Below are 144,179 nucleotides of genomic sequence, written 5' to 3'. Positions count from 1 at the left end.
AGAACCTTGTATTCCCCACAAGCCAGCACCTGGAGAGGAAACTGACTCCTCAACCTAGCTCAGGCCCAGGCTGCCCTGAAACTCCTCCGTGGGTCTGCACTCCACTGGGGCAACACATCCCCAAGTCTGGTTCTACAGATTTAAACTGAAAGTGCAAATTGTACCTTCCTTGTTAGTGCAAGTTGCTAATGAACTATCACAGGGAAAGAAAGAATTCAAAGGCCATCCCACCAAGGTAGAAATACTGATATAATATTTGCCTTCTAAATTTAGTGTACTTTTACTACACTTTGCCTGTTTTGTTTGTATTTTATGATTGACTTCTGTTGCGTTTTTTTAAATCATTTTTGTCTTATTGCCTATTGTTTTGTTCTCCACTACTGCATGCATGTCTCTTCATGGTTTGGTTTTGTTTGTCTACGGGTCAGTTAGGTTCTAGGGTTGTTGTGTATGTTCGCTCACCTAGTTTATGGTTGGGCTCTGTCTGCTACTCATCCCATATACTCATACTTCCCTCTCATTCCAGCCTTTTCCCCTCCTCCTCTTTCTTAACTCTTCTTCTTCATACCGCATAACTACAGTTTTTCATAACTTTAATGACCTCTACCATCTGTGGACCCTATCAGCATATTTTTCCCTTTTCTCTCCCAGATTCTCACCTTGATTTATTTCAAAGTTTAGCTAAAGCTAGTTAGTCCCTATCCCCACTCACCTTACTTCCCTCCCATGTTTACTCTCGGTAACAAGGATCCTGGAATACTCCATACTATCCTGGTTTGTTATCCTCCAGCAATTATTGAAGTCAAAAGGACCCCTGTTGTTAATTAGCCAGCATGCCATTTGCATAGCAGGCATGTCTAGCAGCTGTGATTGCTCCTGTAATTAATATTCTACTCTAGGAGTAATATACAGTCTGTACAAGGCACTTTGAGATCCTGAGCTGAGGATATAAATAATCCAAGCAATGAAATAACCCCAGATGTGTAAACACCAATACAGTAATATAAGAAACATGGAAAAATCAAAGCAATGTAATTACTTAAAAAATTACTAATTCCACAGTTATGACCTCCAGTGAGAGTAAATGCAATGAAATCTCAGACACAGAAGTTAAAAGAATGATTACAAGTATGTTCAGAGAAATTGAAGAAGAAAACAAATTTCTTAATAAATCTTCAGAAAAACACACACACAAACACACATGCTCACAATAGCTAATTGAAAGGGGGTGAGTCTATGACCACACCACACTGAATGCACTTGATCTTATCTGAAGTACAGAAGTTAAAACAAGATATGAAGAATTCATTAAAGAAATACCAAAAGAGCCAGGCGTGGTGGTGCACACCTTTCATCCCAGCACCCGGGAGGCTCAGGTAGGAGGATTGCCATGAATTCGAGGCCACCCTGAGACTCCATAGTGAATTCCAGGTCAGTCTGGGCTAGAGTGAGATCCTACCTTGTAAAAAAAAAAGAAATGCTAAAAAAGAATCAAACCAAAAAATTATAAATGAAAAACACAATAAGACAACAGAGACACCTTGAGTGGAGAGTCAGAGTCATCCCCGAAACAGAGCAGGGACTGAGTACTACCCAACTTTCCTCTTTCCTTGTTTATATCTCCACTTACCCCCACCCCAGATACTTTTTCCACTTTGATCTTCTTCGAAGTTTATGTAAAACAAATTAGTCCCTCTTCACTCTACTTCTCTCCTACCTTTTTTTCTCTTCAAATATTTTATTAACAATTTCCATGATTATAAAAAATATCCCATGGTAATACACTCTCTCTCCCCACTTTCCCCTTTGAAACTCCATTCTCCATCGTATCCCTTCCACCTTTCAATCAATCTCTCTCCAGGCCATTTTGTGTCTGGGGAGACCACATTATAAAGAGTCCAACCCTTCCTTTGGCTCTTACATTCTTTCCACCACCTCTTCCACAATGGACCCTGAGCCTTGGAAGGTATGATAGCAATATTGCAGTACTAAGCATTCCTTCACTTCTTTCCAGCACCATGATGCCTTCTGAGTCATCCCAAGGACACGGCCATCTGAAAAGAGAAGATTTTCTACCAAAGTAAGAGTAGCATTAATACAAGGGTATGAACATTAAGAGAAGTGCTTACAAGGCAGTTTGATAAGCATAGTATATACATTTAGCCAGACAGCAACAGATGTTACACCCTTAGGGCTCATGACTACCCATTTGTTAAGTTTACAGTAATAGGGATGTATTCCCTCCCATGGAGCGGGCCTCCAGTCCAATTAGAGGGCAGTTGGTTTCCACCAAGACAGATGTGTGACTATTGCACCCGTTGGCTCATTTGGCCTGGTTGGACAAATATAAGGCTCGCAGTGTCCACTGTTGTGTATCTTCACTGGTGATTTCTCTTTCTCCCATTGAACTGCATGCAGAAAGCTTCTTCCAGCTTTCTGTCAACTGGTCTACATGGAAGAGCTTATCAGCTCAGTTGTTCCATCAGGATTTCTCAATGGCCTTGCAGCCCAAGTATGTGGAGTCTTCAGCAATAGGGTCTTACCTTATTCCTGGTGGGAAACCAAGGGACTCAGCAATGGCCTATAATGTTTTGGGGGAACCAGGGACCTCCCTGGCCAACAACTCACTGGGAGGTACCCCATCCCTGGCACTGAAAACTTTCTAGCAATAATCTATGGCTTCTGAATGTTCCATTGTTCAAAAAAGTAGGTTTCCATATGTTATATTTATATCCTCTTAGATTTTGATTAGCCCTACCTCCATCTTTCCTTTACTCAATATCTTCTCCTGACCTCACTTTGGGCCTTTTCACCCCCATTAATCTATTCTTCCACTTACATATATACAATACCATCCTATTATGTACCCCCTTCCCTTCTTTTCTTTTCCCTTTATATCTCTTTTCTAGCTTACTGGCCTTTGCTACTGAGTTTTCTTCCTACTCTTACAGAATCCAATAATCTGTAGCTAGGATTCACATATGAGAGAGAACATGTGACACTTGGCTTTCTGGGCCTGGGTTACCTCACTTAGTATAATCCTTTCCAGATCCATCCATTTTCTTGCAAATTTCCTAACTTCATTTTTCTCTACTGCTGAGTAGCACTCCATTGTGCCATATCTTCATTATAAACTCTTGAGTTGAGGCACATCTAGGCTGGTTCCATTTCCCAGCTATTGTAAATAGAGTGGCAATAAACATGCTTGAGCAAGTGTCTCTAAAGTAATAAGATGAGTCCTTAGGATATATGCCTAGGAGTGCTATAGCTGGGTCATACAGTAGATCAATTTTTAGCTAGCTTAGGAACCTTCACACTGATTTCCACAATGGCTGGACCAGACTGCATTCCCACCAGTAGTGTAGAAGGGTTCTTCTTTTTCCACATCCTCACCAGCATTGATGGTCATCTGTTTTCATGATGGTAGCCAACCTGACAGGAGTGAGATGGAATCTCAATGTAGTTTTAATCTGCATTTCCCTGATGACTAGGGATGTAGAATGTTTTTTTCAGATGATTATATACCACCAGTATTTCTTCTTTTGAGAACTCTCTATTTAGTTCCATAGCCTTTTTTTTTTTTTTGAGGTAGGGTTTCACTCTAGCCCAGGCTGACCTGGAATTCACTATGGAGTCTCAGGGTGGCCCCGAACTCATGGCGATCCTCCTACCTCTGCCTCCCAAGTGCTGGGATTAAAGGCGTGCGCCACCACACCCGGCTCCATAGCCCATTTTTAATTGGCTTGTTTGATTTCTTATTATTTCATTTTCTGAGTTCTTGACATGTCCTAGATATTAATCCTCTATCAGATGTATAGCTGGCAAAGATTTTTTCCCATTATATAGGTTGCCTCTTTGCTTTACTTAGTGTCCTTTGCTGTACAAAATCTTTGTAATTTCATGAGGTCCTAGCAGTTAATCTGTGGTTTTATTGCCTGAGCAATTGGGGTTATATTCAGGAAATCTTTGCCAAGACCAATATGTTGAAGGATTTCCCCTACTTTTTCCTTTAGCAGTTACAGAGTTTCAGGTCTGATGTTAAGGTCTTTAATCCATTTGGACTTAATTCTTCTAAATGGAGAGAGAGAAGAATCTATTTTCATCCTTCTACAGATACATATCCAGTTTTTCCAGCACCATTTGCTGAAGAGGCTGTCTTTTCTCCAATAAGTATTTTTTGGGCTTTTTTTTATCGAATAACAGGTGTCTATAGCTACCCGCATTTACATCTGGGTCCTCTGCTCTCTTCCACTGATCTACATGTCTGCTTTTGTGCCAGTACCATGCTGTTTTTGTTACTATGGCTCTGTAGTATTGGTGAAAATCTGGTATGGTGATACCACCAGCCTTATTTTTGTTGCTCAGTATTGTTTTAGATATTTGAGATTTTTTTGTGATTCCAAATGAATTTTTGGATTGTTTTTTCTATTTCCATGAAGAATGTCTTTGGAATTTTAATGGGGAATGCATTAAATGTGTAGATTGTTTTGGTAAGATTGCCATTTTGTGTTGAGTAGCCTGCTGTGATTCTGGTGGGCTTGCCTTTGTAGGTAACTTGATTTTTCTCTCTAACTGCTTTCAATATTTTTTCTTTGGTTTGTATGCTTGGAGAGGTCCTTTCCAGGTTTTGTTTGCTTGGTGTTCTAAATGATTCCTGTATCTGCACTGGCACCTCTTTCCCAATTTGGGGGAAGTCTTCTTCTGTGTTTTTGTTGAAAGTGCCCACTATGCCTTTGGGGTGAAATTCATCTCTTTCTACTATACTCTGAATTCTTATGTTTGATCTTTGCATAGTGTTCTGAATATCTTGAGATTCCCATTCATACTTTTCTATTAGTTTGTCTTTCTCTTTGTTGGACTGTATTAGATCTGCCCCCTGGGCTTCTAGTTTAGATATTCTGTCCTCTCATTCATCCATTCTACTGGTGAGGTTTTCTACAGTTTTTTATTTCATTAACTGTGTTCTTCATTGCTAGTGATCTGACTGGCTTTTCTTTATAATTTCTATTTCCTTATTTATGTCTTGTGTTGACATCCTTATTTCATTAAATTGGTATCCTGTGTCTTCTTTGATTCCTTTGATTTCCTCTTTGAGCATATTTATAATCATTCTTTGGAAATCTTTCTCAGACATTTCCTCTAACTCATTCTCACTGGAGGTCATTTCTGATGTATTAATACTTTTTGATGGGTTTATATTGTCTTGATTTTTGGTGTTTCTTGTATTCTAATGTATATATTTTTGCATCTTGGATTAACTTAATGCTTGGATTTTCTAGTTAGCTACAGTATTATTAGATGTATCAATCTGATGTTATATATCTTCAGAGTAGGAACTTAATGCTAGGTGTGGCTCTCAAGACTCTCAGAGTATCTACAAAAGTGACCCTAGGTGTTGGGTTTGCCTGCTATGAGAGTATTCAAGTAGGCTGAGTGGAATAAAATACAGGTAGATTCTAAAATCTAACTAAACAATGTACACTTTCAATGAAAAACAGCAGAGAACATTTATGCAAGAGTAGGTATTATGACAACCAGATCCTCTAACAAAATCACTGTCCCTTAGGGTGTGTGGTGCCCTATACCCTTAATCCTATCAACTAAGAGGTTAAGATTTCTGGTCTACTGAGGGTTCCAAGTCAGCTTGTGACCAAGTGAGACCCTTTCTTAATGTATAACCAAAGAGGACACAAGAAGCAACAAATAGGGCTGGAGAGATGGCTTAGCGGTTAAGCGCTTGCCCGTGAAGCCTAAGGACCCCGGTTTGAGGCTCAGTTCCCCAGATCCCACGTTAGCCAGATGCACAAGGGGGCGCACGCGTCTGGAGTTTGTTTGCAGAGGCTGGAAGCCCTGGCATGCCCGTTCTCTCTCTCTCTCTCCCTCTCTCCCTCTATCTGTCTTTCTCTCTGTGTCTGTCGCTCTCAAATAAATAAATAAATAAATAAATAAATTTTTAAAAAAGAAACAACAAATAACAACCCAAAATAGAGCTTACTTAAGAATGGCAAATCCGACCTTGCTGTGCCCTTGCAACTCGAGCACATCCTCCTTGTACAGCATCCAGAGCCGTGCAGCTTCCCCGATGGAGCAGACATGGACAGAACGATGGTGGCCAGGCTGGGGCTGGGCTTGCTGCTTCTGGCTCTGCTCCTACCCACGCAGTAGTTGATGGTGTTGGAGAAGAACCTGAGATCTTCAGAATGAAGCACTAGGATTTTTTTAAAGTCTCCTGCTGTAGTAAGCTCTTTGTATGCATCTCATTCAAGGACTCCCAAACAAGTTTCCTGTCATTTATTCCAACCAAACAGCTGTTGTACCAGTTTCAAGTAACTCCTCCCAGCATACCTCTGCTGCCCCAAGTCCAACTAATGCCACTAGCAGAGGAAATTACAATGCCCTGCAATCAGCAGCTGGTCTCCTTGCCATCTCGCTCTCTCTTCTACAACTCTACTGTTAGAGAGACTCAGGCCAAGAAACGTCTCTACTTCCCCATCTTCTAACCCCAACCCGAATGGCAACTGCAAGTCCAACGTGGCAAGGAAGAAACAGGTCTGCATCACACCGACTGATTCCACACCGTAGAGCATTCTGCAGAGAACATGGAGATTCCAAATTTGATTGGTTTGAAGGACATGTAGAAGGGTTAGACAGAGGCTGAATGCCAACGTGAAATCTACTAGAGTTCTATGTAGATGAAGAGAGATACCATTCAAAATTAAGACAAGATTTGCTTGGGTGTGGCTTAAGAAATATGGACCCTTTAAAACTCTACTTTGAAATCAAGAATATGTTTTTATCTAGAGAGAAGGATGGGGCGTGGAACAGAGATTCAGTTTTCATTTGGTTCATTCAAATCTCTAAGGCCATGAAACGGTTAGGCAATATTAAAAGCTTCCATGATTCTATTTATATGTGCACGTTTGAAGGAATGACCAGGTGTTAGCTGTGAGTCCTCAGTGGACCATTGCAGCATTGTTAATTTAATATGATAACACTAGATGAAGTTTCATTGTTAAACTATTTCTGTTCTCCTTGGAAATGAACTGTGTCCCCACCTCCCTCTTCTTTGAGATTTGACACTTCTGTAGCAATTGACATGTGTCAGGCAATGGTGGATTGGAATCCACACAAATGGTAGGTGGGCCTCCCCATCACTTGTAATCACTCCACATGAAGCCCAGGTTCATTTAGTCAATGGATTTCAGAGAGCAGAACTGAATTGATCTCAACTAATTTCAAAATGCTGCTTTTATTTCTGCATATGTTGAGTACTTTTCACAACTTAAAGTATGGTCTATAGTGTAAGTAAAAATCACAGATCTTGAAATTTGAAAGGCAAATATGTGAAGGAACCAAAACTTTAAAAAAAAAAAAAGATTGGTTAAGTGAAGGCTGGAAGCTAATTTGCATTAAATTCACAGAATTTTTATATTCTTTCTGTAAATACTTTTTTTAATGAAAAAAAAAAACAACAAAATGATGGATCAGAATAGCCACATTTGGAATACTTAATATTTTTAGGTAGTTTGAAGTTGGTCCTAAGCATAAAAATGGGCTTGATTTCCCCAATCGATTTTTTTTTCCTCCCAACTTTCTTGATACACAGAAATCTTTTAAAATAGTCATTCCCGGAAACAGCTCTTTTGTTCGCATGGTCACACACTGATGCTTACATGTTCCAGAATCTAATATGGCCACAGTAGGAAATGAGAATGATCTGAAGTACTGTGTGTGTGAATGAATGCTCCCTCTTGCCTCACACCTGACTGTTGCACATCTATTTGGACTGTATATTGTGTTTGTGTATTTATGCTTCGATTCATAGTAACTTCTCGTGTTGTGGAATTGATTTGTATTGACCACAAACTGTAAATAAAAGAAATAAATGGCCAAAAAAAAAAAAAGAATGGCAAATCCTACCATGCATCAGATTTAACATATAATTTATCTTGATACGGAAGGTACAATTAGCACTTCCGGTTCAGGCCTATATACCAAGTGTATTTGGTGGGTACTGACCTGGTGTAATCCCAGTTATCTTTTGGGATGATTTTGGTATCAGTTATTCTGCGCTCCTGCTTGGGTCCTTCTTTGGTGCACTGTGGGTTCAAGTAATCTGGCTGGGCTTTTGGATCGCTGCTCTGGTTGCTGTTGCTAGGTGCTGTGATCTCCCTTCCCCTGGTCTCTGGTGCTTGCACTGGCTGTGGGGGAGGGGAGGATGTAGATGGTGGCTCTAGCTCTCCTGCTGGTCCATGTGATCCTCTACCTGGTGATCTCCTTCTCCGTGGTTTGCTGCAGTTCTCCACGTTTCTTGAGTTTGCGAAGAGCTCCAGTATGAGTGGAAAATCCCCTCACCAGGCTTTTCCTGTGGCTCAAGCTGAGTCTTGCAGCTTTGGCCCCACAGACATGGTGCCACTGCTGCTGGAGCCACTTCTACCTGCCTATGTGGGTTCTGGATGCTCTGGGTCTCTCTTACTTCTCTATTGCCTTTAGTAATTTCTTATGCACCTCATGTTTTACTATAAGAGTGTATTTTGCTGGGGCTTTTTGTTTTTTGGGTTTTTTGGTTTTTTGGCTTTTTCTCTCTTAGGTTGCTTGGGCATGGTTCCTACACCACCATCTTAACTGCAAGTCCATTTCCTACTTTTTTTTAAACATAAGAAAGTGAGAGTGAGAGTTGAGAGTGAGAGCTAGAGAGAGGGAGAGAATTGGCACACCAGGGCCTCCAGCCACTGTAATCAAGCTCCAGGCATGTGCACCATCTTATGGGCATGTGCAACCTTGTATGCTTGCATCACCATGTGCTTCTGCCTTACATGGGACCTGGAAAGTTGATCATGGGTCCTTAGGCTTTGCAGGCAGATGCCTTAATTGCTAATCCATCTCTCTGGCCCCTCCCTCCTACTTTTAATCTTAGTAACTAAAATCCTAATATACTCAATATCTGTTACTAATTAGCCAGTATCAGCAACCAAGGAATAAAGCTAAGAACCAGTTAACCTCAGTAATAAGGACAGTGATTATACTACCTTATGTTAATGAAGTACAAAGTACTTTTGTTCAGTGTCTCACACAAATACTTTTAGGGCTGGACAGATGGCTCAGCAGTTAAGGCACTTGCATTCAAAGCCTAATGACCAGATTTTGATTCCCCAGTGCCCACATAAAGCCACATGCACAGAGTGGCACATGGATCTGGAGTTCATTTGCAGTGGTTAGTAATCCTGACATGCCCATTCTCTCTGCCAGGTTTGGTGGCACACACCTTTAATCCCAGCATTTAGGAGGTAGAGGTAAGAGGATTGCTGTGAGTTTGAGATCAGCCTGAGACTACATAATGAATTCCAGGTCAGGCTGGGCTAGAGCGAGATCCTACCTCAAAAGCACATCCCACAGCAAAATACATTTACAAATTTTGCCTCGTTTTTTACTTTTATTTATTTGTGTGTGTGATAGAAAGAGAATAAGAATGAGTGAGTGAGTATGGATGTGCCAGGGCCTCAAAGCACCTCCCCACTGATGCATTTCATCCAGTAAGGTTCCACCTCTTAAAGGTTCCACAACCTTCCCAAATAGTGCCACCAGCTGGGGGGTCAATTGTTCAAACAGTTGAGCCTATGGGACATATTTCATATTCGAACTGTAGCACCAGCAAACTATCTGCTATAATAACAGGAGAAAGAAAAAATTCACATGATATGAACAAGCTAATGAAATTCATACGAAGCTGGCTCAGTGATTAAAGGCACTTGCTTGCAAAGGCTGTTGGTCCAGGTTCAATTATCTAGTGCCCAATAAAGCCAGATACCCAAAATTATAGTCGCAAGAGGCCCTGATGTGTCCATTCCCTCTCCCTGAAAATAAGGAAAGTATATTTAAAAAGGAATTCATGAGCACTGTAGCTCTACACAAAATACTTGAAGGAATTCTTCAGATTTTAGATAAAGACAAACATACATGAGGCCACAGAAAATAATACATTATGCTTGAATAATAGTTAAGCAAAAGTGGAATAGAAAAACACCAAGCACTATAAAATTATAAAAGTCAGGAATTAATATGCACTTTTCCATAACAACTCTGAACAAAATTGAAATTCTCCAAACAAAAGACACAGCTATCAGAATGGATTAAAAGGCAAGATCCTTCTACCTGTTGCCTACAAGAAATGTGCCTCACTGTAAAAGATGCCACCTCGGATTGAAAGGTATTTCAATCAAATGTAGGTAAGAAACAAGCAAGTGCCACTAATACCTGACAATGTAGGTTGCAAATCAAAACTAGCCAAAAGAAATAAAGAAGGTCATTTATACTGATTCAAAATCCATCAAGAGAACATTACAACATCATGTACCAAACATAGGTGTACCTATTTTCATAAAGCAAACACTAATAAATATAAAGTCACAGATTAATCCTAATACAATAGTAGTGGGTGACTTCAATACTCCACTTTCATCAATTGACAGGGCATCCAAGTAAAAGATAACAAATAATTTGGATTAAATGACATCATAGATCAAAATGGCTTAACAGTTATCTATAGAACATTCCATCTAAACACTGTACAATATACATTTTTCTCAACAACTCATGGGACTTTACTTGATAATCACATATTAGAACACAAAGCAAATATTGACAGACGCAGGAAAATTACAGTATTCCTGGTATTCTGTCTGATCACAGTAAAATGAAACTAAAAATCAGAATCAAGAGAAACTATAGAACATATGCAAACTCGTGGAAATAAAAGTCATTATTGAATGATGAATAAGTCATTAAAGAAATCAAGAAGGAAGGCTGGAAGGATGGATTAGCAGTTAAGGCATTTGCCTGAAAAGCCAAAAGACCCAGGTTCGATCCCTCAGGACCCACATTAGCCAGATGCACAAGGTGGTGCATGTGTCTGGAGTTCATCTGCAGTGGTTGGAGGCCCTAGTGCCCCCATTCTCTCTCTCCCCCTCCATCTTTCTCTCTGTCAAATAAATAAAAATAAAATATTAAGATGGACATGGTGGTACACGCCTTTAATCCCAGCACTCAGGAGGCAGAGGTAGGAGGATCACTGTGAGTTCAAGGCCACCTTGAGACTACATAGTGAATTCCAGGTCAGCCTGAGCTAGAGTGAGACTCTACCCCCAAAAACAAACAAAAACAAATAATTAAAATAAAATAAAGTATTTTAAAAAGAAATCAAGAAGGAATTAAATGATGAAAATACAACATACCAAAACTAATGAGCTTCAATAAATGCAGCCCGAAAAGGGAAGCTTATAGTACCATGTGCCTACAACAGATGGCTTGAAAGATGGTTTAAAGTGCTTGCCTACAAAGCCTAAGAACCTAGGTTCAGTTCCTCAGTATCCACATAAAGCCAGATGCACAAAGTGGTACACGAATCTGGAGTTTGTTTATAGTAGCTTGAAGCTCTGGCTCTCTCTCTTACCTTTCTCTCTTTCTGTACTTGCAAATAAATAAATAATTTAAAAAAAAAAAAAAAGAAGCTGGGCATGGTGGGGAGGAAGAAGTGGGAGTATCAACATATGTTGGAGGTCACCCTGAGACTATGTAGTGAATTGTGGATAGCAAGAGCTATCCTACCTTGAGACCCTACCTTGAAAAACCAAAAAATAAAAAAAGTTTTAGAAAAGAAACCAGAAAGATCTCAAATAAATAATTTAATGGTTTACCTTAAGGCTTTGGAAAAACAAGAACAAGCCAAACCTCAAATCAGTAGATGGGAAGAAATAATTACAACCAGGGAAGAAATTAATGAAATAGAAACAAATAAACAACAAAACACTACAAAGAATCAATGAAACAAAGAGTTGGTGTATTAGGGCCTCTAGAGGAACATACCAATAGAATGAATATATCATAAAAATATTCATGAGATTGGCTTACACAAATATAGGCTGGGCAATCCAACAACAGCTCTCTGCAGATGGGAGAGTCTGAGATCCAAGGGGCTGCTCAATCCATGAGGCTAAATGCTTCTGCAGCCCCAATCTGGTGCTGAGGCTGGAGAATTCCTGAAGAGCCTCTGGTCTTCAGTCTGAATGGGAAGGCTGGAGAATCTGGGTTCCAGCTACCCAAGGACAGAAGCAAAGAGCATGGGTAGCCAGGCAAAAAGCACTGCCTTTTCCTGTGACCTCCTGATACACAGGCTGCCACAGAAGAGTCATCCATGCTGGAGGAAGGTCGTCCTCCCTCAGTTAATCCTTCCGGGAACACCCTCATAGACCCACCCAAGAGGCTTGGCTCTTACTTGATTCCTGATCTGATTACACTGACAACAGAAATTGTCAACATAACATCCAACTACAACTCCTTATGTCATGCTTCTTTTCCAAAAGGAGACAATATTACAAGGTCATAATTTTACCTAACAGGATAAAACTATCCCCTACACAACCAGAAATATATTGTTCTTTCCCCCTCCTCCCAAAAGACAACGCCTTGTGAGGAATGATTAATTGCTAGTATACAATAATTTAAATATGATAATAGAGCCAGGTATGGTGGCGCATGCCTTTAATCCCAGCCCTGGGAGGCAGAGGCTGGAGGATTGCTATGAGTTTGAGGCCACTCTGAGAATACACAGTGAATTTCAGATCAGCCTGGGCCGCATAATACTTCAATCATCTGAAGAAACAATTAAAATATGTATTTGTTTGAGAATAGGAATCTCAAGACATACTGACACTCTACCCCGCAGTACATACTGCAACAATTTCTATGCAGAGGCAAGTAGAATCTAGTTGTTCTCCCTTAAGCCAACCACAGAAAAGATTTTACAAAAAATAATACAAGGGCTGGAGAGATGGCTTAGCAGTTAAGGCGGCAAAGCCAAAGGACCTTGGTGTGATTTGCCAGAACCCACATAAGCCAGATGCACAAGGGGGCACGTGCATCTGGAGTTCATTTGCAGTGGCTGGAGGGCCTGGTGTGCCCATTCTCTCTCATTCCCTCTCTCTCTCTCTGCCTCTTTCTCTCACACATAAATAAATAAATAAAATTTTAAAAATAATATAATGCTTCTCTTTTTAAAAAATATCTTATTTTATTTATTTATTTGTAAGCATAGAGATATAGACACACAGAGAAAGACATAGAGATAGAGAGAGAATGGGCAAACCAGGGCCTCTTGCCACTGCAAACAAACTACAGATGCATGCACCACCATGTGCATCTGGCTTTACATGGGTACCAGGGACTTCAACTTGGGCCATCAGGCTTTGCGACCAAGCATCTTAACTGCTGAGCCATCTCTCCAAGCCCACAATGCTTCTCTCTTCACTATATTTTATTTTTGTTAATCCTTCTTCATAAATATGCTATTTATAGTCAAATATGATGGGGTTAAATTGTCATTTTTAATATTGTCATTTTAAACAAACATTTATTTTTGTTTTTTGAGGTAGGATCTCACATTAGTCCAGGCTGACCTGGAACTCACTACATAGTCTCAGGGTGGCCTCGAACCCACAGCGATCCACCTACCTCTGCTTCCCAAGTGCTGGGATTAAAGGTGTGTGCCACTACACCTGGCTAAATAAGTATTTTGATATTTATTTTAATATGGATATAGCAAATTTGAGTATAATAAATAATTTGGTTGTAATAAATACCAATAGATTTAATCCATATAACAGTAGCTTCATTGGGCCTCAAATTTCAGGAGTTTGAAGTAGTTCTGAGTCTAAACGTTTTGAGAACCACTAGAGTTGAGTAACGACAGCTGATGAGTCTTGGTAGGAGATGACTGTGACTGTTCGGCAGAGTGAGACAGTGACAGGCAGAAGCTATAGTAGGATCTGAGAGCATGTGGTAAGTGTTTGGGGGGGGGGGGGAAACATGGGAAATTCTTGTAGCCCTAAGCAGCTGGTTCCCTTGGTGTGTCCTGACAACTCATTCTTCTCCCAACCCCTATACGTGGCTTGGCTGTGCTCTACTGACTGGAGGGTCTGTTATTGCTTAATTTAAACCAAGGGTCACCAGGTGTCTGGAATCTGATTCTATCAGGAAGCACCTGTTCTATGTTTGCTAGCAGAAAAAATGGGATCAAGTTAAACCAGAAAGTGAAAACTATGAGATGTCTACCACCCATCTCCATCCATCCTGTCCTCCACTCACCATGTGCAGGTCAGAGGCAACAGATGGCCTACTAGGAAAGCTGTAGGGCCCACATGGTTATACATCAACCACTTTTTAAAGAAACAAAGACAGCTCTGGGGAGAAACGGTGCTTTGGAACTAGGCAAGACATAAGAAAAACTTTCCTGCCCTATTTACCTTCAGGGGTCCAGTAACCCTAACTCTACCCCCTTTAACCAGGGCATCCAACCATTGCAAGTGAACTCCAGATGCATGATCCCCCTTGTGCATCTGGCTTACATGGATGGTGGGGAATTGAACCTGGGTCCTCTGGCTTTGCAGGCAAGCACCTTAACCACTAAGCCATCCCTCTGGCCCTGCCTTCATCTTGCTGACCTCTGAGAACAAGATGCCTTGTTCAGGTAGGTTGGCCAACAGACAACTTTTAACTTCATCATAACCCCACCTGCATGCTAAAGGCCTCTCCACAGCGCACTGACGACTGCAGGTCAAAGCAGCAGCAGGAAAGAGCAAAAAAGTGAAGCTCCAGTTCCTGCCAGTGCTGACTCATTCCAGAAGAGACCTGAGTACCTCTCCCCTTCAGTGGCATATCCCCCCTGCATTTCTCTTACCCATGTCCCTAAGCTCCTGATTCCCCATGCCTGGAGAGGCTCATTCACAAGGCTGTTTCTCAATCCTCCTATTCCTGGCCAAGAAGAAATGTCCTGCATTGTTCAACAGGATATGGTCCTGAGGGGAAGAGCCTGGTAACAGAACCTAGCGACTGGAAAGAGCGCTTTCTTCTCTTACAGAGCAAGGGAAGTAACCAGATGAATGAAGACAGCCTGACAAGCACGTTGAGCTCTTTGGAAGGCGCTCCCAGTACAAAGCCAGCTGCGGTTAAATAACACCTTTCATCTACGGATCTTAAGTGTCTTACAAAGCCCAGCTCATTGACTCTTCAGAACTGTGCTGAAGGGAACCAGAGCTGAGCATTATTATTCCCTCTTAAAAGATAAGAAACAGAGACAGGCTAAGACCACTGCAAGATCAACTGGAGAGCTCATCGGGCCAGGCCTAGTTCATTAGCCCACAGATGGCATGACCACGATGAGGTGAGCACACATGTACCTCTTGGCTGCAATAACAGACCTAAACCCAAGAACGCCAAGTGGGGAAGGACTGTGTGTATGCAGTCAGAGCAGAGTGTCCACTTGGTTGGGAGGCTGTTAAGAAGATGGTAATATGGAATGTCCCTAGAGCCTCGTGGGCTAAATGCTTCATCCGGAAATAATGGTGCCATTTTGGGAGGTTCTGGAAACATTAGGAGGCAAGACCCAAGTTGCATTGCCAGTCCCAAGCTCTACTCTGCTTCCTGTCATGAGGGGAACAGCCTCCACCACACACTTCTGCTGCTGTGATGTTCTGCCTTGCAATGGATCCACAATCAACAAAGGGAGTGGGGACTGAAATCTTGGAAACTGTAAGATAAAGTAATAAGTCCTTAAAAAAAAAAAAAAAAAAAAAAAAAAAAAGACAGCTCTGTTTGAGTCTGAGTCCCTGGAGGACATGAGCAAGGTCTCTAAGCTAAATCTCAGTAAAACCAGGTTAAAGAGTCTCAGCTCCCACATCCCATATCTGTGCTGCCCTGAGCATGAACAGTCACAAGCTGATTCCCAGTGAACAAAGGAAAGGGTCCTGCTGGCCTGGAAGCCAAGGACAATGACTTCTAGGAGTCCCACTGGGTGTTCAGACAAAGTCCTCCTGAAACAGATCACCCTAGTGGCACTTTAGTCATCTGGGGACAATCATTTCTGCCACTGGTGAGACAGTGCTGACAACCAGGTTGCAGACTGTGGCAAGTAGCACATCTCCACCACCCAGAGCCCAGCACTGCCCAGCAGTGCAGGTAAAAGCTGGGGAAGCAGGATGCAGTGCCCTGGTGTTGAAGTGGCATGAGTGTCATGGGAAGCTATGGCTGCAGATTCATGAGCTCTTCCTTTGCCAGACTGCTGTTTTTTATTTATTTATTTTTGAGGTAGGTTTTCACTCTAGCCCAGGCTGACCTGGAATTCACTATGTAGTGTCAGGGTGACCTCAAATTCCTATTGATCCTCCTACCTCTGCCTCCTCAGTGCTGTTTTTAAAGGCATATGCCTGCACAGGCTGCTTTGTTTGTTTGTTTTTAATATGTCTAATTTATTTGAGAGCAAGAGGCAGAGAGAGAGAGAATGGATATGCCAGGGCTTGCTTCTAGCCACTGCAAATGAACTCCAGATGCATGTGCTCCCTTGTGCATCTGGCTTATGTGGGTCCTGGAGAGTAGAACCAGGATCCTTTGGTTTTGCAGGCAAATGCCTTAACCACTAAGCAATCTCTCCAGCCCTCAGGCTGCTTTTTGAGTTGGCATCAGTGCCTAGGAGTTTGTAGACATGCTGGGGCATGGCATATGATGGTCTCAGCACATAAACTTTTTAGAGCCCCTAGAAATTGCCCAAATATGAATGTCCATGAAGCTCTTGTGAAACGAGATCCTTTTTCCTTTAAAGATACATGGATAAGCTACATAGAAACTTACTTCTTTGCTAGCTAAGAAAAAGAATATGATTACAAAAGAGTTTGAAGTGGAGCTACCTGCATGAATGAATAATGCTGCTCCCAGAAGTCATATGTAAGGGAAATTCAACAGCTAAGGATGTCATACCTCCATATGAGTTGCTGGTCGGGGAAGTTGAGAGGGTTCCCAAAGGTAAATAAAGCCTATTACCACTGTTCTTTGTTGCCTAACAGAACTAGCTGGTAAGACACTGTTTCTGAAGACACCATTTGTTATGGTTGCGGGGCACTGAGGACTCGAGCTAGAAGCTTCTTCCCTGCTGGCTAGCTTTCATAGCCAGAAGGTTCATGCAGGCTGCTGGGGAGAAAAGTCAAGAATCTTACCCAGCAGGGGACTCTGCATACTACACAAGACATAGATGCCAGATGGGCCCAGTAGTGCAATAGTGGCATGACTGTTATGGGGTCAACAACTGCTCTCTGGTTAGATTTGAGGCCTACTCCACAGGAAGGAATTCATATCTTATATTGAAAATCCAGTCAAATGTCTATGGCTAGGGAGGCCATAGACCCTAGGAGGGAAGCTATTACTGTTGTTTGGCTAAATGGGTATGTTGTGCCCATCAATTATCCCTATAGTGCTATTCTCAACCTTGGTCAGCAAAACTTATCTTTGCAGTGGGTAGCAATTATACTGGAGAGACTCAAAAAAGTACCACCGAGTGCTCACTGCTAAATGAAAGATTCTTATCATCCCTTCAAGGCTCAAAGAACATTGTGGAAGAGAGGGTGGCAAGAATGTAAGAGCTATAGGATGGTGCAGAATGCTGTCTTCCAGATATGGCATGTCCAATGCCTTCATGACAGTACAGGGACTGTTGCTCCTTGCACATCATTGGACTCATCGGGACACACCATAAAAAATCCCTAAACACAGGTGGATTACTTGACAGGGATGGTTGCAGTAATGGCCTCCAGCAAATTCCTCTTTGCTGTCGTCACCTTTGGGTGACTTGCTTAGACCACTGGGATATTAGCATATGCAACAGAGATTTGGAAAACACAGTACTGGGATGTTGTTGTTTTTCTGGATCAAGGTCTCACTGTGTAAACCAACTAAGTCTTGGACTTGCTTTGTAGCCTCAGCTGACCTTAATCCTCCTCACAAATGCAGCAATTACAGATGTTCACATCACATCTGCTGCTATGAGGAATTATCGCTTAGTGGTTATGTGATGTTTATCTGGAGTTATGAACGCTTTTGGGACATAGATATTTGTAATAATTAAATACCTCATGAGTATAACATGTGTGACACTGAAATGTGCACTTAAAAATGATTTGATTTTTTTTCTACTGTACAAGTTTGCCATATTTCTGTGTGTGTCTCCCATGAGTTTATGGAAGAAGTAAACACAAAAACCCATGAGAAAGGTAAAAGTAAAATGCCATCATCATAAAGGGCAGCCTGGGAAAGGGCGAGTGGAAGAGACTGCTGCTGGAAAGCAGTAATTACATTTTGCAGAAATACTTTGAGTCTTGTAACCAGACCCTTTGTGGTCTCTTGGCAGCAGCAGACCTCACAGAGAAATGCCTGCCACACAAAATTAGTGATGGGAAGATTCTCTGATGGCCTTCATGGCAGAACTGACAGGGCTTATGTTTGCAAACTCTCAGAAAGCTGCTAGATTGGGCTGGGAGAGAGCATCACTCAGTCTGGACAGACGGGTCATTCAACTTCAACTCAGCATCTGTGTGCAGTCATTCAGACTCTTTGTGAATATTGTGATAAGCACCTCCAAGGACCTATGGTCAAGTTTCACTTCTCTACTGCTTTAGTTTTGGCAGATGAAAGAAGTAATGTACATCAGGTTGGATGGAAGACTCTTCCCCACCCCAGGGATCTCAGAAGCACAGGGCTGGGGGAAGCTCTCTTACATGTATCCATGAACCACCGCCAAGGCCAGATGCGCCACCTGCACTGGGTATGTAGCATGGATCAGGAATACGCCGTGTGCGGCACCTCTGGTGTTTGCTATCGCAGGCTGCTGCCTATCCCTTAGAATGCCCAGACTGACCCGGCTGTGTCACCTGCGCTTAGGACTTTAGTACAAGATTAACTAAACTACAGGTAGAGCGCTGGGGTTTACATGCCGGGTAACTATTTTCTTACCACGTGATCTAAGTTTCTCCTCAGCCTTCTCTGTGCATTACTGCTCACATTTATGAAATGTGAGTGATAGTGGAACTTAGCTCATTCTATGAGAATTAAACTATGTGAGAATCTTACCTCAATGGTAGACTAGGCTTATGGGGTTTTTTTTTGCAGGGGGATTCAAACTAAGGTCTCATTGTAGCCCAGGTTGTCTTGGAACTCTCTCTGTAGTCAGTCCTAGGCTGGTCTTGAACCCACAGAAATCCTCTTACCTCTGCCTCCCATGTGCTAGGATTAAAGGCATGTGTTGGGCTGGAGATATAGCTTAGTGTTTAAGGTACTTGCCTGTAAAACCAAAGGTCTCAGGTTCAATTCCCCAGCACCCATGTAAGCCAGATGCACAAGGTGGCACATGAATCTGGACTTCATTTTCAGTGGCTAGAGGACCTGGTATGTCAATTCTCTCTCTCTCTCTCTCTCTCTCAAATAAATAACAATAAAATATTTAAAGGCATGTGTCACCACACCGGTGTGGTGGTTTGAATAGAATAGGTGGCCCCCAATATATTCAGTTGTTTGTTTGTAGTTTGCATCTGTAGCCACCTGCCAAAGGCAATGTCACTGGGTGATATTAAGGTGTGGTGGTGGGTTTCAGGTTTCAATCTAAAGATATGCAAAGTGTGCCTAGCTGGAGTTCCTGAAGTGTGCTATGCTGTGTGACCTTTAGGCTTGTACTTCTCTCTCTCCCCGCTTGGACCTGTGAAGGCAGGCCAGCTTCTTCTGCCATTATGCAACTTCCCCTGGACCTGTAAGCTTCAATAAATATCCCTTCCTCCATAACTGTGCCTGGTCTGGAAGTTCATCTCAGTGAACCTGAATCTGTCTGCTACACTTGGCTAGGCTCATATTTGATGATAGTGGTAATAATGATCTCATTTATTTCTCATTGTAACTTCAAGCAAGCTAATTCAGTGGCGAGTTTGACACTGTTGCTTCAGACAACCTCCCTGAGGCACACAATCCATGGTTTGCTATGGAATCCAGCTCCATACCACAAATCTACCACAGAGGCACACTTTTCTGTCTTGCTTCAGTGCCCAACCTTTTCTTTCCTTACCTACACTCTACATGTCTCATTCTCTTCCTCAACTTCTCCAGAGACCAACTCCATTAGGTAGTATTGCCTGCCCTCGCCTGTCATCTGGAGGCTGGTCCTGGTTTTAAACCATAAAGGCAGGCCAGGAGTTAAACCTTCGGCTTCAGATTCATCCAATTCTCTGTGGCCCCAGGCATACCTCTCAGTCTGCCAAAACCAAATAATTTATTTAAAGCCTTTTTTTAAGTGATGGGTGTGCAAGGTAAAAATATCCAGAAGTGGCGGAAAGGAGGCAAAGGATGCCTCCCTCCGGTGTTCTCTGGACTCCTCCCCACAGGGAAATGCAGCCAGTTCCAAGCAGTTCATCTTACCTCCATGGGGACTGTCCTCTGGATGAGTGTCCTCACAGTGCCATTGGAGCCCTCACTGACCTCCCAGCAGCGCCCCATCCTTCCTCCCTGCTGCCTCCTCACATTCCACAGCACCCCCCCTTCCTTCCGCTGCTTCTCCAGGAAGACTGGCATTGTTTCTTTAGCATCTCCAGCTTTCTCCTTCCTGACAACAGCCCTATTTCTGGCATATGCCACTTTGTCATCCAGTTCATCACCTGCTAGTTTCTGGTGGCTTGGTATGAGCTCTGCTCTCATTCCTGGTTTGCTGAGGGTAGATTGTCTACCCCATATGGCTTCCACACTTTTTGCTCCCTGAAGATTCCCAGTTCACTTGGCTAGACTTCAGGCCTCTATGTCTAGTTGCAACAGCATCTCTTCACAACTGTCCTTTGTGAATGTGTGAACCAAACTAACCTGGCCATGCTCCTGATGAGTGTTATCCACATCTAGTTGGTCATCTGAAACTTGAAACTTCAGATACATGAACTTTGAAGACCTCTGTCCACCCCCATTCACGAGTCTGTGTGGGAAGGTGGGCACCGTGCCTCACAGGAAATTCAGCATGAGGAATGATTCCCAAACCCCCTTCCTCTGCGCTACCACTCCCCCATTACTCTTCTATGTTTATCTTCATTTTATGTATCATGTCCATGATATTGTGAATCTACCAGCAACTCTCATTATTTATGCACTGTGAATTCACCTCCTCTCCAAAGTTCACAATCGAACAACAAATCCTTGCAGTGCTCTGAGGTCATCTGTAGACAGTCATACAGTGGCTAAGAAGTTTAGTCCCCTTACCTTCTGTAAGGTCAAACAAGGGAGGGACTCTTTTTCTTTTGTTATTAGTTATGTATACAGTATGTATACAGCCATGTTGGTATCATCGTTAGTCTCCTTCTTGTCCTCCCCCCCTCCGCAGGGACCCTCCTCGTTGGGGAATATGGGTAATGCATTGTGGAGTTAGCCATTAGGTATGGGTAAGAGGCAATGTCTCTGTGCATAATGTCCCAACATGTGGCTCTAACAATCTTTCCCCCACATCTTCTGTAAATTTTCCTGAGCCATGTTGGGTTTGTTTTAGTTCTACTTCAGTGGTCTTGGTAGTCTGTGTTTCTGGATATCTGGTTCAGTAGGAGTTGAATGTTCTCTGTGTCTATCTTCTTCACCAAAACAAGGGATTCTTGGTTTTCATATTTTAATAATTTTTAAATTTTTGTCATCTTATTTTAGCAATTTTTTGTCTTCTTATTTTAATAATTTTATTTTAATTCTCAAACTATGGAAATGGGCCTTTTCCATGGACTACTTAGAGCCATGATTTTTGCAATTTTGTGTTGCTTGTTGTTAATTTCACTACTTCCAACAGTCCCAAGGGCTATGCCAAAGCACTGTTCCTAGGTGCCAGGAGACTATGTTGCACCTAGCAGAGAAAAATCCATGTGTTGAACAAGATTTGTTCAGACACAAAGTTCAGCACTGCTGGGTTAACATACCAACATGACATATCTAAAAAGAAACACGTAAAACAATGGGATGTGTTTGTTAGTTGATAAAAATATTTTGACACAGGAAAGTAATCTTGTCTTTCCCTAGGAGTAACTGTTCAGTATTTGCTGTCTCTGCTCTGTGGGGACCTTATAGAACTGACTGTGGCAGGCAACGAGGATCAACTGACCATCTGGCTCAAAGCAAGAATGAAACTTGCTGATGCTGGCACAGCACCAAGCATATGGCAGATCACCATGAATACTTGAGTAATGAATGAGTAAGTCAGAAGGCATTTTGGACTTTAGGTGATAGATATAAAGCTTGGGCTGGAGAGATGGCTTTAGCAGTTAAAGTGCTTGGCTGCAAAGCCTGACTACCTGGGTTCTATTCCCCAGTGCCCACATAACAACCAGATGCACGAAGTGGCCCATGCATCTGGAATTTGTTTGCAGCAGCTGGAAGTCCTGGTAAACCCATTGTATCTCTCTATCTGTCTCTTTTCTTTTTCTCTCCTGTTTGCAGATAAATAAATAAATAAGTTTTAAAAATTTAAATAGTAAATCTTTATTTTCTAACCAAAACTGATCAGCTCTTTCAATCATGAGCATAGGCACTAACAAGTGCCAATAGTATTCAGCAATATCCATGACTGCTACTTGTAGAAATCACTGTTATCTTCAGGGAACATTACATTTATATAGATAACTTGAAATCCAAGTGCACTTATGAATTATTCAAATTTATGGTATTTTGCCCACTACCAGATATTATCTGATTAATATGTTAATAAAGAAATATTTCTAGCTGTGTATGGCTCACACCTATAACCTCAGCACTCAGGAGGCTGAGGTGGGAAGATTGTGAGTTCAAGTCCAGCCTGGCCTACAGAGTGAGTACCAAGAGAGCATGGGCTAGAGTGAGATCCTGCCTCAAAAAAAAAAAAAAGAAGAGGAAGAAGGAGGAGGAAAAAAAGAAACATTTCTGAACCACACATTTGGATCACTGTGTTGGAGTATAATAGGCTACTTTTGAAATCTCATGGTTTCTGTTTTCTTCATTTAAAATAGTAAATATTAAAATATTCTGAGAAGAGGTTCATAGGCTTTCCAACACTATTAAAGAGGTGCCTGGTACAAAGGAATTTTAAGACCTTAAGCTGGGCATGGAGGCTTACACCTATAACTTTAGCACTTGGGAGGCTGAGGTAGGAGAATTACTGTGAGTTAAAGGCTGACCTAAGCTACATGGTGAATTCCAGGACAGAACTGGGCCACAGTGAGACTTTCTCTCAAAACAACAACCAAAACACAAACATACACACAGTAAGAAACTTCATCTAGTTTCAAATGTCAAAGCCACATTTATGTTCCACACCTAGGATCATGAAGTTATGTGAGCAGAAGTTGGATCCACATCCAGACCTGCTTGTCAGTGTCACCACAGAGAGGGCCCCCTCATTCTGAGGGCTCCAGGGAGACCGCTCCTCTGTGCAGCTGAAGAGCCCCGGGCAGGCAGATTCCAGGGGCTCCACAAAGGGTGTCAAGTGTTGACCACCGGCAGTCTTCTCAGGACTGGGGGATGGCATTGTTCCAAGCTTGGCCAACAGACCCACATGGTCTACAAGCTGTCACTGTCCAAGATAAGGGCAGAAATTGAGGATTCAAAAGTTCTTACAGCAATTTGAATATAATGATGAGCCAAGTAGTTCGCATGTTGCTCTAGTTTGTATGTGGCTTTTCCCCAAAGGTTCATGTGTTGGGAGACTTGGTCCCCAAGGTGATGGTGTTGAGACGGTCCCTTAAGGAATGGAGGATGTGCCTGTTTTTTCAATGGGAAGTTGTTGGGTACCTGTATGTGCTGACCTTGGGAAAGATGAAGAGAATTAGGCCTCATGGAGCCCTGAGTTAGTTTTCATGAGAGAGTTGCAGCAAAGGCACAAGATGTCCCCTCCCCAACTTCTTTGACTTGTTGCCCCTTCCCTATTGCTATTCATATCCCTATGAATCTTTACCAGAGCCAACTTGACACTGGGGGCCCTGCCTTCAAACCTGAGATGAATAAACTAGACTGCCTCAAGTATTTCCTTATAAGAATGGACTAGTACAAATAAATGTCTTTTTAAAATATATTTTGGGGCTGGAGAGATGGATCAGTGGTTAAGACACTTATCTGAAAGGCCTAGCAACCCACATTCGATTCTCCAATACCCACATAAAGCCAGATGCGCAAAGTGGCACATTCATCTAGGGTTCATTTTCAGTGGCTGGAGGCCCTGGAACACCCATCCTCTCTGTCTCTCTTCTCCCTATCTCTCTGTTCTTGCAAATAAATAAATAAGTCATATATTTCAAACACACTTTGGTCACGTGCACTTTCCTATTACTCTCCCTTCCCACTTCTGCAGAACCCTTTCTTCTTCCCAACTAGTCCCCTCCTACTTTCATGTGGGTGTCCCCCTGAGTTGAATTAGGGTTGCTTGTATACACACAGGTGGGCTTTTATTTACTGGAGAATGGGTAACTTACCAGTGACTAGACCACTGAAGAAAGTGACTCCACCTCCCCAGGCAACAATTAATTGCCAATAGCTACCTCTTCAAGGAGAAGTGGGGTCTCATAAGCCCTTCCCCCATCCATGAGGGGTTGTTGACAGGCCCAATATTATACAGGTCTTGTGCAGCTAACCATAGTTGTTTCTGAGTGCAATGGCCACAGCACGTCTGGAAGACAGTGTACCATAGCACTTCTTCTGTTCTCTGGCTCTCACTTTCTTTCTTTTTCCTCTTCTGTGGCACTCCCTATGCCTTGTGGGGAGTGAAGATGTCCCATTTAGGAATAACCTCATTTAGGGATGCCCACCCAACAGCTATTCTGGGCACTTAAAAAATTATTTATTTTATTTGTAAGGACAGAGATGAGAGAGACACAGAAAGAAGGGGAGAGAGAAAGAAAGAAAGAGAATGAGAATTGGCGTACCAGGGCTGCCAGCTGTTGTAAGCAAACTCTAGACACATGTGCCACTTTGTGTGTATGGTTATGTGGGTACTAGGGAATCGAGCCCAGGTCGTTAGGCTTTGCAGACAAGCACCTGAGCTGCTGAGCGGTTCTCCAGCCCATGCTTAGCATTTTGACCAGCTATGCTTCTATGCAGTTATGACTTCCCATTGCAAAAATCAGTTTCTCTGACCAAAGCTGAGAGCAGCACTATCTTTTAAATTTTATTTAATTTTACAAAATCATCAGTCTACAATGGGTTGGAAATTTATAAAAATAAAGAGTAAACAATATAATGTATATTCCACAGATAGTGTGGAAATAATATTGCAGGATGAGGTGGGGGAATGAGCAGAGTAGGGAAAACTGATAGTGTATGACTGGGTAAAACTATGGAAAATAAATGAATAAAATTGTGAGCTGGACATGGTGGTGCACACCTTTAATCCCAGCACTCAGGAGGCCACCCTGAGAATACATGGTGAATTCCAGGTCAGCCGGAGCTAGAGTGAGACCCTACCTCGAAAAACCAAAAAAAAAATTATTAAATTAAATAAAAAATTAAAACTGTGGATACAGAAGAAAACATCAGCCTAGCAAAGCTAGAGAAGATGCAGGGAGAAAGGAAAGTTGGACCCAAAGAACAACTCCTTAGGTGGAGATGGTGCCTCTCAGGATATTTCAGACAGTAGGTTCAGCAGGGGCTAAGGCAGGCAGCAGGTTGGACAGAGAAGGTGGCCACCAGGCCCTGTAGTATGTGTGGGGTGGGGAGTAGGGGCAAGTCTATAGGGGAGGCAACTGGAAACACTCATGTAGGCTTGGCATGAATGCTTAGGGAATGTGTTGAAGGTTTGGAACTTTCTTGTGGGTTGCACAGTACCCTGCATATATTATGAGTTTTAAGTAATAATATTTGTTGTGAAAAACTGAATTTTAAAAGTACTTCATGCGGACTCTTTTGGAGGAGAGAATTTTCAGGTTGCTGTCCATGCCTGTATGAAAATGTGCAAGGTTGTGCATGAATGAGGAATGCTCTGGAAGGCTGAGTTGCTTCTTTTAGCACCTTGCCCCCCACTTCCTCTTCTGCTTACCTGGAGTGGGATGAATAAAGGCCCCACAAAGACATCCACATTCCAATCCTTAGATCTTCTGAGCATCACCATACATGACAGAAGGCATTTGGTAGATGCGATTAAATTAAGGATTTAAAAAAATATTCATTTGTATGTGTGAGTATGTGTATGCCAGAGCCTTGCCACTACAAATGAATGCCTGTCCGGCTTTATGTGAGTAGCTAGAGAATTGAACCTCCGACAGGCAGACAGCAAGCCAACACCTTTAACAGCTGAGTCATCTCCCTAGGCCCAAAATTAAGAATCTTGAGTCAATGAGATAAACCTTGATTGTCTGAGTGCACTCAACATCATGTGTCCTGTGGGTCTCCAAATGGAGTCAGCCCTGCCAACACCTTGATTTTGGTCGTAGAACTGATTTTAGACGTTCCAACATCCAGAACTGTAAGAGAATAAATTTGTGATGTTTTCAGCCACAAAGGGTATCCTAATTTCTTATAGCAGCCATAGGAAATTCACATGCCATGTCTCCCTCCTCTTCGCTTTCTTACTCACTCACTCTGCCCTGCCCAATAGCATTCTGTGATAAAGGGACTATCCTATATTTGCATCATAGTCATTAGCTACATGTTGCCACAGAGCACTGTAGCTAAGGAGCTAATTTTAAATTTTATTCCATTTTTTGCTGGGCATGGTGGCACATGCCTTTAATCTCAGCACTCAGGAGGCAAAGGTAGGAGAGTCTCCATGAGTTCCAGGTCACCCTGAGACTACATAGTGAATTCCAGATCAGCTTGGGCTAGAGTAAAACCCTACCTCAAAAAACCAAAAGAAAAACAAAACAAAAAAATAATCCATTTTTAATTAATTGACTAATTTGCAAGGTGAGAGAGAGGGAATGGGTGCACCAGGGCCTATTGCCACAGCAAACAAACTCCAGATGCATGCACCACTTTGTACATCTGCTTTTCCTTATGGACTGGAGAATCAAACCAGGGCTGTCAGGCTTTGCAAGCAAGTAACTTCAACCTCTAAAGGTTAACCTGTTTAACCTTTAACCTCTCCAGCCCTGTTTCATTGTTTAAAAGATATTTTCATTTATTTATTTGCAAAGAAGAAGAGGCAGAAAAAAGTATGGGCAGACTAGGGCTTCTTGCCCCTGTATGTGAACTCCAGACACATGTGCCACTTGTGTCTCCAGCTTCACATGGGTACTGGGTTATTGAACCCAGGCTGGCAAGCTTTACAAGCAAGCACTTTAACCACTGAGCCATGTTCCCAGTCTCAAATTTTATTCCATTTTAATTAATTTCTATTTAAATAACTATGTGTGTCTGTTGGCCACCATATTGGACAGTGGTGACTTTACTACAATAAAAACAAAAACAAAAAATGAAGGGAATATAGCTCAGTAGTAGAGCATTGATCTAAAACATAGAAGGCCCTGAACACTAGGGGAAAATCTAGAGAAGTGACATATAAATGACAAGAGTATGCAGACAGGTTATTATGGCATATTTTGTTTATGATAACCAGGATAAAGTGAATATGAACATGAAGCCTGGTTTTAAGCCAACTATAGGGGCAAACAGTATAGCTCCATGGGAAAATGTGTGTATAGCATGTTCAAGGCCCTGAATTCAATCATCAGTACCAAGCATGCACACAAGCTCTGTCCACTGGATCCCATAGAAAGAGATCTGGCCCAGGAGTCCATGGCTGCCACCAAGGGAAGGACAACTGCATCAGCAAAGAGCATGGATAGACTGTTAGACAAGCACATTGGATGTCACATCAAACCTGTGAAGTAGGTATCCTTAACCTTGTGTTTCACGGGAGGAAAAGGAGAGCTAGTCCCCAAGTCCCCAGGTGGGGAGGTGCAGAGCCAGGCATTTGGAGCAGCTCTGAAGCCTCGGGCCTGGCGCCCACCTGAGCCTCTCTCTCCAACTCTCCTGAGCTTCAGTTTCCTCTCCCAGGACACAGGACTGGTGCTTCTCACACTGTCTCCTCTTTAAGAAAGCTAAGAGGACTAGTGAGGGAGTGACTCAGAAATGACTCAAAGCTCCAGAAGGCCTGATGCCCTAGGTTGATCCTGTGCTCTCCCTGATGTTGAAAATACTTAAAATTTTCCACTTAAATATGGCCTGTGGCAGGCCTAGTCCAATCATGCAAAAACCAATATCGGTTTGGAAAGGTTACTGCTTTTCCGATTCCAGTCAACATTAAAAATGCAAATGCTTGCTATTTAAGTGCAGCCTTTGGCCACCAGCTCCGAGTGTTTAGGACAACGTAAACCTCAGAGGTGGCATCTCCCACTGTGGCTCAGCAGGAAGGAGTGAAGGACATCCAGAAAAGTCTGCATCACTCCAGGATGATGGCCTTGCTTCAGGTCCTCAGAGGGTGCCCAGCTTGTCAAGGATTCAGATGCCAGTCATTGGGGGTGAGGGCTGCCAGTCCCCGTCGTTGTGTCCAACTGCACAGACCTGCTGCAGTCTGAGGTCAAAGAATGATCGCTGACTAGATGGGTTAATTCACTCACTGCCCTTTCTGGTACTTCTCATACCCCAGGCACGGTGATGATAAGCCTTTACATTATATGAAGTGAACCATATGGAGAAATCAGTGCTGAGTCACTTATCACCTAAGAGGTATGGTAAGAAATACAACCGGGCTGGAGAGATGGCTTAGCGGTTAAGTGCTTGCCTGTGAAGCCTAAGAACACCGGTTGGAGGCTCAGTTCCCCAGGTCCCACGTTAGCCAGATGCACAAGGGGGCGCACGCATCTGGAGTTCGTTTGCAGTGGCGGAAGCCCTGGCGCGCCCATTCTCTCTCTCCCTCTATCTGTCTTTCTCTCTATGTCTGTCGCTCTCAAGTAAATAAATAAATAATGAACAACAACAACAAAAAAAAGAAATACAACCAACCAATGATAACAAGAAGTAGTGTGACGTTAACTTCACTATAGCAATGGCTTCCAGGGGCCTGTCAGCATAAGCATGTGAAAATGTGTCAGTTAGAGAATGCTTGTGAGGTCAGCACTGAAAGTGCTTAGAGGAGGCGCCAAGTGCCATGCCCAGAGGGAGCCCCTATCCCTGGACATCTTCCCGTCACAGCTCCATGAGGGCTGGGCTGACCCTACTGAGGGTTTAGTGTGGGCTGGGGCTGGAGCTCAGTGGTAGAGCACTTGCATGAAGCCCTGGGTTCAATGCCCAACACTTCAAAACAAGGTCTAGAGAGATGGCTTGGAAGTTAAGGCACTTGCCTGCCAAGCCTAAGGACCCATGTTCAACTCTCCAGATTCCACTTAAGCCAGACTCACAAAGGTGAAGCAAGCGCAAGGTCGCACATGACCACTAGGTGGCGAAAGCGTCTGGAGTTCAATTGCAGTGGCTGAGGCCCTGGCACACCAATTCTGTGTGTGTGGTTGTGTGTGTGTGGTTGTGTCTATATGTCTGTGTGTGTGTCTATGTGTCTATGTGTCTGTGTGTGTGTCGGTGTGTCTGTGTCTGTGTGTCTGTCTGTCTCTTTTTCTCACTCTCACCATCTCTCAAAATAAAGTAAAATAAAACAAGTTTTGGCAGATTCAGTATATAGGGAGTAAGGGCCTGCTCTGGCTTACAGATGTGTCTTTACAGTGAACTCACACAGCAAGTAGCTGCCTGATGCCTACTTTATAAGGGCATTAATCCCATTCATGAAGCTCTGCTTTCATTTCTTAGTCACCTCCCCAAAACACCACCCCTTAATATCATGACTTTGGGTATTGGGGTTTCAACAAATGCATTTTGGGAGGACACAAACCTTCAGACCAAAATAACAACAGAGTGGGTGGGTATGGCTCAGTGTTAGAGCATTTGACTGAAAAGTAAGAACAGCTAGCAACTGCAGGGAGCAGCTGTAACTCTAGGGATGGGGAGCCAATAGAGAGAGAGTGTTTAAACCGGATATGGTGGCACATGCCTTTCATCCCAGCACTCAAGAGACAGAAATAGAGGATCACTGTGAGTCTGAAGCCAGCCTGAGACTACATAATGAATTCCAAGTTAGTCTGGGCTAGTATGAGACCCAACCTCACAAAACAAAACAAACAAACAAACAAAAAAACCAACAACAAGTGGGTCAAAGTTAGAGGCTAGTCTGGGCAGATGGCTCAGCAGTTATAAGCACTTGGTTGCTAAGCCTGCTGGCCCAGGTCTAATTCCCTAGCACCCACACAAAGCCAGGCACAAAATGTGGCCTCAGTGGTGTTCCTTTGCAGAGGCAAGAGGCCTTGGAACACCAATACACACACACAAATATTTGTAAATAAATAAGTAAAAATATGTTTTTAAAAGAGAGGCTTGGGGATGGAGAGGTGGCTCATGGTTAAGGTGCTTGCCTGAAAAGCCTAAGAACCCAAGTTCCCCAGTACCCATGTAAAACCAGATGCACAAAGTGGCACATGCACCTGGGATTCATTTGCAGGGGTTGGAAGCCCTGGTGTGCCCATTCTCTGTCACTGCTGGGCGACACTCAGGCAGTAGGAGGATCAATGTGAGTTTGAGGCTAGCCTGAGACTATATAGTGAATACAAGGTCAGCCTGGGCTAGAGCGAGACTCTACCTCAAAAGACCAAGAAAATAAAAGGATTAGAGGCTTACAGAGGACTCTTGTGAGTCTTGGAGTTGGAACCAGCTTTCACTACTTCCATGGGGAAACCTTGCATGGATGATGTTATAGAAAGAAAACAAACTGGAAGTCCACAGACAGCGGACAGGAGGGAGCATCCTTCAGATGAAGTGCAGAGTGCACAGCCCAGGCAGCCCGAGGTCCCAGAGCAGTCTCCCCATCAGTACTGTAATACAGGGACTCCTGTTACCTCTTTAAACAGAGGAGAAACTGAGGGCCTAGGAAGTTAGGGTGATGCAACAGAACCCTCTTTTGGTTTAAGTTATTTGAGAGCAACGGAGAGAGAGAGGGAGAGAGAGAGAGAATGGACACGCCAGGGCTTCCAGCCACTGCACACAAACTCCAGACGTGTGCGCCCCCGTGTATCTGGCTAACATGGATCCTGGGGAATCGAGCCTCGAGCCAGGGTCCTTAGGCTTCACAGGTAAGCGCTTAACCACTAAGCCATCTCTCCAGCCCAGAACCCTCTCTTGAAGCCAAGTTCATTTCCTTTTTTAAAAAACTTCTTTTGACAATTTCCACACATATACACAATATGCCTTTGTCTTCTGTACCCTACTTTCAGCCTTTCTAACTAGTCTTGTTCTATTTTGATGTTATCGTTTCCTACTCCTATTATGCAGTCTTCCATGTGCTCTGTTTTTTTTTAATATTTTATTTATTTGACAGGAAGAGAGAGAAAGAAGCAGACAGACAGAGAGAGAGAAAATGGGCATATCAGGGCCTGTAGCCACTGCAAATGAACTCCAGAAACATGCATCACCTTGTGCATCTGGCTTTATGTGGATGCTAGGGAATTGAACTTGGGTCCTTTGGCTTTTGCAGGCACTGAGCCATCTCTCCAGTCCCCCATGCGCTCTTAATAACATTGCGAGTCCAGATTTTCTTCAGGTGTTAAATTACCAAGTTGTCAAGACAGCAGGCTGAGGTAGAGAAGAGCAAGGGAGCAGTCCTGGAGACTTCCACCACGCGTGATACCAGGTGTGACCACCTTGCTGTGGTTGGCAGCCCTGCCACCTGTTCACTCCCCAAAGAGATTCTTAAGAACAAAGGGGAAATAGTCTTTCTTTACTCTCTTTTGAGAAAGTGAGATCTTTGTTGACTACCAAAAATTAGCCTCCAACAAGCTCCTGTCCATCCTCTACTGGCAGTTCGGTTCTCACTTTCCTGGAGAAGGCTTTTTGATCTCTATGAACCAGTCACATCCCTAGGGGTACTCAAACAGGAAGTGGCACAGGCTTCCTTGTCAATGCAGTACATGACATGGTAAGCTCCTTAAGGCAGGCAGGCCTGGGTCCACAGACTCTGCCTGGCACCCAATGTCTACTGATCATGATAGAGCTCTTTGTTCCAGAACATGCTGCTGCCAGAGCACTGGGCATGCCAGGACCATAACTTTATACTCATTCCCTGACTTCCAGGTGTTCTTGGAGATGTTGAAAACCTGCCATAAAAACAAAACTCACTGGCTTAGCCTTTCCCTTCTCGCCTCATCCAACCCATTCTTCACACTCCAGGCAGAAACAAAAACATGAAGTCCTCCTAAACTTCTCATAAGATTCCCATTGCTCTTCAAGCAGGGACTCAAAGGTCCTTGTCAGTTCCCTGCAGCCTCAGGACTCACGATCTGTGCCTGCTTCTTCCCTCCTTCAATGGCCTGTCCCCCAACTCAACTGTTCTTTGCATTATGATGTATGCAAGGCATGGGTTCCTCTATCCAAGACCCTCCACCATGTCAGCCTGGCTCTCTTATCTTGTTAGGTCTCTGCTGACTCACTGCCTGCTGCTGCTCCGACAGGGTATCCTGGCACCGATGCTCCCAGGAGGTCAGTTTCCAATAACCGCCCTACCCACTGAATTTTAATGCCCTCTTCCACTAGGTGTCGAGATTCAAGCACATGCCAGGTAGTCTAGAAAATCAATTTGAATTAATTAATTTCACACAATAACAAAAACAACAAAGAGAAGTCTCTCTAAGCAGTTTTGGAAGTCATAGTTTCCCTAAACTGTGGTGAAACAACTTTGTCCCAGGATCTGGGGGCCATAGGAAAAAGGAGAGTTCTGGACATGGTCAGGGGCTGGAGCCCGGGTGATCTTACAGGCAGCCAGTTTGTGGCTGTATTAGGGTCTCTTAATCTAAACTGGATATATAAAAGCACACCTGTTTTTCCCTAAACACAGGACAGCGATGGGAGGACATGTGCGCAGAACCTGTACAAACTGTGTGGTGCTCTTCAAGCACACAGTCATTTCATTACAATGGTCTGTCGTCCTCCAGCCAGACCACATTGCCAGCTTTCCTCATAATCCTAGACTCTCAATGTTTTCCTCCTTTACCCTGAATTCAGGCCACTGCTTTCTATAAGAAAGACATGGGGCTGAGAGATGGCTCAGCAGTTAAGTGCACTTCCTGAGCAAACAAGTCCTGACAGGGCCTGAGTTCAAATCTGAAAATCCCATGTAAAACAGCTGTGCGTGGCCACCCATGCCTGTAGCTCAAGTCCCTCAGGAGAGCAGAGACCTGAGAGTTCTTGGAGCTCCAAAAGTTCTGGAATCTGTTAAAAGAGACGCTGGTTCAGAAATAAGACCAGGGAAACCAGGTGTGGTGATGCACGCCGTTAATCCCAGCACTTGGGAGGCAGAGGTAGGAGGATCACCATGAGTTCGAGGCCATCCTGAGACTAAGTAGTGATTTCCAGGTCAGCCCGAGGTAGAGTGAAACCCTACCTCAGAAAACTGAAAGAAAAAAAAAAAAAAAAGACCCAGGTTTGACCTTCCATTCAGGCAGTGACAGGCAAGCCTATAGGTTTTATATATAGGCCCATATATAGGGTGCCACAAGGGTACATTACATGCCTATTGCCACACACCCCCACCACATTACATACACAAAAGAAAGACACATCAAGACTTCAGCTAAGGATGTGTGTAGTAACATTGGATGAGCATCTCTGTTTTGTTTGTTTGTTTTGAGGTAGGGTCTCACTACCCTGGGCTGGCCTGGAATTCACTATGTAGCCTCAGGATGGCCTTGAACTCACAGCAATCCTCCTATTTCTCCCTCCTAAATTCTGGGATTAAAGGTATGTGCTACCACACCCCGCTACATCTCCTTTATTTAAAAAAAAAAAAACTTTTTATTTATTCATATATTTGAGAGAGAGAGAGAGAGAGAGAGAATGAGCACACCCGGCCTCCAGCCTCTACAAATTCCAGATGCATGCACCACTTTGTGCATCGGGTTTATGTGGGTGCTGGGGAATTGAACCAGGTTCCATAGGCTTCGCAGGCAAGCGCCTTATCCGCTAAGCCATTGCTGCAGCCTGAGCATGTCCGTTTTGAGAGATGGACTGGAAGGAGAGAGAGGAAGCAGATCTCCGTTCCCGCTGTGGCCCAGTGCCCCATGCCTGGCTTCCCTGCGGTGAGGTCTGCAGCTGCTCTGCTGCACGCCCGTCACTCACCGTGCCCTGCTGCACGCCCATCACTCACCGTGCCCTGCTGCACACCCATCGCTCACCGTGCCCTGCTGCACGCCCGTCGCTCACCGTGCCCTGCTGCACGCCCGTCGCTCACCGTGCCCTGCTGCACGCCCGTCGCTCACCGTGCCCTGCTGCACGCCCGTCGCTCACCGTGCCCTGCTGCCTTTCTTCTTGGAATTTTCTCGCTGCAACGTGTGGAAGCCGAGGAGGAGGGACCCAGCGTGCCCCTGAAGCCCCAGGTGTGCTGATGACACCAACCTTAGAAGCCAGGAGACTGGTGACAGTACACAGAGAAAGTGCCAGAATGGCAGAAACAGAGAGGCCACCTGGCACCTGGCAGTGGTTGGACAAAGCCACTATGTGGGAACCCCCATAAAAAAGAGACAGACTTGGATGGTAGGGAGGAGGCTGAGAGGAAACCAGGTAATAAAACAGTGAGCGACGACACACAATAATTTCTAACAGTTACAATCTTTATTTATAAAGGCTGTGTTCCTGCCTCAGGGCAGATGGGAGGTTGAGAAGTAAAGTACAAATGTTGGCATTGTCTCTTCTCAAAGAAACGGTTCAACAAACAGCCTCAATTAAAGACTGCTCCCATCCACTCCAGCACTCTACTCCTGGCTCTTCAGTGTAGCAGGCAAGGGAGCCAGCCATGGTCAACTCAGCTGGCTGGTGACTTGTGACCCAGCACAGCAGGTGTGCCAGGTCAGTTAGGTTCCTACCTCAGGAATCTGAACTGAGAAATGCTGAGAGATGGAGGCAATTAGCAGTGGGCCTGGAGGCCACAGAACTGCATTAAAAGTTCTGAGAGGTGGAATTCAAACAAGGAGAGTGTTGTGAGGAGAGACCCAGAATCAGCAAGAACTGCTTGGCAGAGGATGAACAGTGAGAAGGAGGTAATGGGAAAGGAGGCAGCAGCAGAGGCAGAGACAAGACCAAGTGGGCCTCCAGCCTCGGGGCATACGCCACTCTGCCTCACTTCCTCTCTCCTGAGGTAGCTGTGTCTAATGGAACAGGAGGGACACGGGTCAGGGTGGTTCTGACTTAAAGGGAATCTGACCCTCAGTTCTTGGTCACCTTGTAGTGAACTAAAGGACACTGTGCTGTATTGCATTGTGCTGTGTTAAAAAAAATAAATAAAACTTTTGTCATTTATTTATCTGAGAGAGAATGGGTGCCGCAGGGCCTCTTGCCACTACAAATGAACTCTATGGATGCATGCACCACTGTGTGCATCTGCCTCTACATGAGTACTAGAGAACTGAACCCAGGCATGCAGGCTTTGCAAGCAAGTGCCTTAATCGTCTAAACCATCTCCCAGCTCACATTGTTGTGCTGTATTTTGAGACATCTCAATATGTAATCCAGGCATCCTCCTGCCTCCGCCTCCCAAGTGCTGGCATTACAGGCATATACCACCAAGCCTGGCCACAACAAGGCCCAAGAGCAATGTGAACAAGGCCGAGCTGATGGCTCGCCTCCCATCATGTCCAAGGCAGACCAAGACCAAGTTGAACTCGAAGGCTCACAGTGACCCAAATGGTGGCTCAGAAACTCTAGTGGTTACTTACTAAGCGTGGAGGCTGAAGTCTCTCACACCCTAGCTCTCACTCTAATTGTGAGAATGTGGGGAAAGATGTTCTCTTTTAAGTTATGGCTTTCACATCTACGAAAATAAGGGTGATTATAGACTATCCTGCTGCAGGCAGATGGAGGTTGTAGCAACCTGGAAGCCCTGATGCCTGGCTGAGGTAAATCTGCTGCTCTAGGCCCTGTGGGAATGTGTGAACTGCATCCTAAAAGGCAAAGTTCTGTCCACGGACAGAAGCACAACCCAGTCTCTGTCACCGGGGGCTCAGTGAAGAGGTGGCTCTAGTCACCCTGCTGCAGATGACTATTACTTATCAAGCCTGTTTGTAGGAGCATGTCTGATCCTATCTTAAAATAGCTGAAGAAAGTTATTGAAAATGGACTTCCCACTGGTCTTTTCCTTGCCTTCCTCTCATGAGAGTTCAAGACTCATATTTTCTTGTTTCATTTATGGCATGACCGTCATAACAGGAGGCTCCACTACTCTGTAACTTCAGGCAGGCTATCTAACAAGTCGAGAGTGAAGCGGTGCCTCTTCCCTCTCTCAGCATGTCCTTGTCAGATCGCCAGCCAGCCTTGTACCACAGTGACAGACATAGGCATCTCCAAGTCTCCAATTAAGAAAAAAAAAAAAAAAAACTAGGAAAAGGGGCTGGAAAGATGGCTCAGCAGTTAAAGATGTTCAATTCCTCAGTGCTCACTTGCAGCCAGATGCACAGTGTCTGGGATTCCTTTGCAGTGGCAGGAGGCCCTGGTGCTCCCATTCTCCCCACTCCCCTTACATAAATAAATATATATTTCGAAGACCTGAGAGAGCTGAACTACAGCAAAACAACTGGGCAGAAGGGCTGGAACCTTGACCCAGAACAGGCCCTCATGGTCCTCCAACACTGGATTTGCCCTATATCTCCCTGGCCTATGCCCTCTACCTTCCTGGCCTGTGCCATACACTTCCCTTCCTGCCCTATTTGTCAATTGCCCAATGTCGACTCTGATATTTACTACAAATCTTTCCTAAATTCTCTCTGTCACCTTCCACTGTGATCTCCCTGTCTCACCTCTGTTTATGAGATTACCCTCTTCCTCAACTACTGCACATCCACCATAGAAGCTGCTTTCTCTAAAGCCACACTGTCAGGTGCTGTTGCTGTGTAATAAATGTCAGATGACTCAAAACTTATTACAGCCATTCTATCATACTCCTAGATTCTAAGAATCAAGAAGCCAGCTGGGTTACACAATTCATGACCCCTAGAAGCTCACATGGGAAGACTTGAAGTGACTGAGCACTTGAGGACTAATTTATCTGAAGGCTCATTCAACTTCCACATTCAGCATCTGTATCAGGATAATGCAAAGACCAGGTGTGCTAACACTAGACTTATATGTGGCCTCTTTTGGTAGCTTGGCTTGTCACTTAAGAGTGACCTCAGGGTAGTTTGGCTTCCTATATGAGATGCTCTGATTTGCCAACAAACAAGTTGGAAATGCTATCACATTTTATGTTATTGGAGTTATCACAATCTTTATAAGGTCACTTCTACTGTACATCATTAGGCAGGGTCACAAGACATATAGAATCAAGGGCAAATGGTGTAGAGGTATAGACCCCATCTCACAGTGGGATGGCAAAGTCATATTGCAGAAGAGCATTAGGATGGGAAATACTGTTGCAGTCATCTTTGAAGAATATGACCCATCACAGACTTCAGTGATCTTCCAATCACTGAATCCACTCAATACTGTGTGTTCTGCTGCATTTGTTAATGACCATCATTCCCTGCCTTGTGGAATTATCTACATATGTCCATCTGGGTACCATGCTTTTCCAGTTCTAGACAGTCCCCTGCCCACCATTTTTTATTTTTTGAGGTAAGTCCAATAGATGTTTTTTTATTATTTATTTATTTATTTGAGAGTGACAGACACAGAGAGAAAGACAGATAGAGGGAGAGAGAGAGAATGGGCGCACCAGGGCTTCCAGCCTCTGCAAACAAACTCCAGATGTGTGCGCCCCCTTGTGCATCTGGCTAACGTGGGACCTGGGGAACCGAGCCTCAAACCGGGGTCCTTAGGCTTCACAGGCAAGCGCTTAACCGCTAAACCATCTCTCCAGCCCTCAATAGATGTTTTTTAATGCAGGAGAGCAAGAATGACAGAGAGAGAGAGAACTGATGCACCAGGGCCTCCAGCTACTGCTATCAAACTCCAGACACATGTGTCACCTTGTGCACATAAACAACCTTGCATGTTTGTGTCATTTTGTGCATCTGGCTTACATGGGACCTGGAGAGTCAAACATGAGTCCTTAGGCTTCATAGGCAAGCGCCTTAACCACTAAGCCATCTCTCCAGACCCTCCCCCTTTTAGATAGGGTCTCACTCTCTGTATCCCCAGTCTAACCTGAACTCACTCTCTAGCCCAGTCTCATCTCAAAGTCATGGTGGTCCTCCCATCTCAGCCTCCTGAGAGTACTGAAACTGAAGGTGTGCACCACCATACCTCACCTCTGTCCACTTCTTTGTGTGCACATCTGTCCTTCTCTTAATGAGAAAGAATGGCCCCAAGAATCTCTATTCTGTTCACAGTTTATCATACTTTTGGCTCTTCTGTGATTGTGACAACTGTCTATATACCATTAGCTCCTAAATCTTTCCTACCACAAACTTCTTCCAAGATATCAGACTTACACACCCATGAGCTTGATGGAGAGTTCCTGAATATACCCAGTGTGGTAAGTATATGGCCCAATAGACTCAGGCTTGAATTTTAAGTGTCCAGTGGTAGAACCCTAGTGGGGAAGAGGTCACCAGGGACAGATCTTGGAAATTAGCCCTAAGGTGTGTTTGGGGTGGATCTTGAGTCTAGCCCTACAAGGTGTGTTCAGAGCAGTTTGAGCTCTAGCTATCCATGTTTGCTGGTTGTTGGTTTTTCTCTCTGCTGTGCTGACATATGAAGGAGTGAGCCAACTTCTTACACGATTAGTGGAACTTCTCCTGAATGCCGTAAGTCTGAAATGAACCCTTTTCCTCCATGTCTGGTTGGATGTTTGTCTCAGCAGCGTGAAGCTGACTACAACAACAAACCACAAACTTCTTCCAAAACATCAAAGTTGCATCCATGAGTGTGATGGAGATGCTTGAAGATACCTCAGCTGCCCAGAGTTAAAGGTGCTGTGTTCCACTTATGAATGGTTCCTGCTCTGGTGTTCTTTCTCTCTCTTAGGGGCATCTAGTTGCTCAAGCTTTGCCCCCACTCTTTTCTGAATAACACCCTTTGGATTCAATTGGAAGGTCACTGAGAAATTCTCTCTCACTGAAATGAATTACCTTAATTTTTAAATAAAATCTTATATTGAATATAACAGAGAAAAAATGCACAGAAAATAAAGATAAACTCAGTGAATTTTCACAAAGTACCATTATCTTGTAAATATCATCCAGATTACAAAAATAGAACACCACTACTCCCAAGCCTGCCTTGTTGCCATCTCCCACTTCACTTTCCCAAAGGTAACTACTATCATTATTTCTGTCATTGCCAAGTAGTTTTGCCTATTTGAACACTACATAAAAGATTCACATAGGCCATGCTCTGTAATTTGTGGTTATCATATATTTTTTGTGAAAATCCTCTATGCCATTTACAGTATTAGTCATGTTCACTACTATATAGTATTTCATCAACTGTACACATTTTTTTTAATTTAATTTATTAGTTTTCTTTTCAGTAAATACAGGCAGTTTGGTACCATTATTTAGGCTCATCTGTGATCTACCCCCTCCCATTAGACCCTCCTTGTTATTAAAAATGGGTCGTGCATTGTGGAGTTAGCCCCCAGTTATTAGTATGATAAATGTCTCTGAAAATCATGACCCAACATGTAACTCTGACATTCTTTCCGCCCCCTCTTCCTCAAGATTTCCCTGAGCCATGTTGGGTTCATTTTTGGTCTGCTTCAGTGCTGAGGTGTTGGGGGCCTCTGAGGCTCTGGCTCTCTGATTTGGTAGGAGTTGATTTTTCTCTGCATTGATCTCCTTCCCCTTTGTGCTGGTATCCAGTTCACAGGAAAACATCATCCTTGCTTATATCGCCAGTTGTCCTTAGTTTCAGTTGGGCCCCTTCTGAGGTATGTTGGGGCAGCTCTCTTCTTAGGATCTGCATCTATCTGGAAAAGAGAAGCAGATTCTCCAACGGAGAGTAAGTTAGCACCCAGAAAATTGAGATAACACTTACTTTTTTGATAGACAGTTTGATAGGTGTAGGCCCTCTTATACCCCGTGATTGATGGTAGCTTGATATTGTAGAGTGGGCTTGTGTTTGGGTATGGTTCTGACTTGTTTCCCAGCTCCAGCTAAGGGTCTAGTACCACTGAGTGGATCAGTTAGCCAAATCAAGAGCAATTGATTCCTCACCATGGCTGTGTACCACTATTGCACTTGTGTGGGTATCACATCCGGTTAATTGTTGCTACTTAGGTTAAACAATGTGTTGCTTGGACAGATCTTGGTCACTTCCCCCAGTCGCCTATGTAGCGCCTTCTGGCACTAGACACGCTGACTGTCTGGGGACTGACTCTCTCCTGGCTTCCAGCCATGTCATTCCATTTTACGTGTCAGCTGCGTATGGAGTCTTCAGCAATAGGGTCTTACCACTGGCCTTTGGTGGATCATCAATTACTCTGACAGAAGTCTGTCATTTTAATTGACTAGATGAGGTAGTTTGAATGTGAAATGTCCCCAGTAGCCTCATGTGTTTGTGATTAAGCCTCATACTCAATCCCCAGCTGGTAACAATTTGGGAAGTGGAGCCTTGCTGAAGGAGGCGTGTTACTTAGCCGACCTTAAGGTTTGTTAAGCCAGCTTGCTGGTCCTCGTAAACTCCCTTAGATAACTTTCACCCATGTGGTGTGAAGCCCAGCCTCTGCTCTGCCATGCTTTTCTGCCAAGATGAAGCTTTACACAAGACCCTGAGATTGAAATAAACCTCTGTCCTTCCATAAACTGCTTCTTGTTGGGTGTTTTGTCCTAACAATGATAAGTTAGCTACAGCACTAGATGAATAAGAATTAAAATAAACATATCCACACCCCCCGCCCGCCACACACACTTACTTCCCTAAGGCTTCTTCAAGCTACTTTTTTTTTTTTTTTGGAGGTAGGGTCTCATTCTAGTCCAGACTGACCTGGAATTCACTCTGTAGTCTCAAGGTAGCTTCAAACTCACAGCGATCCTCCTACCTCTGCCTCCTGAGTGCTGGGATTAAAGGTGTGTGCCACCATGCCTGACCTCCAGCTACTTTTTTAAAAACAGTTTCATGCCATCCCAGCCTGGCCTCAAACCTACTTAGTAGCAGAGGATGACCTTGAACTTCTGATCCTCCTGCTTTTCCATGTTCTGGGGTTATAGGCATTACCAAACCAGGTTTATATAGTGCTGGGGATTGAACTCAAAGTTTCATGCATGCTAGGCAAGCACTCCACCTTCCCAGTGCCATCTTTTACAGTGTGAATGTTTATTCTGTGCCATTATGTGTTTTGTTTGTTTTTATTTTTGGTATTATGATTCAGTTAAAAGACTTTGGACTATGGGGTTGTTTGGCCACCATTGGGAGTGATAAAAACTATGGGCACTTTTAAAGTTGGATGAATGCATTACATTTAATATCATGTATAGCTATCAGTTTATGGGGACCAGGGGTGGAATGTAGTGGTTTGATTCAGGTGTCCCCCATAAACTTAGGTGTTCTGAATGCTAGGTTCCCAGCTGATGGAGATTTGGGGATTAAAGTCTCCTGTAGGCAGTATATTGTTGGAGGTGGGTTTATGGGTTATTTTAGCCAGTTTCCCCATGCCAATGTTTGGCATACTCTCCTGTTCCTATTGTCCACCTGATGTCACCAGGGGGTGATGTCCACCCTCTGCTCATGCCATTGTTTCCCCTGCCATCATGGAGCTTCCTCTCGAGTCTGTAAGCCAAAATAAACCCTCGTTTTCCCCCAAAAGATGCTCTTGGTCAGGTGATTTCTGCCAGCAATATTTAAAATCAGAAATGCTAGGATAAAGAAAAAAGGAAGGAAGGAGGGAAAGAAGAAAAGGAAGAATGAACGAACAAACTAGAGGAAAATGTAGACAATGCGATTGAAGTTTTAAGTATACATAAAAGCTGTGAAAAGGACTGAAATAGCACAGGACATAAGTCCCAAGAATCAACAGCAGGACTACATGAAATTACATGAAATTAAAATGTTTCTTTGGCTGGAGATATAGCTTAGCAGTCCAGGCAGTTGCCTGCAAAGTCAAAGGACCCACATAAAGCTAGCTGCACAAGGTGATGCATGTATCTGGAGTTCATCTGCAGTGCCTGGTGGCCCTGACTTGCCCAATCTATTTCTATTTCTCTCTCTCATAAATAAATAAAATAAACTATTTTTAAAATGTTTCTTCACAGTAAAGGAAAAGACCAGCATAGCAAATAGAAAGCTTATAGAATGTGAGATATTTGCCAGCTATTCTTTGGACAGGAAATCTAGAATAAAGGACAAAATTGCCAGCCAATAAATGAAGGGCACACTTGGATAAGTGTTAATTAGCAATTGTAACATTCTCTCCTGGGGGAAGGAATGACACTCAGGAGACTCAGTAAGCCAGCAAGTGTGAGAAAAGGTTTTAAGAGCCTTCTCTAAGGATACATAAGGGAAAAGGAAGTGTTTGGGAAGGAGACTTTCTGACTGAGCTGCTTGCAAGTTGTGCAGTCATCACTTCTGTGGGGTGGGCTTTTCCATGATGCAACTGAGTCTTCCATTGCTCCTGTAAGCAGCTCTCACTCTGTTCTGTAAGTAACACTAATAAACTAACTGGTTTACAAAAAAAAAAAAAAAAATTGAAAACACCATAATGAAACCTATTTTTTGTATTCTTTTTTTTTGTTTTTTTTTTGTTTTTTTTGTTTTTCAAGGTAGGGTCTCACTCTGGTCCAAGCTGACCTGGAATTCATTATGTATTCTCAGGGTGGCTTCGAACTCATGGTGATCCTCCTACCTTTGCCTCCCGAGTGCTGGGATTAAAGGCCTGTGCCACCATGCCCAGCTTATTTTTTGTATTCTAATAAAGAATAGTTTTGTAAAAACTTGGGCAAAGAGTAATAAAGGTTTTCTAGTAGACTCAAGTGGTTGTATAGAACGTGTTGTGTATTTGATTATCATTTGTAAATTGTACACTACACATCTTATGGCAATAAAATTTACAATAAAGTGATATATGTGTGCACATATACAGAATCCATCCTCATTATTTGCAGAGTTTTTATTTGCAAGACTTTTTAAGTTAACAGGGACGGACTTGTTAAAATTTACTTGCATCTGAGACAGTAGTGGTGGTGCATGCACTCGGGAGGCAGAGGTAGGAGGATAGCGGTGAGTTTGAGGCCATGCTGATAATACACAGTGAATTCCAGGTCAGCCTGAGCGAGGGTTGAGACCCTGCCTCAGAAAAAAGAAAAAAAAAAGAAGAAAGAAAGAAAAAGAGAGAGAGAGAGAGGGAAGGAAGGAAGGAAGGAAGGAAGGAAGGAGGGAGGGAGGGAGGGAGGGAGGGAGAGAGGGAGGGAAGGAAGAAAAGAAAGAAACAAAGAAAGAAAGAAAGAAAGAAAGAAGGAAGGAAGGAAGGAAGGAAGGAAGGAAGGAAGGAAGGAAAGAAGGAAGGAAAGAAAATTAATTCCTTGCATCAGTGTCAGTAACTTGTGGACAGGAGGCGTGGCGAGTTTGAGGCGCTGGGCCCGCGGGCTCCGGCTGAGTCGAAGCAGGCCCATGCTCGGCTTCTTGCCCCAGTTTTCGCACCGACCGTGTACTCCTCACAGCTCATGGTGAGCCTTGTTTTTCACACTTTTGTGCTGTTTGTTGATAATTTTGCTGTTTAAAATAGCTTCCAAGCTTAGAGTTCAAATGTTGTCTAATGCTCTGAAGCACAAAAAGGCTTATGAAGAAAGCATGTGTCAGAGAACCTTTGCCTGGGCGTGAATTCTAGGGCTATTTGGCCATGAGTTCAATGTTAATGAGTCCACCACACACTTCAAAAAGGCGTCTTTAGGCAGAAACACACACGAAATAAGTTTACAGTTTTCCTCCTCGGGTTTTGTTTTCTGAAGTTTCCGTCACCCCGATCAACCACACTCCAAATATTTTACATGGAAATTCCCATCCATAACAATTTATCAGTCTGAACAGCATGAGGACTTGTGCTGTCTGCTCCATCCACTCTGCATGGTCCAGGACCTGTGTTGTGCACACTGCCCAGCCATTAGTCACTTAGCATTGTCATGATCAGATCAACTCCCAGTAGTACAGTGTGTGAAGCCGCAAACGTCACAATGCCGGTACCATTTGCTTCACTCCCTCTCCTGGGTCACCTCATCAAAGTGGGGTGAGAACAGTATGACATGCTTTGAGACAGAGACTGCTGCCCCACAACTTTTATTATATTATTATAAGTATGTTGCTATTTGTGCTGTTGATCTCTTACTGTGCTTAATTTATATAATGTGTTTAATTTATAAATTAAATTTTGTTGTAGATATGAATACATAGCAAAAACTGTAGTCTGCATATATATAATATAATAAAATTGTATACATTGTATATAAATGATATACAAATTATAATTTATAAATTTATAAAATATATATTATATGTAATATAATAAAAATTATATATATTGAGCTGCAGAGGGCGCGAGGTGTGCGAGCCAGGGCTCGAGCGGCCGCCATGCCCGCGGAGCTCTTGCACCGGCCTCGGCCTCGGTCCTTCGGGGACTCGGCTTCCTCCTGCAGGAGGCGCGGCCCTCGCTCGCCTTCGCCCCTCGGTGACTGCGGGGCTCAGGAGGACACAGCCTTCTGTGGCGGGAAGGAAAGGCCGCGGCTCTGCTCTCTGCCTGCGCCTTGGATCCCTTTTGTGCCCCTGCTCACGCTGTGCGCCTCGGTACAACATCCCCATGTTTTGAAGATGTGTGATCATTGGAAGAAGTGTTTTCCAAAAAGTTGTCTTAAGGTGACTGAAAAAGCGACTTAGGACCACAATTGCAAGTAACAAGGATGTAGGTAGCTGACGATGAATGTCCAAGTTCATTAACCATGCTGTTAAAACGTACTTCATTATATCATGTGCAGTACGTTTTAGAAGTAAAAAAATCAAGAATTGGGCCAAGAAAACATGAAAAGCAAGTGAAAGTAATTTTTATTTGTTGATAAACAATAAATTATATAAAAACATTTAAAAACATATATATTATATGTAATTATATATAGCATATGATATATATTATATAATATATATAATTATAATTTATAAATTGTGTATAAAAATGTATATATATAATATAATATAGTTAAAGTTTCAGGCATCCATGAGGGGATCTTGGAAGACATCTCCTGTGGATGAGTTGGTGAAAATGTGAGCAGAAGCTCACAGGAACCTAGCTCTATTTCCTCTAGGACTAGTAATTGATTATTCACTATTTCAGTTTGTAAAGCTATGTATACAGCTTGCAAACCTTTTGAGAAGAACAAGAATTCTGTATGTGTGAATTTCCCTATAGGAGCCGGTTCTGAAATATTTGCCAACACTGAGGCCCACTCTGCCAAAGTCACCACATGTGAGGGGTGTCTTCTAACCACACTATGTTTAGCCTTGCAATCTCCCAGGGACACATCTTTCCAGCCTTCAGTTTGATAAGGTTGGTCTTCCAGTCACAAAGACCCATATCTGAAACCCACCTCCTTCCTTTCCTAAATCAGTGCCCCTGTGTGAGCCTCATGAGCTACATGATGTGTGTGAAATGCTCAGCACAATGCCTGAGACATGACGCATGCTAACCCTACGCTGCGCCCCAGACAACAACAAGGTGGGGGCCGGTAGTTTTCCATTCTACCTTCTGTGTGGAAATACCCAAGTCAGAGATCCCAGAAGCTCTGCTGCCTGATTGAGGACATATCCTTCCCCTGCTTTCTTGTCATGATGTCTAGCTGGAGTTTCTGCACCCGCGTTGGGTGGGTGGGTGGGGGATTTGGGTGGATGGGTTTGCATAGTATATTTTTTTCTTCTTTCCTGATCCGACCTCAGGAGCCCCAGACGCTCCAGTTCAGATGGGCCCTCCTCTGACTCAGCTCAGTTCACTGTCTGAGTCATCGGGGTGAACTGCTTTGCTTTCGAGGATAGCAGCCTGGCACACCATTTCACCCTCCCGGTAAAGCTGAAAGCTGCTGTGCCTTCACCCTGTCCCCCTCACCCATCCCAGCTCATGCCTAATCACACTCACAATGCCTAGAAATTCTTCACAGGAGAGGGTGCCAAGCGCAAAGGCTCAAGACCAGGACTTGGCATGCCTGCACTGCACTTCCATCTCTACCAATCAGCTTTGGGCTAGTCTTGGACCCACGTGAACGGGGTTTCCTCCCCCCCCCTTTTTTAATTCAAAATAATTTTGTTTATTATTTATTTATTTATTTATTTGAGAGCAACAGAGAGAGAGAGAAAGAGGCAGAGAGAGAGAGACAGAGAATGGGCGCGCAAGGGCCTCCAGCCACTGCAAACGAACTCCAGACGCGTGCGCCCCCTTGTGCATCTGGCTAACGTGGGTCCTGGGGAATCGAGCCTCGAACCCCTGTCCTTAGGCTTCACAGGCAAGCCCTTAAAGTCATCTCTCCAGCCCTTCCTCCCCTTCTTAAACGGAAGTAGTGCTCCACCTTGGCCTATCCCACAAGGACGCTGGGAAGCCCAAATAAACTGTATGAAGCAACCCAAATGCAAGTGCTTAAATCCCAGGTCTATGGGCTGCATTAGGTCCAAAACCATATTTTTGTTTAGCTTGAACATTATGATCTTATATATAACGTGTTTAGTATTTTTTTAAATGAGTTGCCAACAAATTGGGAGACGACTTAACTATCTGGATTTATGGCTTCTCTTGAAAAAATGAGAGGCTCTAGCCATATTAACGCTTCACTGGATGGCAAAAGTCAACCCCCACAGCTCGGTAGTGTCAGCCCCATGCAGCATTTGGACAAAAGCCTGAAGCTACTCTAGCCGACCACTCCTTTTTGCGGTCATAACACTGAGGCCAAGCGTACACTCTATTCCTTCGGCTTTTGTACAGCCCCATGGAAATGAACTCATTCTAATAGCCACATTTCTGTCAAACTGAAAGTAAACATCTCGGAACAGTCTCCTGCAAGTTCTCTCCCACCTGGGTCACAACCTCAAAACTAAAACTGTGGGTAGAGTCGCTGGGGCTTGAGAGAGAGGCACAGAGGGCCAGCGCTGGGGTCCGGCTGTCTTTCCTCCTAGGCCCATTGGCCCCTCTGTGAAGGGTACAAAAGCCCCCCCTTCCTCTGGACTTCCGGTGGTGCTCAAAGTGGCGCTGAGCGAGTTGGTCACTCAAGGTTAGCGACTGAAACGCAAATATTTTTAAAGTGATGAAAAGCTGTTGGAGATGGGCGAATGGAATAAAGATGGAGGATTCTGAATGGGGCTACAGCAATGCCTTGGAAGGAAAGTGAAAAATAAATTTAAAAAAAAAAACCACCTGAAGAGAGGTGTAAGTTCTTTCCCTGGCCAGGATCTCGCACAGAAGTCAGTTGCCAGACACAGGTTCGAGTCCTGCCTGGGCCAGTTACCCCTCCCATGCTGTGTCTCCAGGTATATGAGTTCAGAGATGTCTAGACAGAAGAAATGGACGTGGGAGTACACGGGTTAACTGTGGTTTCTTTTCGTAAAGTTTCCCTCCTCGACTCTGCCCAGGGCTTTTGGAGTTCACCAAGCTAAGACCCTCCCCTCGGTTTCGCAACTCTGTCCCTTCCCCCCCACGGCTCCGGCGCCGCGTCAGGAAGGCGGGGACTCGGGGTGCCCGCCGCCCGCCCGCCACTCGGCGCCCAGTCCCGCACCCGCGCGGTGGGTGTGCCAAGCGTGCGCGCCCGCCCAGGACCCGCGGCCACGGGAGCGGTGCGGCCGCGACCCCCGTGCGAGCGCCCCCCGAGGGCCCAGGCTTCGCGCGCTGCGTCCCAGGTAAGGGGCTTCGCGCCCGCAGCCCCGGGCAGGACGTCTGCCTGCCGGGGCGCCGGCACCGCGTCCTCCGCGACCTCGGCCCGTCCTGTGGCCTCCGCCGCCCTCCTCGCCCCCGGCAGAGCCTGCCGCGGCCTGGGCCGAGCGGGCGCCGGGGTCCGCGGCGGGCGGGAGGGGCTGCGGGCTCGCCCCTCGTCCGGGTCTGGGCGGGGAGGACGCGGTGGGGAGGACCGCGGCGTCCTTGCGGCTGGCTCCCGCGGTGCACGCCCTCCCCGCGTTTCCCGGGGGGACGCTGCGCTGCGGTCCGGGATGCAGCCGCCGAGCCCGCCGCTCGCTGGGACTCCCTGGCAATCGCTCCGTCTTTCTCCTTTCACACGGCCCCCGGTTCCCAGCCCCGCGCGTCTCTGGGCTGGTCGCTGAAGTTTGCAGCTCTCGGGTTGCGCTGCGACCTTGGGCGAAGACTGGGAGGGGGCGCTGGGGCTGGGTATGCTGGGCACAGGCAGGACGCTGCCAAGCCCGAACGCCTCTCCCATCTTCCTTAAGGTCAAAGCCTTGACCCAGTACTTTGTCCATGCAGACTGGCCGATTAGTATAGGAGTTGAAAAGTCATGGCTGCTACACCTGGTTGGAACCTACTCTTGCCCCAAGCATTTGCCAGAACTACAAAATCTGGCAGCCTTACTTCCCAAGCACTGTGGGGTGCAGCCCTGCAGGAACAGACGTTTTCCAGGAAAGGGACTCAATTCCCCTTCTTAAAGCATGACCCCTGTGGCCTGGTCAAAGTCCTATGAGCCAGTCAGGGCCACGGGAGGGTCACTTGAGGCCAGTGATGGGGTTGAGGCTTGGGGAGAAAGCATCAAGCGCCAAGTTCCCCACCTACCTGAGAAATCAAACAGGGCTCCTTGGCCCCCCAAGACATGACACAAGAAAGCATCCTTGGAAACAAGAACAGAGCACTCTGCCTTTTCAGTCCAGCCTCACTGGTCACAATGTGTCCCTGAGACAGTGAATCGTGTGGGGACGGCTCTGGGTCCAGACCAGACTTTCATTCAGTGAACAAAAGCTCAGAAGTAGGCAAGAGGCTCATCCCGGCCCTATGCAGCTAGAAAGAATGCATCATGTACCACGTGTGACTCCTCAGGGTGGCACACATGGCACTGCCTACCCTGGCCCCTGGCATACCTTTCTGTCCTCGTGTGTCTGCTTTCTACCACCCTCCGGGCCTCCTGCAGTGCACACTGTTCTGTGTTCCACTCCCAGCTGCGCTTGCAGCTCCTAGACCACATGTTGCCCTTGAACTCCCTGCTGTGCCTAGGGCTCTCTCCACCCAGTAAACACACACCCATACCCACACACATATCCTTCAACTTCAACATTAAGCATACGGCTCTCCCCCAGTGGGCCTTTCCTGACCAGAGGAGTCAAATGTTGCCTTTTCTTTGTTTCCCTGAGGGACACACTTCTGTCATGGCATCAAGTACCCTAAAAGCAGGACTCTCCTGGCATATTTGTACCTCCAGTGCCTGTAACAGAGCAGAGGAGACACAGTAAACATGCTCAGTACATACTTCTGGGAGGGAAACCATCTAGTCCAGCATTCCTTAACATTTTAATGAAATGGGGGTTGCACATTTCTTTGAGAATCTGATGAAAATTGTGGACACTTTCCCGTAAGTTCATGAAACTTAACTATCTTGATACAGTATCAACATGGTTCACAGCCCTGCCTCCGCAGACCCCATTTCCAGAACACTAGACTGCAAGTGTTCCGAAAACAAAGTTCATGGAGATCCAGTGGCATCCACAGCTGCTTAAGAGGAGGACTCCAAGCTCCTGTCTCCCAGGCCTCAGCTCCTCCTGGCAATCCCAGCTTCCCTGCACCAAGCAGCCTTGTCTCCTCCTTGGTTCTGTGAGAACGCAACTGCTCATGGGGCTGCAAGATGGATGTCTTGATTTTGCTCCAGTTCAGCAGCAGCCCAAGGTGTGACAGGGAGAAAAATCTTATTACAGGCAGAGTTGACAATTAAGAAGATAGATGGGCCATCTCCCTGGCCTGTGTGCCTCCTCTGGCCCACAGTGTTATTACATCTGTTTTAGCTGGAAGAGAGTCACAAGGGCTGCCCAGACATCTGAGGACGGGTTTGGGTCTAGCAGGCCAGCCACTGGGTTTTGTGAAAGGTTTTTTCCTCACAGAGCAGGCTGAGGAGAGGATGGACTTGCTTGATGTCACTAGAGTCTTGCCTGTGCCTCCTACTTTTTGCAACAAAACACATGTTTCATCCAGGCTTTATCATTTCCATGTACTGAGCAACACCTTCACTCATTAAGTAATTCTTTAACCAAGACCACATTAAGCCTCCACTTTGTACCAAGCACTGTTCTGATTTCAGTTCATGAAAAGGTCTCAGGGTGTATGTCAGTGCAACCGGTTCTGCTCTGTAGTGGGGAGGAAAGAAGCAACTTTTCTTCTTCATGCCTAGGAAGGTGGGAGAGAGACATTTAGGACTTCTGGATTGAAAACCAGGTCAGTTGTAAGACTCTGATCTGAGGGCTGGGCGTAGGGAGGGTGGCTCAGTGGTTTGTCCCCAGCTCTACAAGAAAACAGGACACCCCCCTCCCTCCGCCTAAACTGATCTCATACATGTTATGTCATCTGGAAGGGAGCTCAGTTTTCTTCACTGTGAATAGATTTGGTAACAGTCCTTTCTTGCCTTCCTTCAGGTGGTTGGCCAGACACAAATACTACTTGGTTCTGTGCATGAAACGGGTTGTATACGAATAGTGCACACGCAAGTCCAACCCTGGAGTGGTTACAATGCACAGGAGGAGGAAGGCAAACGCAGAGAGGTTGGCTGCTGTGCCCAGGGTCATGGAGCAAATAAACCACAACACTGGCATTAGCCAGAGCTCTGTGGAGCTCAGGTGGTAAACTGATTTGTGCTCTGGTGGGACAATATGTGGCTGGAGGATCAAAGGCCTGGTAATCTAGGATTGGAGTCTAGGTTTACTACTCACTGCTGTGTGATTTTTTTCTTTTTTTCAGCTAAAGCTTAACCTCTCTGTGCCTCAGAATGCTTATCTCTCAGGTGGAGGTTGGACTAAAGCCTTCTTGTCTTTCTGTAAACGAAGTCCTGCCTCTAGAGATAGCATTTCAAAGTAGGGAGAAAGGAAAGGAAAGGGGGCTTCTTTCTAAATATAGACCTGTTGCAGCTTCCAGGATAAAATAAATATTGTCCAAGATTTAAGTAGATGGATGATGCTTAGACAGCTATAGACTGTAGGTTCTAAAGAGACAGGCTTTCTTTTAAGAAAGGGCCTATAGTGTTTCCCAAGGGGCACCTCACTCTCATACCTGGCCCTGACCCACATATAGCTTGCTGGGGACACAGGCATTGTGGGAAAAGAAAATACAAATCCCAACTCCCAGCCCACTCCCCATTTTTCCCCTAGAGTAAAAGTAAATAAAATTTGCTTGCTAAAGAAATATATCCATATATATGTATGTCTATACAGAGATGGGTGAGGCTCCGCGTGGAAGGACCTTTTGTGTGTGCTGAGTTTCCTCTGATATGCATTTCTGGTTTGGCACTCTGACATGGGGAGGGGGTGTAGAGAAATCTGGCAAACGGAGAGTTTGCTCCACGCAAAGATAAAAGAGTAGTGTTGTGTGCTGCTTCCCTTCCACAGCCTGGAGCCCCTGCCAGGCGGCTCCAAGGAAAAGCCACTAAGATTTTGGTTTCCTTGAGGGTACCAGCTCAGGACTCCCAAGGGTTTCCAGATGCTGTGTTCATCAGCTATTCCTTGTCCTAACTCCCTTCCACCTTGGAAAATGTCAAGAAGACACAGTGTCAGGCTGGGTGGCAACTGAATATGTAGTATTGGCAATATGTAGTATGGGCAGGGCTACATTTACCAGGTATGCTGAGCTTGTATGGAGGGGGACATTTTATTAGTAATGTCTGAATTTTTTTAAGAGATTGCTTTTGTGCATCATTTGTTTAAGTTTAAATAAATATAAATAAAAATAAAGGTATTATCCACCTGCCTCTCAATGAAAGGGGGAGATGGAAAGGAAGAAAGGACAAATGGCCTCATCACTTACCAGCCCCTGTGAACCTGCACAGATGATTCAAGATTCCTGAGCTTCTGGTTCCTCATCTGCCAGAGTGCTGATACTCTTCTGGCACAGAAAGCAGAGTCTGCTGGAAGGAAGGGAGGGAGGGAGGGAGGGAGTGATGGAAGAAAGAAAGGAGGGAGGGAGGAAGTTATCCAAAGCATACTGACATCTAAGTCCAGGTCTGCAAGGAGACCAACAGCCTAGGACAGGTGATGCTGTGGAGGGGTGTCCACCACTGGCTCAGCAAGGCACTGCACATCCTAACCCTTGCCTCACCTTCCCTGAGTTGCAGACAGGATCCCAGAAGCTGGGCTCTCTCCTTGGTTGCTGAAGCTTTCTCTTCAGGCCAGATCCTGGCAGGACACAGGCAGCCTAGGCATTGGGCAGGCAGATAAAGGTGGTATTTGTAGAACTAGGCCTCTTGTGGCAGGAAAAGTGTGGGTGAAGGTTCTTTAAGAAGCCGGAACTTGGAGTGGTGCTTGGTACATGTGTCTAGGAGTTGTAAGAGGCTTAAAAAGATAACTTGAGGTCACCAACTCCAAGGGTCTCATTCATAGAATTAAGAGGAATCTGTGAATGTGAGTGGGGGGCGAGGGGGAAATGGGAACATCTTTATTTGTCTTTCATTTTCAATTGTCAATGTAGGAAATGTACCACAGTGTATTTGCAGTACTGGTAACATTGTCTCCAGCTAAAAAATAATAGGAGGGGGAGGGAATTACCATGGTTTATTGTCTATAATTATAGAAGTTGTCAATAAAAAATAGATATTTTCATATTATATTTGAATTGCTATAGATATCTTGAAATATTGTTCATGCCAGTTGTGACTTTGAAATCACAGTAGTTATTATACCACCTTGTAGAACCTGTTATTTAGTGTGCTAATAAAGTTAAGTGTATATTGCTATGTTATACACTTGGTTCTTCAAATTTTAATGATTATATATTTCAGTGTTACTATATTTTCTTTGTAGTCAAACTATGCATTTTCTTTTAGGCATTTCAAAACATACTGAGAAAGGGTTCATAGCTTCAGGAGTCTACCAAAAGAGTGAAGGCCCCAAAAAAGTTAAGACCCCTGACAGGAAGTCAGTAAACTTTATTCTCAGTTTCCTGCTCTAACCTTTCATATAACCATCTGCTCTTTCTAATTAGTGGAAGACATTCCTGAATGGTAGTAAATTCCATTTAATAGCTGGCTAATTTGCAAAGGCTCAGAAATTGTGGTTTGGGTAGAAGATTTTGATGCAAATCCAGAAGTTAATTTATAAAACACAGGCATTCATGGGAGTGTTAGATAATTTCCAACAGCCCGCAGATGCACCTGGCCCTGCCATGATTGCTCAGCCAATCTCAGGCAAACTGTCCCATGGAGAGAACTGTCAGGGGAGAGTTCTTTATTTTAAATACTTTTATTTATTTATTAGAGAGAGAGAGAGAGTATGGATGCATCAGGGCCTCCTGCCACTACAGACTCCAGAGGCATGTGCCACTTGGTGTATCTGTCTAGCTTTACATGGGTACTGGGGAATCAAACCCCTGGACATCAGATCTTACAAGCACTCCTTCTAATTGCCAAGCCTTGCAGCAGGGGTTTTCACTGAACCTAGAGCTCCTGATTCAGCTAGACTAGCTAGCCAGCGGCCTCCCGAGAGCTGTGATTACAGGCACGTGCTACCACACCCAACCTCTGTGTGGGTGCCAGTCCTCATGCTTGCATGCCAAGCACTTTACCAACTGAACCATCCCCCTGGCACCTACCTTGTCCCTCATAAACTCCTATTCTGGGTTCTCCATCATCTAGAGCTTGTCTCTTTCCCTCTTTTTGGCTTCTGCTTCTTCCTTCCTGTCTCCAGTCCTGCCTCCCTTGTCCAGTCCTGCTGCCGCCCATGAGTGTTATGAAGATCCATTGTTGAAGGTGGAGGAAGCCTTCCCGGCCACCTAGGTCACCCTTCGTCTCAGTGTGCATGCTGAGGACCAGCAAGGGTGGGTGTGGGTGTGGGGCACAAAGCAGGTTGAGAACCCTGGGCTTCTTGTCCCAGTTCATTGCCCTGCCTGGCCTAGCCGTGCCACCATGGCACTGTGTTTTCCATGTTGTTAAGTGAGCTATGTTGGGCAGAGATGCATGCAAGGCACACATTTTCTGTAGGTGCCAGGCTTCCCTTCCTCTTGACCTTGCTAGGAGCTAGCCTTCCCTGACCTAATCTCTCTCATCGGCTCCCTGCTGCTCAGCTTGGCCAGCTGCTGAATGGAGCCTTGTGTTAGCTGGTCCATGAGTGATGCCTAGTGGTAGCAAGAAGGCTGCTGCCCTGAGACCTCTGCCCACAAGCAGAGCTGAGCCCTGACATTCCCTGCATTGAAGCCATTCCTTTGGACTACTTTTCTTCAGAACCATTGTTCAAATACAATTTGCCAACCCAGTACAGTGGGGCTCCATGGAGGATCTTCACTTTCTTGCCTTTAAAGTAAGTTTACGGGTCAGAGAGATGTCTCAGCGGTTCAAGGTACTTGTCTGCAAAACCTGACAATTTCCCAGTATGCATGTAAAGCCAGATACAGAGTAGCACATGCATCTAAGGTTCATTTGTATGGGCAAAGGGCCCTGGTTCACCTATTTGGCCCCTCCTTCATTCTCTCTCTTTCTGCTTGCAAATAAGTAAATGAATTAAAACAAGTTTAAAATCATATTTCACTGTTTTACTGAAGATTTACTACACTAAAGTTCTCTGGGTGTATGGCCTGCCTGAAGCTTTCATAGAAGGTATGGTACTGTGGTCTGAAAGTTTGAGCTCCCCAGTTCATGTTGAAATTTTGCCCCCAGTATGATGGTACTAAGAGTTTGGGCCTGGAGTCGGCCTGGGAAAATGGCTGAGGTAGGACCCATGTCGGTGCTGTTCGTGTGTCTGGGTAACATTTGCCGGTCACCTATAGCAGAAGCAGTTTTCAGAAAACTAGTAACTGATGCAAATGTTTCAGATAACTGGGCCATTGACAGCGGCGCTGTTTCTGACTGGAACGTGGGCCGGGCCCGAGGCCCAAGTGCAATGAGCTGCCTAAGAAATCATGGCATTAGCACAGCCCATAAGGCAAGACAGGTTACCAAAGAAGAGTTTGCCACATTATATACTGTGATTATATACTGTGTATGGATCAAAGCAATCTGAGAGATTTGAATAGAAAAAGTAATGAAGTTAAAAACTGCAAAGCTAAAATTGAGCTACTTGGGAGCTTGATCCACAGAAACAAATCACTATTGAAGATCCCTATTATGGCAGCGACTCAGACTTTGAGCTGGGGTACCAGCAGTGCCTCAGGTGCTGCCGGGCCTCCTGGAGAAGACCTCCTAGCTGAATCTTTCCTCAGCAGCTGGCAACTCTCCCACTAGTCTTGTGCCCTAAGGATGGTGGTGTTCCTAAGCCCTGGACCCCATATGTCTCTTCAGCTGATTTATTGTTTATCTTAGAAATAATTGTAAGTGGGAATTAGTTGTATTTACAAAAGAATAAAAATGTTTGAGTCAGTCTGAGGTACAGCAAAAAAAAAAAGAGTTTGGGCCTGGGGCTGGAGAGATTTCTCAGTGGTTAAAGACACTTGTTTATAAGGCCTGGTAGCACAGGTTTGACTCCCAATACCCACATAAAGCCAGATACAGAAAGTGGCACACGTGTCTAGGGTTCATTTGCAGTGGCAAAAGGCTATGGTGCACCCACTCTCTCCTTCATCTTCTCTCTCTCTCCCCCTTATAAGTAAATAAAAGTTTTTAAAAAAAAAGAGTTGGGGCCTTTGCGGGGTGGTTTGGCTGTGAGGGTGGCACCCTCATGAACGGGATTAGTCTTTATCAAAGGGGTTTGAAAGGCAGCAGAGTTTTGGCAAACACAGGCAGAACCAGGTTCTCTGTGACTTCTCTGGGACCAGCATAGCTGTCTCCCGCCTGGGCCAGTGAGAAGGCCCAGGAGTGAAGCCTGATCCACGGCCAGCCTGTGAAGGGGAAGCAGGAGTGCCATTGTAGTGAGCTGCAAAGCCTCGCTTCCAGAGGTTTTGGAAAGGACCCTCCATCTTGTCCTGACTGGACTAGACCCACTTTCTGGCTAGGCAGCTGGCTGGACATAAGGACTCTGCTCACTCTTCTCCATGCGTGCAGCCTGCTCTGAGCCTGCCTGGTTTACCCCTCACCCATCATTGAGGAGCCTGTGCTCATCCTCAACCCTCGTAACTGCAGCCAGCCAACCAAGGCAGAGCCTAGCTGAGATGGAAGGTCTTTTTCCCAAGAGCTGGAGACAAGGAACAGAGAGTGGATGGAGGGGAATGCTGATTCCTAGAGGCCAGGGAGCCACTGCCACCTGCCTGCCCTGGGATAGATGGTGCCTCAGGTCTTCACAATGGCCTGCTCTCAGGCTATAGCACATCACAGCCACTTTAATCCCAGTCCAGAAGTAGGACTCGTAACCATATCATTATATCTCACATTTCTTGATTGTCTATGGTCCTGTCCTTTCTTTCTTCTTTCCTCCTCACTCATCATTGTCCCCTCCCTCTTCTCTCTTTCCCTTTTTCCCTCTCTCTCTTCCTGCCAGATAGTAACTATTCAAGGTATGATCAAGGTAAAGCTGTCTTGAGGATCGGGTAAGAATCACACACTAAGAGTGGAGCAGAATTCCAGCGAGGGAGCAGAAGGAAGTCTAGAAGACATGGAAAGGTGTGGTACATACAGAAAGCTCGATAGATGTAAGGTCTCTGAGTTACCCAAAGTCATAGCTGACAACAACATAAACTAACTTTCTTCCTTCTATCCTGTCTTCCTTCCTTTCCATGCCTGTTATGTCTTCCAAAAAGATTTAACCACGTAAAAGCCACTGCACTTAGAGAAGAATGTAAAAAATGCTAGTGATAAGTGTCTAGGCAGACATTAGACTTGAAGGTCACTAAAGGACAAACCCAACCTCCTGCTTCGTTAGTAACATTATAAAGACAAACATCACAATTGTTTCTCCATCGAATCTTCAATACCATACGAAAGGAAGGAGGATGGCACTGTCTGGCTCCAGGTGAGGGGAAGCTAGTATGAGTTCTGCCTCGTCTGGGTTCGGGTCTGGGTGGGGACATGATATTCTAAGCTGCCCAGAATGTAAGATTATGGTCAACTCCCTTAAGAGTTAATCCAATTGAGCCTGTATGTTGCCTGGTCAAGAGACCACCCTCACCTATAGACCCGATAAGAAGGTGGAATATTTGTCCCCGTAGTGAGATAATGTGCTTAAACATCCAGAAGTCTTCCCCTCCCTCGATGCACTTGCTCACAGACTCAAGGCTGAGCTTGCCTGCTTTTTGAAGTTCCAACTCAAAAAGCACAACTTTTCCCTTTTATCCTCCCCCCTTTTCCCTTCTTTGGATGCTAGCCGAAATCCTAAGCATGCTTGCTGTGACACTTTGGGGCTTTTCCCCTCATCTTTTTTTTTCTTCCAGTTTTTTTATTTTTTTAATTTTTTCTTTGTTTGTTTTTTTTTTGTTTTTTTGGTTTTTTTTTAATTTTTATTAACATTTTCCATGATTATAAAGTATATCCCATGGTAATTCCCTCCCTCCCCACCCCCACACTTTCCCATTTGAAATTCCATTCTCCATCATATTACCTCCCCATTACAATCATTGTACTTACATATATACAATATCAACCTATTAAGTACCTTCCTCCCTTCCTTTCTCTTCCCTTTATGTCTCCTTTTTAACTTACTGGCCTCTTCTACTAAGTATTTTCATTCTCACACAGAATTCTTCTGGTTTTTTAAAGGTAGGGTCTCACTCTAGCCCAAGCTGACCTGGAATTCACTATGTAGTCTCAGGGTGACCTTGAACTCATGGCAACCAAAAATAAGTCTCCTTTGCCTTATTCACACCTCATCATTTAAAGGGTCATTTTTCCTGGTTTCCCAAACAGAAGGGGTCTCCAGAAATGAAAGCCCATCTCTAAAAGCTGAGTAGGGTCGTTTATGCGAGTTCATTGGATGGGGGCTAAGACAGTCAGTCCAGTAGACACATCAGGTGTCCAGGTGCTGCTAGGTTTCCAGGAAAATAAATAAACCCATTTACATTCATAAGAAAGGAATTGTCCTTCTAGGGTGACCATCTCTTCTAGGAAAGGGGTACTCATTAGAGAAGAGGCAATAAGGAAAGACCAGACCCTTCTGACATTTCTGACCTCCAGCAAGGTGGAGGCTGTGAGGATTCTTTTAAGGGAAAAAGAGAACAGGAAGAAGCAGATTCACCCCCTTCCCCCACACACTGATGGCACTGCTGCCCCACACAGGGCATTTGCCTGCATTGACTTTTGTTTGACCTGTATAGTATTTCTAAAAGTAATTTAGTCAACACTAAAATTCAAATTTGACATAAGCCTACATTCCTGGCTTCTTTTAAAAAAAAGATAAGAAAGAGAGAGAGAGAGAGGAAGGAAGCGATAGATAGATAGATAGATAGATAGATAGATAGATAGATAGATAGATAGATCGATCTAATCTGGCAACACCAGCCTTGAATTCATCCCAAGATTGCCACACCTGGCCAGAAGGTGAGTCAATGTGGGCCACAGCCAACTAGCTTGCCCAAAATCTTCACCTCACTCTGGAGTTAATGTCATGTGCTAAGAAAACGCTAAATAATTCATCACAGGGAGGAGAAAGGAAGTGGCAAACTATGGGCATTGTAGCCCTTTATCAGATTAGGGAGTGACTGTTGCTACTGTTTGGAAAAACTTTGCCACTAGAAAAGTCCGTAGGTGGGGTGAGTGGGGTGCCTGGTGGCTTGGGTGGAAAGTCTAGGAAGTGAAAGGGTTGGATGTGTCACCAAGAAGAAAACAAATGTTGGGATCCTGGATGGACCTTTGGATCCTACCAAGTGAGATCAAGCATTTAAAATAAGGTAGATGCAAGTAAAGGAGAAAACTGAGCACTTAAGAACTGGTGGGGAGGACATAGGGGACAGCTTAGCATGTGCTGTTCGCAATTTGATGCTACAGCTATAGGATATTTAGCCATAGTCCTTGCGAACATGCAGTGCCTCCTCCACATAGTCAGTATGTGACAAGGAGACAGTTTATAAATAAAAACAGTTTTATTGGTCTGCTACACATTTCCCCCAATGTTCTGTCATGAACAAATTTCAGGCCAGTCATTACGTCCAGGTGGCTGGCAAGAGCAGGACTTTCCCACTGTGCTCTTACTAACATGTGTTCTCTTCACTATGAGATGGGGATGACAGTTCCTTCCTTGGGTGGGTCTTGGGAGGTTGCTAAGTAACATGTGAATGCACCCTCACAGCCTTGGAGACTTGGTGATCAGAGCCTAGTGCTACATTGAAATGAGCAAATCTGCCTACATCTTTCATTCTTTGGATTCCATTCTTTGTGTGTTGGGGAAGAGTTTGGAGGTAGAGGGAGTCTGGAATGAATTATAACTTTTTACAATGGAGTTTTAAAATTCTCTTTTTGGTGCTGAGTAACTTTAAAATCTTAAGTAATTTATTAACAGCTGTATTAGGGCTTTGTTCAAGTTATTTTTCTTGGAATACCTTTTTTTAGAAAAACTTGGCTGAAGGAAAAGTTCGCAAACCAGGTATGTCTTTCTTACAGGAAGGCAGTGACTGCTGGCAGTGGCCCCTGGGGATGAGGGAGGTGCTCTTCTGTAGAGGGGAAGGTCAGCCTTCTAGCATAAAAAGAGAGGGCATACTTTGTCTCCGATGACATCCCTGCCTTTTCCCTGCTTTTCCTTTTCAGTTTCTCCCCTCCTTTCCCCAGCTAGATTACATTCCCTTTCTTGTGTATAACCCACCTTTAACTAAGCACTCTTGCTCCCATTACATCGTTGAACTTCCCCATTCCCTCTAAGATGATAGATTTACCTCAAGATTGTTAGGTAATAAATGAAAAGGCCAAAGCTCAGAGACATTGTGGTGTGCCTTGAACAGAACAAAGTCATACAGATCTGGGTCTCCTGCCCAACCAGCCAGCCACTGAGGACATGCCGTGTCATATTTTCTCCTCTCTTCTGCTGGCTGACAGTTCCTCAAGGGAGCTGAGTGGTGGAGGATAGGACGGTGTTTGTATTCTAGGAAAGACTGGTGGGAACAAGGGAAGGGGTGAGTTTACTTGTCAGTCTGTGACCAGTGGAGGAAGCAGAGGGGACATAGGGGAAGTTGATGGTGGCTGGGTACACAGCTACAACACCAAAGGAATCTTGGATCAGAGTGGACACAGGGACAGTCTTTGTCATCCATGGAGAGCCCATGGATTTCCTAGACATTTGGATTCCTTTTGGGTGTTTGGCCCTTTTGTCTCCCCAATCAGTGACACGACACGTTATAAAAATGTTCTAGTACCCCAGAGAGGACCCCTTTCCTAACTCAGGTCACATCTTTTCATTCCCAGGTCCTGTAAGTCAAAGCTTACCAGTTCCACTGCCCAGTCTCAAGGGAGTTGAGAGGTCTGTTCAGATCAACTCCTTTGCTTAAATGGTCATTTTGGCTAAATTAATTTATGTAGCCCAAATGTAATGCCATTCTTACCTGATAGACCAGCTCTTACCAATAGAAATATAATTTAGGGCTCATTTTAAGTATTCTGGTAGAACATAAAAACAGGTGAAATTAATTGTAATAGGTTTTATTTAGCTTAATATATCTGAAATGTTGTTATATTATCATGTGATCAATACAAAAGAGCATTTTAAAATATTTTATTTATTTGAGAAAAAGAGAAATAGACAGATTAAAAAGGGCCTCTAGCCACTCAGTCTTTCTACTTACAGCACATTTTAAATCAAGCTAGCCACATTCCAAGTACCTGAAGTCAGTGGAGAGAAATGTGCCTTCACTATTAAACAAAGAAAACCTGGGTATGTGGGAGAGCATTGAGGCCTCTTTGCAACCAGGATACCCTGGGGTCAGGGCTTGTCAGCTTGTCCTTGCCTGTATACTTGTTGGCCTTGCTGGTATGACATTAAAAGCCTCCTTCCCCCTTGCTTCCTTGATTCTTTGTGTCCTCCTTTGTACTCTAGGACCTTCCTGGGCTGACCTGGAACTCACCCTTTAGCCCCAGAATGGCCTAGAATGCAGAGCAATCCTCCTACCTCAACCTCCTGAGTGATGAAACTAAGGATGTGTGCCACCATGCCCAGCTTACCTTTAAATTTTATAAAGCTCTACCATCCCATTTCTCTAGCCCTGCCTTGGAACAACTGGATCTAGGTGAAATCCATGCCCATAACTCCCCTCATGTTTGTCCCAATGGTCTCTCTCCCCTGTCTCCTTGCTGACCAAGGTAAGCCTCAGCTGCTCTCTTTGAGTTCCCAAATCCCTCCATGCCCCTCCCTCTCCTAGTCTTACCAAGAAGGAGGAGACCATGTGGCTAAAGTCCCTCATTACCTCATCGTATCTCTTCTGCTTTGCACCACTCTTCCTTGCCAGAGACAAGCTCAGAAAGCCTCTCTTTCCCACCTCTGGAAACCCTTCCCATCAAGTTGTCCATGTGCATAAAAACCATGGACTTTGTAGCTAGAGCTTCCGGCTTCAATTCCCTGCTCCTCTAACTGCTGATCAGTGAATGGCTGAATCTGTGGCTTAGTCCCTTCTGGCTGCTGTAACAGAGTGCTGTACATGGGGTAGCTTATGAATGAAGGGAATATGGCTGAAGCAATGGCCTCAGTGAGTAAATTGCTGGTCAGACAAGCATGAAGGCCCAAGACTGGATCTCCAGCACCTATAGAAAAGCTGAGTGTGGTGGAGTGTTCCTGTAATATCCCAGCATGGGGAGGCAGAGACAGGGAATTCTTGGGGACCACTGGCCAGCCAGTACAGCTGAATCAGTGAGCTCCAGGTACAGCAAGAGACCCCATCTCAAAAAATAAGGTAGAAGCCAGGTGTGGTAGTACATGCTTTTCAATCTCAACACTCAGAAGGCAGAAGTAGGAAGATCGCCATGAGTTCGAGGCCACCCTGAAACTACATAGTCTACATAGTGAATTCCAGGTCAGCGTGGACTAGGAGACCCTACCTTGAAAACCCAAAATAAATACATAAATAAGATAAGGCAGAGAATGACACAGGAAGACATTTGACCTCTGTCCTCCACATGCACATACGGCACACACACACACCCACTATTGCGCATATATAAACAGCATACCCATACAGAGAAATGAACTAAATAAAAACAAAGGAAACTTGGGTGTCTGAGGTGGAAGGACTGGCAGGTTGATGTATGATAAAGACTGCTTCCTGGCTCCTCGAAGGTGTCTTCTCCATGTGTACTTACATGGGGAAGAGGTGAGGCACCTCTCTGAGGACTTTTGTAAGAGCCTTGGTCCCATTTAGGAGGAATCTCCCCTGCCCAGCAAAGCCCCACTCCTGATATCACATCCATGGGGTAGGATTTTACATATGAAGTACGGGGTGGGAGCACATTCACTCTATATAGCAGTTTTTCTGTGCCTAGCTTCCTCAGTAAAACATGAAACAGAATAATTAATGCACCCAGCCCCTGTGGATGTGGTTAAAATTAACTTCAGTGATTGTTGTATATTTTAGCACAGTGCCTAGAGTAACCATCAGCTCTGCATTTCCAGCAGTCTTTTCCCTTGCCCCCTTGCCTCCTTGCCCTTGGCTGTGGATATGCACACCTTCTCCTAGCCCCCAGCCTCCACCACGATTTGAATCTAAGAGAGGGCAGCTAAGGAGGAGCCTGGCCTGCTGCTCAGGTCACTTCTGTTCCTGCTGTCCCAGAAAACCTCAGGCTTCATTTTATTGAATCCTGCAGCACTTCCCACAGGAACAGCCCTGGGGTTTGGCTTCCTCCGCTGCCGTCATAGAATATTCTCCAAGTCAGACCCGTATTTGCCCTGTTCTCTTCACACCACTATAGAAGAATCTAGAATGGACATTCTGAATTGTCATGTTCTTCCTTTGCCAGCTGACTGCTGGATCACTCTCGGAATGAGCCCTTCTTTGTCTGAACCCCTAGTCAGGCATTCTCAAAATGCCCCAGGCAGGACCACCATTCCTCCTATCCCAAAATCTCTTTGCTTCCACACACTACCAAGTTTTTTGTTTTTTGTTGTTTTTTAAATCTCTACCTATCTAGTCACCCAAGTTTGAACTGCTGTCAGTATCAATATTCCTTCTTCCTCACCCAGTACCTAATCTAATGATACTGGCCACAGGTTGGATGAACAGTGACTCCCATCAGGTGCCAAGTCCTCTGGTCTTTCTTACTTTCTCTTCAGTGATCACTCCCACTCCCACTACAGGCACTGTGGGCAGATGTTTTTTGTACCTCAGACCAGTCAACCTGCTCAACTCTGTCAGGAAGAAGTGGGTCTTTCCCTGTTTTACATATTTGGACACTGGGTCTTGGAGAGCTTAGGGAATTTGACAAATAACATTGATAAGTGGTAGAGCTACCCCTCACCCAACTCCTATGTCTTTAATCCTATGTCTTTCCTTTGGCAGGTCTGATTCCAGGATGTAGAATTTGGTAAACCTTGGGTGGGGAGCACCCTATATGAGAAGCAAAGCATAATTCTGAATCTACACTGCGCACACATGTTCTGTTACCCTGCCATTATCTACACTCATCACTGGTTTATGTCAGAGTCTCTACCTGGATTCCCAGTGCTAACACTTCCACATCTTGACTGAGCTCAGCTCCCTGCTGTGAGATCCAAGAGCCTGATAGTAATAATGCACACACATCTCTGGATAGGGCTAGTGTTTCCCTTCCTCTGTGTTGTAGTGAAATGAAGGGGTTGGGCCATTTCTAGTGGTTCAGGCATCTGTTTCATGTGTCTTCTCACTGGGAACCTACTATGTGTCAACTTTGGGGTTTGCAATAGAGGACCAAAACAGACAGTTTCTTGGGCCCAAGGTTTTACTTAACACCAGGAGAGACTGGGATCCCGAGCAAAGGGGAAGGGCACTTGGGAACATCCAGAGAGACTAGCGGGATCTGAACCAAAAGAGAGATAGGCCTCGAAATACTGAGTAAAGAGAAGAAAGAGATTTTAAGGCTTTCAGAAAGCACAGGGAAGAGAACTTCACTGTGAGGGAAGGGGGTTGAGCACCTGAGACTCAGAGTTAGTTAAACCTATGTAGTGGGGTGCGAGTTTCTTTTCTAGGTCTGTATTTTATGACCACTTATTAGGGTTCTCTGGGGTACCTGCAGAAACTCCTCAGGGAAGTGGGATTTAGATTGCCACATCCCCATCTAGGATCACAAGCACTAATTAGGAGGTGGTCGTATTTATCATCTAAGCTCTGGGGTAATTAGACTTGGTCAACTTCCTGGACAGTAAATAGGGATTAACTGGACCTTTTGGGAGAGAGTGGAGGAGAGAGGCAGCTGTCTTAAAAATCTAACATTTTTAGCCTTTATTTTTTTTCGAGGTAGGGTCTCACGCTAGTCCAGGCTGACCTGGAACTCACTATGTAGTCTCAGGGTGGCCTCGAACTCTCAGTGATCCTCCTACCTCCGCCTCCCAAGTGCTGGGATTAGAGGCATGCGCCACCATGCCCAGCAGCCTTTTTGTTTATGTAAAAAGAACAAAGGAATAGCTTTATAGAAAAAGGAGATGGGCCAGAAAAAGGCACATGCCTTTAATCCCAGCACTCATGAGCCAGAGGTAGGAGGATCACTGTGAGTTCAAGGCCACCCTGAAACTACATAGTGAATTCCAGGTCAGCCTGGGCTAGAGTGAGATCCTACCTTGAAAAAATAAATAAATAAATAAGGAGATGGGGGGTGTTTGTGAGGGTGATAGGCAATGTGATCATATCTTTAACTGCTTCCTGATGACTGGGGGCATTGTTAGATTAAGAATTCTCCCTGTCTTGGGGCTTCTGTTCTAAGGCTAGTTAGTACCTGTACTTTCACATCAGGAGGATGTTACCCATGTGAGTCTGTGTGACATGCTGATTGGTGGTCTGGATAAATCAGTTTGACAACTGGGTTAGAGATGGTCCTATGGATATATGAATCAATAGTCATTAAAAGGGTGACAAGAGATATTAGCTAGGAGACTCAGGTTGAATTTGAAACCATTTGGAATTGGATCTGCTAAAATGAATTTTATTAAGTTTGTAAGTTAAGGTTAGAACTAGCATCATCAGAAAAATCCATACTCATGATGTTGAAAATCAGAAAAATCTCGGTAAATGTGAGAGAGCTCTAGCAGACAAGAGAATGAGTTTTACCTCAAATGAAATAAGCAAAGTCTTACATGTAGGTTTAGCTTGATAGGAATATATCTAGAACTATAACCTAGAACGGAAGATGTCTCAGCTGGTACAGAGATGTCAAGTCAGACACAGGAAAAGATAATAAGCTGGCTATTTTTAAAGGCTAATGTAGCCCAAAATAACTTTGGCTCTGGACCTGTAGCCTTTAAGTCTCCACAACTGCTGGAGTTAGTCATTGAAGTTCTAGTAACACAGGCATGCCTTCTGAGAGCTTTCGCATTTGCATGTTGTGCACATTGAAAACTGTTATGCTCCATGTTGCTATGATGCTTTGTAGTTAAGGTCTAGGGTCTGTTATAGATAACGTTGAATAGGCAGGAAGAGACAAATAATTAACATAGCCATTAGGAAAGAAACTTCTGGATCACACTAATCCACTAGCCATTATTATCTGCATCTTAATGACATTAACATTTAACACATAACAGTATTATATCTAAGGATGAGAAAAGTAACTAATGTAGGTGGTAGGTGAGGAAAAGGGTATTATTAAAGGTACTCTTGAAGAGAAGCAGACATTCTTAATCTGGACAAGAAGAGTTCATTGAAATTGTTGTACAGGTGAAGGCTTGGCTTAGGTAAGGTAGGAAGTATTAGAAACTTATTTTCATTTGCAATTTAATTAAAATTGAAGTTAGCACCCACTTTTATATATCAAGCAGCATTTGAAATATCTTGGACAATTGTTTAAACATGAAAGAATTTAAGAAAGCAATCAATTTTGAAATTTGTTAAAGACTTAAGTCATAATAAACACTTAGAAACCATCCAGAATTTTGATTTTTTTTTTTTTTTTTTTAGAAGTAGGTTTTCACTCTAGCCCAGGCTGATCTGGTACTCATTCTGTAGTCCTAGGCTGGCCTTGAATTCATGGGGATCCTCCTGCCTCTGCCTCCAGATTGCTGAGATTAAAGGCATGCACCACTATGCCTGGCCTTTTTCTTTCTTTCTTTTTTGGCTTTAATCTTGTAATTGAATCTGTGAATTGAATTTAAAAATAAGATTGAAGTTTAGCATTTTTGATCACCCTTAAAATATCTGTCTACTATTGCAGTAAGTATGAACAAGCATTTTTCATTTTAACCAAAGCACAAAGATGAATTATTTTAAATATCTTATAACATGTTTCTAGTAATTTAGCATCATTTAAAAGTATATCCAATTGGGGGGTGCTGGAGAGATGGCTTAGTGGTTAAGGCATTTGCCTGCAAAGCCAAAGGATCCCAGTTTGATATTCCAGGACCCATGTAAGCCAGATGCACAAGGGGGCACATGCATCTGGAGTTTGTTTGCAGTGGCTGGAGGCCCTGGAATGCCCATTCTCTCCCCCCCCACACACACACACTTTCTCTCTCTCTCTCTCAAGTAAATCAATAAAATATATTTAATAATAATAAGTAAAATATATCCAACTTGTCCAGTTAGCTCAGTTGGTTAAAGTGTAGAGCTAGGGCTGGAGAGATGGCTTAGCGGTCAAACACTTGCCTGTGAAGCCTAAGGACCCCGGTTCGAGGCTCAGTTCCCCAGGTCCCACGTTAGCCAGATGCACAAGGGGGCGCACGCGTCTGGAGTTCGTTTGCAGAGGCTGGAAGCCCTGGCGCGCCCATTCTCTCTCTCTCCCTCTATCTGTCCTTCTCTCTGTGTCTGTCACTCTCAAATAAATAAATAAATAAAAATTTTTTAAAAAAAGTGTAGAGCTAATAAAATATATCCATGTGCATGTGCACATTCTAAAATCAGAGCACCCAATGGCCAAGGATTTAGTTATATAGTTTTTGGACATAAAAACACACAAAAAAAACATGAACACAGGGAAGTGGCTGGCCAGTCTTAGCCATATGATAAAGAAGAGGTAATATGATTAAAGGGAAGAGAGACACCTGTCTTGTTCTTTATAATTTTAGTTGCACTATAAACAGAGTTGAGGTAATTTGATTTTTTTAATTTATGAGTACTTGCTTATAAGCTAATGTTACCATATCAACAATATAGACAATAAACCAATACCTTTAGCTATAAAGACCCATTGATTTTGTGGTAGAGGCTGCTGGACAAGGCACAAAAGACATTGTCCTGACTGACATGGAGCAGAAAATAATTCAGGGAAACAAAGTCAACATCCAAGACTGCCAACTGTATAAGACCTTATGTAGTGACGCCTGCATTGTAGAATAAGTATATGCTTTTATGGTGGTTCAATTAAAGGAAAGAAAAGCTACGATTCTCTTGAAATTTAAAAATATATATATTGAAAAGTATTCAGTTTGGTCACACTTCTCAGTAAACTTGCTACTTTCTTCCCCCTCTAAATCAGCTGTTCAATCTAAATATTTATTGAGCAGAAGGTTAGGAAGGAACCTGCACTGTACTGCTGTCTCCATGATGCATATGCACAATATTTATTGAGTGGCCAGTTCTACGGATGTGCCTCTCTCATGCATGCAGAGTTGTATCCAAACACAGCTTTTCTCTTGTTCTTCTGCTTGCAAACCTTTAAATCAAATGAGCAGCTTCCAGCCTCTGCCTTCCCCATCATCCACTGGTGCGCTGCACCCTGGCCAAGTATGCCAATCGCGCCTCAAGCCACCATGTTTTCATCTCTGCCCCATCTGCTCAGTGAAATAATACTTCTCCCTTCAAAAGGCAGTTCCAGTTTGTGACACTTGTGATGCCCCCTGATCCTCACTAAGCCTCTAACACTTGACATCCTTATTTAGGAGTCTTCCTTCCCCTGTGGACTGTGAGTTCTGTAAAGTACCCATCCAGGAACTCACAGATCCTAGACAATCATTTCAGGTGTATGGTGAGTGCACACATTTGGAAAGACTGGTCTTTGAACAGACATGGCTCTGTTGTCCTCCCTCACACTGCTGGGCCATTTAACCCCACTCATTGTGGGCTGTGGAAGCCTTACCATTGCTGTCATGCAACGGGAATGGGGAACCCAGGTGGGGAATCTGGAGGGGCCGTGCAGAAGCAACAGTAGCAGCTGAAGCCATGTATGCCAGAGGGCTGTGGTGAAGGAAGCAGTCATGTTGGTCGTGGCAGGCAGAGGTCCCAGTGCACCAGAACACAAGTGGCTAAGTATGTAGGGCAGGCTCTGGGCTGTGCACACATGCCAAGGAGCTGGGGCCCAACCGCTGCTGACCTGTGAAGAAAAGGAGCATTGTGTGTGCTGGCAGTGCTCCAAGGGAAATATTCCACTTGTTTGTCTTTGTTGAAGGGCTTCCTCTTTTAAAGAAAAGCCCCCAAACAAAAATTCTCCCTGGCTTCAATACATCCTGCCCACCAATATCAATTCAATTGTTTTCTTTACAGTGTCAATTTGTTACGTAAGTAATACTTTAACTGCTGCATCCGTGTGGAGCATAGCGATGGGTCAGCACCGTCGTAGGCAGCAGGAAGGCAGAAACAGAAGATGCTGTCCTTGCCATTATATGCTCCTTCTCTTGAGCTTAATTTCCACTCGTGCTCTTGGGCCTCTGCCCCTGCCTGTTCTCCTCCTCTGCACTGGAAGTTTCCTGCTCTCAGCCCCGAGCTAGCCCTTTTGAGCAGATGTGCACAGAACTATGCCTCAGTATAGCTACTAAAAGCTTCAACAGGAATACCCGAATTCAATACCAACTCTGCCCTGTACTATCTTTGTGACTGTGACCAACTTACTAAACCCGTCTGAGCTTTGGCTTTTAAAATCTGCCAAGTAGAAAATAAAAACACAATACCAGTGCTGGCAAGAGTAATGATAACAGTGCAGTACGTGGCACGGTGCCTAGCGGGCCACCCCACCCTGCACACACAAGAACAGAGCAACTAGCACTACTGAGCACCGTTCTACCTTCCCTCAGTAACTACAGCAAGGGCGCGTCAGAGTGCTTTCTGCATGAGAGGAGATGTGTTACAGTGGTCTGTACCCTCCAATGGGGAACATTGCAGAAGAGGGGACACAAAGAATATAAGAGGACGGGCAGGAGTATTTTGGAACACTGTCTTCTGGACATTCAGTGACTATTGCATTCACGACCTCACAGTGACTGTTGTCACCAGCACCAGATCTGAGCCATATTGGGACTACCAACATCTTGTCATGGCTGATGGAGACAAGCAATGAAAGAAGGAAGAAAAGAAGAAAGGGAAGGGAAGGACATCAAAATAGAAGAGAGACTAGTTAGAAAGATGAAGGGGTTTAGTGGAAAGGAAATGGGAGAGAGGGCACAAAAGAAGGTAATGGAAGGGGATTATGATCATGTACAAAATTTGTCAATAAAGTTAAAAAAAGAACGGTCATGTAGCTGTGTGCGGTGGCTTACACTACAACCACAGTAGTTGGGAGGTAAAGGCAAGGAGATTACTTCTAGTTTGAGGTCAGCCTGAGGCTACAGGGTGAGTTCCAGGCCAGCCTGGGCTACATAGTGAAAACCTATCTCAAGACAACAAAATAATAACTGCAGCTAACAAGCATGTAGCAGTGTGGGCCTTGGGAAGTGTGCAGTTAATTTATATCTTCTTATAGCCAAGGGGGCTGTATCAGGAGTAGAGTGACTCACCCAGGGGCACATTATTTGTAAGCTTGAGCTAGCAGTGGCACTAGCAAATGGCTTCGTAGACAGCTACAGAAGTAGGAGCCAGAAGGAGGGCCACACTGTGTATCTTATCACCCTGTGTGGAGTGAGATGGACTCTGACATGTACTAGATGTCCATCAACAGATGAAGAAATAAAGAAAAGATGGAATGTATACACAGTGGAATTTTATGCACCAGAGAAACAAAATTACGACATTTGCAAGAAAATAGATGCAACTGAGAATTATTACGTAACATGAAATGAGCCAGACTCAGACAGGCAAATATAAGTTTTCTCTCATACTTGGAAACTAGATTTATTTTTTTTAATATTTTGTTTTTATTTATTCATTTATGAGAGAGAATGGGCACATCAGGGCCTACAGCCACTGCAAACAAGCTCCAGATCTGCCAGTTTGTGCATCTTGCTTACATAGGTACTGGGGAATGAAACCTGGGTCCTTAGGCTTCAGAGGCAAGTACCTTAACTACTAAGCCATCTCTCCAGCCTTAGATTTAAAATTTTACACACACACACAAAGTAAATAAAAGTAGGTGAAAGCCAGGCATGGTGAAACATACCTGTAATCGCTCAGGAGTCTGAGGTAGGAAGATCAAAAGTTCAAGGCTAGCCTGGGGTATGAAGCAAGCCCTGTCACTAACAAAAGAGAAGGGCTAAGTGTGCATATGCATCATGGAGACAGCAGTACAGTGCAGGTTCCTTCCTAACCTTCTGCTCTTGTATCTTTTGCTCTTTCCCCATGTCCATGGCATTCATTTCCTGCATTCTCAGAGAAGATGTAGGGGTGTGAGTGGAATCCATGCAAACTTCCAGTTGTGGTCTTGGCCCAGGGTGGCTCATAACTCGTGTCTGCCGTTAGGGGGCCACTAGACTGGGTGTAGGCCCTGCATCCCTCAGACTTGAGAGAAGGCTCAGTTGGCAATGAGGTTCATTCTCCTGAGTTATGCAAGGCAGGATGCCATTCCAGTCCCCTAACTTGGTGGACAGAGAAACAAATGTGTAACCTAAACCTTTGTGTCAGGCCTGAAAAAAAAATGGGTCTTGGCAATGGAAATTTTGACAGTACTAGATCTGCAAAGAACATTTTACATAAAATTGGATCCTGTGTGATTCAATTGCTGCTACCTGGTTATATAGGAATTAAACAACCTAGAACTCCTTGAGACTTTCAAAGATTATTTGAAAAGTAATTGAGTTTTATTGATTAAATAATTTCAACTTAATTAGGAAATGACTGCATTTTCAGTCTATTCCTTGGCAACTTTATTGATAGACCTATCTTATCCCTTGAAAATGTTTATATTGCAATAATAATCTGATATCTGTGGTGGAATTTAAGACTAGGCTCCTTCCTTTGCTAATCTAGATGTCTGGTTCCTTGTCTTTCTATTCAGACTCCACTAGCAAATTGCTTCATAAACAGCCACAGAAGTAAGAGCCAGTAGGAAGGCCACACTGTGCTTATCAGTCTGCTCTCTGGGGTGAGATGAACTGACTCTTGCTGGATTTGTGCCTCTGAACCTGTCATCTATGAAACGACCAAATAACATAATAGTCCTACCTAACATGATCATTATGAAATTAAATAAGGTACCATTTGTGCAATTTCTTACTGTTGTTATTACAACATAAGTAGTTATATTATTATTATTTTTTGTTTGTTTGTTTTTCGAGGTAGGGTCTCACTCTGGACAAGGCTGACCTGGAATTAACTATGTAGTCTCAGGGTGGCCTTGAACTCATGGCAATCCTCCTACCTCTGCCTCCCGAGTGCTGGGATTAAAGGCATGCGCCACCACACCCAGCAAGTTACATTATTTTTAAGCCTCGTTTTTCTTACTGTAAAATGGCTGTGATGGGGAATAAAGCCACTAATGTGTGAGTATTCAAAACTTTACTTGCAGACCCTCCTAAATAAATCCCTTCTAAGGAAATTCCTGGCGTAGCCTGCTTCACTGCTGCTCTTCCCTTACGATGTAGACTGGGATTATCCACTGAGGAAAAGGGCCCAGGCAGTGGAAACAACGTTTGGATTCCTGGGGAAGAGAGGCCAGAGAGAACCCGGCAGAGGACGGGGAATCAGGACCAGATGAGACGGTGGGTGAGCGAGGAGGAGTGGGAGCCGAGTCTGCCCAGAAAGTGCTGGGAAACAAAGGTCTCTGCTTCCGGAGGAGTTGCTCTGCTGGACCAAGATATGAGAGCAGCAGAGAGGAAAACAAAAATCGAAGTTTCTTTCTCTTTGTCTTTTTGCTTTGTGCTAAGAATGCATTTCCCTCTCCTTCGGTATGTCTCTGGAGACTGCAGTGAAGGTTTGGATTGCTTCCAGTTTTTTCCTGCATAACTGTTGTTTCTTTGAACACAATGCCGGGCTCAGACTGGACCACTAAGCAGCCATCTCCACCTCACTAACAGAAGGGCCACAGCAAAATGGTCTCAAGTGCAAGGAAGGATGAGGGAAGGACTTAACGCAGAGAAGGTGCTTAAGTGATGTTGGCAACTGTTTTTATGGTTGTGTATGGAACTTTCTCTCCAGCCTGAGGCTGCGAACAAAGGTCACCAGTGGGAGTGTGGGCAGTGCTCTGGCAGAGGCATCATCAAAGTAAAACCTCCATTATTCTCCATCTGAACTGGGAACCCACGCCATGTTGTTTTTAAAGAAATCAACCATTCAATGCCCTCCAAAACACAATGCAGACAAACTCTGTAATGTGAAACTTGTCACAGAAAGCACTGGAGAGGGAGAGTCTAGAAAGCAAATATGACCTTGGCTGTGATGTGTGGTAGAAGCAAGTCACAGAGCCTCAATATGCCAATTAGCACATGAGGATGATGTCCAAGAACCTGCTAGATATTTTTCTCCTTCCAGTAGAACTGATTGGACACCCAATACTTGCAAAGGCCTGGGCAGGTGCCATGAGATGTTTGGAGAAGCAGGAAAAGTGGTCTTGACTTGAAAGAGGCCATAGTCTGGTTTGAAGAGAAGACATGGGCTGGAGGGATGGCTTAGCAGCTAAGGCGTTTGCTGCAAAGCCTAAGGACCCAGGTTCAATTCCCCAGGACCCATGTTAGTCAGATGCACAAGGGAGTGCACACGTCTGCAGTTTGTTTGCAGTGGCTGGAGGCCCTGGCATGCCTATTCTCTCTCCCTGTCACTCTCTTTCCCTCTTTCTCTGTCAGATAAATAAACAATAAAATAAGAGAGAAAAGGCATGAGGAGTTGCTTAAGAAATCTGCCCATCCTGTGTTCTGGGTGTCCCATCACTGTGTGATACCTCTGAGTTGCTATGGAATGATTTAAATGCTGGGGAGGGGCTGGAGAGATGGCTTAGCGGTTAAGCACTTGCCTGTGAAGCCTAAGGACCCCAGTTCGAAGCTCAATTCCCCAGGACCCACATTAGCCAGATGCACAAGGGGGCGCACGCGTCTGGAGTTCGTTTGGAGTGGCTGGAAGCCCTGGCTCGCCCATTCTCCCTCTCTTTCTCCCTATCTGCCTCTTTCTCTCTCTGCCTGTCACTCTCAATAAATAAAATAAGCAAAAAAAAAAAAAGAATGCTGGGGAGCCTAGAGCGTGGTTCTGGGGGAATATTAGAGCACAGTGCTGGGGAGCCTCGCGCATGTTGCTGGCCTCTAGTGAGGGTATTTGCACTGCATATCCATGACAGCCAGTGGAAGGGGACAAGGGGGCCAAGCTCACTTTTGTAAGCACTCACTTTTGTAAGTGCTCACCCTCAGTGACTAGCCCACTCCCAAAGTCACCTGATCACCTTCCATCAGACCCTACCTCTCTGTTGAAGTGGGGGTTAAGTTTCCAGCACACACTTCGATAAATGAATTCAGCCCAGCACCCACATAGAAGCACAAGACAAACCAGACCCCAGCTGTGTGCCTCCTTCCTTTGTTGCCAGGTGGCACACTGCCTTGCAGAAAACATTGAAGTTGGTGGAAGCTTCTAGAGCTCTTCCTCCCACTCTTCCTTCAGCTGGCATGCTGCTCAGGCTTAGACTGCATCATCCTTGTTTGACACATATCACATGTGTCTACACCTGTGCAAACTGATCTTGAAGATGGCTAGATGGAGTCTTGTGAAATAATAAGAAAAGCCTTTCTCCTTGCCTGGAAAATCTGGAAGCATCCCAGCTCCACCCAGAAACCTAGGGCTCACTTTTCATGCTCAGTTTGGTATGAACTGACTTTCCTAACTGTGCAGGCTGTGTGCACTTAAGCCAAGAAAAACCTTCCGCCCCAGAAGGCAGAAGCCACAGGCCACGAAATCACTAACATTCTGCACCTGCGACTCGTGCTAGGTCTCCACACTAATACTTGAGAAGGTTCTGGTTGGATTCTGTCCAGGGACAATAATGCTGGGAATAGTCTTCTGCATTAATAACGAAACACCCTTCCTGAGAATTGTAGGAATTCCAGATCTTGGCCTGTATGCATACCAAGGAGTCTTGTAGTATTGCCTAATGATGATGGAGATCACTCTTCTTTGCAAAACAGAGAATTAATGCTCTAAATACTTTGGAACAGACTGATTTTTGCTTATTAACACCAAAGTCTGATTAACCCACATATTTTTTTTTTAATTTGAGAGTGACAGACACAGAGAGAAAGACAGATAGAGGGAGAAAGAGAGAATGGGCGCGCCAGGGCTTCTAGCCACTGCAAACGAACTCCAGACGCGTGCGCCCCCTTGTGCATCTGGCTAACGTGGGACCTGGGGAACCAAGCCTCGAACCGGGGTCCTTAGGCTTCACAGGCAAGCGCTTAACCGCTAAGCCATCTCTCCAGCCCAGACCCACATATTTTGTTGTTAGTTTTTATAAAATTGAAATCCCATGTAAGTCACTTACGATTAGGAAGAGAGAAGTTTGGAATCCATTTATGCCTTTGGAAACTTACCCTCTTTCACTGGTCCAGGGACTCTGCTGTGAGAATTGTATATTTAAGGAGCCCAGACATTTCTAGGGCTCTGTTAAGACCCTGGAAGGTGGGAGTGGTGATATATGCCTACAATTCCAGCATTTGAGAGGTGGAGGAAGTAAAGTTAGGTGTTCAAGCTCATCCATGGCTGCATAGTGAGCCCAAGGCCAGCCTGGACCATGCAAAACATAGGCCCAAAAAGTAAAAAGTCCCCTGGATACTATGGGGGGAGTCACAGGAGGAAGTCTTGGTTCTTTCCATTAAGGAGTTCTGGTTCAGCAGGAGGCATTTAATAATTGTACAATGACAAAAGGAGATGGCAGAACAAGATGATCCTATATCTTAGGCCCATGTGTTAAAGTCGTGGTCCCTGAGTGATGTAACTGGGAGATGGTGAAACAAGAGGTGGGGCGTATTGACAGGAAGTTAGGTCATTTTAGGGCATACTTGTGGGATATTGGTTCTGGACATGAGCTAAGTGATATTTCTCAGTCCTGTGCTCATTGCAGGTGCCCCTTGAGCAGATTTCTGAAAGCCATGTATCCATCATGAGCCAGAGCAGATTTCTGAAAGCCATGTATCCATCATGAGCCAAAATAAATATTTTTATTTTTTTTATATTTTATTTATTTATTTGAGAGAGAAAGAGAAAAAACAGCTGTGTCGGGGCCTCCAGCCACTGCAAACCAACTCCAGACACGTGTGCCACCTTGTGCATCTGGCTTATATGGGTCCTGGGGAATTGAACCAAGAACCTTAACCACTAAGCCTTCTCTTCATACCCCCCAAATAAGTATTTTATCTTTAAATTTTAATTACCTGGGCTGGAGAGATGGCTTAAAGTAGTTAAGGAACTTGCCTGCAAAGCCAAAGAATCCATGGTTGATTCCCCAGGACCCATGTAAGGCCAGATACACAAGATGGTACATATGTCTGGAGTTTGTTTGCAATGGATAGAGGCTGTTTCTTGCTCAAAGAAATAACTAAAAATATTTAAATTTTAATTGCTTTAGTGACAGAAGGTTTACACATATTGGTACCACGAGGCAGATTTTTAAAATATTTTTATTTATTTATTTATTTGACATAGTAAGAGGGGGAGAGAGAGAGAATGGGCATGCCAGGGCCTCCAGCCACTGCAAACGAACTCCAGATATGTGTGCCCCCTTATGCGTCTGGCTAACGTGGGTCCTGGAGAATCAAACTTGGGTCCTTTGGCCTTGCAGGCAAACATCTTAAACACTAAGCCATCCCTCCAGCCCACCATGAGGTAGTTTTAAGTGATGTTACTTATTCTTTTTTTTCTGTTTTTATGATTTTTTTATGAGAGAGAGAATCGGTGCCTTCAGCCACTGAAATTGAATTCCAGACATGTGGTGTACACCTTGTGTGCATGTGTAATCTTGCATGCTTATGTCACCTTGTGTGTCTGGCTTAGGTGGGACCTGAAGAGTCAAACATGGGTCCTTTGGCTTCACAGACAAGCACCTTAACTGCTAAGCCATCTCTCCAGCCCAAGTAATGTTAACCATTCTTAATTAGTAAAAGGCTCTTCTGTCTGGAAATTGGATTCTTAATCCTTTGTGTCCCCATGTAGATTCTCTACCCTGGGATTTGAGAGTTACATTGGAATGGCTCACAAGATGGCTTCCTGAGGGAGATGAGACCCAGTGGGCCGACAGGGACACGTAGGGTTTGGGCAAAAGACAATGTGGGGAGTGGCTAGCTGAGTGGTACTATGTAAGTGCAGATTTCAATTGAAAATCCTCCTAGAGAGGGTTAGAGTGTGGCTATCATCAAGAATGCTCTACATCTCCTGGGCATGCAGATGTTTTCTAGGGTAAGGGTCATTAGGGAAGAAAATATTTAATTAGTCATTTGTATGGAGTGTTAGTAATATGCTGTGGGCCATGGATGTCCCTTTCCTCACTTGAAAATACATTAGATGAACTGTAAAAAATCCTTTCTAGTTCTAATGAACTGTGAAAACATTATACTAATTGAAAGAAGCCAGTCACAAAAGAGCACCTGTTATATAATTCTATTGATACAAAATGTCTAGAATAAACAAATAATAAGAAAATATGTTAGATTCATTACTGTCTAGGGCTCGGGTACAAGGTGGAGGAAATAGGAAATGACTGTTAATGAGTATGGGGTTTATTTTTAGGGTGATGTAGTATTCTAGCCAGGCACAATGGCATGTGTCTGTAATCCCAGCACTTGAGAGATGGACGCAAGAGGATCTTGAGGTTAGCCGGTGATATACAGAAACACCCTGTCTCAAAAGGGAAAAAAGGCCAAGTTTGATTCTCCAGGTCCCACATAAGCCAGATGCACATGGTGGCGCAGGCGTCTACAGTTCATTTGCAGTGGCTAGAGGCCCTGGTGCACCCATTCTCACTCACTCTCTTTCCTTCTCTGTCTCTAATAAATAAAAATATTTTTTTAGGAAGGGAAAAGGGAGGCTGGAGAGATGGTTCAGCAGTTAAGGCGCTTGTCTGCAAAGCATAATGACATGAGTTCAGTTCTCTAGTACCCACATAAAGCAGATGCACAAAGTGGCACATGTATCTAGAATTCACTTGCAACAAAGGAGATCCAGGCACACCCATTCTCTCTGCCTGTCTCTCTTCACTCTATCTTTATCTGCTTGCAAATAAATAAATAAAATTAGTTTTTAATTTTTTATTGACAACTTCTATACTTACAGACAATAAACCATGATAATTCCCTCCCCTCCCCCGCTTCCCCCTTCATAGCTCCACTCTCCGTCATATCCCCTCCCTCTCTACATTGGTCTGTCTTTTATTTTGGTGTCATTGTCTTTTTTTCCTATTATGAGGGTCTTCTGAATTTATTGCTAGGTACTGTGAGGTTATGGATATTGAGGCCAATTTCTGTCTGGACAGTTGCATTGTAAGTAGTGGTGCCCTTCCTTTGGCCCTTACATTCTTTCTGCCACCTCTTCTGCAATGGACCCTGAGCCTTGGAAGGTGTGATAGAGATGTTTCAGGGCTGGACACTCCTCTGTCACTTCTTCTCTGCACTATGTTATCTTTTGGGTCATCCCAGTGGTCACCACCATCTGAAAAAAGAAGCTTCTCTAACCAAAAGTGAGAGTAGCATTAATATATGAATATGAACATTAAGTGTAGTGCTAATAGGGCAATTTGGTGAGCATAATATATGCAGTTAGCCAAACAAGAGCAGGCTTTATACCCCTAAGTCTCATGACTTCCCCTGCCATAGGCTTTTGATTAGGTTTTCAGTACTAGGCATGTATTCCCTCCCATTGGCCTCCAATCCAATTAGAGAGCAGTTGGTCTCCCCCAGAGCAGATATGCCTTTATTGCACCCATTCAGTCATTGGCCTGTCTGGCCAAACTTGAGGCTTCCAGTGTCCACTGTTCTCACTGCTGATGACTTCTGTCTCTCATCGGCCTGCATACAGTGCAGCTTTTTCCAACTTTCAGTTGGCTGGGCTACAGAAAGGTTTTCAGCTCAGCACCTTGCCGCCCAAGCATGTGAAGTCTTCAGCAATAGGGTCTTACCCTCTGTTACTCATGGGAAACCAACGGTTGTGGCAATAGCCTGTAATGTTTTGGGGTATCAGTGACCTCCCTGGCCAACAACTCACTGGAAGGTATTCCATCCCTGGCACTGAAAACTTCCTAGTAACAATCTATGGCTTCTGGATGTGCCATTATCCAAAAAAAGTAAGGTTTCATATGTATTATTCAGAATATCAAATGGATAATAAAGATGTGGCATATTTACACAATGGATTTCTATTCAGTGGTAAAGAAAAATTAAATTATGAACTTTGCAGGGAAATGGATGGATCTGGAAAGGATTATACTAACTGAGGTAACCCAGACCCAAAAAGCCAAATGTCTCATGTTTTCTCCCATATGTGGATCCTAGCTACAAATGTTTACACTTGTGTATGAGCTGGAACCAAAATTCGGTAGCAGAGGCCAGTTAGCTAGAAAAAGGCTATAAGGGAGGGAGGAGAAGGAAGGAATTTAGGGGATGGTATTGTATATAGTAATGTAAGTAAAAAAACAAATTATAGGGAGTGGAATGGGGAAGAGACTAAGAGAAGGATGGGGGAGGATCAATAAAATTATTTTTTAAAAAGCAATACAAAAAGTCAAAAAAGAAAGTGTTAAAATGTTCTAAAATACATTGTGGTCTTTTCAACACATGGTGCTATGAAAACTGAGCATTCACATGCAAAGGGATGAAGCTGAACCTTAATCTTACACCATATACAAAATTAACTCAAAATGGGTCTAAAACTGACACACAAAAGAAAATGGTGGGGTTTCTTCCTATACTGGATTTAGTAACAATTTCCTAGCCATGATACTAATGCACAAGCAGCCAAAGTAAGTACAGATTATTAGTATTTCAGTTTAATAACTGATGTACAACAAAGGCTGATATCAAAGGAAAACAAAATGAGATGGCTCAGCAGTTAAAGGCACTTGATTACAAAGCCTGAAAGCCTGACATCCCAGCTTCAATCCCCAGTAACCACATAATAGCCAGATGCACAAAGTGGCACATGTGTTTGGAATTTGTTTGCAATGTGCACCCATATTCACTCTCTCTCTCTAGTAAATAAATATTTCATGGGTTCTTTGGTTTGTTTTGGTGCTGAGGACTGAACCCAAGCCCTGTGCTTGCTAGGCAAGTGCTCATCCACTGAGCTAAATCCCTAACCCCTAAATAAAATATTTTCCAAGAAGAAAAGGAAATGAGAGCCAGGCTTGATGATGCAGGCCCATAATCTCAGCTACATGGATGGTGAAGGCAGAGGGTCATGAGTTCAAGACCTGCCTGGACTAGAGCAAGTTCCCAGCCAGCCAGAGTAACTAAGTGAAATCCTGTCTCTGAAAATGGACGGATGATGTAGGTTAGTACTAGGTCACTGGCTTAGCTTGCTCAGGACCCTGGGTTCAGTTCCAGCACTGCAAAAAAAGAAAAATGGAAAAGATTTATTTGTAACAAGAATTTTTCAGATAGTAACCATTTGTATTTTTTTTCTTTTATGCGTTTTCTGCTCCTGCTTCTTCATGTGCTTGTTGGCCTCTTGGTTTTACAAGACGTAGAGCGTTTTGGGAAGAGTCTCATTGTAGTAGAGATGCTGTTTTGGTTGGTGTGTGCCTGATACACACACCTCTCCTCTGCCCTGTGTTATCACTGGGACTGTCAAAGAGTCGGCATTCCTGGTGAAAGTGCAAAAACCTAAGGGGGCTGCTTAAGCACACACAGCAGAGAGGGAGGTTAAGTCTTGCCTATCCCCCACCCTGTTGGGGACTATACAGTTCATCTTTTCCCATCATGAGACAGAGGGTACATGTACCACAAAAGTCAGTAATTTTTTTAAAATATCTTATTTATTTGTATTTACTTCTTTTGAAAGACAGGAAGAAAGAGAGAGGCAGATAGAGAGAGAGAAAATGAGTATGGCAGGGCCTCCAGCCCCTGCAAATAACTCCATAGACATGTACCACCTTGTGCATCTGGCTTTATGTGGGTACTGGGGAATGGAATCTTGGTCCTTAGACTTCACAGGCAAGTCCCTTAACCACTAAGCCATCTCTCAAGCCCCCATTTTTAAGAAATATTTTATTCATTTGAGAGAGTGTGAAATAGAAAAAGGCAGAGAGAGAGCAAGAATGTGCACACCAGGATCTCTAGCCATTGCAAATGAACTCCAGCCACATGTGCCATCCTGTGCATCTGGCTTTATGTAGGTACTGGGGAATCAAACCTGGGTCCTTAGGCTTTGCAGGCAAATGCCTAAACTGCTCAGCCATCTCTCCAGCCCACCATTTCTTAATGGTATATGAAATGTGTTACTGCTGTTTCTATTCACCAGCTGTACCACAGAACACCAGAATATATTCATCTTATCTAACCCTAACATTGTGCCATTGATGGACTCTCCACATTTTTCTTACCACTCCTCTCCCCAGCTTCTGATAACCGTATTCCACCCCAAACTTTTCTTTACCCTGCTGAGAGGCCTGGAGCAGAAGTGTTCCCCTGGCAAGGGGCTTCCCCTGGGGAATCTGTCACATTTATCATAGGAATGGTGGGTAAGTTCAGTTTCACATGCTTTCTGGAACAGCTAGCCTGTGGTGGGCATCAGGAACACAGACCCAGGGGCAGCCATTAGAATATAAATGGAGGGCTGGGCATGATGGCACACTCCTTTAATCCCAGCACTTGAGAGGAAGAGGTAGGAATATCGCCGTGAGTTCGAGGTCACCCTGAGACTACTAGTGAATTCCAGGTGTGAGTGAGACCCGACCTTGAAACAACAATACAAATGGTACACTGTGTTGTAGAGGGCCAAGTGGCAGGAGATGGCCACTGTACTTGGAGAGGGGATGCATGAGCAAGGCTCAGAGGGCAGCAGGACTGGTGAGGCTGACCCCAGAGCATAGCACTCCAAGTAGACTGTTGAAAGTGCAGCCTGGGGTAGCCTCCTACGGCTTTATTTGAACGAGAAAGAATGTATCCTGGGAGAGGGAAAAACCATGCCCATCTTAGTCAAAGAAATGAGGGGAGGGTCATGAGCTGTTATGGCCTGAAACAAATGAAAGGCCTTTCTTCATCCTCTTTCTAGGGAAGTTTTTTATGTCTCTCACTGTTCTCTCACCCATTTAGGAGGAGGTAGTCTTTCAAATGAGCCTTTCAAATGTATTCAAGGTGCAGTTTGCTTTTGGATATATTTTCATACAACCCTAGCATTCAAGCCATATTCTTTTCTTATCCTTTTTTACTCTGATAGGTTAGTCTCTGTATTTAGTTAACATAAACAAATAATTTTAACAGTTGAGACACATTAAAGCCAACTTCATAGTCTTACCAGCTATCACATATCTTGTGCCCTTCAGAAAATGCCCTTATCTCTTGGTGAAGCAAAAATGTTCTGGAATCTTCAGAGGAAATAATGAGAACCCAGAGTCCAACCTTAATACATCTTACTCCTAGGAGACCCAAGGGAAGTCACTTAGACTAGCGATCTCACTTTCTTTACCTGAACATGAAACACTAGTCCTGGATCTGGGTGCAGGAAGTGCTTTCCAAGTGTGTCAGAGAGACGCAGGTAGCGTTTCAGGGTTACAGTGCCAGCACCAACTTTAGCCTAGCTTAGACAGGAGCCTTCCAGGGCTTGGAAACACCCCAGCAATGTCTGTGAATGTCAGAGGTGTCTCTGGCATGCCACACCAGTGGGCCTTCATTCCTAGAGCAGCCTCTTGCAAGAACTCTGGGAAGTTCTAACTCTGTTGTTGCGCCTGTATGAAAGGAGCCTAGGGCTCTCAGGACTTCACTGGACCAGGCTTCAAGAGCCAAGGTTCCCACCTTCCACCTGATCAAAGGGCTACAGCCACTCTGGGCCAGACCTTTCCCCTGCCTGCCCCCTCATCTGGCCACTTCTGCTTGGCTCCTCCACCCACCCCTCCCAAACTGTTGGTCCTTGCCGCGGTGAAACCCTGCAAGGAGCTGGAGCCACCGGACAGTAACCTGATCACCTCAGCATGTATTCGTTTCTCCTCTTAACGCAAAGGGATGGTTTGGTATTCAAGGGCATCAGATTGGTGGAACAGCAGGAAGCAGGAGCTGCCAGTCTGGCCCTGGGAAGTCACAGGGCATCGCTGTCTCCAGGCCACCCTGCCATCAGACTTCTAGTCACTTAATGATCAGAGGCTTGCTGGTGCCAGACTCTGAGAAGGCAGCAGGAAAGACTGCATTTAAAGATGAGCCAGAAAGACAGTGGTGCTGCCCTGAAGAGAGCCGCGTCCTAATGTGGCTGCATCCTCAGCGGGGATAATTCTGTTAATGAGCTGGCTCAGCTGCAGGGGAAGGAGGAATGCATGCTGAGGAATGACTGCTCAGAGGAGTTTCCAGAGTTGGAGGCATCAGGAAGTGTGTATGGTTTTGGAGTCTCTCTGAAAAGACGGGCAGCTCCAGAAGCTAACTTTGCCAGTGAAGGATGTGAGCCTTCTCCCTCTTTCTACAAGACCCAGTGTGAGCTTTTTGAGCAGTGAGTTTCTTTCTGACCCTGCTTGCCAGTTCTGGAGAGCAAAAAGGAAGTCAGTGTTTGCTTTTCCAGCAAGGTTTTTTCAAGCATGGATCACCTGACTGAGTCCTTTAGCAGCTGGGAAGCAGACCATGGCTGTGCTGAGCTTGTCCAAATTAGTTTTGTTGCTGCAGCCCCCAAGCTGGCTGTGGTGGGAGGGAGTCCTTCCTGCTGTGCAGGGTGGAGAAGTGGGGGTGCATGGGGAAGGTGCTGGGAGCATGGCTTGCCTCCCAACTGTTTTCTATTCTTCCTGAAGCTCCGGCCCCAGCTGCTGCAGTGCAGGCAGAAATGACAGACACTTGCAGCGAGATGCAGTCAATGAGACTGTGCTAACTGAGCATGAGTTCTCTCTTTCCTGTCGGCAGATGAGCCTGGCAAAGAACCTGGGTAGGCAGAATCTTCTAGGAGTGTGTCTCCCTCCTCTGTTGGCCTGGCTTCAGCCCCTCATGATAGGCAGCACTGCTGGATGCTGCTGATTCTTTGCACAGAGAACATTGCACTCTGAGGCTTGGGGTCAGAGTCCCTCGTCATCTTGGCAGGACCCATGTCAGGCACGAGGGGCTTTCTTTTCTCTTTGGGAAAGAGTGCTGTGTCTTTGCAAGTGGTCCTGCGCAGACAGGAAGGTTTGTGGCACGGTGTGCCACTTTGCTAAATATTTGACTTTGTAAGTTTGAATTCTCCAAGAATTCTGTGGCACTGAGGCTACATAGAAAGCCAAGCTCTCTTTTCAAGGAAATCCCAGGTGCTATTTATTTTGGCATGCAGCCTGCTATAGGATGAAAAGCAGCATTTTTATTGTCGCCGAGTAAAGAGGGGTTTAAAGGGAACAAATATGCAAAACTAGGTTTTGGTTTCTGGATGAAGGGAAGCTTTCTTTACATTTGGATTTGAGGTTAAATGAGATTGAAAATTGCATCATAAAAGGAGTAAATGTAGAGAAGAGAAGGTGTGGGGTAAAAATGTTGCAGGAGTATGGCTGACCTGGAGAAATTCATGCAGCTGGGCATGGAATGTGGGCCCTCTGAAGCCCTTACTAACATGGCCTGCTGGAGCATGGACCCTCACTGCTGTCTGACACTGACTGCCTTGGTGGGTTTGAAAGGTAGCCTCAGGCCCTGCCTCTTTGCTGCCACATGGGATTTGAAGGATACTGTGGGGGCTGGAGAGATGGCTCAATGGTTAAAGGTACTTGCTTGCAAAGTGCGATGGCTTGGGTTCAGTCTCTCAGTACACACATAAAACCAGATGCACAAAGTGGCACATGTATCTGGAGTTCATTTGTGGTGGCAGGAGGCCATGGAGCACCTATTGTCTCTCTCTCCTTTCACTTTCGCTATATTTGCAGATAATTAATTTTTAAAAAATACAGAGGACTGGAGAGATGGCTTAGTGGTTAAGGTGCTTAACTGCAAAGCCAAAGGACCCAGGTTCAATTCCCCTGGACTCACGTAAACCAGATGCACAAGGGGCTCACACATCTGGAGTTCATTTACAGTGGCTGGAGGCCCTGGCACACCCATTCTGTCTCTCTCTCTTTTTCTTGCTGTCTCTCTCCCTGCCCATTTTTCTCTCTCAAATAAATAAATTAAAATTAAATATTTTTTAAAAAATTGAAAAAGAAAGATTGTGGAATGATGGTATTATACAAGCCATTTTACTCCGACTAGCTGGGGAACTTTGGCTGCAGAGCATCTGGGTGCCTTCATGTCCCCAGTCATAAATTAGACTTGTTTCCCAGGATTGTGTGATCAGGGAGGATATGAGAAATGACACTTGGAGCCAGTGTCTAGCATGGGTTCAATCTGAAGATGGATGTTAACTCCCTTCTTATAAAACCATGTGCTGTGTGCCTAACATGCTTTAGATGGGGAAGTTGGGGCTGATACAGGAATGTCTTATAACAATTCCAACCTTCACAAGCTTGCAGATAAGGACAAGAGTAGAGCTAGAAAAAGAGAAAGTTATATATACTAGAACACTGAGAATGCCAAAGAGCTAGTGAGAAAGACCAGGTCCTAACTGGGGCTTCCCGAGACTAGGACAGGCCTCAGACAAACGAGAAGCTTTATAAAGCAGACACTGAAAAATGCACCGCACCAAGCATGCAGCTTGAACTGAAGATGAACGGCTGCTCCACCTGCAAGCTTTGAACGCCCCCTGCCCTCACCCCAGGGTTGTAAAGTCCATTGTAAAGGGGAAATTCTGTCCGGCAAAGCTCTTTTCCTATTGTCTAGTCCAGCCAACCAAGTAGCATGTGATGCTACATCCTTACTCTTTTGTTCACTCACCGAACCTCAAGTATCCACCCAGCTCCAAGGAATCTGCCTTACTAACCTCCCAGGTGTCTGCTGCAAGGCTCGTGGAGGAAAGAGAAGACTGGAATGAGGGTGGCAGCACCGGGAGGCAGTGAATTCCTTCCTTTCCTTCCTGTGTTTACAGTCCTTCAGAGTGAAAAGTTATAGAGCCCCTCCTCAGAGAATGGGGCTGTCAATTCCATTGATTATCTATAACCTTGAGGTGATTCATTTGAGTAAAATTCAAGTGGAAAAGAAATCTTAGAAGTCTCTGTAGAGTTCTTTTTACTGAAATTTGACCTAATGTGTGCATGAGTAATAATTACTTGAAGTCATTTGATCCCCTCTGGGCTGAGTTCCTAATTCTAGCTAAAGGCAGGAAGTCTGACTAGCGTCCTCAGACATTGTTGAGAGTTTTGCAGTCACAGGTCCAGCTGCACACAGAGGCCTCTGGCGGCTTCTCTTCCAAAAGTACAACCTTGGCCCTTGGTGTCCAGCCTTGAAGGACAGGGCTTTCCTTTTAGGCCCAGAGGTTTTTCACACGTGGGTAGTGAAGCAGAACCGTGTCCCTTCATAAGCAAGGGTCTGAAGGGCAGCCATAGCACTAGGTACACGGGGCTGGCCTTCAGGGGAGACAAATGTTCGTAACCCATCTGACTCAGCTTGAGAGCATGCTCTGTTCCAACACTCACTCGCTAGGTGACCTTGAGCAGGCTCAGCAACTATCACACCTCAGTTTCCCTGTCTGAACAAAAGTAAAAGTAAGGCAGACATTGTGGCTCATGCTTTTGATCCTAGTACTCAGGAGGCAGAAGTAGGAGGATCCCTGTGAGTTCAAGGCTACCCTGAAACTAGATAGTGAATTCCAGATCAGCCTGGGCCAGAGTGAGATACTAGCTAGAAACAAAAACAAAACAAAACAAAAAAGTAAAATTGATCCTACCTGGATTATAGTGAGGAGTGCTGCTGGCATTCCTCCCGCAAAGCATGTCTGCCCTTTGGAGAGTCGTCATACTGGGGAGGGAGTGGCTCCTAACAGGCTGGTACAGAATGGTGGAGGGCCAAGGCAGGAATTACAGCACGCGCATTGGAGGCTCAAGCAGTGCTCACATAGTTTATGCCAGACTTCCTGATGGACAGACCTTGGGATTTCTCTCTAACTGGGCAGCTAATATTTCTCCTTCAGTTATCCATGGACTCTCCCTTTTCCTATCCTCAGACACCCGTATCAGGGATCCCTCTTCATTCTCTTCACTCTGTTTCCCAGCCACTCCCTCTGGTCTGCAATTCGTTGTCAATCACATTGGAATTCCTAAAACAATGTTGCTTCCACTGCTGTGGAATTCGTTTTTCTGATGTGTGTGGAGTGACGTGAACAGCCAGTTTCCTGGGTGATTTGATGTAATAGGACAAGAGCTAGAGAAACTCCCAGGAATTGGTGGTCCAACCACAAGGTTCACTAGTCAGAGTTGGGGTAGCATTTCTGTTCAGAGGGTTGAGATTCCCCCTGTTTACCCATGGCTGGAAATCATCCCTGGGTATCAACTCTTGTCAGTCTGGAAGTTGTCTCATCTTGACCTTCTGTTCGATCAGAATGTCACAGATCATCTTTTTTCTTAAGATGGATTGTAATTATCTTGCCAGGTTGGGGGTAGGTATTATAGAAAGAGCATGGTGCTGGTTGTCAGAAAGCCCTGAGACTGATTCCAGCACCATCACTAATAGGCTGAGAGACCTTGGACAGAGAACTTACTTAGCCTGTTTCTTCCACTGCTAGGTGATGGGTTGGGCCAAGAACCTCCTTTAATATCTAGCTACTGCTACTGTTGCATGAATACACATCCTCATCCCCAGGAGAAAAGCAGAGGTGGTCTTTGGTGCTGATTTTTCTCAGCTAATACTTATCCTAATTATAATGAGACTCCATTTCTCTCTCCTTTCTTTCAGAACTCACCAGAACTGCATAGACTCAGTGGATGAAGAGTGCCTGAGAAGGCTGAGGGCTGCATGTCTACAATGGAGAAGACTGGTGGTAGGCAGGATGCTCTCTAGTCCTTAGTTTAAGGGGTACTTGATTTAGAAAGGGATGCTTACCATAAACCCGGAACAGCTTTGGAGATGCCTATGGGAGACATGGCCCAAACAGCAGTGCTGGGTGAGAGATCCAAACATGTGCTTCAAGTGTAAACTACAGAAGATAGAGAATGAAAAATGAAGTCTCACAAAATATAAAACATGGGACATGTATATTTTCAAGAACAGTTGCTCATCCAATCACAGAAAAAGAAACAGAGTTTTCCTCCTTATCCTATAATGAGGAAGGTGACAAAGGTCCCATAGATGCAAAAGTCAAAATTTATGTTTTTAAATAATTTCAGTTTATTTTGTGTTTTTTTATTAATTAATTAATTAATTAATTTTACAAAGGTTATAGTCTTATATTTCCCTTCCCCCAGACCCACTTTCCCTGAGGGTTCTCCTCACTGGGGTTATTGGTATTCAGTATGAGGTTATGAAAGCCAAAATTTTTGTGCCTTAAATGGCATTTATTATTGCTGAAAAGATTATACAAGTTATCAGCATTCAAGCTGGCTTGGCTGGTCTTTCCTGCACTCATTCATGTGATCTTCAGGGTGGCTTGGCTTGGACTGGGTGGTTTAGAATGAGCTTTGTCTGGTGGGCCACCAGTAATGACACGGCCATGTGTATAGGTGGGGCATGTCCTCATATCATAGCAGAACAGCAAGAACAGGCAAATCCCAATGAGCAACTGGTACATACATTTCTGTCTGTGCCATGCTTGCTGCTGCCCGTGAGGCCAGTCCATGGTAGTGGTAGGAGATTATAAGGGGTGGTGTAATACTGAGTCTGTTGTTCCAAGCTGCCTTTCATATCTTATCTATTAATGGACATTAATATGATCTCTGAGGACTGGTAGAAAATTAAGATAGTACAAGTAAAATTGTTGAGTGATAGCTGTAACACAGAGAATGCCTCCCATGAGAAGTGTGCTGCATGTCATGATCTAGACCTCAGTCTCCTGACTTCCAATGAAATGCTTTTCCAGATCACTCAGCGTCAGGAAGCAGGAGAGCCTTAGTTCTCTTGGCATCACATGGCCATTCCTGGTGCTGGACCTAAGGACCTTCCTGTCTCTTGATTTTTTTTTCAGATGCATTTCCATATATTTCAAGAGCCTGCTATTCTTAGAAAGCTACTTTTATGTGCCTCCCTGAACGAGGCCCTGCAGAGTCCCAGCTAATCCCCCACTGCTGGGGGCCTGTCATCCTGCCAGCTCTCCTCACTGGCCCCTGCTCAGCATCTTCAATATCTCTGCTTTCCTCATGGCTGATCACCCACAATAGCTCAAGACAGGCAAAGCATCTCATAGAGTGAAGGCAGAGCAGGGAAAAGCTTACCTTGCTATCTTAGTCTCTTTTGAAGAAATTCATTCAATACCCATTCTTCCCAGCTTTGTTTTTAGTCACTTTCTTTTTAATTCATATTTCCCCCTTTTTTTTCTGAAACCAACTGTAGACAGTTGTTCTGATGACCTCTGATGGACTAATTTACCTGCCGTGCTTCACTGTGCCTTTGAGGTGACAGTTGGTATGTGTGTTAGGCTAATGGCTGTGTTTGTAGATCAGTTTCAAAAGCTGTTGTTGTCAGCCCCACACTGCTGGGGTGAACATCCAAACCAGACACAGTTTATGGGAGGAAAGGATTGATTTCAAGCTTACAGATCCAGGGAAGCTCCATCAAATGGCAGAAACAGCTGGCTCCCATTCATAAATCCAAGCAGAGAGACACCACCAGCAGCCAGCACCACAAACAAGCACAGCCAGAGCTCGAAACCTCCCTGCACACCATTAGTCTGGATTCAGATCCACACCAGTGATGTGCCCCCAGCCAGGTGGCTGGAGACCCTAGTTACAAGCTTTAATAAAATATGTGAGTCTGTGGGGAACATACATTTAAAGAACCACAAAAGCCTACCAATCAACTATGCTTTCAGAGCAAGGGAATTCCCAGTAGCTCTGGATCTCCTGTAACTTGTGTTTTGCTTCTGCCCTGTTGTAGTTACCTTCTAATTGCTAGGACAAAACACCAGACCAGGGCTGGAGAGATGGCGTAGCGGTTAAGCGCTTGCCTGAGCAGCCTAAGGACCCCGGTTCGAGGCTCGGTTCCCCAGGTCCCATGTTAGCCAGATATACAAGGGGGCGCACGCGTCTGGAGTTCGTTTGCAGAGGCTGGAAGCCCTGGCGCACCCATTCTCTCTCTCTCCCTCTATCTGCCTTTCTCTCTGTGTCTGTCGCTCTCAAATAAATAAATAAAAAAAAATTATAAAAAAAAAATTAGGTATAAAACACCAGACCAAAATCAGCTGGTGGAAGGAATGGGTTGATTTGGGCTTACAGTCTAAGGGGAAGCTTTGGGGTGGTAGGAAAAAGGACAGTAGAATAGCAGGGCATGGTGGCACATACCTTGAATCCCAGCCCTCAAGAGGCAGAGGTATCACTGTGAGTTTGAGGCCACCCTAAGACTCCATAGTGAATTCCAGGTCAGCCTGAGCTAGAGTGAGACCCTACCTCGGGGATGGGGGGCAGGAAAGTCAGTAGAACAAAGACTGGACATCACCATCTGCCACAGCCTATGGAAAATAGCAGCAAGAGAGTGAGCTGAGCTCTGGCAAGGGGGGAGCTGGTCAATAACACCCCAAAGCCCACCCCTAGGGACACACCTTTACCAGCCAGGCTTCACCTCCCAAATGTCCATAAACTGGGGATCAAACATTTAAAACACATGAGTTTATGAGGGGCGTCTAATTTAAGTCACCACATGCCCCGACTCATTTTTCTGTATTTTTGTTATTGTTTGTTTGTTTTGACACTACTACCCCTTCAAGACTGTGTTCCTTACAGAATTCGATATTTCAGGGAGAGAGTCCATGGTCAATCCATTCCTGTCCCATCAGAAGTTACCCTTCTCTGTCTGGAGCATCCTCACTGAGTAGTCACTCTGTGCATGTTCTCTAATAATCACAATCACTCCAAAAGGTAGGTGTCATTATCTCCACCTTACAGATGGAGAGACTGAGGCATACTTTGCCCAGAGACACTCAGGTAGGAGTTTGGTTTACCTGATCTGAATTTTATTTTGAACAGAGACCATTCTAATTATTATCTTGGCCCAACACCTGGAATTCTGAGCTCCTGCATACCTGTCACCAAGTAGAACTCACAAGAGGAGAGATCTCCCCACAGAAAGGCCAAAGCTCCAGCAAGGTCCAACATTCCTTTTGTCCTGGGAGAAAAATAGGAGTGTAGAGGGTGGCAGGCTGGCCACATGATAGATTATTCTCCCCCCCCACCTCTGTGTGTCTGTGTGTGTGCGCGTGTGTGTTTCATCCTTGAGAACTTCTCAGTCTCAGGCATATTTAGTTTCCATTGGCTCCCAGGTAAAAGATTTTACTTTTCTAAAATTTTTTCTTAGAATATAATTTGGGACTTGAGAGATGACTATTTTTGCCTATTTGCATTTGCCTGCAAAGCCAAAGGACCCCAGTTTGACTCACCAGGACCCACGTAGGCCAGATGCACAAGGGGGCACAAGCCTCTGGAGTTTGTTTGCAGGGCTGGAGACCCTGGCATGCCCTCTCTCTCTCTCTCTCTCTCTCTCTCTCTCTCAAATAAATAAACAAAATAAAATATACATATATTAAATATATATATACTGGGCTGGAGAGATGGCTTAGCTGTTAAGCGCTTGCCTGTGAAGCCTAAGGACCCCAGTTCGAGGCTCGGTTCCCCAGGTCCCACGTTAGCCAGATGCACAAGGGGGCGCACGCATCTGGAGTTCGTTTGCAGAGGCTGGAAGCCCTGGCGCGCCCATTCTCTCTCTCCCCCACTATCTGTCTTTCTCTCTGTGTCTGTCACTCTCAAATAAATAAATAAAAATTTTAAATATATATATACTTTGTCTGGACACATCATGTGTTGGTACCATCATTTACCTCCTCTCTGCCTCAGTGAGGTTGCTGATATTCCTCATGGGGTTGTGGGTTATGCATTATAAGCACAGTGGTTAGTGGGGTGTGGGAAATGCCTCTAGATATGTGCTCCTATGACTCTTACAATCTTTCCACCCTCTTTTGTAAAATTCCTTGAGCCATGGTGGGTGTATTTTATGTCTACTTCAGTGTTAAGCTCTCACGTGCTTCTGGATCCCTGCTTTGGTAAGTGTTGAGTATCCTCAGCATCTGACTCCTTCAGCGTGGTGCTGATTGTCAGGCTCACCATGGAAGCAGCGCTCTTGCTCATCTCCCCAATTCCTCTGTGGTTTCACCTGGGCCCTGGCTGAAGTGTGAGGGATGGTTTTCTCCTTGGATCTTGCTGCCTTTTGATATCACCCCAGGAGCTGAAGCATGGTAAGAAGGCCACCATCTTGACTGGAAATCAAGATCTTACTTTTGGATCCACTGCTCCTTACTTGATGCTGTCAGGAACTTGTGCTCTGGTCCCACTCCCAGAATCCACTGGGGAAATCAGCACATTGCTACTGAGTAGAGGCAGTGCGTGGATAAACGATGCAGCCTCTCTCCAAGAGATGGATGTGCTTCTGGGCCATAGATCTCTGTACTTAACTTTAGACAAATACCTCCTCTTTGTTCTATACTCTAATTCAAGAGGTTTCTCAGTGGGTCCGTGGGCTTAAGAGTATAGCTGAGTGGAACTTAGACAACTAATAGAGAACAGCAACAGAGACTGCTCTCATTTACTGGAATTGCCTCCTTGGGACCAGGGAGCAGAGCAAGAAAATAATCTGTGTAGACAGATAAGGTCTGATGTGGAGATCTCGGGGTACCAACACACATTTAATCCTGGTCCCCCTGAAGCCTAGGGAGCTTCAGTAGAAGCACTGGGAGCTGACAGGAACCATCATGTGAATGAGCACAGCTCATCCTAACCTGCTGGGGTGGGACCATTGTCCTAGGCCCACAGCTCTACTTGGCATCCACTTCCCAGTGATGGCTGATGGCACACAGGCTCCAGTGTGTCCATGTTCAGGTTCAGTCTCCTTGTGTCTAGCTGGCTTTGTCCTGCTCTCTGGAGATTACTGCACATCCCTAGGCACAGAGAGTCATTGGGCAGGCATGTGATTTACTGAAAGAAGGGTAGCCGGGCACATAGCTTCAGGTTGTCATCGCCCCCCAGTGCCCCAGCTACCACATTATTTGTACCATTAAGACCATCCCTTTCCCTCTCCTTAACCATATCAGATGTTCTTTTTGAGCTGGACAAGGTTTTGCACACCTATAATCCAAATACTCCAGAGACTGAGGTAGGAGGATTGAGAGTTCAGGGTCAGCCTGGGCTACATAGTGAAACCCTCTCAAAACAAACAAAAATATTTGACCAAGTCACTCCCTTGTCAGTGACCAATTTTTTCTTGCAGTTACCTTCTTGCTGCTAGGACAGAATACCTAACCAGAGGCAGCTGATGGGAGGAAAGGATTTACTTTGGCTTGTAGTGTCAAGAGAAAGAATCATGATGGCAGGGGAAAGCATGGTATGAGCAAAGGCTGGACATCACCTCTGTCACAGCAGGTGGAAAACAATAGCAGTAAAATGAACCAAGCTCTGGCAAAAGGGAGCTGGCTATAACACCCTTAAGCCCACCCCCCAAAAACACACTTTCTCCAGCAAGGCTCCATCTTCCAAAATTGCCACTAAGCATTCAAAGCACATGAGTTTATTGGGGGGAGGTGTCTGATTCAAACTACCACATTCCACCTCTGGTCCCCATAGACTCATGATCTCTTATAAAGAAAAAGACATACAGTGCAACTTTAAAAGTTCCCATAGTTTTTATCAATCCAAACACTATTCAGACATCCTCATAGTCCAAGGTCTGTCTTTTTAACTCTAAGCCTGTAAAACCAAAACACAAGTACACATAAAGACATGGGATAAAGATTCACACTGCAAAATATGGCATTGGATGTCACAAGAAAAGACTGAACCCATGTAAGATCTAAAAACAAGCAAGGCAAATATCAAATCCTGCAGTTCTGTGTCCATCTGGGACACATAAAGAAGTCTTTGGGGTTACAATTCTGCTCCTTCAACTAAGCTGCTTAAAGCTAGGGAATAGTCCATCCCAAGCCAGCAGCTCTCCTTGGAAGCCATCCCATAGTCCTGACATCTCCAAAATCGTGGAGTCACCACTGTAACCCATGATTCCTTCTCATGGCTCCATCATGTGTTCATGTAGGAACTCCAACAATTCTGCCTCGCCCAGTAGCTATTTCCAAAAAACACATTGCAAATCCAATGACCCCCCTCTTTCCTGTATTTGTTATACTTCCATAATACCAGATAGGCTATCAAATTTATTAATCCAGGAGGGAATAAAGCTGACTTTGAAAAGCAGGAAAAGTCCTTCAGCTTTCTTCCTATAGTCACAATGCAAAACCTCTGGCTCAGTCTCAATGGTGGTAGTAATCTCTCAAGCAATTACAACTAAAATTGGTTGCTATTTCCTGCCAGAAACTTACATTTCTGTCTGTGGCATATCCTTCTGCTCTATATTCTGCCAAGTGCATCAGTCCATTACTTTAAAAAATATTTTTTCTTTTATTTATTTGAGAAAGAGAGAGATAGAGGCAGAGAGAGAGAATAGACACAACAGGGCCTTCAGCCACTGCAAATGACCTCCAGATTCATGTACCCCTTTGTGCACATGTGTAACATTGTACACTTGCATCATTGTGTACCTGGCTTACATGGGACCTGGAGATTCAAGCATGAGCTTTCAGGCTTCACAGGCAAGCACCTTAACTGCTAAGCCATATCTCCAGCCCAGTCCATCACTTTTAAATTCAACTTTGCTTAAATTCTCAGGACATGGAAAGAGCACAACTAGCCTCTCACGCAAACTGCCTTTAACCTAGTTCTTGCAAAGTTCTCTTTCCCCTCAAATGCCAAGCCTCACAGTCCATAGTTCTTTTTGCATTTAGGTCTCTTAACTCTCATCAGAATGATCCATCAGAACTCTGCTTCAAGGAATCTCTTAGGCCAAGGTTTCAAATCCTTCTATATTCCTTCCACAAAGCAGTTCCAAAAGATCAAAAGCTACACTTCCAGGTTTCTAGAAGTAACACCTCCATTCCTCTGGTACCAATTTTCTGTTGCAGCTGCCTTCACATTGCTGGGATAAAGCACCAAACCAAAAGAAGGTGATGGGAGGAAAGGCTTTACTTTGGCTTACAGTCTCAAGGGGAAGCTTTATGATGTCAGGGAAAAGTGTGGTAGAGCAGAGGCTGGACAGCACTCCTTGGGACAGCAGGTAGAAAACAGCAGCAGGAGAGTGATTTCCACTACCTCGAGTAATCTCAGCACTTGCTGATGTGCATAAAAGTTGCTCTATGACCCAGGTCTTGCTTACCTTTCCCACTTTTTCTCTCTGTACTTCTCATTCTTCTATACCACACTTTCAGTTGTGGCCATATCAGCCATATTTACAGACCCCCTCACACACAGTGTAATGTTACATCTTCATGTTTTTGGCCCATTCTCTAACATCTACCTAGGGAACATCTGTCCTGGCTACCTGCTGCTGCATAGTGAACCACTCCGAACCTTGGTGGTTTGCTACAGTAACTGATTATTGATGTGGCTTCAGCTGACTGGTACTCATGTGTGGTTCTTCTAATAGTTGAAGTCAGAAACTTTCTGGTCACCTTTATACTCATGCCTAACATCTGGGCCAAGAAGGCTAGAAGAGCTAAAGACTGTCCAGATGCCTCTCTCTCTCTCTCTCCCTCTTCCTGTCTTCCATCCTTATTCCCCTCCTCTCCTTCTTTCTCCACATGGCATTTTTCTAGGGCAATTTAGGCTTCCTCACATCATGACAGTCTCAGAGAAACTGGATTTCTTACTTAGTAGCTAGGTTTCCCACCACAAATGTATTCTAAGATACCCGAGTAGAAATGCCAGTGTTCTTATTACCTCATTTTAGAATTGTTTCAGCATCATTTCTGCCATGTTATTTTGGTCCAAGCAGGTCACAGACCAGCTCAGATTCAAAGATGTGCAGAAATAGACCCTACCTCTCCATGTAGGATTAATATGGTATCTAATGAGGGCAGGAGTTGATAGAAACAAACTTCTGCAATGTCTTTTATCCTCTTGCCCTGGCAAATTTCTGTGTTCATTTAGCACTAGTCCTATGTCACATTTGTGAAGTCTTCCCTCGCTTAGCAGGCAAAATTGCCCTCCATGTCCAAGAAAAAAAATTTCTCTGGAGAAACTGGAACAATAAGAAAGAAAACTGTACCTTGAGCATTTATCTAGCTACCTCTATCATATTGCATTGTGTTTCATGGTCCCTCTCTACTTGATCTTAAATCATTTAACAGCAGGAGCTGTCCCTAACTTACCTCTGATTCCTTGGGATGTAGCTTAGCAGCTGACACATAGATGCTCAATAAGAGCAGCTGAGGTAAGTGAATTGAACTGCTGCCACTTTATACAGTGCTCAGTCTCGGTTCTCTATCTGGGGCTTCTACAAAGACAGTGACTGTTACATTGAACATGTGTAGAATGGCCATCATGCTTTAGGCATTGCACTCAGCCCATTGTATCCACTACTGGTTAATTCAGCCTCACAAAAATCTTTTCTTACCTGTTCTTAGTCCCACTGTGTACATGATGAGACTAAGTTAGTTCCCCAAGGCCACAGAACCTAAGTATGGCCGAGTTCCAGAGCCTATATTCATTCTGTTCTCCTGGTTTTCTCCACCATGTCACTCACACATTACACACTCTGGCTTTCCTGAAATGCCATGGAGCCACACCTCTAGGAACATGTATGTCTGTGTCCTTTTTGACCTTCATTGACTCTCCTCCCTCGGTCTCCTTCAGGCCCTGGGAGTGTGCTATTTCCTTACTTGGTGGGCTCTTTTGAAGGAGGAATTCATGTTTGTTAAGCCCTAAGCAGTTTCAGGGGAGGAAGAATATTGACTGTGCATGATCACTCATTCCAGTTCTCTCTGATCTTCACGTGCCCAGAGCTCGGGCCTCTGAGGAGCTTAAATGATGTAGAAGGTATAACTCATCAATGCCTCCAGCTTTTGGAAGATCTACTAGTACCTGGTTTAGGCATGCTAGTTTTTTTTCTACTACTTGGACAATTGTGTACCTCATCTTTCAGACTCTCCCATATCCACAATTGCCAACTAACACCCTGCTTTGGCAAATTGTTGGACTTCAGTTTGGCAGTTATATAATCTTCAAGCTAGAAAAATAGGATGAGACAGTTTTGTTTTCCTGGGCAGTAGGTAGATTTCATGTCCTAGCACAACCACAGAGTATGTGGACACCTCGACATCACTTATTTCGAGCTCAGGGCATCGTTTTAACTTAATGCTTCTTTCTGTGTGGTTTATGTCTCCCAGCCAAGGACCAGCCTGCTCAAGGGGATGAAGAGAAAGACTCTCCAAAGAGCCACCCTTACTCTGTGGAGACCCCCTATGGCTTTCACTTGGACCTGGACTTCCTAAAGTATGTGGATGACATTGAGAAGGGAAATACCATCAAAAGGATTCCTATCCACAGAAGGGCCAAGCAAGCCAAGTTTAGCACTTTGCCTCGAAATTTCAGCCTTCCCGACAGTGGGGCTCGCCTTCGTGCCACTCTTCCCCAGCAAAACTGGTCTCCCATGCTGCTGAGGAAGATGTCCTTGGGGACACAGGATCAAACCCAGTCACTGCCACTAACTGATGATTCTCTACAGGCCTCTGTGGGGGGCAGTGAGTTGAACTGCCACAGGAGGGCCCTGTTGGCGGAGGCCACCAGGCAGCTGGAGGCTGGTGCCTCTGAGGATGCTGAGCTGACAGGTGGGAGAGGGCGGCCCCAGCTTCTGAGAGCGTCCAGCATGCCAGCCACACTGCTGCAAAACCGGGCCTCCGAGGAGGCCAACCTGAGCACTGGCTTTGGTCAACCTTTTACCCTCCCTCCACTCCAGGGCGAAGGCACTATTAGCGATGGCACTTTTGGTCCTGCAGAAGGATTCGCAAGTTTCCACAGCTCCAGCCCACAAGCATCCTCCCATCCAACAGGCAGGGAGCTGGGAGACCTGGGGCTGGTCTGGGAGGGGGCTGAGCCTGCAGAGGGTGAGGTAAAGGCTCTAAACCATCAGTCTCAGCCAGGCCCTCCCTCCTTATCCCAGAATGCACCTGGGGTTCTAAAGGATGTGGAGGACCAACATCACCCCAGAGAGGCAGAAGTGGTGTTCACACCAGGCTCCTCGACACCCAGCCCACCTCCTCTGCCATCACCCATCCCTGAAAATGAGCTCCTCCTGGAAGAAATTGAGCTCAACATCAGCGAGATCCCACCCCCACCACCCATAGAGGTGGATGTGAGAAGCATTGGCATTTGTGTAACAGAAGAAAGCCTGGGCTTGTCTGGGACAGAAGCTGATGGGATTTCCAGCCTAAAGCAGCAGGTCTCTGCCCTTGAGAGCAAGTTGTCAGAAAGAACAGCAGAACTGGCTCAGGTCAGAGCTGCCTTCCAGCAACAGGAAAAGGAGATGAAGGTTAGGGAACAGATGATTCAAGAGTTGGAGTGCACTGTAGCCCAGTTAGAAGAAAAGCTTGACCAGGAGCATGCCAGAGAGGCCCAGGGCCAGGCTGACGCCATGGTGAACACCGACCCTCTTCATGAACTCTTAACCCGGGAATCATATGACAAGAGTGTTGAGGTCAACCTCCTAAGCATCACAGATTCTGAATGCTGGGGGTCTAGGGCAGAAGAGAATGGCTTCCCATGGACAAAAGATAGTCATACCAAAGGGAATCAGAGAGCAACACAGCATGTGCTGCCACCTCAGCTGTCACTGCCAAAGGGACCCGAGCAGGTCCTCACCTCGTCCTTATGCAGCTGCCTCTCCATGGAACTCAGGATTGAAGAAGAGGGCCCTGAGCAAGAGAGTGGCTGTCCTTGGAGCAGTGACAGGGAGACTGCCCCAGCTGTCAGGGAAGAGGGCAGTTCAGAACTCCCAGGAGAGGACCACCCAGGAAGGCCCCTAAGATCCTCCACAGATGCCACAATTGGGCAGTATGTGAAGACGATCCAGGAACTTCTACAGGAGCAATGGGGCTGCCTGGAGCATGGGTACCCAGAGCTGGCCAGTGCCATCAAGCAGCCTGCCTCCAAGCTCAGCAGCATCCAGAGCCAGCTGCTCAGCTCCCTCAACCTGCTGATGTCTGCATACTCTGCCCAGGCCCCAGGCCCAAAAGAGCCTACCCCCCAGCCCTCCGCCCCACCGGGTAAATACTGATGCCCACAACAGGGAAACTGCTCCTGTATACAACCTGGAGAGACAGGCCATATAGTTGCATGAGTGCTTTGTTTTGAAGAGTTTAGCACCTCAAGGGACCCATGGGAATAAAAACCGATCTATGGAGGCCAGTACCACTACTCTTGTCCTTATCGTAGGGTTGGGTTGTATCGCTAGCAAGTGCCAGGGAGGGAAAGCTATTTGTCAGGCCATGAGCCTTAAGCATTTCACCACTGAGTCTGTCCAGAGGTAACCTAACCTCGTTTGCATTATGTAAAGATTATGTCTCTGCCAAGGGTGGCACTGCCTATGTGCTGCTCTTCCTGGGCCTCCCTTTGGGCTTTGAAATTCCTGCCTTCGTCTCTGGCTTTCTCACATTGGATGTTTCTCTAGCCTGAATCTAAATGAACATTATATCGAGATCGGGAATATTTTGGAGGTGTGGGAGGAAGGAAGGGAGGAAGGAGAGATGCTCACATCCAGAAGCCAATCCTTGGCTGAGGAGTGATGACTAACAAGTCATACACTCTTCACTCCTGAGCAGCATGGACCCACATGGTGCTCCCGCATATAAATTGGCTTCCTACTACAGGTCTTAAGTTGGCCACTTTCTCATTTTGGTACTAGCTCTACTCATGCCTTTTGGGAAATGTCTCCTCTGCCATTGAGCACAGCACAAGATTTGTGACCTTGTTCAGATTTCTGTCATGAGCCCAGTTCCATTAATAGACCCATATCACAAGTGGTAACTTGCACATTAGTTAGGAAGGATTCCTGAAGTGTTCTTGAGCAGAGACAAGTGCTAGACCAAAGTCCAAACACCCGAATTCTCCTGTCCTGTCATTCCCTGAGCAAGTCTGAGTCTCAAATTTCCCAGCTGTAAGGTAGAAATAACAAGGGCACACGATTCTCTGTGAGAGTGCTCCAGTACCTCTGCTCTGTCCTCCACACACAGAAGGACATCACTAACTGGTACAGTTCTACCAACACTGACCAAAAGTGCCCCTAGCTAGAGCCCTAAAAAGTTTAGTCTGTATTCTCTGGCCCCATATTCCTTTCTCCATCTTCCTATGCCTGCAACCTGCACACCTTAAAGCAAGAGTCCTGGTTTGGCTGCTTAGATCATTCTAACCTGTGATGTTGTGTCTGCCTAGAGCTCTCCCCGTCGACCAGCCTTAAATCCATAATGAAAAAGAAAGAATATGGCTTCCGTGCAGGAGGTAATGGGACCAAAAAGAACCTTCAGTTTGTTGGGGTTAACGGTGGGTAAGCATCGCTTGTGAAGCCCAGACTGCCTTTCCTGCTGCCTCTCCCACTCTGGTCCTTAAGGATCTTTTCCTGGTTTTCATTTCTCTGCAAGCAATCAAACTCCATGGCCCTTTAAAACTCTGTGTTGGGTTTACACAGGTTTCCTTGCCAACTGTGTTGGTGGGCTACTGAAACCTTAGCTTTTAATATGGCTTTGGTCTCCCCCATGGCCAAGAATCCAGGTGGCTTCTGGGAGTTTGGGTAGGGGAGGGATGCCTGGGCCATTTGAGGAAGACCGCTCAAACCACAACACTGAACCTAGTACAAGCTAAGTTGATTTGTAGACTTTATGCTAGCAAGACCTCTACCACTGAGCTATATCCCAGCCCAATCCATTTAATTTTTTCTTCCTTTAGCTTAACTACAAATCAAACTAAACAAGTCTGTTGATATAGAATATGAACCAAACCTTCTCTGGTGTAAAGAACTAAGCCTTGGGTTTAGAATACAGTCATGAATGACCCAGCAGAAGAAATGTATTCTGAGCAATGCACAGTTGGGGATTTTGTCAGTGTGTGACTATCACAGTACCACACAAACTAAGACATATATGATATCCATAAACATTTAATCTCCACTGGAGTATACACAGTCCATCAGTCGATGCATTGCTCAGTCACACATGCCTGTTTCTTAAGTCAATTATTTGATAAGCATTTATTAAATGTCAGCAGTGTACTAGGCAGTAGGGATAAAGTTTAGTAAATCCTGGTCCCTACCATTAGCTCCCATATGAATCAAGGACAAAGAGAAGGTGCTGCTTGGATGAGGTAAGCTCCCTTGGGCAAGGAAGTGCACCATGCTGCTCAGCCTGGGTTGGGGCCTGGCACAGCCAGAGGCAAGTCCAGCAGGCTACATAAAAGTAGGAGGCCCTACTAAGGTGAGTCACCCAAAGGAGAAGCCACGAGAGTCATACAAGGTGATGTTGCTACATGTTCTGTAAACATACATAATGTGAGAAATGATGAATGGGGTGTCATGAGAAACATGCTGTATGTCCCCCATATTCTATGGAGAAACCATTTTGTTTGTCTTTCACCAACTCACATACAGAGGAGTTTAATTAGCCTAACCTCAAAGCCTATTATAGTTCACCTACTCTCAGGTATAAATGATCCCACAGCCCCTCTGTTCTAGGAGTCGGATATAGTTCACATTCCCCCCATCTGAAATACCCTCCTCACAGTCCCTTAGGACCTGGAAGGACCCTGATGTGTTGGCTGCCTGGTCACTCCATCTCCTACCTTCCCTGGTCTCCAAAGTGCTGCCCACTGGCCATTCTCAAGGCTGTGGCATTTGCCTGCTCCACCAAGAGTAGCCTCTCTAGAAGGTCCTCAGTATTTGGAGCACTAGCATGTTGCAGCACCAGAAACACAGAACTTGTAAAAATCCTCATCTTCACCCTGAAGCTTCTGGTGCAGCGAACTTGGGGCCCAAGCAACATACTGGAAATGCTAACCACCCCATGGGCTCTAACATGTAGCCAAAGCTAAAAGAATACATATGTAGTAGTATATGTATTAAAAATTTTTTATTTACTTATTTTGAGATAGTGTTTTACGTAGCACAGGCTGGTCACAAACTCTGCCCTCTGGCCTCAGCCCATTAAGTGCTGGGATGACACATGTCTAGCTAGAACCTGTGTTCTAATTGAAATAACTATTCCTTCCATCACTCCTACCCATGGCTTCTTTATTTTGCTCATTGCTATCATCACTGTCTAAATACAACGTCTGCTTACATGTTTATTTTCCGCCTCTACAAGTATATAAGCACCCTTAAGGCAGGGACTTTGTTATATAACATTTAAAATGCTGTCTAGCATTTGTCAGGTGCTCAGTAAATTTCTGCTGGTGGATGCATGAACTTCCAGGGAGTTTCTAAGATGAGCACTGGTTGCTAAATGTACTGTGTCTACTGATCTCTTAATCACAAAGAAAAAAGGTTGTTCCTAGCACTGTAGAGGAAGAAACGTCTGGGTTTAAGCAAAACAGAAGGTTAGTGTATCAGGGAGCACAATAGCCGCTGGTCACCTGTGTCTACGTCTAGTGTCTTCTAAATCCAAACCTTCAGACTGGCATCTTCTCTCAGGGTCTCCTGTGGAACATCATCAGAGGAATGAGGAGATCTCCCAAGGACTTGACCCATGGTCTCCGATGTGACTCTTCAATAGAGTCCCTTATAGATTAACATAAGAATTGCTACCAGGAGGTGGGGCCATGTGTCAAGTGGCCTGTGCCCTTACTTACTTTTCCAAGCAGTAGTTCAAACAGTATACAGCTGAGACAGCAGATGCTATGTTTGGGGAGCAGGTGTGGAGGAGTAAACCACACCTGCCGTTTGCAAACCAGGCTACAGCAGGGACTGAAGGAATCTCCTAGCCACCCAGGAGCTGAAGATCTAGTAGACAGTGCAGGAGCTCAGGTGGAGGATGTTAGGCCCCCTCTGGACCTAACGTTAGGATTCCAGAAACAAGTGCTTCAGTGATACCTTGCCTGAATCAGTTCAACACGCCACCCAGTTAGAGGAAGGTCACCCGTGCATTCTCCCCAAGCGCCCTCCGCCACTCCTACTCCCGCCACTGGTATCAGAACCAGGCCTGCTTCCCTGACCCCAGGATCCGTGGGAGTCCCTCGAGCTATGTTGCTCTGAGGGCAAGCTCAGCCTACACAAGTACAGATGGGAGGATGTGACCTGAGGGCCACTTCATTCTCACTGGTATTGCTGTGGGGCCTGGTCAGGAAAGATGGACCAAGTGACCTTTGTCTCTCTCCCTAGCTATGAGACCACCTCTAGTGAGGAGACCAGTGGGGAGGACAGCTCCCCGGAGGACTTGTCTGACAGTGAAGTTGAGAAGAAATGTGACGGCCCAAAATCCAGGCAGGACCAGGAAATTGACCCCAGCTGTAAGGCTGGGCATGGAGTCCCCAAAGACACCCAGAACAAAGGCCAGGAAATGGAGCCTGTGGAAGAAGTTTCCCATCCCAAGGCTGAGAGGTGAGTCAGATGGGTATAAATAGGGCACCTCTTCCTGCTAAGAGTAGCAAGGGCACATGGTCCTCCTGCCACCCTGTCACTGGCTCATGTGCACTTACTTACCCATCCATTCAGCAATGCTTGTTGAGTTTCTGTGCTATGCCAGCCCCTGTGTGCTGGGTAAACAAAACAAATGTGACTTTTCCTTCATGGAATAGACTATCGTAGCCAGCACTTGGCAAAACCAACCTCTTACTGGAATTGGGACTATGATAAGCTTTACAAGTATTATTTTCTAGGATCCTTTGAACAGTCTGCAAGGGAGAAGTCCCTGTAACCTGCACTTCCCAGTGTGGCAACAACGGTGTGGGGTGGGTAAGGCCGCAGCAGAGCAGGGACTTGGGCCCGGGGACTCTGTCAGCACAGATGGGGTAACACAGCATGACAAGAACAGCACTGCCCTCGCAACCAGACGTGCCTTCATTGGCAAGGTCTTTAAGATAGGACCACCTCATTTTTCCTCATCTGCAAAATAAGGATAATAGCAGCTACATAGGTTTGAGCTGAGGATTGTAAGAGAAATTGGAATGAAATGTCCAACCAAGGCCTGCTGCAGAGTTGGCGTTCACTACAGTAAAAAGTGGGCCAGTCAGGACCATTGTCATGACCTTTGCCATGCCAGCCTGCGTCGGGTGGGGGGTGAGGGAACAAAGGAGAGAGGTGGTTGTCAAGGAGGCCACAGGCTGCTCCCTCACAGCAACCCAGGAAGATTGATGTTGAGTGAAGCCTCTGTGTGACCACACTGTGAAGCATCCTACTGAGACATCGGTGCTGAGAGTCCACTCTTACAGTAATGCGGACGAGGGTTGTCACTGTGACATCCCACCCTCGTTGCTTCAGTATTTGTGGTGTTCTTCATGGAGGGATGGCCTGAAGAACTTTTCTGGTATGGGCTGGGTTCTTTGTATTTTTCTTTCAATCTATCCAGAAGATGTTTGGTCCACTCAGCAAGACAGCTCTCTCCTTCCCAGCTGCCCAGCACATGCCTGCTTAACATGTTCCTGCCCCTGTCAAAAGGAGCATGAAAGGAAAGCATGGCCTTCCAGAGAGTTCAGATGCCAATCTGTCAGGACTATGGCCACTCATACTTCTGAGGAATGCCCCTTATTCTGGGGTTGTTGCCGCCTAGTTTGGATATTTTTTGAGCTGCTAAGAAGTCTTTTCTGTCAACATGAAGAAAGGTTATATAAGTATCTTATGTGTCTTCTTTAGATACAAACCCTCAGAAGAATTTCTGGATGCATGCCAGGCATTGAGCCAACATCTGCCAGAAACTGAGACCACCACCGACCAGCTCCTGGTACTCTGATTTTTCATTATCACATAGAGATTTCCAGTGGTGTGACTTTGGTCCCTTTCTTGAGGTAGCAGCATGGGTGTGCACACAGGTGTCCCTGTCATTCTGGGCATCCTGTGATTTATCGATCCAATGATACCAACCAAGGAGACAGGTTGCTCTTGGTTGTGGAAGGATTAATACACACCAGAAAGCAGGCAGGGGCTCAAAGGCATTTACCTAGGGTCATCAGGAGCCATACCCTAAGTGTCTGCCATCAAACTCACTTGTGGCTTAGGCTTAAAAGTGTCCTGAAACTGGATAGAACTGTGGGTGAAGTGAGAAGAGCATGTGGAATGGGGTCATGAGTTTGATTCCCAGGACCTCTTCTATAAGGCCAGTTAGTTCAATAATCAGGGCCTGGTGTCTTCATCAAAAGATGACAGTGGTGAATAGTATGTCCCTCTCACCCCAAGCCCTGACATTTAATTCGACAAGACTGCTGCTTTTTCCCCCTTAAAGTGTATTGATGAGTCAAGAGATCAAAAATAAGGAAATACATCCATTTGCTCCTTCCCACCTCCGTGTTCCCTGGAGATTTGAACCTGTAATGGTTCGGTTCTATTTTTGATCAAGAGCTGCTGGCCTGAGCCAGAAGACAGCTGTCAGCCCCAGCGTGGAACAGCCTGTAAGCACTTTTAAACTCATCTTGCTTCCTCTGCAGAAGAGCCCTCAGAGTATAAATGATCGATTCAGCAGTGTTTATTACTCACCCAAACCATTTGTGTTATTTTATCTTAGCTGATTTGGCAAATAAATGTTTCCAAACTGTTAAAGAACCAATATGTGAGGTAAATTTTGATGAAAACTCCTTTTACTTAAATAAATTATAGAATTAAATTTTGTCTTAGCTATTTGTTTGTTTAATTTCATTTTGAGACAGGATCTCATGTAGCCCAGATTAATCACAAACTCTTTTTTTAATATTTTATTTTTATTTATTTATTTATTGGACAGAGAGAAAGAGGGAGAAAGAGAGGGAGAGAGACAGAGAGAGAGAGAGAGAATGGGTGCATCAGTGCTCCAGCTACTGCAAAGGAACTCCAGATGTGTGTGGCCCCTTGTGCATCTGCTTACGTGGGCCCTGGGGAACCAAACCTGGGTCCTTTGGCTTTGCAGACAAACACCTTAACTGCTAAGCCATCCCTCCAGCCCAAAAATTCTTTATGTAGCTGAAGATGACCTTTGAACTTCCTGATCCTCCTCCCTCTACCTCCCAAGCCCTGGGATTACAAGTGTGTACCACTCGGCCTGGTTTATGCAATGCTAAGGAGCGAACCCAGTGCTTCCTGTATGCTAGGCAGGCATTCTGTCAACTGCATCCCTTCATTTAAAGTCAACCTCTATGTTCTTTAAGATCAGGATTTTCCTTCAGATTTTCCTAATAATTCCACAGATATAGAAAGGAATTCTTTTTAAAAATATTTTATTTATTCATCCATCCATTTATTTGAGAGAGAGAAGCAGATAGAAAGAGAGGGAATGGATACCCCAGGGCCTATAGCCACTTCAAATGAACTCCAGATGCATGTGCCGCCTTGTGCATCTGGCTTACATGGAGACTGGGGAATCGAACCTGGGTCCTTGGACTTCACAGGCAAGTGCCTTAACCACTAAACCATCTCTCCAGCTTTAAAGAAGGTATTTCTAAAAAGAAGGTATTATGATATATTATTATGATAAAGAAAAGTGTTTCAGGGACTGGAGGGATGGCTTAGTTGTTAAAAGTGCTTGCTTGCAAAGCCTGTCAGCTTGGGTTCAATTTTTCAACTACCCACATAAAATTAGATGCAAAAAGTGGTGCAAGCATCTGGCATTTGTTTGATATATACACAAAACATGATAAATTTTTTACATGACATGTGTTTCAGACACAAACAATTCTGCTGTTTCTGCCCTGGAAAAGTGGTGAAGGGCTTTATGTATGCAAGCCTAACACACCCCACACTAGCTCAAAGCATGGGATGCCAGTCCCTCCATCCCTCAGCCTTGTTCTGCCTGAGAGACAAAGCAAGTTGCAGGTGGCTTCACCCTGGACAGCCACAGAAACAAGGGAACCAGCTGTATTTTGTAGTAGGACAAATAGGACTCGAAAAGGATATATGACTTCTGAGGTTGCACAGCTGATCCAGGGCTTGCACATGGTTAAGACATTTAGTGACTAAATCTAGTGTTTCTTCCAAAATGAGTATGAGATCACTTAACCCCATTCTAACGGCATCTTCTCCCCGTCAGGTAAATAATCTAAATGTGTGGCCTTAAACACTTGGGTCATGTTACACATGGAGTTCTGTACCTGGTTACAAAGGAACTAAATCCTTCCACCTGCTATGGACTGTTAGATCTAACAAATCCGAAAGCCAAACACATTGTGGGTGTCATATCTAGTGATCATGCTGTTTGTCTTAGCATTTTTCCCATCATTGCAGTGCTGTGCTTGGTTAAATCAAGGAAGAGTCCTGGTAGAGTCTGGGGCAGGTCAGTATAGGCTCTCTGTGTGAGCATGAGAGGGTCTTTGAAACTGGGTGCAATCTACACTTATAATAGGTTTACACTGTCACCTGGTAAAGTTCTCTGCTCCTGGTAATGTGCTATCTTTGCAGTCCTCTTTTTTATTATTATTATTTATTTATTAAAGAGAGAGAGAATGGATATGCCAGGGCCTCTAAGCGCTGCAAATGAACTCTAGACACATGTGCCATCTTATACATCTGGTTTATGTGGTTTGTGGGGAGTTGAACCTAGATCTCTACGCTTTGCAGGCAAGCATCTTAACTGCTAAGGCATCTCTCTAGCCCCTCAGTCCTCTTCTGTACCTTACGTATAGGGGCCAAGCACACAAGCACCAAGTACATTCTGCATTTCAGACCCTACCTTGTGATCCCCCAGGTAAATACATGGGGAGCTTCAGGGGAGAGGAGAGGGAAAGGCAAAAGCACTTAAAGCCAGGTGTTCCAGTGTCAGGGGGAGCCCTGCCCTGGCCATCACAGTCCAAGAAAGCTCTCAGAATTGAAATATTCTGGCATTTCAGAGGCAGAGTGTGAACACCATCAGTCAAGAGTGGTTCCGGGTGTCTAGCCGGAAACTGTCTAGCCCCGCTGTGGTGGCCGCCTACCTCCTCGAGGCCCGGCGCCACCCCCCTCGTCTCCTGAAGCTGCTTGTCAACTTGGCTGATCGCAGTGGGAACACAGCTCTGCACTACAGTGTGTCCCACTCCAACTTCGCCATTGTGAAACTGCTGCTGGGCACAGGTCAGAAACAGCTCCAGTATAACTGTGTGTGTCCTCTCTGAAGGGTCTCTCTTCTTTTCATTTTTTAAACTTTTTATTGACAACTCCCATAAATATAAACAATATACCATGATCATAAACCCCTCCCACCATCCTTTCTTTTCTCTCCAAAATCCCCCCTCCACTGAATCCCTTCTTTCTAACTCTTCTATGTTGATGTCCCCATGCATCTGGAGTTCCTTTGCAGTGTTGGGAGGCCCTGGCTCCTGCCCGCGTTCTCTCACACACACAAATTGTTTTAAAACTTTAGACAAAGAAGTCTGAGCCCAAGATCTAAGTGCAACCTTGCTTTGTTCATTGGGCCTAAGTCCATCCTGCAGCTCTGCAGTCAGCCCTTCCTCCTGCCTGCTTGTGCCGCCTCTGCTGCTACCTGTCCTGCCTCCCTCCATACAGCCACTTCTGAACCAGGTCGGAGCTGTGAGGGATGCTCAGTTATTACTCAGCTTTCGTTCTCGCCACCATGCTGGTGATGTGCCTTGTGGAAAACTTCTGGCAACTGAGCCAGATCAGTTCTTCTGGATGGTATCTGGGTAGTCCCATGGCACAGTCCTGAAAAATTCTTTAGGGTGGGAAATAAATGTGAGTGTTTTTTTTCCTGTAGCTCATAACTTATACATAGTCTTAATTGACTTTTTTTTTTCCCATAAATCAGATTTGTGGTAAGGAATACCTACATCTAAAAGAATGTGCCATTCTAGATGGTGATTACAATGGCAGTTAGCACTCATTGAGTGTTGGCCAAGGGCCTGGCATTGTTCTCAGTGATTTATGTATATTAGCCACAATTTCAAAATAATCCTACAAAATAGGTCCTGTTGTTATCCCCTTTATACAGGGAAAGGTATGCTCAGATTGCTGTTTTGATTACTTAAATAGCTTTATTATTGCCCAAAAAAAGCTACTGTTAAATAAATAAATAAAACTTTGTTTTAAAAAGCCACTGTTTTCTTCAATAAGCAACAGCACAGGATGTTTTGAATTTCTACCCAAAAGTGTCCTGGGTTCAGTTAGATTACAGACTTCAGTCTATGTGTGACAATCCCTACCTCTCCTTTGAAGCAAGGTTTGAACATCAAAGGAATTTCTTTGAACTTCTCAATTCACTGTTTCATCTTAAGTGTGTGCCAATGTTTCACACATCCTAAGCTACAGTCATGCCTCTAGACCAGGTAGCCACTCCTAATTTTTCATTCCATTGTGATTTTTAAAAATTTTTTAAATCATTTTAAATTTATTTGAGAAAGAAAGAGGAAAAGAGAGAGAGAATGGGCATGCCAGGACCTTCAGCCACTGCAAACAAACTTCAGATGCATGTGACCCTGTGCGCATGTGCAACCTTATGCATCTGTGTCACTGTGTGTCTGGCTTACGTGGGACCTAGAGATTTGAACATGAGTTCTTAGGCTTCTCAGGCAAGAGCCTTAACCACTAAACCATCTCTCCAGCCCAAAAGATATGTTTGTAATTGTTCTAACAGAAGAATTATGAAGTTTTATTCCTCCCTCTGTTTCTCAGGTATGGGGATCATTCCTGGAAGATTTCCCTGTTTATCCTGGGGCACTTTTTGTGGCCCTGGTACACTGCACAGTAGCACAGAAATATGCCCTTGGAAAAGACCTACATACCTAGCGAGAATCTTGTGTTCCACACAAATATTAGCTGGTGAGAGTGAGGCCTACATGAAGAAGAGGGTGGGCTCTGGAGCTGGACAGTCCTCCCCTTCATGTGAATAGTTTATGTAACTTCTCAACCTTCAGCATCATGTGGGGACAATGTCTTATGCACAGCTTTACAAAATAAAAGTCATAATCCCTGATCCCTTGGCTTGTCTCTGTCCTTATTGTGGATCTCCCTTACGGGTATCCTCAGAAAACTTGTAGGCAGAAGTTGCCAGTTCTACAAGCCTCTAAAAATGTAAGCCACCTATTCCCTGCTGTAGCAGAACCCAGCAGGCCTACTGAACTGCTGAAGTGCATCCTGGTTTCTGGCCTCAGGAGCTGTTCCCACACCCATTGCTCCCCTTGCAGGTGTCTGCAATGTGGATCATCAGAACAAAGCTGGCTACACTCCCGTGATGATCACTCCCTTGGCTTCTGCAGAGACGAAGGAAGACATGGCCGTTGTCTGGAAGCTCTTACGAGAAGGAAATGTGAACATCCAAGCCACGCAGGTAGGTGGAGTGAACAAGATCTCTCTTCTCTTTGATAAATGTGGTGTGCCTCCTACTTTTATTCTGCCAGTGGAGTAACAAATATCATATCAACCCATGGAGAGATTTTCACCTTGGCCTCAAAAAGGTGGGTTCTCTGAGTGGTGTTCATCCAAAGCCTAAACTATTTGGTCTTTATTAAAGGATCTCAAGCCCCAAACAGGCTGCAATAGGGGTCATGGAGCCCTGATTGATGTTTCAGACTAAAACTGGGCATGATCCACTTGGACTTGACTTCCTCCTGTTGGCCTCATGCAAAGGCCTTTGCTAGTTGGCCAGTCCAGGGGTCCCTCACCTGACCCTGACTCTGCAGAATGCTATTTGGAGGTCCTACCCTTTAAGTTAAGATCTCACCTGTCTTTCCTCTCTCCAAAGCCTTTTAGTAGCCATGAGTCTCTTGTCAGATTGATGGAGGAAAAGTGTGGGTAGCAGGCCAGGAGCTGTCACTGTAAGCCTTGGGACCTATGAGCATCTCACTTCACAGGCTCTGCTTAGCCCAGACCTACCTGCCTGCCATCTTTGGTCCTCACAATAACCAGAGTGGCATTGTTCTGGACATGTAAATCACATGCTGGTCCTCAGGAGCAGTGATGTAGACCAGGCTAAGATAAGCAATTGCCATAAGAGCCAGTGAGACCCTACACAAAGGTAGCACCAGGGAATCAGGACGTGTGGGGGCTTACTACTGGACTACCTTGTGCCTCAGACCAGAAGGGCCCTTAAAGGGAACCAACATTTACCCCTTTTATTTTCTAAAATACAAGATTGTCTCCTGCCTTTCTTGTAATGATATCCAGCCCCATGACCTCCAAAATCAGGAAACTCATGTTCTTCCAAAGTCTCCCACTTACTATTCTGGAAAGCTCTGATAACTTTTTATTTTTATTTTTTGCATTTTTATCGACAGCTTCCACAATTATAGACAAACTATAGTAATTCCCTTCCCATCCCCACTACTTTCCCTTTGCAACTCCACTCTCCATCATATCCCTCTCACTGCAATGGGAGGAGGGCAGAGACCTGAGCATGGATGGCACTGCTGGGTCCTTCCCTGTTACTGTAGAGGCCTGAGATAAGCCAACTTACAAAGGGGGAGGAGTGCATAGTGAGTGGTAGAGATGTTTGCCTGGTGTGCCTGGGTCATTCTTTGGGACTTAGAAGGAGGAGGGGTTTGCTTGGCTCATGGTTTTAGAGGATACAGTTCATGTCTGCTTGGTACCAGGGCCTCTTTGCCAATGCTAAGGCAAAGAGTCATGGTGGGAGCACAGTGGAGAAAGCTCACTTCACGGGAGCCAGGACATGAGATGGATAGAAGGGTGCTGGAGGGATGGCTCAGCAGTTAAAGGCACTTGCTGACAAGCCCGACCCAGAAAGCCAAGCGCCACATGTTTTCTCTCATATGTGGATCCTAGCTACAGATGACTGGGCTTCTGCGTGAGAAGGAAAATACTTAGTAGCAGAGGCCAGTAAGTTGAAAAGGAGACATAAAGGGTGGAGAAAGGAAGGGAGGAGGATACTTAATAGGTTGATATTGTATATATGTAATTACAATGATTGTAATGGGGAGGTAATATGATGGAGAATGGAATTTCAAATGGGAAAGTGTGGGGGTGGGGAGGGAGGGAATTACCATGGGATATATTTTATAATTATGGAAAATGTTAATAAAAATTTAAAAAAAAAACAAAACCTAACTGCCCAATTTTGATTGCCCAGCATGCACATAAAGCCAGAGGCACCAAGTGGCATGTGTGTCTGGAGATTGCTTGCAGTGGTAAGAGGCCCTGGTGTGCCCATTCCCCCTCTCTCTCCCTCAAATAAATAAAAATATTTATTTAAAAAAACAGAAAGCACGGCGTGGTGGCACATACCTTTAATCCAGCAAAGGTAGGAGGATCACCATGAGTTCGAGGCCACCCGGAGACTACATAATGAATTCCAGGTCAGCCTAGGCTAGAGTGAGACCCCACCTTGAAAAACAAAATAAAATTGGGGCTGGAGAGATGGCTTAGTGGTTAAGCGCTTGCCTATAATACCTAAGGACCCCGGTTCAAGGCTCGATTCCCCAGGACCCACATTTTCCAGATGCACAAGGTGACACACGCATCTGGAGTTTGTTTGCAGTGGCTGGAGGCCCTGGCACACCCATTCTCTCTCTGTGTCTGTCTCTTTCTCTCTCTGTCACTTTCAAATAAATAAAAAATTTTTTAAAAAAGAAAAACAAAACAAACAAATAACAAAAAAAAAAAAAGAGAGAGAGAGAGCGAGAAGAATTTGTGGTCACAATATCCCCTCCAAGCCCCATTTCACTAACTTCCTTCCTCTAAGGCTCCATTTTTAAGGTTCCACCACCTCCCAATAGCACCCCAGTCTAGTGACTAGCCTTTAAATGTGGGCTTTGGAGAGCTACTTACTAAACCATAGCAGTTGCATTATAGGAGAAAAACCCTGAACTTAGGGAACTTGAAGCTTTTATAATAGACAGTGAGCAATCTTGACTATCTCAGAACACACTTTTTATATCTTCCAAGGTAGATTGTTTGCTGTCACCAACACCAAGGAATTTTTCTTTTTTTTTTTTGGTTTTTCAAGGTAAGGTTTCACTCTAGCCCAGGCCAACCTGGAATTCACTATGTAATCTCAGGGTGGCCTTGAACTCAGGATGATCCTCCTACCTCTGCCTCCCAGAGTACTGGGAATCAGGCATGCACCACCATGCCCAGCCAAGGAAATTTTTTTAATTTAATTTTTTTATTGGCAGTTACCATAATTGTAAACAATATCCCATGGTAATTCCCTCCCTCCCCCCACTTTCCCCTTTGAAACTCCACTCTCCATCATATCCCCTCTCCCTCTCAATCAATCTCTCTTTTATTTTGATGTCATGATCTTTTCCTCCTATTATGATGGTCTTGTGTAGGTAGTGTCAGGCACTGTGAGAATACGGATATCCAGGCCATTGTGTGTCTGGAAGAGCATGTTGTAAGGAGTCCTACCCTTCTTTAGGCTCTTACATTCTTTCTACCACCTCTTCCACAATGGATCCTGAGCCATGGAAAGTATGATTGAGATATTTCAGTGCTGAGCACTACTCTGTCACTTCTCAGCACCACGGTGCCTTCTGAGTCATCCCAAGATCACTGCCATCTGAAAAAAGAAGCTCCTCTAACCAAAAGTGAGAGTAGCATTAACATATGGGTATGAACATTAAGAGATGTGCTTACTGCCGGGCGTGGTGGTACACGCCTTGAATCCCAGCCCTTGAGAGGCAGAGGTAGGAGGATTGCCATGAGTTCGAGGCCACCCTGAGACTCCATAGTGATTTCTAGGTCAGCCTGGACTAGAGTGAGACCCTACCTCGAACTCGAAGAAAAAAAAAAAGAAAAAAAAAAGAGATGTGCTTACTGGGCAGTTGGATGAGCAGAGTATATACATTTAGCCAGACACCAGCAGGCATTACACCCTTAGGGCCCATGAATACCCCTGTTGTAGGTTTTCAGTATCAGGGATGTGTTGCCTCCCATGGAGCAGGCTTCAAGTCAAATTAGAGAGCAGTTGGTTTCCCTCATAACAAACATGCCACTATTGCACCCATTACTCACTTGGCCTGGCTGGCCAAATTTAAGGCTTGCAGTGTCCACTGTTGAGTATCTTCACTGGTGATTTCTCTCTCTCCCATTGTTCATGCCACATACTTTTTTCCAGCTTTCTGTTAGCTGGTCTACACAAAGGAGGTTTTCAGCTCACCTCCAGTAAGATTTCTCAATGACCTTGCAGCTCAAGTATGTGGAGTCTTCAATAATAGGGTCTTACCATCTATTCCTCATGGGAAACCAAGTGCCCCAGCAATGGCCTGTAATATTTTGGGGGCATCAAGGACCTCCCTGGCCAACAACTCACTGGAAGGTATCTGATCCCTGGCACTGAAAATTTTCTAGTAACAATCTATGGCTCTTGAGTGTTCCATTGTCTGAAAAAGTAAGTTTCCATATGATTTATTTATATCCTCTTAGATTTTCATTAGCCCTCCCTCTACCTTTCCTTTACTCAATCTCTTCCCTTGGCCTCATTTAGGTCTTTTTATCCCCATTAATCTTTTCCTCTACTTAAATATATGCAAACATCCTATTAAGTTTCCCCCTCCCTCCCTTTCTATTTCCTTTATATCTACTTTCTAGCTTACTGGCCTCTGCTACTGATTTTTATTCCTACTCTAATAGAAGTCCAATCATTTGTCACTAGGATCCACATATGAGAGAGAACATGTGACATTTAGCTTTCTGGGCCTGGGTTACCTCACTTAGTGTAAAACTTTCCAGATCCATCCATTTTTCTGCAATTTTCATGACTTCATTTTTCTTTACTGCTATTGTGAATAGAGCAGCAATAAACATGATTGAGCAGTTATCTCTAAGGTAGTGAGACAAGTCCTTAGGATATATGCCTAGTAGTGGTATAGTTGGGTCATATGGTAGATCTATATTTAGCTATCCCAGGAACCCCTTCACTTATTTCCACAATGGCTGGACCAGATTGCATTCCTACCAACAGTGTAGAAGGGTTCCTCTTTTTCTGCATCTTCGCCAGCATTTATGGTCATTTGTTTTCATAATGGTAGCCAATCTGACAAGAGTGAGCTGGAATCTCAACGTACTTTTAATCTGCATTTACCTGATGAATAGGGATGTAGAACATTTATTTAGATGTTTATATCCATCTGTATTTCTTCTTTTGAGAATTTTGTATTTAATTCCATAGCCCGTTTTTAATTGGGCTGTTTGATTTCTCATTATTTAATTTTTTGAGTTCTTTGTATATCCTAGATATTAATCCTCTATCAGATATATAGCTAGCAAAGATTTTCTCCCATTCTATAGGTTGCCTCTTTGCTCTATTCACAGTGTTCTTTGCTATACAAAAGCCTTGTAATTTCATGAGGTCCCAGTGGTTGATCTGTGGTTTTATTTTCTGAGTAATTGGGGTTATATTCAGGAAGTCTTTGCCAATACTAATATGTTGAAAGGTTTCCCCTACTTTTTCCTCTTGCAGTTTCAGAGTTTCAGATCTGATAATATGCTGTTTGCCCGATTTGCACTTAATTCTTGTGCATAGGGAGAGAAAAGGTTCTATTTTCATCCTTCTACTGACACATATCTGGTTTTCCCAGTACCATTTGCTGAAGAGACTGTCCTTTCTCCAATGAGTATTTTGGGCGTTTTTGTTGATTAGGTGACTGTAACTACCCATACTTACATCTGGGTCCTCTATTCTGTTCCATTGATCTACATATCTGCTTTTGTGCCAGTACCATGCTGTTTTTGTTACTATGGCTCTGTAATGTAGGTTAAAATCAGGTATGGTGATACCACCAGCCTTATTTTTGTTGCTCAAAATCATTTTAGTTGTTCAAGGATTTTTATGCTTCCAAATGAATATTTAGATTTTTTTTTATTTCCATAAAGAATGCCATTGGAATTTTGATGGGGATTGCATTGAATGTGTATATTGCTTTCAGTAAGGTTGCCATTTTCACAATATTGATTCTTCCAATCCAAGAACAAGGGATATCTTTCCATTTCCTAGTGTCCTCTGCAATTTCTTGCTTGAGTGTTTTAAAGTTTTCATTGTAGAGATCTTTTACTTCCTTGGTTAGGTTAACTCCAAGGTACTTTATTTATTTATTTTTTGATGCAATTGTGAATGGGAGTGATTCTCTGATTTCATCCTCTGTGTGTTTTTTGTTAGCACATAGAAGGCTACTGATTTCTGTGTGTTTATTTTGTGTCCTGCTACATGGCTTTGGTGTTTATCAGCTCTAATAGTTTGCTGGTAGAGTCTTTAGGGACCTTTATGTATGGAATCATATTATCTGCAAATAATGATAATTTGATCTCTTCCTTTACAATTTGTATCCCTTTTATGAGTATTTCTTGCCTTATTACTATAGCTAAGACTTCCAGTACTATATCAAATAAAAGTGGGGACAGTGGACACCCTTGTTTTATTCCTGATTTTAGTGGAAAAGCTTCAAGATTTTCTCCATTTAGTATTATATTGGCTGTAAGCTTGTCATAAGTAGTCTTTATTATGTTGAGATATGTTCCTTCTATTCCCAGTCTCTGTAGTCTCTTTTTTTTTATTTGAGAGTGACAGAGAGAAAGAGGCAGATAGAGAGAGAGAGAATGGGTGTGCCAGGACCTGCAGCCACTGCAGACAAACTCCAGACTCATATAGCCCCTTGTGCATCTGGCTAATGTGGGTCCTGGGGAACTGAGCCTCGAACCAGGGTCCTTAGGCTTCACAGGCAAGTGTTTAACTGCTAACCCATCTCTCCAGACCTTTGTAGGACTTTTATCATTAATGGATGTTGGAGTTTGTCAAATGCTTTTTCTGCATCTAATGAGTTGATCATGTGATTTTTGTCCTTCAGTCCATTTCTATAATGTATTATATTTATCGATTTATCAATCTTATGTTGCACCATCCCTGCATCTCTGGGATAAAGCCTACTTGGTCGGGGTGAATGATATTTCTGATAAATTCTTATATTCTGTTTGCCAATATTTTGCTGAAAATTTTTACATTTGTATTCATGAGGGGAACTGGTCTGTAATTGTCTTCTTTTGTTCTACTTTACCTGGTTCTGATATCACCATGATGCTGGCTTCATAGAAGGAGTTTGGTAGGATTTCTTCCTTTTCTATTTTATGGAAAAGTTTGAGATGCATCTGGATTAGTGTTAGTTCTTCCATGAAGGTCTGGTAAAATTCACCAGTGAACCCATCTGGGCCTGGACTTTTTTCAGTTGGGAGATTTTTGATAACTGCTTGGATCTCCATGCTTGTTATAGGTCTATTTAAGTGGTTAATCTCATCTTGGTTTAATTTAGGTAGGTCATATAAACCAAGGAAATTATCCATTTCTTTCAGATTTTCAAAATTAGTGGAATATATGTTCTTATAATGTCACTATGATTTTTTGAATTTCTCTAATATCTGTTGTGATGTTACCTCTTTCATATCTAATTTTATTAATTTGTGTCTCTTCTCTCTTTCATTTGGTCAGATTTGCTAAGGGTTTGTCAATCTTGTTTATCCTTTCAAAGAGCCAACTCTTTGTTTCATTGATTCTTGGGATTTTTTTTGTTTGTTTGTTTCTGTTTCATTAATTTCTGCCCTAATCTTTATTATTTCTTCCCATCTACTGATTTTTGGTTTGCCTTGTTCTTCTTTTTCCAAGGCTTTAAGGTGAAACATTAAGTTGTTTATTTGTGACCTTTCTAATTTCTTAATATAAGCACTTAAAGCTATAAATTTCCATCTTAGGACTGTCTTCACTGTGTCCCAAAGGTTTGTGTATGTTGTATTCTCATTATCATTTGACTCTGTGAATTTTTTGATTTCCTTCTTGATTTCTTCATTGACCCATCCATCATTAAGTACTGTATTGTTTAGTTTCCATGATTTTTGTGTATGCTCTGTAGCTTTTCTTGCTGTTGATTTATAGTTTGATTCCATTGTGATCAGATAGAGTGCAAGGAATTATTTCAGTTTTTCTGTATTTGTTAAGATTTGCTTTGTGTCGTAATATATGGCCTATTTTAGAGAATGTTCCATGTGCTACTAAAAATAATGTGTAGGGCAAGAGAGATGGCTTAGCAGTTAAGCGCTTGCCTATGAAGCCTAAGGACCCCGGTTTGAGGCTCAATTCCCCAGGACCCACGTTAGCCAGATGCACAAGGGGACACATGCATCTGGAGTTCGTCTGCAGTGGCTGGAGGCCCTGGCGCACCCATTCTCTCTCTCTCTCTCTCTCTCTCTCTCTCTCTCTCTCTCTCTCTCTCTCTCTCTCTCCCTTCCTCTTTCTCTGTCTGTCACTCTTAAGTAAAAATAATAAACAAAAATTTTTTTAAAAAGAATGTGTATTATGCAGCATTTGGATGAAATGTCCTATATATATCTGTTAGGTCCATTTGTTCTATGACCTCATTTAATCCAGATGCATCTCTGTTTATTTTTGCTGGGATAGTCTGTCAATTGATGAGAGTGGGGTATTGAAGTCACCTACTAACTGTGTTTGGTGTTATCTGTAACCTTAGTTCTAATAGTGTTTGTTTGATGAAGTTGAAAGCCCCCATGTTAGGTGCATATATGTTTAGGATTATAATGTCCTTCTGTTGGAGTGTTCCTTTAATCAATATAAAGTGACCTTCCTTATCTTTCCTAACTAATGTTGGTCTGAAGTCTACCCTGTCAGAAATTAGGCTACTGATCCCTGCTTGTTTTCTAGGCCCATTTGCTTAAAACACTGTTTTCCAGCCTTTCACCCTAAAATAGTGCCCATCCTTTGTTGAAAAGTGAGTTTCGGGCTTAGTGGCTAAATGCTTGCCTGGGAAGCCTAAGGACCCCAGTTCAAGGCTCAATTCCCCAGAACCCATGTTAGCCAGATGCACAAGGGGGCACATGCATCTGGAGTTCGTTTACAATAGCTGGAGGCCCTGGCGTGCCCATTCTCTCTCTCTCTCTCTCTCTCTCTCTCTCTCTCTCTCTCTCTCTCTCTCTCTTTCTCTTTCTCTGTGTCTCTTTCTCTCTCTGTCTCTCTCAAATGAATAAATTAAAAAAATGAATAAAAAAATAAAAAAGAAAAAAAAGAGAAAAGTGAGTTTCTTGGAGGCAACAAGTTGAAGGATCCTGCTTTTTTGTTGTTGTTATTATCTTTGTTTCTTGAGGTAGGGTCTCACTCTGGCCCAAGCTGACCTGGAATTCTCTTTGTAGTCTCAGGGTAGAACTCATGGTGATCCTCCTACCTCTGCCTCCCAGGTGCTGGGATAAAAGGCATGCACCACCATGACCAGCTAGGATCCTGCTTTTTAACACAGTCTGCAAACCTGTATCTTTTGGTTGGGACATTGAGGCCAGTGATATTAACAGTTATTATTGAAAGGTGTGTGTTTATTTTTGCCATTTTTCTGGTTTTGTAGTTCTTCAGTTTTACCTTTGCTCTCATGTATTTTAGTATTGTTTGTTTTTTCCAGGCTCCTTATATGTGTTCTTTTATTTCTCTTCAACATGAAGGATCCTATCAAGTATTTTTTTGTAGAGCTGGTTTTGTCTTCAAATATTCCTTTAGCCTGCTTTTGTCATGGAATGTCCTTATTTCTCCATCTATTTGAATGGATAGCTTTGCAGGATAAAGTAACCTTGGTTGACAGTTGTTATCTTTCAGAACTTGGAATACATCACTCCAAGCCCTTCTGGCTTTTAAACTTTGCGTTAAATAATCTGCTGTGATCCTGATGGGCTTGCCTTTGTATGTAACTTGATTTTTCTCTCTAACTGCTTTCAATATATTTTGTTTGGTTTGTATGTTTGGTAGTTTAATTATAATATGGCGAGGATAGGTTCTTTCTAAGTTTTGTCTGTTTAGTGTTCTAAAGGCTTCCTATATCTTTATTAGCATCTCTTTCCCAATTTGGGGGAAGTTTTCTTCTATGATTTTGTTGAAAATGCCTACTATGCCTTTGGAGTGAAATTCTTCTCCTTCTACTATACCCTGGATTATTATGTTTGATCTTTTCATAGTATACTGAGGTATCTTGAAATTGCCATTCATACCTTCCTATTAGTTTGTCATTCCCTTTGTTGGACTGTTTTAGATATGCCACCTGGTCTTCTACTTTAGATTTTCTGTTCTCTCCTTCATTCTACTGGTGAGATTTTCTACAGAGTTTTTAATTTCACTGACTACTCTGTTCTTTATTGCTTGTATTTCTGACTGGTTTGCCTTTATTATTTCTATTTCCTTATAAATTGACCTCCTTATTTCATTAAATTGGTTTTCTATGTCTTCTTTGATTCCTTTGATTTCCTCTTTGATTTCTTTGACTGTACTTATAATCATTCTTTTGAAATCTTTCTCAGGCATTTCCTCTAAATCAGTCTCATTGGAGGTTATTTCTGATACATTAATACTTTTTGGTAGATTTATATTGTCTTGATTTTTTGTGTTTCTTCTATTATAATGTAGAGATTTTTACATCTCGCATTAATTTAATGCTTGGATTTTCTAATTATCTGCAGTATTAGATGTATCAATCAATCTGATGTTATATATCTTCAGGGTAGGAGCTTAAGGTGCTAGTTGTGGCTTTCAAGACTCTCAGAGTAACCACAAAAGTGACCCTAGGTGTTGGGTTTGCCTGCTATGACAGTATTCAAGTAGGCTGGGTGGAACAAAATACAGGCAGATTCTAAAATTTAACTAAACAATGTACACATTCCATGAAATACAGCATAGAGTATTTATGCAAGCATAGGTATTATGACAAGATCCTCTAACAAAGTCACAGTCCCTAAAGATGCGTGTTGCCCCACATCCTTAATCCTGTCAACTGTGAGACTAATATTTCTGGTCTGTAGAGGATTCCAAGTCAGCTTGTGACTAAGTGAAACCCTTCCCCAATGAAGGACAGAAGAGGAAACAAAGGCACTATAAATCATGAAGCAACAAATGATAAGCCCAAAGTATAGCTTATTTAAGAATGGCCAATCCAACCATACATCTGATTTAACATATAATTTGCCCTGACATGGAAGGTGCAATTAGCACTTCCAATTTGAGGCTATCTACCAGGCTTATTTGGCGGGTACTGACCTAGTGTAATCCCAGTTACCTTTTGGGATGGCTTTGGCCTTAATTATGCTGTGTGCCCACTTGGGTCCCTCTTTGTTGCACTGTGGGCTCAGGTAGGCTGGCTGGGTTGCTGCTCTGATCACCTGTGCCAGGTGCTGTGTAGGCGAATTCCCTTCCCCAGGTCTCTGGTGCTTGCTGGCAATTGCACTGGTGGTGGGGGAGGGAAGGCTGTGCATGGTGGCTTAAGTTTCCCCACTGGTCCTCCTGATCCCCTTCCTCACTAGCCTCTCCATTGGTCTCTGCCATCCTCCCTTCACATTTCTTGAGTTTACAAGGAGGCCAGTGTGAGTGGAGAATCCCTCACCTGGCTCTTCCTGCAGCTCAGGCTGAGCCTTGTAGCTTGTGGCCCTGTGGACCTGGTGCCGCTGCTGCTGGAGCCGTTTCTGCCTGCCTATGTGGGCCCTGGGTACTCTGGATCTCTCCTACTTCTCTGCTGCCATTGATAATTTCTTATACACCTCACTTTTTAGTAAAAGAGTATATTTTGCTGAATTTTGTTGTTTTTTGGTTTTTTTTTTTTTTTTTTTTTTTTTTTGCTTTTTGCTTTTTGCTTTTTCTCTCCTAGGCTGCTTTGGCCTATGGCTCATATGTTACCATCTTAGCCAGAAGTCTATTACTAATTGGTTTTCAAAGGATTTTAATTGACCTGTAACTCCTATTCCAGAAGACTCCATATAGTATTTTCATTTTAAATGCTCCTCTTCCAATAGGATTTGACTTTTTTTTTTTTTTCCTAAATTGTCCTCTTGCAAGAGAGGACACTCACCAGTGATCAAAGTCAGCCCCTCCTTTTTCCAAGGGAAAAACTGGTGCTCTAGAAGGGCCAGAGATTTGTCCCAGGTCACCAAAGGAGGCTGTGAATCCAGCCTCAGCTATTTCATTCAGCTTTTCAGGGGCCTCTAAGAGTGAGGAGAGGTGGAGGTACCTGGAAAAATCGAATGAATTGGGAGTCTCCTCGGGACAAGCTAGTCTGTTTGTTTGTTTGTTTGTTTGTTTGTTTGTTTTAATCTCTGTGATTAGTGCAGAGTTGTTTCAGGAGGAAGGTGAGGGAGGAAAACCCTGGAGTCAGGCAGAGGGCTGACAGGAGGTGGAAACCTCAGAGTTGGTCAGTTAAATGAGCAACCATGACCTAGGCTGAGTAATAGTGCCCCACAAAAGTAAACAGACTTCACTGGAAGTCTGCCTGAGTTCCAGAGAAATGGGGACCCAAGATATCTAAAATTACATATTCATGTACTGTGCACCTGCCGTACGCTGGCCCTAGCCTTATAGAAATAATGACAGCTGATACGTAATTAGGTACCTAGGTTTCATCCCCATCCTGCCAAATCAGGACAGCACAGAGAGGTTGCTTGCACACAGCCATGAGAGCCCTGAGTGGCAGAGCCAGGATTTTCTGATTCCAAATCCTCTTTCTTTTATCTGAGCCCCAGGACTCTAGGCAGGGAGGCATGGTTAACATGACTCAGATTGCAGTTCCAGGTGCCTCAGCAAACAAGTCCAAAGTGCTTTTTGCATGTATGACTCTGTATTTAGGCCCTCAGAGGATCCAAAAGGAGAGAAAGCATTGATCTTGCCTTATTCTTGGAAACTTACAAAGTCTGGTGTTCCATGAAAATAAAATCCTGACCTGCTTTAAACATAGCAGAACTAAGAGGGCAAAATACAGAAAAGCCATATGGAAAGACAATAGGAAAATATAAGAATATGTACTATAGCGATGGGAATAGGAAATAACAGTCATTTTAGAATCAGAGAAACTTCCACCGGGCTATCTGCTCCAGACTCCTCCCGGCTTGGGACACTGCCTTACTTTCACTTTCTGCTTTACATTCTAATAAACCCTGTTTAACCTAAAAAAGAAAGAAAGGAAAAGAAAAACTACCATCACATATTACTATATTGACTCCTTTATCTCACTTCATGCCCATAAAAGTCATGTGAGGCCCACAGGAAAAATCATTATAAGATTCTTCTTGGCCAGGCATGGTGGCACACACCTTTAATTCCAGCACTTGGAAGACAGAGGTAGGAGGATCACCATGAGTTCAAGGCCACCCTGAGACTACATAGTGAATTCCAGGTCAGGTTGGCTACAATGAAACCTATCTTGAAAAAGAAAACAAATATATTCTTCTTTATTTTTCTGTGCTGGGGATTGAACCTAGGACCTTGTACATGGTAGGCAAGTGCTCTACTACTGTGCCACACCTCTAGCCAAGATTCTTTTTTTGTTTTGTTTTGTTTTTAGTTTCTCAAGGTAGGGTTTCACCAGCCCACGGTGACCTGGAATTCAGTATTGTAGTCTCAGGATAGCCTCAAACTCACAGCAATCCTACCTCTGCCTCTTGAGTGCTAGGATTAAAGGCGTGCACCACCACACCTGGAATAATTTTTTTTTTCTTTTTTTTTGGTTTTCAAGGTAGAGTCTCACTCTAGCCCAGGCTCACCTGGAATTCACTATGTATTCTCAGGGTGGCCTCGAACTCACCCTGATCCTCCTACCTCTGCTCCCAAATGCTGGGATTAAAGGCGTGTGCCACCATGCCTGGCTAAGATTCATTTTTTTTTCCTTTTTAAAACTTTATTTTTATTTATTTATTTGAGAGAGAAAGAGAGAAAGAAGCAGAGAGAATGGGCATGCCAGGGCCTCCAGCCACTGCAAATGAGCTCCAGATGCATGCACACCCTTGTATATCTGGCTAATGTGGGTCCTGGAGAATTGGACTGAGGTTCTTTGGCTTGGCAGGCAAACGCCTTAGCCACTAAGCCATCTCTCCAGCCCTAAGATTCATTTTTAAACAAAGAAAAACCAAGATTCAGGAAAGGCAACCAACCTGACCTGGTGATACACTGAACAGCCCAACTAGAATGTGGACTCTCTGCCTGACTAATCCATGGTATGTCCACTGAAAATCATAGCAATGTACAAGATCGTTAGTGGTACAGGTTAGAAGGAAACACAGGATGTGCACACAGAGGTCTGGTTGAGACAAGAGCATTCTAGGTGTTGTTACACTGAAAATACCTGGTGAAAGCAGAAAGGAGGCTGAAGCTCAGCCTTCACAGGTCCCATCAATCAACAATTATCAGTACATACTTGGTGCCAGGCACTGGGGAAGTCCTGGCTGGGATATGATTCAGTAGTGTGGGACATTCAATCCTCCATACTGGAAAAAGTAAAAGAAAGGCTGCCTTGCCATCAACAACTTCCCACAGAGAGAGAGAGAGTTGGAATACAGTGCAAGCAATAACTGTGTGCTGGGAAATTAAAGGTGTTAAAGAGCATGTAGTCCAGGCGTGGTGGCACACACCTTTAATCCCAGCACTCAAGAGGCAGAGGTAGGAGGGTCGCTGTGAGTTTGAGGACACCCTAAGACTACAACGAGAATTCGAGGTCAGCCTGAGCTAAAGTGAAACCCTACCTTGAAGAAAAAAAAAAAAGAGTGTGTAGGATTTGAATGGTGTCTTGGGAGGGCAAAAGTTTTCCAGGAAGAGAAAGATGTGTTCTGTACCAAAAGCAAAGGGATGACCCCATCAATGGCCATTTCCTTGGGGAGTCTTTGCTGACCATCTTCATACTGGCAGCGGCCTCACCCCATCCTGGTGGCTCTGTGTGCAGGGAGGCCAGACTGCGCTGATGCTGGGAATCAGCCATGATCGGGAGGACATGGTCCAAGCGCTCCTGAGCTGCCAGGCAGATGTCAACCTGCAGGACCACGAAGGAGCCTCTGCCCTCATGTTAGCCTGTCGCCAAGGCAACGTGGACCTGGTACGGCTGCTCTTGGCACACCCAGCCTGCAACAGCAGCCTGACTGACAAGGTGAGACTTATAGGCATGTTTAGTGACTGTTCTGAAAAGTGCCTTGCTGCCAGCAGAGTTCACAGAACCATATGGCTATAGCAATAAAATCAACCTCCTAAGGCTGTTGTAATGTTTAAATGAGATACTTGGCAGACAATTTTTATGGCCTGAGAGCTAGGAAACCCACAACCCTAACCTTTTACAGTCCCATGCTGGAGGAATGTGCCTGAGCTTGGCTTAGCTCTGAGGCTCATCTGGCAAAATTGTGTGTGGCATTGAGGTAGAGGCTTGCATGGGGAAGCTTGGCTATCCAGGAAAGCTCTGGTCAGCCAGATGCAGGAACACACTTTAGAGTCAGCTCTATGGTTATTAATCTAAAAATACTTCCATGATGGCTGGGTAGATGGCTTAGTGGTTTAGCGCTTGCCTGTGAAGCCTAAGGACCCCTGTTCAAGGCTCAATTCTCCAAGACCCATGTTAGCCAGATGCACAAGGGGGTACACACGCATCTGGAGTTCGTTTGCAGTGGCTGGAAGCCCTGGAGTACCCATTTTCTCTCCCTCTCTCTCTCTCTCTCTCTCTCTCTCTCTCTCTCTCTCCCTCTCTCCCTCCCTCACTCCTTCTCCCTCTCTCTCTTTTTGTCACTATCAAATAAATAAATAAATAACAAATGAACAAAAAAAAATTTTAAATACTTCCATGATATTGTTCTACTTTATAGAGTGGCCTACTCTACCAAACCAGTCTGCTTGAAGTTAGGCTGTCAGTAGCAGGCCTCTTAAATAAACTGCTTTGTAAAATGATGGTTGTTGCAGTCAGTTTCACATTGCTGGTAGAAATCACCCAACCAAGAGCAACTTGTGGGAAAAAGAGGTTTATTTTGGCTTACAGGCTTGAGGGGAAGTTCCAAGATGGCAGGGGGAAACAACAGCATGAGCAGAGGGTGGACATCATCTCTGGCCCACATAAGGTGGACAACAGGAACAGAAGAATGTGCTAAACACTGGCAATGGGAAACTGGCTATAACACCCATAAGCCTGCCCCCAACAATATGCTCCCTCCAGGAGGTGTTAATTCCCAAATCTCCATCAACTGGAAACCTAGCATTCAGAACACCTACGTTTATGGGGGACAACTGAATCAAACCACCACATTCCGCCCCCAACCCCCATAAACTGATATGCATACATGATGTAAAATACAATGCACTCAGTCTAACTTTAAAAGTCCCCATAGTTTTGCTGGGCATAGTGGTGCACACCTTTAATCCCAGCACTTGGGAGGCAGAGGTAGGAGGAGCACCATGAGTTCAAGGCCACCCTGAGACTCCATAGTGAATTCCAGGTCAACCTGGGCTAGAATGAGACCCTACCTCAAAAAAAAAAAAAAAAATTCCCCATAGTTTTTATCAATCCCAATGATATTCAAACATCCCATAGTCCAAGATCTTTTAACTGAGCCATAATACCAAAAAATCCCCCCTAAAAAAACATAATGGCACAGAATAAACACTCATACTGCAAAAGATGGCATTGGGCACAGCAAAGAAATATTCAACCAATTTAAGATTTAAAACAACCAAGGCAAACATCAAACTCTGTATCTTCAAGTCCATCAACTCCAGCCAGTGACAAATCTTCAAGTCCGATAATTCTAACCAGCAACAAGTCTAGGGTTCCAATTCCACCCCTCCAGTGAGGCTACTCACGATTCTGGAAAACTTCATCTGGGCCGGCAGCTCTCCTTTGCAGCCATCTCATGGTCCCAGCATCTCCACTGGGTCTCCACTGCAATTCATGGTTCATCCTCATGGCCCCATGGGGTCTTCATGAAGGCATCCAGCAAACCTGCTTCACACTACCCGTGACTGTTTCTAAAACATAAGACCATGTTGCGAACTCAATGACCCTCTCTTTCCTGCATTTCTCATACTCCACAATACCAGGTAAGGTGCCAATTTGTTAATCCAGGGGGGAATAAAGCAGACTTTGAAGGACAGGAACTCCTTGAGCACTCGGGCCCCTCCAAAACAGTCTACATTCTTCCTGTTGCCCAGTGCAGGTCAGCTACCCCAGTCTAAAAAGTTGAAGCTCCACGATGGCAGGGAAAATGATGGCATGAGCAGAGGGTGGACATCACCCCCTGGCCCACAGAAAGTGGACAACAGGAACAGGAGAGTGCCAAACACTGGCAAGGGGAAACTGGCTATAACACCCATAAGCCCGCACCCAACAATACACTCTCTCCAGGAGGCATTAATTCCCAAATCTCCATCAGCTGGGAACTTAGCATTCAGGACACCTAGGTTCACGGGGGACACTTGGATCAAACCACCACAACAGTCATGAGGAGGGACAAGAGTAGAGTAACTAACATGTATGGTGGGGCTAATCCCTGCCAAGCACTAAACTACACATTACCATAGGCCAAAGCATTTGAACCCTATGACAACTCTGTGAGGTCCACTCCACTCCTGCCATTTTACTGGAGGAGGTAGAATGACCACATGGGTGCACACCAAAGATACTCACCTGGTAGAATCCAGTTCCATCTAACTCCTAAGCTCATCCTCATAAGTGCTGTGTTATCTCATCACTGCCCCACTGAAGCAGGCAAGTCTGGCCCCATGCTGAGTCCCTCCTACCTAGCAGAGTGCCTGCCATCAATCAGTGACTGAACCAACAACTAAACGAATGACCCTAAATCTGGGAGCCAGTCACCAGTAAATAGCCTTGATGCTGTTCATTAGAACAGGTCATATTTCTGGAGCTCTTGCAGGAGCTAATCTTTATCTGTGCATTGGCCATTATCCACCCTAGCTGCATGCTAGGTCCCCCACTTTTTACTCATTGTCCCATTCTTACTCACTCTTATTCATTACTAAGGCTACAGCCTGCTAATCCTCAAAACAGACATTCAGACCTAAGCATGATCCCAATGTTTTTAATTTTAGCATCACAACAATGCTATAAGCAGACATCTTTGTACTTAACATACATAATTTAAAAAGAATGAAAGCATGGGGAAAGGAAGAGAGTCCCTTCCTATGCAAGGGCAGCCTCTCTTTCTGAACCACATCTCAGCCACCAGAGACAGATGTATCAGCAGGTCAAGCTGAGTCCCTCTGTCACTCCCAGATGGAAGGCTCCCTACCCACTGTAGACCCCAGCTTTGCTGTACAGCCATTTCTGAGGTCATCAGAGAATACAGACCTTCCTGAAGCTCACACAGGATGGGGGGGGGGGAGCAGGGCTTCTTTTCCCAAACATGTAATGAGACAGAGGATCTGGGTTGAGGAAGTCCCTGTGGGGCCAGCCTTAATCTAGAACAAGCCTGCACATTAAAGACCTAGAGCCTCTTAGGAGTGACCACTGATATTGCTTGGAAGAGGTCCAAGAAGGACACTGTGGGTCAGGCCAGGCGGCTTGCCAAGATGTTCAGACGGTAAATGAGCACTCTCAGGATCCTTCGGGTAGTCACTGAAAGTCACAGAAAGCCACATGCTTTTTGGAGGTGGAGGAAAGCCACGGGGGAGGAGCTTGTCACACTTTAGACAATTCAAGTGTGAATGTTAGAAGAATGGACTTTAAATTCAGCATTCATGCATTTGGGTCTGAGTTGAGGAACTGTGTGCCTTCAAGTAGGTGACCTGATCCTTTGAATGCTAATGTCTAGAATGGGTTACCTAAATGCTGTCATGTTCATAAGTCCATGTGTGACCTCTGGGAAAGACCTAGCTGTTGGTGAACAGCTAAAGCAAATTCCCAGCACAGCAGCTACTCAGCATTTGAGGCTATAGTCAGGGAGCCTTTCAGAAGAGGAGACTGGCCTGCAGGGGAGAAGCCAGCTGGCCACCAGACTTGATTCGGTCTGTGGTTCTCAGGTGTGGTGCCTTTGCCCTGTGTCTGGAGACTATTTGTCACAGCATTGGGGGTGCTTCTGGCATCCCACGAGCAGAGGCCAGGGACGCTGATGACAACTAAAGCCACAGGAAGAGAAGGAATTAAGAACTGCTTGGAAGGCTGGGCGTAGTGGCACAAACCTTTAATCTCAGCACTTAGGAGGCAGAGGCAGGAGGATCACCTTGAGTTCAAGGCCAGCCTGAGACTACATAGTGAATGCCAGGTCTGATCCCCCAACTGAGATCTCAGGCACTCCCTGTGCCAGCTGTAAGTTAGAACACATGAAGTCTCAGAGCCACAGGGCTCTCAGATAGAGTACAGAGACCAAAAAGTTCAAGAAACCATGAGCTCCACTGAAGAGGTTTCTTCAGGGCCTGCATGGTCTGTACGTAAGCCCTTGCATGGAGACTGAGGGAGGAGCATCTGAGGGGTAATCCCAATGTAGTGAGGCCCACTCAAGTGATGCTCTGGGTCCCCAGACTCCTGGACAAGGACAAGGAGTTCCTTGAAGCCACCACTGGGAAGTCATCTTTCAGAGTAGAATGAGACTTCTGGGTGGTGCAGCTGCTCTGGGGTCCTGATGCTCTGTAAGTAAGCCCCTATCCTGCAGCTGAGGGAGGAGCATCCGAGGAGTAATCTTGACACAGGGAGCCCCATCAAAGCAGCTGCCTTAGGGGCTCACTGTTCTTATAAATAAACCCTCTTCATGCTCTGTAAGTCACCCCCAGTAAACTTATTGGTTCACCCGGCTAGTATTAGTGCAGTTTTACTTTAGTGCACATTTACTTGTGTGTTTGCATCTCTCCAGGGGTTTCATGCAACAAAACCTTAACATCCCTCTGGTGACTTGAGTAACAGTGTCTCCAACAGGGTGAGAAATTTCAGGAGAGAAGTAGATTGTTCACCGGGGACCATCAAGTACCAAGGCATATACTTGGTGCTATCTGTTTACAGGAGATGTCCTGTTGAAATTTCATACCATTCCAGCAGTCAGTTACCTCTCTTTGGAGGCTCAGGTGTCCGCAGTATGGATCCTCTGAGGATTTCCTTAGACATCTGAGAGAATTCTTGTTTTAAATTGTTTCTTCTCATTGACAAAGTTCATCAGGATACAGAGCTCCTGGCATTTTCTGCAGGTTTAGAAGACAAGGCAGTGAAATAACTCCCTTTCTCTGGGGGGCCTACAGAGAGACAAGGACAGGGGTTGTAGCAAGCCCTGACCACCAACCACAAGGTTTTCCCAGGTAAGGGCTTATTTGGAAAGATAGTTCAAAGCATCCATCAAATAAGAAACTTTTGGATACACAGATTATGCCTCATTCGGGCTGGAGAGATGGCTTAGCAGTTAAGGTGCATGCCTGCAAAGCCAAAGGACCCTGTTGCAGTCCGGTTCGCATTGCTGGTAGAAATCACCTAACCAAGAGCAGCTTCTGGGAAAAAGAGTTTTATTTTGGCTTACAGGCTTGAGGGGAAGCTTCACGATGGCAGGGGAAAACGACGGCATGAGCAGAGGGGTGGACATCACCCCCTGGCCAACATAAGGTGGGACACAGCAACAGGAGGGTATGCCAAACACTGGCAAGGGGAAACTGGCTATAAAGCCCTTAAGCCTGCCCCCAATAATACACTCCCTCCAGGAGGCATTAATTCCCAAATATCCATCAGCTGGGAACCTAGCATTCAGAACACCTAAGTTTATGGGGGACACCTGAATCAAACCACCACATTCCGCCCCTGGCCCCCATAAACTGATATCCATACATGATGTAAAATACAATGCATTCAGTCTGACTTTAAAAGTCCCCATAGTTTTTATCAGTCACAATGATGTTCATACATCCCCATAGTTCAAGATCTTTTTAACTGAGCCATAATACCAAAATATAACCTCAAAAAACCCATAATGGCACAGAATAAATATTCACACTGCAATAGATGGCACTGGGCATAGCAAAGAAACATTCAACCAATACAAGATTTAAAACAACCAGGGCAAACATCAAACTCTGTAGCTTCAAGTCCAGCAACTCTAGCCAGTGACAAACTTCAAGTCCGATAATTCTAACCAGCAACAAGTCTCTGGCATTCCAATTCCGCCCCTCCAGCTAGGCTACTCACAGTCCTGGGAAACTTCATCGGGGCCAGCAGCTCCTCGGCAGCCATCTCATGGTCCCAGCATCTCCACTGGGTCTCCACTGCAAGCCACAGTTCAACCTCATGGCCCCATGGGGTCTCTATGCAGGCAACCAACAAACCTGCTTCACACTGCCCATGGCCATTTCCAAAACACAAGACCGTGTTGCAAACTCAATGACCCTCTTTCCAGCATTTCTTATACTCCACGATACCAGGTAGGTGCCAGTTTGTTAATCCAGGGGGGAATAAAGCAGACTTTGAAGAACAGGACACTCCTTGAGCACTCAGGCCCCTTCAAAAGAGTCGACATTCTTTTTGTTGCCCCAGCGCAGGTCAGCTAGCCCAGTCTCAAAGGTTGTAATCTCTCAGTTGCAGCTGAACGGGCAATAGTTCACCCAAAGATTTTTCTTTCTGTGCCATATTCCTCTGCACACACCAGTTCATTTCTACGCAAAACAACCCTGCACAACTTCTCAGGACATGGGCACAAGAGCAAGCTTCTCACACAAACTGCTAGCCCAGTCCAGGCAAAAGCTCTTTCTCACCCTCATAAGCCAAACCTCACAGTCCATAGTTCTTACTGCATTCAGGTCTTGGAGTTCAGACCAGAATAGTCCATTAAGCTGTACTTACAGCACTGCAAGACATCTCTTAGGCCAAGGTTTCAAATCCTTCCACATTCCTCTTGAAAATCAGCTCCAAAAGGCCGAAGCCACACAGTCAGGTGTCTAGCAACAATCCCACTCCTCGGTACCACTTTACTGTTGCAGTCCGGTTCGCATTGCTGGTAGAAATCACCTAACCAAGAGCAGCTTCTGGGAAAAAGAGTTTTATTTTGGCTTACAGGCTCAAGGGGAAGCTTCACGATGGCAGGGGAAAACGACGGCATGAGCAGAGGGGTGGACATCACCCCCTGGCCAACATAAGGTGGGACACAGCAACAGGAGGGTATGCCAAACACTGGCAAGGGGAAACTGGCTATAAAGCCCTTAAGCCTGCCCCCAACAATACACTCCCTCCAGGAGGCATTAATTCCCAAATATCCATCAGCTGGGAACCTAGCATTCAGAACACCTAAGTTTATGGGGGACACCTGAATCAAACCACCACAGACCCAGATTCAGTTCTCTAGGACCCACATAAGCCAGATGCATGAGGTGGCTGAAGGCCCTGACATACACATTCTCTCTCTCCATTCTCTCTCTCTCTCTCTGAAATAAAGTTTAAAAACTAAGATTATGCCTCACTCATCTTTGTCTTATATATAGTGGGTCCATAATGAGTTCTTGTCATATTGTAAGACACCTCCGCCCTAACAAACACACACACACACACACACACACACACACACACACACACACACACACACACGTTGCCCAAGCCCCATTATCTCTTCAGCTCACAGATAGGTCCTTATATGGCCTGCAGTGCTGCTGGTTAGGACCCACCCCAGGCCCATACCACTGCAGGAGCATGCTTCTAGGGCCTGGTCCTTCCTCCCCAAGGCACTGTAGAAGCATTTGCATTTTATGCGCTTGCTCTCCCTAGGTGGTCTCTCCTCTACTTCCCCTCCTCTCCCTGCAGCTTGAGGAGCCCTCAGATGGCAGCTGTCTTCTCCAGAGGGGCCCTTTCAGAAAATCCATGTCCTCTTGGACTGGCCCCACACACTTTTGGTAGTAACAGTCACCACACACTCTTCATTTTTACATAGCGCCCAGGACAACAAAAGCCAGTGTAGGAAAAAACCCCCACAGGGGGTCCCCACGCTCTGCCCGGATAAGGCGACACCCCAAATCACTCACTCACGAGAAGCGGTCTTGATGCAAACTGCAAGAGGATTTTATTCCAAGCGCGCTGGGGCCCACAGTCGTACACCGCACAGGGGTAGAGGACTGCAGAGCCCCGAATGCAGGAATGGGGTAGTTTTTATAGGGTTTCTAACAAAGCCTGTGCCTTAGACCAATCATTTTCTAATATTAGGAGCCCCGCAGGGTGTTAGCCAGTCAGTTGGTGCCACCCCATAGTTTCTAAGCCAATTAGTTTATGACCTTGGTGGTCAGCGTTTGCGCAGGTCCTTGGGTGGGAGTAGCAGAGTGTGGTATCAGTCTCCTGTGACCTTGGAGGTCAGCACTTGTGCAATTCCTTAGGTGGGGGGAACAGAGTATGGTATCAGCCTCCTATGACCTTGGTGGTCTGAGGCAGGCTGCTACAGCCTATGGTGCGAGTTACTAAGGCTTACAGTGTGGGCTATTAAGGCTTATGGTGCAGGCTATTTACAGAAACCAAATAAGTGGTTCACTTCATTACTCATTTCCCATCCTTGAGGGCTATCTCATGCCCTTTTACCTAGTTTTATATTAGGAGTGGGCTCTGATAAAATGAGAAGAGGGATTCTTTACTTGCTTCTGACAGAGAGTAAAACCTGGAGTTTGAGGTATGCAGGTGGCCTGCTTAAGCTCCCTTTGGAGCGTGATAGTATTTCTGAGCTTCTGAATTCTTGGGCCTTTCATTTCCCACTTTTTCTCTTGTCAATAGTTCTAATCCTAGAACTTAGAAAGACTAGACATAATCTTCCTCTCTGCTGCCTTGAAGGCCCTTATATTGTTGTCTAAGTACCATGATCTGGACCGCACTCACTCGTTCTCTAACAAAAGTAAAAATCTTATTAAGTATGCAAGGCCCAACTGAAAGCATCAGGAGCAAAACCATTAGGGGTCCCATCAGGGTGGAAAGCAGAGTAGTTATCCAGGAGGACTTGTTAAACCATCCCTCAAACCATCCTTGGTTAGTTTCCCTCTCCCTTTGACGCTTTTTTAGTCTTTCCCTGAGCTTGCTCATGGAGTCTCTGATAGCTCCTGAGTGATCTACACAAAAGTAATATTTTTTTTTAAGGCTGCACATAATCCGCCTTCTTTTAGGAACAGTAAGTCTAATCCCCTCCAGTTTTGTAAGACCACTTTAGATAAGGAGGTCAGGGACTCCTTTAGATTACTAACAGATTTCTCTAAAGCTTGGAGATCCTCATTTATGACAGCATGTAGTTCACCAAGCCCTCTTTCTAATTGTTGTGGTCCCGTGACCAGGGCTGTGGTCCCCGTCCCCACACCGGCAGCTATCCCTAAGCCAAGTATGACTGCTAGGGTAAGGGTTACAGGCTCCCTTTTGGATCGGGTGGGATGGTAGTCATATTCATCGATGACTACTTCCTCAGGATGGTAGTAAACCCGGGGGACAAGCTGGACCATTATACAGAAATTTTTGGATGGGTTAAAAAACTGAAGTAGAAACACAGGGAGTCAGCCCAGTATCATATGCCCACCACCTGTTATACCCTGGCACTAAATATTGGTTGTCTGAAGTCTGTCTATAGGTCAGAGTAACATTACAAAGGTGTTGGTGGGATGGGGGGGCCTTTTTTTATATATGTCCCCCTTCCTGAGACCTCAGGGATAGTCAACTTGTTTTTGGTCCCCCATGAACACCGGCTATCATGTTCTTTAGTTATATTAAACTCTCCCATAGTCGCCATCCCCTCATAGTAGGGTGGTCCTGAGGATAAACAAAGCCAGCAAGTAGAGGTAATGTTGGGGTTGGCGGCGTTTATGGCGAGGAAGGCCCCTTGGATTAGGCTAAAGAGCCTCTGTCCTGTCCCGTGTGGGGCTTCCGAGAGTGGGCTAGTCAAAGGGGTTCTAGCAGTTATTATGTGATGGGTCTTAGTTGCCACTGTGGGTGGGAGCTTGGGTAATGTCATTTTAGGGGGTCCCTGTTTTACCAAAACTTTATTAGGTCCTACTGGTCTTGGGGTGGGAGGCTCTATCTTAAGTTGCATAGTAAAGGTTAGGCCCGTATCCCATCCTGTCATATAAAACCTGAGTCCCCAAGTTTTTCCTTTTATCCAATCTCGGGACGCTCGACCTTGGGGGGTGAAAGAGATGCTGAGAGGAACTGCTTGTTTCCCATCTAATCCTTCCTGCACAGTAATCAGGTCCCAGGAGGAAGCTGGGTGCCAGTAGGTATTGCCTGTAGTTTCACAACCCCAGTGTTTACAGTAGAACTCTTTTGTCCCTCCATAACTTCGTTTAGAAGTTCGGGGGCAGACATAAAATGGGGTATGCTGCATCTTACGTTGGGTTGGCCCAGAGCTGCACCCCGGGTTGTCTGCCATATATTGACCTTGGGAGATGACCCCTTGTGTGAGTGCCTGCTTTGCCACATGAGAGTGGACTTCTCTAGAGACCTTCTCTGGGGTGAGCTCTGGGATATCCCAAAATTTTATCCCGGCTACCAGGGCACACATGTCTGGGGTCAGGACAGGCCATCAAGTCCAGGGGGGCGCTTCCCTAGTTGTAGTCTATATTATATCCCCCATTTGAGAAAGCACTTGTCAAGTCAACTTTTGGGGGGCATGGGGATTGGAGGCATCACCTAGCTGGAGAAGGAGAAGCCACACGGCGAAGCCTGAGTTTAAGGGGATTGTCTGTCCTCTCGGCTTGCCATTTGGGGCCCGGTGGCGGAGCAGGCTTGACGTGAGATGCATGGATCCAGGCGGGTATTCCTTTAACTTTTACGGCCGTTGGAGTAGTCAGTAGGACGAGGTAGGGGCCCTTCCACCGAGTCTCAAGGTTTCCTGCGCGGTGACGTCTGACAAAGACCGAATCTCCCACCTGGAAGCGATGTGGGACCTGTAAGTCTCCTTCTCCTGAGTAAGCCTCCCGGAGTCGCTTCCACGCTCGTTGTCTCACCCATTCGAGCGCCTTGAGCCTGGGCAACAAAGGCTGGACCGTTGTCTGATCCTATTACCTTGGGTATCCCAATTCTTGGGAAAATTTCTTCCAGTATTTTCTTAGCCATCACGGTTGAGGTTTCTTTCTTGGTAGGATAAGCTTCTACCCATCCTGAAAAAGTGTCTACAAAAACTAGTAAATACTTATTACCATACTTAGCTGGTTTTACCTCAGTCAAGTCCACTTCCCAGTGAGCACCTGGGCTGTCTCCCCTTAGCCTCTTCCCAGGAGGCATTCTTGAGGGATTAGTATTGACCATCTGGCAAGGTACACAATGCTTGACTACTAAGTCAGCTATCTCTGGCAACCTCAGAATATGGTAAGGAGACGTCTGTAGCAGTTTTTGTAGATGTTTGGCTCCCAGATGGGTCAGGCGGTGTATTTGTTGAACGTACTCTAGTCCCTTTGCTTGAGGTAGAATCTCTTTTCCCTCTGGGGTAAAACAGGCCCCCTCTGGAGTTTCAGAGAACTGGCCCAACTTTCTGACTTCTTGCCAGTCACTTGGGGTATATCGTTGCTCACTTTTTTGGTTCTTTGGTTTCTTAATTATGGGCAGAAGGTTGACCCCCTGGGCAGCCTGCTTGGCCACTTGGTCAGCCATCTGGTTTCCTTTTGAGATAAAATCTTTGGCTTTTTGGTGGCCAGGGCAATGCATAATGGCCAGTCTTTTGGGTAGATGTAGGGCTTCTAGCAAACTTAGAATTTCTTCTTTGTTTTTAATTTCTTTCCCTGCTGAGGTAAGTAGCCCTCTCTGTTTGTAGATGGCCCCGTGTATGTGTGCAGTAGCAAAAGCATACCTGCTGTCCGTGTAGATGTTCATAGACTTTCCTTCAGCTAGTCGTAAGGCCTGTGTGAGGGCCATGAGCTCAGCTTTTTGTGCTGAAGTTCCTTCTGGCAGACTGCTGGCCCAGACTGTTTGTGTTCCGTCTACTATCGCCGCCCCAGCCATCCTCTTACCTTCTACAATGTAATTGTTTCCATCTGTGAACCAGGTTAATGTTCCTCTGGTCAGTGGGACATCTGTAAGATTCTTTCGGATCCCAGTTACCTCAATCAGCAGTTGATGACAGTCATGAGTCACTGTCTCATCAGTTTCTTCAGGCAGAAGGGTAGCAGGGTTGAGGATGGCAGGAGAGGCAAACGTTATCCTGTCAGTGAGGAGCAGGCTCTACCGGGGATGAGTATAATCGATACTCATCATCTAGCTGGAGGGTCAACACGGTGATGGGTCGACCTCCAGCAGACACTTCTGGTTTTTCTGATTTGAAAGAAATTTGAACACCCATCTTGGTTAATAAGTCCCTTCCAAGGAGGGGCACTGGACATTCAGGAATGACTAAGAATGAGTGGGTTACCCGTCCCACTCCCAGGTCAACGGTTCTTCGGGTAGTCCATGAATATTGCCGTTGTCCAGTAGCACCCAGAACCCAGGATTTTTTATCTTTTAGCCCTCCCATTGGTTCCAAAAGCACTGAATGTTCAGCGCCAGTGTCCACGAGAAATCTGACTGGCTTCCCCTCCACCTTCAGAGTTACCCTGGGCTCGGGGAGGGGCTCCGAGCCCCGTCCTCCCTAGATTTCATCTTCTCCAAGGGTTAGGACCCTAGGTCTTTTGCTGTTCTTCTTAGGGCAGTCTCTTGCCCAGTGTCCTTTCTCCTTGCAATAGGCACATTGATCTCTATCAAGTTGGGTCCTGTTGCCCAGGTTCCCTATCTGCCTAGGGCCTGTTCTAAACTTGTGAAAATTTCTCTTCCTTTTTCCTTTTTCTCTACCACTGTCCCTTTCTTTTTTCTCTTTCTCATGTCTCTCTTTACGTTCTTCTCTCTCTCTTTCTCTCCTTTGCTCCTTTTTCTCTTCTGTCTCCCTTTTGTAATATACCTTTTCTGCCTCTTTTACTAAATCACGTAGCTCAACTTCCTGTAATCCCTCCAATCTCTGAAGTTTCCTTCTGATATCAGGAGCTGACTGTCCTATGAAAGCTAATGTTACTGAGCCTTTTTGAATCTCAGAGGTGGGGTCAAAGGGTGTGAACCTCCTAAATGCTTCCATGAGCCTCTCAAGAAACATTGAGGGAGACTCCGTTGGCCCCTGCATCATCTCTCTTACCTTGGCCAAATTGGTGGGCCTTCTGGAGGCACCTTGGAGACCCGCCACCAGAGCCTGGCGATAGATTTTTAAGCTCTCCCTACCTTCAGCCGTATTGTGGTCCCAAACAGGGCGAGTCAGAGGGAACCCCATGTCTATCTCATGTTGTAGCTGCGTGGGTCGCCCATCGGCCCCAGGGACATTTTTTTTTTTTCTGGCCTCTATTAAAATTCTCTCTCGTTCCTCGGTTGTGAAGAGAGTCTGCAACAGCTGTTGGCAATCATCCCAGGTGGGCTGATGAGAAAACATAAGAGATTCCATCAGCCTCGTGAGGCGTTGGGGTTCCTCTGAAAAAAGGGGGATGGTTAGCTTTCCAGTTATAAAGATCTGCAGAGGAAAAAGGCCAATATTGGAGGGGTTGTAGTTGGCCCCCCAGCATGGGAGGATCTGCCTCGTGTAGCGGCAGTGTTACAATTCCATTTGTTCCCTCCAGGGTAGCATCTCTCCGGCTCTGCGTCCTTGCAGTTGGCCCTCCCATTTCTAGGAGCTCGGGAGGGGCAGGCTGAGTCTCCGGCTAAGCCCGGACAAGCTTGGGGGTGGAGGCTCTGGGAGGAAGGGGGGCGGAGCAGTCACGCCGGAGTGTGGAGCTTCGGGAGGGGCGAGAGGCGGAGGCATGGGAGGGGCAAGAGGCGGAGGTGTGGGAAGGGTGGAGGGCGGAACTTCGGGAGGGGCGAGGGGCGGAGCAGTCACGCCAGAGCGTGGAGCTTCGGGAGGGGCGAGAGGCGGAGGCATGGGAGGGGCAAGAGGCGGAGGTGTGGGAAGGGTGGAGGGCGGAACTTCGGGAGGGGTGAGGGGCGGAGCAGTCACGCCAGAGCGTGGAGCTTCGGGAGGGGCGAGGGGCGGAGCAGTCACGCCAGAGCGTGGAGCTTCGGGAGGGGCGAGGGGCGGAGCAGTCACGCCAGAGCGTGGAGCTTCGGGAGGGGCGAGAAGCCCTCTCTCAGCTCCCGGGACTAGATAAGGGGGGGGAGGGGCAGGCTGAGTCTCCGGCCAAGCCGGAGGAGGTTCCTCGATCTCAGGGTAGATGCGATGGGGAGGAGAGGGTTTTTTTTTTTTTTTTTTTCATTTTGCATTCTCAAGACTCAGGACTCTGGAGCTTGAGTTCCTGGGTTTATTCAGCCACGGCCTGACCCACGGCGGGGGGTTGTCCATCAAATCCTTCCAGGTGAGGATATAAGCCTCTTGGTTGGGACGGGAGCCTGGTCCACTCTGAAAAAAAAATATCTTTAACGGCCAGAATAGTCTCAGAATTAAAGGTTCCTTCTGGTGGCCATCCGACCTCATAAGTTGGCCACTCAGAGGCACAAAACGTTTGCCAGGGTCTCCTTCTAACCTCAACTGACAAATTATGGGCCCTAGTTTTAACTTCAGTCCAGTGGTCAAGAGTCAAGCTAAGGGGCGTCGTCACCGTCTGTCCCATCTTAGAACTATAGACAAAGACACAAAGAACAACAACAACAACACACACAACTGAGACCAACAAATCCAGATACCAGCGACCCGTCCGCGTCTTCCACAAGCAGGCAAAAGAATCGGACGGCCGCGGAGGAGGAAGCCTCCGCTCTAATAACAGCACCCGGTCTTCTGACTGGGTATAAGAGACTGCCAGGCGTCCCTGGGTCTCCTCACCTCCCAGGGCGTCCCCCAGGGTGGCAGCCTGTGATCCTCCTAGCACGTCTGCTGATCACGGTCCTCTGGTCCTTTACGGCCCTAGAGGACGGCTGCAAATCAGACTGAGCCAAAAGCGCGCGCGTCCCAGAAACCAGAGGCTCAGAACACAAACACCGGCCGGCACAAAGCGCGCGTCCCATAAACCAGATACTCAGAACACAAACACCGGCCGGCACACACTCACTCCAGAAGGGGCCCCCTTACCTCCAAGTCGGTTCTCGGGTGTGTGTGGGGGCCTTCACATCCCGGACGAGCCCCCAATGTAGGAAAAAACCCCCACAGGGGGTCCCCACGCTCTGCCCGGATAAGGCGACACCCCAAATCACTCACTCACGAGAAGCGGTCTTGATGCAAACTGCAAGAGGATTTTATTCCAAGCGCGCTGGGGCCCACAGTCGTACACCGCACAGGGGTAGAGGACTGCAGAGCCCCGAATGCAGGAATGGGGTAGTTTTTATAGGGTTTCTAACAAAGCCTGTGCCTTAGACCAATCATTTTCTAATATTAGGAGCCCCGCAGGGTGTTAGCCAGTCAGTTGGTGCCACCCCATAGTTTCTAAGCCAATTAGTTTATGACCTTGGTGGTCAGCGTTTGCGCAGGTCCTTGGGTGGGAGTAGCAGAGTGTGGTATCAGTCTCCTGTGACCTTGGAGGTCAGCACTTGTGCAATTCCTTAGGTGGGGGGAACAGAGTATGGTATCAGCCTCCTATGACCTTGGTGGTCTGAGGCAGGCTGCTACAGCCTATGGTGCGAGTTACTAAGGCTTACAGTGTGGGCTATTAAGGCTTATGGTGCAGGCTATTTACAGAAACCAAATAAGTGGTTCACTTCATTACTCATTTCCCATCCTTGAGGGCTATCTCATGCCCTTTTACCTAGTTTTATATTAGGAGTGGGCTCTGATAAAATGAGAAGAGGGATTCTTTACTTGCTTCTGACAGAGAGTAAAACCTGGAGTTTGAGGTATGCAGGTGGCCTGCTTAAGCTCCCTTTGGAGCGTGATAGTATTTCTGAGCTTCTGAATTCTTGGGCCTTTCACCAGCAAGGAACACAGCCCTGCCTCTCCCCCAGCAGGCGCCACAGGACTCCCTGCTTTTAAATGGCTTGGTTTGGGTTCTTCATCAACTTGACCTTAGCACTATTTTGTATTGTCTGCACAGTCCACCTTTCAACAGCACTGAAAGCTACACAAGGTCAGGCAGAGCCAGACGCTGGGATGCAACCTGGACAGGCTATACTGGCACCTGAGCTCTCAGAATCTAGAATTTATCGTGTAACCTCAGATTCAGTCCCCAAAGAAAATTCCAGGGAGGGCTACACAGCAAGTTCAAGGCTAGCATGGGGCATGTAACAAGTCACAGCCTCCACAAAAGAAAAAAGATGGGGGAAGTCTAAGGAGCCATGAAGTCAATTTGAGGAAAGAACATTGTATGTTTTGTGGCGAAACCAACATGCCATCTTCTGGGTCCCTCTGAAATGCCACTTCATTCCTGTCTGTTCCATATCTCCCAACAGGCACCTCACATGCCTGCAATGGGTCTCCTTCCTGTTGAGCTCCCTCTGTCCTCCAGCTCCCCGCTTTTCACCTCACCCTAGTCATTCTACCCTGTGGAGCCTCAGCCACAGCTGGCTCCCATCCTGGTGCAGAGGGCCAGGCCCCAAGAATGTGAAGCTGAGTGTGAACACTTCCCACCTGCTTCTGTGAAAGAGCCTCCATGCTGCAGGAAGTGATTCTCCCGATATACAGAAGAGACAGCAGTGGGAAGTGGGGGGCCTACCCTTTCCAACCATTCATGCTCTGCAACAAGATGTATAAACAGCAACACGAGGTCAGTAAAAGAGTGTAGATACCTCAGGTGAGGTTTTACCAAGTAAATCACCAAAAAGGAAAAAAATGTATAGAGTTCAGGATTCTGGTTGTGGGAATGGGTCCGCTCATAGTCTGGCTGTCCTGTTGGGGCTCAGCATCTTCAGCACCAGCCCCATGGGCCTTTCCCTCATCTCTGCATACATAGCCAGCAGCTTTGTTGCAGTCAGGTTCAGCATTGCTGGTAGAAATCACCCAACCAACAGCAGCTTGTGGGAAAAAGAGATTTATTTTGGCTTACAGGCTCGAGGGGAAGCTCCACGATGGCAGGGGAAAACAATGGCATGAGCAGAGGGTGGACATCACCCCCTGGCCAACATAAGGTGGATCACAGCAACAGGAGAGTGTGCCAACACTGGCTTGAGGAAACTGGATATGACACCCCTAAGCCCGCCCCCAATAATACACTCCCTCCAGGAAACATTAACTCCCAAATCTCCATCAGCGGGGACCTCGCATTCAGAACACCTAAGTTTATGGAGGACCCCTGAATCAAACCACCACAAGCCTGGAGAGAGCTCTCTGCAGGACCGCAGCTCCCTCCCTGCAAGCCAGCCGCTCAGTGGGAAAAGTGCTGCCACCTCATGGCGAGTCAAGGGGTATCAATGCAAGTATCGCATGCTGTGAGCGCAGTTCCACTCCCAAGGAAATAATTTAAAATGGGAAAATACATTTTGCAGTAAGTTTATGATGGTGGAGGCTTGGAAACAACATGGTGTTCAATAGGAGGGAGATTGTTAATGCATGATGACATATTTTAACAGCCCAAAGGGAACCTATGAGCCATGAAGACTGGAACAACTGAGAGGTTTTCTAGCATAAATGCAGTCAAGACCCATCCATTCTTCCATTCGTGCTTTATGTTTTATTTATTTGATAGAGAGAAGGGCAGAGAGAGAGAGAATGGGCACGCCAGGGCCTCCAACCGCTGCAAACAAACTCCAGACGCATGCGCCCCCTTGTGTTTCTGGCTTTATGTGGGTACTGAAGAACTGAACCTAGGTTCTTAGGCTTCGCAGGCAAACGCCTTAATCTCTAAGCCATCTTCACCAGCCCTCAATTCCTTTTTAAAATCAACAGCAAACTTGTCCAGATACACCAGAACGATGTTTTCACTTTGATCTGTGGGATGGAATAGGGAAGGCTATTGCTGTTTTTCCTTTTTGTTTGTTTTTTGTTTTTCGAGGTAGAGTCTCACTCTAGCCCAGGCTGATCTGGAATTCATTCTGTAGTCTCAGGGTGGCCCTGAACTCACGGCAATACTCCTACTTCTACCTCCCAAGTGTTGGGATTAAAGGCGTGCACCACCATGCCCGGCTCCTGTTTGGTTTTTTTTTTTGTTTGTTTGTTTGTTTGTTTTCTTCAAGCTTTGAAAGTATGTAACTTTCATAGGTAACTCCTTGTATGTTTCCCAGAAGTGAGGGCGTTTCTGTTTGTGTCTTGCCACCTCCGTTTCTCATGATCCCCATGCCATTTGAATCAAGTCCCCTCCTGGAGTCTCTGGCTTGGAATGTCCTCTGCGTGACCCCCACTCCTCTTCCCTCGGGACCAGAGGCAGGAAGGCTGAAATTCATTCTCTTTTTCTTTCTCCCCTACAGGCTGGCCGCACAGCTTTGTCCACGGTTCTGAACTCACCCACCCACATGGAAATTGCAGGGCTTCTTCGGGCCCACGCGGAGCAGGGCAGGCCCCTGGGGCACTAGGGGAACAAAGGCGGCTTCTCTGGATACTCCCTCCTTCTTGGGGAGGGCAGGGGTCATAGCCAAAGGGCTGCTCCTAAGAAAAGAAACTATGTCAGATATGCGCATACATTCCTGCTGTGCCATTCTGCTCATTAGGATGCTTGGTAGATTTTGCCTTAGGACAAGCCCCCTAACTACACGGGCTGCAGAGCAGGGTGCAGTGGGGCAGTCGGAACACCCAACACATCCTCAACCTTGAGTCCCTGAGAGTTCGCGGCACTGTGTAGGAGTAGTTAGTTGGGCAGGGGCTCATGTGCACAGTAGAAAAGCAATACTTTTCCCATGGAGTTTTAAAGTGCGCCATCTTTTTGCTTTCATGAAGTATGTACATATATGTCCCGTTGGATATGCATGTCTAGAGAAAGGGAGAGAAAATCTAAAATTGAACGAGGTAGCAAAAAGCACATTGGTGTCAACACCGAGTATAGTCATGACACTTCTGAGCTATACAGTGACTCTGTTGTGCTCCATGGAAGTTGGAACTAAACAGGAAATCCACCATGCATCACCACACATCATTGGAAAAATAGAGTCCAGTTGGTTTCAGTTAGTTTAAGCAGAGTCCAGTTATTTCAGCTGTCTCCAACTATGAAAGAAACAAATGAATCAGCAGGCTTCTCCCTGGGGATGATGACGGTCCTTAGAGGACACCCTCTTACCCAGAGCTGGAACCGTAGGGTTCCTATGAGGAAGCACCTGCTCTGAGATGTTTCAGGCCCCTGAGTGCATGCTATTGAGCTTGGGCTGCTACTGCGGCCAGAGTCCTCCCTGGATGGCTATCTCTCTCTAGGGACAGTTCTCCTCAAGCTTCCTATTCTCTAGGGCCTGCACATGATGCATAGTTCATATTTATAACACCCAAGCTGTTCTATGAATTTGTTCTTAAAGTGTCTTATGCAAAAAGTCCTCCTTATATAAAAAGGAGGTGAGCCTCACACTGAAAACCCAAAGGCAAGAGTTCCATTTGGGCTGGAATACCTGTCTGCTTGGTACCCACTGGTTGAGTCACAGAACCTTCATGGGCACCAGCTCATCATCTCCAAAAGCAGAAGTGATCATAAGCCTACCTCCTGCTGATGGACGCTTGAAGATCCAGCTTAAAGGATGTCTTCAGAACTGCTGAAGCAAACTTGTGTCCACTGCTGTGGTTCCTAAGAGATGCCCAAAGTCTCAGCAAGGGAGCATTGCTGTCTGTGGACACTGCATAGGCATGGAAAAATGGAGCAAAGGATGAGCAAAAATGTTCTTTAAGTGGGATTATTTCGACATTAAAACATGTTGTAAAAGCAAAAACCTACATTAATAAACGTGCTAGCCCAATGCTTTGCAAACAACTCCAGCCCCCTAGGGATCTTGTTGTCTCACAGTACATCTGGAATAAGGCCCAAGATTCTGTTTCTAACCAGTTCCCAGAGAATGCTGATGCTGTTGGGCCACAACCCCTCTCTCAGTAGCAAGGCTCTGGCTTGTTCTTATTCTTTATAAATTAAAATACACCTGTTGATTTGTCTCAAATTCTCTTTTCATTTCTTTGCTTTTGGTTCTTGGGAATTTGTAGTGCAGGTCTCTGTTGGCCAATTTTTAAAAATTTATTTATTTATTTATTTGCAAGCAGAGAGAGAGAGAAGACAGATTGAATGGGCAGTCTCCAGCCACTACAAACTCCATATGCATCTGCCACCTTGTGGATTTACATGGGCACAAGGAATTGAATTTGGGTTATTAAGCTTTGTAGGTAAGTTCCTTATGTGCTAAGCCATCTCTCTGGCCCCCAATTTTTTTGTTTGTTTTTCTTTTTAATTTTTCAAGGTAGGGTCTCACTCTAGCTCAGGCTGACCTGGAATTCACTGTGTAGTCTCAGGATGGCCTCAAACTCACAGTGATCCTATCTCTGCTTCCCACTTGCAGGGATTAAAGACATGTACCACCACACCAGGCTCAGCCCCCAATTTTTAAAAATAATTACTT

The 144,179-nt window shown here is 45.0% G+C and overlaps 1 protein-coding gene and 1 pseudogene across 2 annotated transcripts; both read left to right on the top strand.

Moving 5' to 3' along the window:
* The first annotated feature begins 47,628 nt into the window (after positions 1–47,628).
* Positions 47,629–143,726, top strand: Kank4 (KN motif and ankyrin repeat domains 4). 2 transcript variants are annotated; one of them, XM_045149720.1, is made up of 10 exons: positions 47,629–47,646; positions 86,896–86,980; positions 96,407–98,281; positions 99,447–99,558; positions 102,379–102,597; positions 103,849–103,936; positions 107,004–107,223; positions 109,290–109,432; positions 123,786–123,986; positions 142,068–143,726. In XM_045149720.1, the coding sequence occupies exons 2-10, from the start codon at positions 86,956–86,958 to the stop codon at positions 142,170–142,172; spliced, it is 2,988 nt and encodes a 995-aa protein (XP_045005655.1). In that variant the 5' UTR covers positions 47,629–47,646; positions 86,896–86,955; the 3' UTR covers positions 142,173–143,726. The 2 variants fall into 2 exon arrangements, with proteins under 2 accessions (XP_045005655.1, XP_045005654.1); XM_045149719.1 differs by lacking the exons at positions 47,629–47,646; positions 86,896–86,980 and adding an exon at positions 87,067–87,103.
* LOC101603321 lies at positions 54,628–55,114 on the top strand (annotated as a pseudogene).
* Positions 143,727–144,179: the final 453 nt, after the last annotated feature.

Source organism: Jaculus jaculus, chromosome 5 (genome assembly GCF_020740685.1).
Source record: "Jaculus jaculus isolate mJacJac1 chromosome 5, mJacJac1.mat.Y.cur, whole genome shotgun sequence".
Classification (NCBI taxonomy): Eukaryota; Metazoa; Chordata; class Mammalia; order Rodentia; family Dipodidae; genus Jaculus; species Jaculus jaculus.
The sequence above is the reverse complement of the archived record's forward strand: the minus strand, read 5'-3'. Positions and strand labels throughout refer to the sequence as shown.

Excerpts from the sequence above, each read along its gene's own strand:
- Kank4 (XM_045149719.1), top strand. The coding sequence starts at position 87,067 with ATGCCTATGGGAGACATGGCCCAAACAGCAGTGCTGG. Across the intron at positions 103,937-107,003 it reads CCACCACCGACCAGCTCCTG|AGGCAGAGTGTGAACACCAT; the intron begins GTACTCTGATTT and ends CTGGCATTTCAG. Across the intron at positions 109,433-123,785 it reads TGAACATCCAAGCCACGCAG|GGAGGCCAGACTGCGCTGAT; the intron begins GTAGGTGGAGTG and ends CTCTGTGTGCAG.